We start from the raw sequence: 144,179 nt of genomic DNA, 5'->3' as shown, positions 1-144,179 counted from the left end.
TACTGCCAATTTTAAGGAAATAAGGATTATAAAGGAATAGTATGAACAAAAGTATACCATTAAATTTGCTAACCAAGTGAAATGGACAAATTTCTAAAAACATATTGTTTATTAAAACTGATGCAGGGGCCGGGCACAGTGGCTCACACCTGTAATCCCAGCACATTGGGAGGCTGAGGCGGGCAGGTCAGGAGGTCAGCAGTTGGAGATCAGCCTGACTAATGGGGTGAAACCCTGTCTCTACTAAAAATACAAAAATTAGCCAGGCATGGTGGTGTGTGCCTGTAATCCCAGCTACTCAGGAGGCTGAGTCAAGAGTATCCCTTGAACCCAGAAGCTGGAGGTTGTGGTGAGCCGAGATCATGCCACTGCACTCCAGCCTGGGTAACAGAGTGAGACTCTTTCTCAAAAATAAATAAATAAATAAATAAATAAATTAGGACTCTAGTAAGCATATTGAATTAGTAATAAAAATCCTCCTAAGGGCTGGGCATGGTGGCTCACACCTGTAACCCCAGCGCTTTGGGAGGCCAAGGTGGATGAATAACTTGAGGTCAGGTGTTTGAGACCATCCTGGTCAACATGGCACAATCTCATCTCTACTAAAAATATAAAAATTAGCCAGGCATGGTGGCAGGTCCCTGTAATGCCAGCTACTCAGGAGACTGAGACAGGAGAATGGCTTGAACCTGGGAGGTGGAGGTTGCAGTGAGCTGAGATTGTGCCATTGCACTCCAGCTTGGGCAACAGAGTGAGACTCTGTCTCAAGAAAAAAAAAAATTCTCCCGAGAAAGAAAAGCCCATGACCAGATGGCTTTGCTTGTTAATTCCACCAAACATATAAACAAGAGTTAACAAAATCTTTCTCAAACTCTTCTGAAACATTGAAGAGAATATATTTCCTAACTCATTCTATGAAGATAGCATAACACTGACACCAAAGAGATGCTACAAGAAAAGAGCCAGATATCCTTTATGAATATAGATAAAACAGTCCTTACCAGAAATAGTCTCAAATTGGGTTCAGCACTATGTTAAAAGGATTATATTATGACCAAGTGCGATTTACTCCCAGAATGAAAGGATAGTTCAACAAATGAAAATCAGTAATGTAATATACCACATTGATGATATAGGATAAAAACCCACGATCATCTTATTTGATGTATAAAAGCATTTGACAGAATTAAATACGTTTTCATGATAAATAACACTCAGTAAACTAGGTATGTAGGAAAACTCCCTTAACCTGATAAGGGCCATGTATGAAAAATTCACAATAGCATCATTCTTAATGGTGAAAGACTAAAACCTTTTCCCCTAGGAACAGGAACAGAGCAAGGATGCCCACTTTTACCCCTTCTATTTCATAGTACTGACAGCTTTAGCTAGAGTAATTAGGCAACAAAAAGAAAAGGCATCCAAATTAGGAAAAATAAAATAATCTCTTCACTGAAAGCATGATCTCATATTTACAAAACACTGAGTCCTCTGCTATGGTATGAATGTGTCTCCCAAAATTCATGTGTTCAAATTTAATCACCAATTAAATTTTAAGAGGTGGGCCTTTAGGAAGTGTTTGTCATGTGTGTGAAGCCTTCATGAGTTGAAATTTGTGACCTTATAAAAGATTAGAGGTAGGCTGGTCACAGTGGCTCATTGCTGTAATCCCAGCACTTTTGGAGGTCGAGGCAGGTGGATCACCTGGGGTTGGAAGTTTGAGACCAGCCTAGCCAACATGGCAAAACCCTGTCTCTACTAAAAATACAAATATTAGCCCGGCGTGGTGTTGCATGCCTGTAGTCCCAGCTACTCAGGAAGCTGAGGCAGGAGAATTGCTTGAACCTGGGAGGTCAAGGTTGCAGTGAGCTGAGATTGCGCCACTGCACTCTAAACTGGGTGACAGAGTAAGACGCCATCTCGAAAAATAAAATAAAATAAAAGTTAAAAGAAACTAGTTTGGGTCAGGCACGGTGGCTCACGCCTGTAATCCCAGCACTTTGGGAGGCCAAGGCGGGTGGATCACCTGAGGTCAGGAGTTCAAGACCAGCCTGGCCAACATGATGAAACCCCGTATCTACTAAAAATACAAAAATCAGCTGGGTGTGGTGGCGTGTGCCTATATTCCCAGCTACTTAGGAGGCTGAGGCAGAAGAATCACTTGAACTCAGGAGGCAGAGCTTGCAGTGAGCCCAGATTGTGCCACTGCACTCCAGCCTGAGCAACAGAGCAAGACTCTGTCTCAAAAAAAAAAAAAAAAAAAAAAAAAAAGGAAGACACTAGCTTGGCTCTTCTTTGCCCTTCCATATCTTCTGCCATGTAAAGACACAATGTTTGTCCCCTGTGGAAGACATAGCAACAAGGTTCCATATTGGAAGCAGAAATTGGGCCCTCACTAGACACTAAACCTACTGGCACTTTGATCTTAGACTTTCAGCCTTCAGAAGTGTGCAAAATACATTTCTGGTCCTTATGAATTACCGTCTCAGCAATTTTTAAAATAATTGCAGGAATGTACTCAGTCATTCACAGAGAAAATTGTTAGAGCTAATGAATTAAAAGCAAAGTTGCAGGATACAAGGTAAACATACAAAAATCTGTTGTATTTCTGTACATTTGCAATGATCTATCTGAATGGGAAATTTAAAAAAATTATAACAGCATCAAAAAGAATAAAATACTTAGTGATAAATTTAACCACAGAGATAAAAGACTTGTTTATAGAAAACTGCAAAATATTGCTGAAAGAAATTACAGAAGACCTAAATAAATGAAAAGACTTTTCATGCTTGGAACGAATTGAAGATTTAATATTGTTAAGATGGCAATACTACCAAAAATGATCTATCAAAATTAGTTCAATCCCGATCAAAATTCCAATGGTGTTTTTTCCAGAAATAGACTCATACTGAAATTTATATGGAATCTCATGGTATCCTGAACAGCTAAAACAATCTTGAAAAAGAAAACAAAGTTCAAGGGCTCACACTGCCTGAGTCTAATACTTACTGCAAAGCTATCATAATAAAAATAGTGTCATACTGGCATAAGGATGGATGTGTAGATCAGTGGAATAGAATTGAGAGTCCTGAAAAAATCCTTACATATATTGGTCAATTGATTTTTTTACAAGGATGGATGTTAAGATCATTTCATCAGAAAAGGGTAGTCTATACAAATGATAGATACTTGGACAACTGGATACCCATAGCCAAAAAAACATGCTTGAGATAAATGAAAGGAATAGAATGCCTCAGCAAAGAAATAGAAGATTTTAAAAATAAGTATATGGAAATTTTAGAACTGAAATAAAAAGCTCAGTGGATAGACTTACCCAGGATATTCGAGGTAACAAAGAAATGAGTGAACTAGAAGATAGAACAGAGAGAAAATAGAGTGGAAAGAAAAATGAATAGAGCCTCAAGAATTGTGGGAGTACAACAGAAGATATAATATTTATGTCTTTGGAATTTGGAAGGGGAAACAATGGAGGGAAGGGCTAAAAAATTAGTTAAAGAAATAATGCTACAAATGTACCAAATACGGCAGGAGACAGATTTTAAAAGCTGACTGAGTAAATTTGGAACGTGATGAACCCAAGAAATAGAAATCCATGTCAGAATACATTACAAGTAAACTTCTGAAGACTAAAGATGAAAACATCATCCTGAAAGCAGCCAGTTAAAAATTTAGTTACTTATGGGAGGAAAGCAATTAGAAAGCCAATAGACTTCTCATCAGAACTGATCAGAACACTGTGCCTAAAGTGTATAAACAATGTGGTTTATGCTGAACACTTTCTTTCTTTATGAGATCCAGAATTTAGTATGTGCTAGGCAGAGGATGTCTGTTGACCAGCCTCACTAAGACTTTGGGCACTGACTTTCTAATGAGTTTCTCTGATAGACAACATTTGATGTATCATAAATTATTACTGAAGAAATTGCAGAGTCATGTGTGACTGTGCTGAGAAAGAATTCTTGGAATTTTGTGTCTGGTTTCCTCCAGACTTTGTCTCTCATACCATTTCCCTTCACTGATTTTGTTTTGCTTCCTTTCACTATAATAATTATAGCTGTGAGTATAACTATATGATGACGTTTATGAGTCCTTCTAGTGAATTGTCAAACCTGGGAGTGGTCCTAGGGATCCAGTTTGGCTCTGTGTCCTCACCCAACTCTCAGGTTGAATTGTAATTCCCAATTTTGGGGGAGGGTCCTGGTGGGAGGTGATTGGATCATGGTGGTGTATTTCCCCCGTGCTATTTTTGTGACAGTTCTCACAAGATCTGATGTGGTTTTTTTTTTTTTTTTTTTTGAGGTTTCAGTATTTTCAAGTTTTTAAAAAACTGATATTAACTACAGCATTTGAAGGGGAGGATTTTACTCCACACAAAATGCAAGACTCTAAAATGCTAAATGCAAGACCCATTAAACTGCTAAAAAACAAGTTGGGTGGTGAGAATACAACAGAAGTCCCCTTTAGATTCTGAGTGTTGTCACCATGTGATTACAATCACACAGACACTTCCAAGCTTACAGCCGGAGCTCCTGGAAGCTATTTCATACTCTGATGCAAGGACTAAGAAACACAACACAAGAAGAAATAAGTCCTGAATTACTAGCTTCATCACATCCATCCTTTCCATCCCAAAATGGCAGAAAAGAAACAGTGACCCCACCCTGCAGACCTTTTGGCATAAAAGAGGTGACGATGAACTGGGGTGGGAACAGGTCATGAACCTCTGTCTAAAAACATCCCTTTCAGGTGAGTTTGTACACACAATCAAGCAGTGAGCCTCTCATCAATTAGGGTTAGGAAACCAAATTTCCATTCTCAGGAAATCACAATTTCATTCATTTACTCAATATTGATTTACAAAGTACCTATATATTATCAATTTCCACTTACAGCTGTTTCTAGATTAAAAAGAAACCTGGCATCTCAGAGGGGCCACCGTGTACCCCCTGAAAAAAGTCTACCACCAAAAGGAACTTTTTTGGAATTGGGTTTCTTCTGTACCTCTGAAAGAGTAACATTTTAAAGCTGAATTGTCTTTAACTTGGGGGTCTAACATGATATTTAGCAATACTTTTATCCCAGACATACAACATTAAAAGATACACTAAATTCTAAAGGTTGCTATGCTGCAAAATAGTTGAAAATTAAACAATTGTACAGTTCTATACCAAGCTTGTGGCCACTAGCATTGACATTCTTGCCATCCAGGAGAGCTGACAATGTCAGTCTGATACCTGGCTTTAGGGTCTGAGTGTATCCTAAACCTCTCAGGCTAGAGTTGTTCACTTTAAAAAACAACTCTAAAGAAGAGAAGTGGATGTTACCGTCGATCTGATACTTGGCTGCTATTCCCAAGCTAGTGTTACTGTTTCCTGTTGCCCAGGCAAGATTGACAGCAGTCTCCAACTTCTTGTTCACCTCCTGGCAAATGGAGCTGCCAAACTCTGTCCCATCATTCGCTTTAGTATGAAGCTGGAATTCATCAGTCTTGTAGCCAACTGCAATGTTTCTCTGGGTCACTTGGGACTTTGCATTCTAAAAATTCATCTGGTAGTTGGCCAGCCAGCCCTTGTAACCCAGCACCAGAGAATCACGGCTTGAAGGCCCAGCAATGTCAGAATCCATGTCTCAGTCCAGGTTAATGTGCTCCTCCTTGTACCTTGTCTTGATTTTAGTAAGTTTTCCCCATGTTAGGTGAGACGGATGAACTGAAGGTCAGTTTCAGTTCATGTGCAAGCTGATCTTCCACAATAACCTCAGTGCCTCGTGTGTTGTCAGTGTTATATTTCTCTGTAAATGTCAGGCCATATTCAACCATCTGTACTTGGTTTCCAGACTGCCTGTCACTTTAGTGGTCTCAGTGTTGGCTGAGACTGAGGTTGTAAATTCCAATTCATTCTTCTCTTTTGTTTTCAAATCAAGCTTTATTAAGCCAAATCCATAGCCCTTGGTTAAGACATCCCTGGCAGATTTGCCACGATTACATGTGTGGGTAGTACAGCCATCACATACGTGGGTGGCACAGGTTTCCCTCATGCTGTTTTTGTGATAGTGAGTTCTCATGAGATCTAATAGTTTAAAAGCGTGTGGCACTTCCCTCTCTTGCTCTCTGTTTCTCCTGCCACAATGTGAAGATGTGCTTGCTTCCCCTTCATCCTTCCATCATGATTGTAAGTTTCCTGAGGCCTCCCATCCATGCTTCCTGTACAGCCTGTGGAACTGTGAGTCAATTAAACCTCTTTTTTTTTAAAAAAATAAATTACTCAGTCTCAGGTAGTTCTTTATAGCAGGGTCCCCTGAAACAATCAGGAAGAAAAGAAGAACATGGGAAGGAAGACATATAGGGTAAATGTAGTAGGCATTGCTATCCTACATGCATTTTCTAAACTTGTTGATGGCTGGAGTAAAGATTATTATATGTTCTGATGTGGATTTCAATGTATATAGAAGAAATGCTTAGGAAAATTAAGTTTTTAAACAGAAAGAGTAAGGGGATGTAATGGGAGGTAAGTTCTATATAAGTATTCAAACTGGTAAAATGTGCCAGGCATGGTGCCTTACCCTGTAAGGCAGGAGGATCACTTGAGCTCAGGAGTTTGAGACCAGCCTGGGCAACATAGTAAGACCCCTGTCTCTAAAAAAAAAAAAAAAAAAAAAAATTTAGCCATGTGTGGTGATGCACACCTGTGGTCCCAGCGACTTAGGAGGCTGAGATGGGAGGATTGCTTTAGACTGGGAGATTAAGGCTACTGTGAGCCATGATCACGCTGCTGCACTTCAGCCTAGGTGTCAAAGGGAGACCCTGTTTCAAAAAAACATCAAAAAAGCAAACTGGTAAAATGATGACACTAGTAAATTATGATGAACTATATGATAAATTATGTAATGTAGCACCTAGAGCAACCACTTAAAAAGCTATACAATGGCCAGGCACAGTGGCTCATGCCTGTAATTTCAGCACTTTGAGAGGCTGAGGCAGGTGGATCACCTGAGGTTGGAAGTTCAAGAGCAGCCTGGCCAACATGGTGAAATGCTGTCTCTACTAAAAACACAAAAATTAGCTGGGTGTGGTAGCAGGAGCCTGTAATCCCAGCTACTCAGGAGGCTGAGGCACGAGAATCGCTTGAATCTGGAAGGTGGAGGTTGTGGTGAGCCGAGATGGTGCCATTGCACTCCAGCCTGAGTGATAGAGCGAGACTGTCTCAAAAAAAAAAAAAATACACTAAGAAACACTGTAGGCAAATCAAGACAGAATTATAAAAAAGTTTGGGAATAGTATCTCACGCTTGTAATCCAGCACTTTGGGAGGCTGAGATGCTTGGATCACCTAAGGTTGGAAGTTCGAGACCAGACTGACTAACATAGAGACACCCCTGTCTCTACTAAAAATACAAAAAAAAAAAAAAAAAAAACTAGCCAGACATGGTGGCACATGCCTGTAATCCCAACTACTCGGGAGGCTGAGCCAGGAGAATCGCTTAAACCTGGGAGGTGGAGGTTGTGGTGAGCCAAGATCGTGCCATTGCACTCCAGCCTAGACGACAAGAGGGAAACTCCATCTCAAAAAAAAAAGAAGGTTGGGTTAGCCCATGAGAAGGTTGTAAAGAAAACAAAGAGGTAAAAAGCCGAGAGAACAACCAGAAATGAAACTTAAATGGCAGACATTCCAGCCAATAACAGAATATATATTCTTTTCATGTGCCTTTGAAAACATATACAAAGATAGACATATTCTAGGCTATAAAACAACATAAAGCAAAACTTTATTTAGTTAAAAAAATTTTTTTTAAAATTTAAGTCATGTAATGTTGGTCATATCAGTAGGCCAAAGAAGAAAAATCATGATTATATCAGTTAATGCAATGAGTTTGGCAGAATTCAACAACCATTTGTAAACAAACTCTCAGTACAATAGGAACAAAGGAGAATCTTCTAAAAATCTACAGCCAACATTCTTTTTAAAATTTGGTAGTAATACATAACACAAAATTGACTATTTTATAACCTTTTACAATTCAGTGGCATTAAGTACGTTCACACTGGTGTACAACCATCACCACTTTCCAGAAGTTTTTCATCATCCCAAATAGAAATTGTGTATCCATTAAACAATAACTCCCCATCCCCTCTCCTCCCAGCCCCTGGTAACCTCTGTTTTACTTTGTCTGTATGAATTTGCCAGTTTTAGGTACTTTACATAAATGGAATCAGACAATATTTGTCCTTTTGTGACTGGCTTATATCACTTGGCTATTTTCAAGTCTTAGCTCCTAAAAACATCCATCAGAATGTCCCTCCTTTTTAAGGCTGAAAAATATTTCATTCTGTGTGTATACCACATTTTCTTTCTTTATTCATCTTTATTCACATTTTCTTTATTCATTCAGTTGATAAACATTCAGGTTGTTTCCAGCTAGTGTAAACAGTGCTGCTATGAACATTGGTATCCAAGTATCTGTTTGAGTCCCTACTTTCAAGTTTGGGGGGTATATACCTAGGAGTGGAATTGCTAGATCAGATGGTAATTACATGTTTAAGTTTTTGAGGAACTGCCAAGCTGTTTTTCGTAGAAACTGTACCGTTTTATATTCCCATCAGCAGTGTGCAAGTTTCCAATTTCTCCATACCCCACAAAAATATGTTTTCCTTTTTTCTGGTTGTAGCTATTTTAATGTTTGAAACGGTATTTTTTTATTTAATTTAATTTTAATTAAAAATTGTTTTTAAGGGGTGGGAGGGGAAAAAAAGAAAAAATTTGTTTTTAAACATCTGCTCTGATTCTTGTCTATGGAACAGTATTTTTAATGGTGAAAGACTGCTTTCTTTCCACGATTGGGAACAAACCAAGGTTTATCTGTTCTTACCACTCTCATTCAACATAGTGCTGTAAGTTCTAACCATAGTAATAAGGCAAGAAAAGGAAATAAAAGACATACAGATCATTAACAAAGAAATGAAACTGTTCCTATTTGCAGAGAACGTGATTGTCTATGAAGAAAATCTCAAGAATGAAGGGAAGAAAAGCTTTTAAAGCTAAGTAAGTTTAGTCAGGTTGCTGTATACAAGGTAAAACAGACAATTGTATCACGTCATAACATGAACATATGGTCACTGAAGTTAAAATACAGTACCATTAAAATTACTAAGAAAAGAAGAAAGCTGAAGAAATTCTTAGGTGTAAATCTAACAGAACATGTAGGGTCTGTTTGCTGAAACTCACAAAATGCTGATGAAAGAAATCGTATACTGTCTAAATAAATGGAGAAGACATACCGTGTTCATGGATTTGAGGATTCAACATAATAAAGATGTAAGTTCTCACCAAATTGATATACAGGTTTAGTGGAATCCTAGCAAAATTTCAGCAAGAGCTTTGGAGATATAGACAAGATTATTCTAAAATATGCATAGAAAGGCACAGGCTATTTTAGAATAGCTAAATCAACTTTTAGCATGAAGAATGAAGTGAGAGGAGTTGGTTTACCTGATTTCAAGTCCTGCTGTTTGGCTGCAGTGATCAAACCTGTGTGTTTGATCAGTAGAACAGAGAGCCCAGAAATAAAACCAGCATCAATGTATGGAGGGGATTAATAGTCTTGAACATATGGAACCAGGTTTCAGGTTAAAAGCAGGATCCAACAGTCTCACTTGGGTGCCCCAGGACTGCCTTCTTTCTGCCTTGACTAGTGGCTTAAGTTGGTTAGTGAGCCTGGCTGGCTCTTGAGTGAGCAGGGATGTGTTTGTGTTACAGGCACTGATGGGCTTCTGGGATGTGGCTGTGGCCTTCACCCAGAAGGAGTGGAAGCTATTGAGTTTTGCTCAGAGGACCCTGTATAGGGAAGTGATGCTGGGTAAGTTAGCCATCTGGTCTCGCTGGTTAAGGCTGGCCTGTTTAAGGTTTCAGATTCTGCTTGTGCACATTTTAAGCTCTTACATAGCAGCTGCCGTGCTTCTGACTTGGAAAGAAAAACAGTTTTTTCCCTATTCTCCTAGAAAATGCTCAGCTTTTATAGTGAAGTTGTGTGTGTGTGTGTGTGTGTGTGTGTGTGTGTGTGTGTGTGTGTTGTGTGTATGTGGTATGTCTGACACTGCATTTTCAGGGCTGTTTACCCTGGCTGGTCTCCTCCTCTAAGGTTATCTTCCTTTAAATGGAGGAATACTTTGATTGATTGACTCCAGCACAGGGTAGAATCAGTATATTGCCTTTAGATCTAGATCCCCTCCCTCTATTCATCCTTTCTCAGCATTCTGACATTGTTTACTCCACCTCTGCAACTCCCTACCGCCTTCTGGGCTTATTGTATTCATGGGTTGGCTCTGAGTTTTGAGATAGCCTCCTAAGCCACTAACTCAAGATCACCTTTTTTTTTTCTGTGAGTAGGAATTGCATTTTCCAAACCAAAGCTCATCACACAGCTGGAGCGAGGGGACGAACCTTGGAGAGAGGAGAACAAACATCTTCTGGACCTTTGTCCAGGTGAGTGAGAAGCCCTGGGCAGGCAAGGGTGCAGGGCAGTGAGGAGCTCGGTAGGTAAGGAAGGAGGGGCTGTCTTTGAGGTGTTAGGAGGAAGCTCTTCTTCTTCAGGCTTCCTAGACCACTGGTAAAGGCTGCATGGCACTGCCTGCCTTAGGAATAGTATGATCAAAAATAAGAAATACATATTCTGTGATTAAAAGTAGTTAGCAAATGAAATAGCATACATATCAGTATTCTATTTATAATCCTCCGCCTTGAACCAAGGGTCTTCTGTTAAGTAGCTTACTTCCATTAAATTGTTCACTTCTGTTGTGTTAGGGCACTTGAAACCCTGATTCCGTTTCTTGCTACGGCTCTCTACTTACTAGGTACATTTCTGATCAGTGCTCTTAAATATTTGTTCCTGGGGCTGGGTGTGGTGGCTCACGCCTGTAATCCCAGCACTTTGGGAGGCCAAGGTAGGTGGATCACATGGCCAACATGCTGAGACCCCGTCTCTACTAAAAATACAAAAGATTAGCCAGGCATGGTGGCATGCACCTGTAACCTCAGCTACTTGGGAGGCTGAGGTGAGGGGATTGCTTGAAACTGGGTGGCAGAAGTTGCGATAAGCTGAGATTATGCCACTGCACTCCAGCCTGGGTAACAGAGTGAGACTTCCTTTCAAAAAAATTTTTTTTGTTGTTCCAGGAGACTCAATTTCTAATCTGAGTTATAGCAGGAGTCTTTAAGCAAAAGTAAGGTAAAAAAGAGAAACTAACCATGGATAAGAAAATGCCTTATTTTTCTCTTACTGAATATTTACTCACTACAGCAAACAATTTCAGAGGTGATGAAAGCAGACTTCTCTTTTGAGGAGTGTCCTGTATGACTTACAAGAATTCAGTCCTGGAAAGCGTAGTCGCTCACACTTGTAATCCCAGCACTTTGGGAGACCAAGGTGGTTGGATCACTTGAGGTCAGGAGCTCGAGACCAGCCTGGTCAACATGGTGAAACCCCGTATCCACTAAAAATACAAATATTAGCTGGGCATGGTGGCACACATCAGTAATCCCAGCTACTTGGGAGGCTGAAGGAGGAGAATCGCCTGAACCTGGGAGGCAGAGGTTGCAGTGAGCCAAGAACGCACCACTTCACTTTAGCCAAGGTTACAGATCAAAACTACATCAAAAAAAAAAAAAAAAAAAAATTACCTAGGAGTTATAGTATGAACTTACAGACGCTGAAAGCACTGCCAATTTCCAGAGTCTTTAATTTATACCATGGTGGGAATTAGCATTATCTCCAATTGGTAGCTTATTTAAACCTAGAAACAAAATGTTTTTAAAAAGTGAATTTCTGTAGTTTTAACAGTTTTTGTGCATGGATAAGAATATGCTTAAGCCATAGGAAAGGAGGAAGTCAAATTGTCTCTATTTGCAGATGACATGATTGTATATCTAGAAGACCCCATCTCTCAGCCCAAAAGCTCCTGAAACTGATAAGCAACTTCAGCAAAGTCTCAGGATACAAAATCAATGTGCAAAAATCATGTGCATTCCTATACACCAATAACAGCCTTAAAGAGAGCCAAATCAAGAACGAACTTCCATTCACAGTTGCCACAAAGAGAATAAAATACCTAGGAATACAACTAACAAGGAACGTAAAGGACCTCTTCAAGGAGAACTCCAAGCCACTGCTCAACGAAATAAGAGAGGACACAAACAGATGGAGAAACATTCCATGTTCATGGTTAGGAAGAATCAATATCGTGAAAATGGCCATACTGCCCAAAGTAATTTACAGATGCAACACTATCCCCATCAAGCTACCAATGACCTTCTTCACAGAACTGGAAAAAACCACCTTAAACTTCATATGGAACCAACAGAGAGCCTGCATAGCCAAGTTAATTCTAAGCAAAAAGAACAAAGTGGGAGGCATCACACTACTGGACTTCAAACTATACTACAAGGCTACAGTAATCAAAACAGCATGGTACTGGTACCAAAACAGAGATATAGACCAATAGAACAGAACAGAGGTCTCAGAGGCAACACAACATATCTACAACCATCTGATCTTTGACAAACCAGACAAAAACAAGCAATGGGGAAAGGATTCCCTGTTCAATAAATGGTGTTGGGAAAACTGGCTAGCCATGTGCAGAAAGCAGAAACTGGACCCTTTCCTGACACCTTACACTAAAAATAACTCCAGATGGATTAAAGACTTAAACATAAGACCTAACACCATAAAAACCCGAGAAGAAAATCTAGGCAAAACCATTCAGGACATAGGTGTAGGCAAGGACTTCATGACCAAAACACCAAAAGCATTGACAACAAAAGCCAAAATAGACAAATGGGACCTAATCAAACTCCACAGCTTCTGCACAGCAAAAGAAACAGTCATTAGAGTGAATCGGCAACCAGCATAATGGGAAAAAATTTTTGCAGTTTACCCATCTGACAAAGGGCTGATATCCAGAATTTACAAAGAACTAAAACAGATTTACAAGAAAAAACTAACAAGCCCATTCAAAAGTGGGCAAAGGATATGAACAGATACTTTACAAAAGAAGACATACATGAGGCCAACAAACATATGAAAAAATGCTCATCATCACTGGTCATCAGAGAAATGCAAATCAAAACAACATTGAGATACTATCTCACACCAGTTAGAATGGCGATCATTTAAAAATCTGGAGACAACAGATGCTGGAGAGGATGTGGAGAAATAGGAACACTTTTACACTGTTGGTGGGAGTATAAATTGGTTCAACCATTGTGGAAATCAGTGTGGCGATTCCTCAAGGACCTAGAAATAGAAATTCTATTTGACCCAGCAATCCCATTACTGGGTATATATCCAAAAGGATTATAAATCGTTCTACTATAAGGACACGTGCACACGAATGTTCATTGCAGCACTGTTTACAATAGCAAAGACCTGGAACCAACCCAAATGCCCATCGATGATAGACTGGACAGGGAATATGTGGCACATATACACCATGGAATATTATGCAGCCATCAAAAATGATGAGTTTGTATCCTTGGTGGGGACATGGATGAACCTGGAAACCATCATTCTCAGCAAACTGACAGAAGAGCAGAAGATCAAACACTGCATGTTCTCACTCATAGGTGGGTGTCGAACAACGAGAACACATGGACACAGGGAGGGGAGCACTACACACTGGGGTCAGTTGGGGGGAAATAGGGGAGGGACGGTGGGGGTGGGGAGTTGGGGAGAGATAGCAAGGGGAGAGATGCCAGATGTAGGTGATGGGGAGGAAGGCAGCAAATCACACTGCCACGTGTATACCTATGCAACAATCTTGCATGTTCTTCACATGTACCCCAAAACCTAAAATGCAATAAAATAAATAAATTGGAAAAAAAAAAAGAATATGCTTAAGCCAAAATATGTATAATCCCTGTAACATCTTTGTGTTAATAAGAAGTTATGTATTATTAACCTTCAAACACTGAGCTTCTTCTTAATTCTCCAGATTTTTTAAAAATCCTGGATTGCAGCTGGGCTCAGTGGCTCACGCCTGTAATCCCAGCACTTTGAGAAGCTGAGGGAGGCAGATCACGAGATCAACAGATCGAGAAAATCCTGGTCAACATGGTGAAACCCTGTCTCTACTAAAAATACAAAAATTAGCTGGCCGTGGTGGCACACGCTTCTAGTTCCAGCTACTTGGGAGGCTGAGGCACAAGAATTGCTTGAACCCAGGAGGCAGAGGTTGCAGTGAGCTGAGATTGCACCAGTGTTGTGCAGTGCTATTCGGGGAGCATACTTGGCAGCAATCTGCCCAGAGCCTAGAGGGCAGCATCCTTGTTTGCAGGAGGGCAGCATCAGGGATTCCTCTTCTTCAAGAGGACTTAGAATGTCCATACTGCAGTTCAGGAGACGACTCACATCAGGCTGATATGGAAGCTCCCTGGCCTAAAGCCTATTCCACACAGGAACCAGCATGTCTTGCTACAACTTATCTGATTCATTGCTGCCCCTTACCTGAGTCACCACAGTCAAGGAAGCCCAAAGTATGGCTCCCCTTCAGATACTTAGAACTTCTTTTTCTGAGACGGAGTCTTGCTCTGTCACCCAGGCTGGAGTGCAGTGGCATGATCTCCACTCACCACAACCTCTGCCTCCCGGGTTCAAGCATTCTCCTGCCTCAGCCTCCCGAGTAGCTGGGACTACAGGTACATGCCACCATGCCCAGCTGATTTTTGTATTTTTAGTAGAGACAGTGTTTCACTATATTGGCAAGGCTGGTCTCGAACTCCTGACCTTATAATCCGCCCACCTCAGCCTCCCAAACTTCTGGGATTATAGGCATGAGCCACCGCACCCGGCCCAGATACTTAGATCTTATTTATAGCTCCGTCAAGATGGTAATCAGTCTGTTACTGCATCCCAGACACCAAATCCTTGGCTCTTGAGTTAACAGCAAGAGGCCAAACGTTTCTCAGGCAAGGTTGAATAGGCTTGAGTTGGAGCAAAAGCGAGGGAGCAGTGCCCAGGAAAGGAAGAGGAATGTGTAACGCTACTTGCAGCAGTGTATAGAGCTGAAGCCGCCTGTGATGCTTGTTTGAACTTTCTCATTTGGCTGATAGGACTAGTTTGTAGTATGGGTTTTCTGTGCAGCAATAGAGCATGTAAAGTGCCCTTGTGGGACGGAAGATAGGTCTTTGTTGTGAACATCTGAAGAACAACTGCTGGGCAGGTATTACAATCCACAGGCACTGTGGTGATTCTGACCGAGACTTTCTCTCTAGCAGAGCCTAGGACAGAATTCCGGCCCAGTCTTCCCCGCCTGGTGGCCTTTTCTAGCTCGCAGCTCCTTAGACAATATGCGCTAAGTGGTCGTCCTACACAGATCTCCCCCAGCTCATCTGCAGGAAATGACTTCCAACTAGAAGCTCCAAGCTGCTCTAGTGAAAAAGGAGAAAGTGGGAAGACAGAAGTCGCTGACACCTCATTACGAAAGAGGCCAAGCAGAATTTCTAGGACATTCTTCAGCTCACATCAAGGTGACCCAGTAGAATGGGTGGAAGACAACAGAGAAGGAGGAATAGACCTTTGCCTGGCCCGGCGGATGAGTCCTGGGGGCTCAGACACAATGTTGAAGGGAGTAGGCACCTCAGAATCTGGAGCAGTCACACGTGGAAATTGTAGACTGGGACTTAGCAAAAAGTCAAGCCTGTTGAGCCACCAGAAGCATCTTGTGTGCCCTGAATGTGGGAGAGGCTTTTGCAAGAGATCAGACCTCATCAAGCACCAGAGGACGCACACCGGGGAGAAGCCGTACCTGTGTTCTGAGTGCGGGCGTCAGTTGAGTCAGAAGGCCTCGCTCTCCATACACCAGAGGAAGCACTCAGGGGAGAAGCCATATGTGTGCAGGGAATGTGGGCGACACTTCAGGTATACATCCTCTCTGACTAATCACAAGAGGGTTCACTCCGGGGAGAGGCCCTTTGTATGTCAGGAGTGTGGGCGAGGCTTCCGCCAGAAGATAGCCCTCATTCTACACCAGAGGACACACTTGGAAGAGAAGCCCTTCGTGTGTCCCCAGTATGGGAGAGGCTTTTGCCAGAAAGCGTCACTCCTCCAGCACCAGAGCTCACACACTGGTGAGAGGCCCTTCCTGTGCCTTGAGTGTGGGTGTGGCTTCAGGCAGCAGTCACTCCTCCTTAGTCATCAGGTCACACACTCAGGAGAGAAGCCTTATGTCTATGCTGAGTGTGGGCACAGCTTTGGCCAGAAGGTCACTCTCGTCAGGCACCAGAGGACACACACAGGGGAGAAGCCCTACCTGTGCCCTGACTGTGGGTGTGACTTTGGTCAGAAGGTCACCCTCATCAGACATCAGAGGACACACACAGGGGAGAAGCCTTATCTGTGCTTGGAGTGTGGGCGTGCCTTTGGCTTTAAGTCACTCCTCACCCGACACCAGAGGACACACTCAGAGGAGGAGCTTTATGTAGACAGGATGTGTGGGCAAGGACTTGGTCAGAAGTCACACCTTATCTCTGACCAAAGGACACACTCAGGAGAGAAGCCCTGCGTTTGTGATGAGTGTGGGCGTGGCTTCGGCTTTAAATCTGCCCTCATCCGACATCAGCGGACCCATTCTGGGGAGAAGCCCTATGTCTGCAAGGAGTGTGGGCGTGGCTTTAGCCAGAAGTCTCACTTGCATAGACACAGGAGGACCAAGTCTGGCCATCAGCTCCTACCACAATAGGTCTTCTGACCTTTCCTTTCCTCGACAGGGTGAAGCTGGCAGAAATCCTAGTAAATGCTTCAGTTTCCTGAAATGGAACAGAAACAAAAAATGTGGCTTTGTTTCATCAATCATAAGATAGTTGATTTTTGGTTTACTTTCTATATTCACAATTTGTCTTAGCTTGCTAGGGGTTCCATCACAAAGTACCCCAGGCTGGGTGACTTTACCAACAGAAATGTATTTTCATATTTATAGAGGCTGGAAGTCCCAGATCCAGGTATTGGTAGGTTTGGTTGCTGCTAAAGCCTCTCTGCTTGGCTTGTGGATGGCTGCTCTCTGGCCATGTCCTCACATGGCCTTTTTTCTGTGTGGATGGTTTTCTGGTGTGAGTTCCTCTTCTTGTAGGGATACCAGTCATTTTGAATAGGGCCATAGTCACATGCCTCATTTGACCTTAATAACCTTCTTCAAGGCCCCATCTCCAGATACAGTCACACTGCAGGGCTGGGACTTCCACAATTTTGGGGAAGCCAAATTTGGTCTATGACACTCCACTACCAAAGTTTAGGTCTGCTTAACATGCAAAATGCATTCACATGATCCCAACACTCCCAAAATTGTTTACCCAATTCAACCTCAACTCTGGATCCAAAATCTCATTTAAATATCATCTAAATCAAGCGTGAGTGAGACTTTAGGTACAGTTCATCCTTAGGCAAAATTCTCCAACTGTGATCCTGTGAAACCAGACGGATTATCTGCTTCCAAAATATTATACAATGGTGGGATAAGCAGAGGCTGGGCTTCCCCATTCCAAAAGCAAGACATGAGAAAGAAATGAGGAATGATGGATCCCAAGCACGTCTCAAACCTGGCAAGGCAACTTCCATTAGATTGTCAGTCTTGAGAATAATCTCCTTTGGCTCAATGCTCTGCCCTCTGGGCCAGCTGGATTCGCACCCCTGCTTTGTGGGCTCACGGGAGCTGCAGCGTTGCTCCCTTAGCCCTGGGCAGCGGCTCCTGGCCCACTGAAATTGAGGAGGAGACACGCTTGCCCTCTAGACCTGTACGCTCTGGGCTCATTAGAACCTTTGAGAATCACATTCTTCCCTTTTCTTGAAGATTAACTTATGTTTGCAGCTGGATAGCTCTATTGTACCTTCCTGTGGAATCCCAGTCCAACAGCCTGCCTTCATTTTGTCCTGTCTCTTTCTCTATTCAGTTCAAGCTGGGAGCGTTTCTAGTGAGATGGTTCATCGGTTCCATTCAGACCTGCACTAAACTCTTTATCATGTGATTGTCCAGCCACACCCTAGTGTTCTTTTGAGAACATACTTTCTCATTTTTTGCAATGTGAACAGGCTGAGAATTTTTCAAATCTTTAAGTACTAGTTCTTTTTTGCTTAAGCGTTCCTTCCATTTATCTTTCTCCTCTCACATTTTCCTATTAACAGAAAGGAGAAAACAGGCTATGCTTCATCGCTTTGTGTAGAAATATCACCTGAATATCCTGCACTGCCTCACTCACAAGTTCTGTAGTCCACAAAACACTGGAATGCAATTTGGGCAAGTCCTTTGCAAGGATTCCAGTTTCCAATTACGCATTCCTCATTTCTGTCTCATCATAATCACCTTAAAATTTAAAACCGTGCCATTGTACTCCAGCCCAGGAGACAGAGCGAGACTCTGTCTCAAAAAAAAAAAAAAAAAAAAAAGTTGGAAAAGATCGCCTCTGGAGAGTGGGACTAGGGGTAGGACGGCACTGCTTTTCGTTATAAACTCTTTTCTACATTATTTCTTTGATATGATTTAAAAATAAATATACAAGTAAGTAAGAATTCCAGGTTGAAAAATAGAATGATCCATCCAAATGTCTGGTGCTTTTGAGCTGCTGCATTGTCTCTGCAGTTACCTCACGGCACCCCTCCCCCAAGAGCCAGTTGATGACGGACTGGGAGAGCTGTGCCTGTCTCCCTCAGTGCCCTCCAGCCCCTCAGGATTCCTCTGCCTGCAACCTCTTCCTTCTAGATTTTCTTCCTTTCTTCCATGAATATCCAAAGGGTGTGGCGCAACACCAGTCATGATTTCTACAGTCCAGCTGGGGAAATATTACACAAGGCGTTTCCATGAGAGCATGTGATGTTGTTCTTTTAGAAGTCAATGTTATGATGACCCTTTCCAGGTTAAAATGTGTCACTAGTCCCTTTTGTATTCACAGGATAAAATGCAAAGCCCTTTGCATGATGTGTAGGGCATCCTGGAATATGTCCTACCTACCCTTCTGGTGGTGGTACCCTAAATCCCCAGATGTGTCCCACAGCACCTTACACTCAAGCCTCGCTGATCTCTGGGCCAGGCCCTGAAGCACCTCCTTTCCTAGGCCCTCTTTCTCGGGCCTTGATATCTGCCACTCTCTCTTCCACAATTGCTCTCCCCATCAGCGTCTATCCCACTGTAGATTCTACCCAGTAGCACCTCCCCTGTGTCCTTCCCATCCCCTATGGCACACTGCAGACCTGCACTGTGAGGTCTCCCATCATATGTGTGGTCTATCTCTCCTTGAATGACAAAGCCTGAACCCTCATCAGCTCTGCTTCTCTGGTCTTCTACCACAGTGACAAGGCACCTAGCAAGTGCTAATAAATACCTCTACCCCAGCACATACCAAGCAAGCTGTTCTGTGAGAACATTCTCTCCAACCTTAGACCACAATGTATATCTTCCTGTAGCTCCTCCCCATGGGTCCTGATGGGTCTTCTAAGCCTAAAGGAGAAGTCTGTCCCCCCTCCCTGCTCCCTCCCACAGCCCTTCATAGATGTGGGTCTGTCTTGCTGGTCTTCATTTTGGGGCCTAACATCTCCAGTTTTCTTATTGGCCAGGGTCCGAAGAGTACAGACCACAAAGAAGTCTGTTCCCTCGTGGAGTGAAATGGCCCCAATTTTCCTTTTACTTCCCTACACACTGGACAGCAGAACCATTCCCCGATCTGGGTACAATCCTGGCCAGTGAAGATCAGCTCCAGGTACTGTTTGCAGAAGTTGTGGGAGCGGGAGAGGAGCAGTGTAGGTGATGTGAGCAGCTCCATGCACATGGGGCAGGGCAGTGCTGCACCCAGCGACTCCATGGCTCTCAGGCTGCCGGCCTGGGAAACGCTCTGGGAGCCACATCATAACAGCGCCATGGCCAGGCCTGGCTTTCCTCCAGGGGATGAAGCAAGGAAGCTCCTTGAGTGCTTCAGGGGTGCCAAGACATGTCGGGGTGCCAAGACATGTCAGGGAGCCAGGCGGTCAAATCCAGCTGCAGCTCCTTTCTGTGTAGTTTGTGTACCAAGATGGCTTTTAGATTTTTTTAGACCTTTTTTTTTTTTTGAGACGTAGTGTCGCTCTTATTGCCCAGGCAGAAGTGCAATGGGATGATCTCGACTCACTGCAATATCTGCCTCCCGGGTTCAAGAGATTCTCCTGCCTCTGCATCCCAAGTAGCTGGGATTACAGGCATATGCCACCATGCCTGGCTAATTTTGTATTTTTAGGAGAGATGGAGTTTCACCATGTTGGTCAGGCTTGTCTCTAACTCTTGATTTCAGGTGATCCGCCTGCCTCGGCCTCCCAAAGTGCTGGGATTACAGGCGTAAGCCACCGTGCCTGGCCTTTTTTTTTTTTTTTTTTTTTTTTTTGATATTGTATAAAACAAAAAACAACAAAAACAAAGATATAAAACAGAGAACATACATGACCTGCAAAGTCTTAAATAGTTACTTTCTGTCTCTTTACTGAAAGAGTTTGTGGTCTTATGTAATTGAGAAGATGAACATACTAAAATCCAGTCCCTCCTATGCACAGCATCTTGGACTGAGGTTATCAGGGAGAAGTGGGGAGATAGTACCCCCCCCCACCACAGCTGGACTGTCTGAGGCAGGCAGCCCCTGGCCTCCCCTGTTCCTTTACTCAGGCGTGTTGCACAAGGCCATCTCTCAGCCCTTCCAGTTTTCTGATCCTGGGCATCGCCATTCTTGGCTTGTGACTTGACCTTTCCCAGCCCTCAGTGCCTGTCTCACCTGCCTGCCTGGGGTTCCTGGAGGATCAGCCATTCTAAACAAGGGGCACTGGTTGAGCACCAATGTTGGGACGCCATTGTCATGTGTTATCTCTTATTTCATCTCTACAGCCCTAACAGGCTCAAGGAATTAGCTTACATTAAGTCAGAGAAACTGAGGCACAGAGAGGTAGGATAACCTGTCTAAGGCTGCAAGGTGTCATGTTCCATATCATTCTTTATTTTTTCCTGGCAGGCTATGTTGCCTCACAGATGAGGTTGTCCTGTAAATATGAAGGTTCATGGTAAAATGTATGGGTGTGGCCAGGCGCGGTGGCTCACGCCTGTAATCCTAGCACTTTGGGAGGCCCAGGTGGGTGGATCACTTGAGGTTAAGAGTTCATGACCAGTCTAGCCAACACAGTGAAACTCCATCTCTACTAAAAACACAAAAATTAGCTGGGCATGGTGGCAGGGGCCTGTAATCCCAGGTACTCAAGAGGCTGAGGCAGGAGAATTGCTTGAACCTGGCAAGTGGAGGTTGTAGTGAGCTGAGATCGTGCCACTGCACTCCAGCCTGGGCAAAAGAGCAAAACTCTGCATCTAAAGAAAAAAAATGTATGGGTGTATTACACAGCTAGACATGCTTATGAGACCTTGGGGAGCAGGGAGGAAGGAGTGAAAACCCACACCCAACACTCTCAGCCCCTCATTCAGCATGCAGGCACCCAGCATCAAATATGTTCAAGACACAAGATGGGCCCTGGGGGGCTGAAGGTGCTGTGAGTGTTCATTGTTCACGATGGTGACAGCCGCTGTGGGAGGGTTCAGTACATACGAGTTCTCAGCATGCGCTATCCCAGTTACTCACCGGAGCACTCCTACATAATCAGGCCCAAGTCATAAATAAGAAGTAGGCTGGGCGCAGTAGCCCATGCCTGCACTCCCAGAACTTTAGGAGGTTGAGGCGGGAAGATTGCTTGAGCCGAGGAGTTCCAGACTAGTCTGGGCAACACAGTAAGACCCCGCCTCTATAAAAAATAAAAGAAAAAGGAAATAGGGTAATATTCCTGCTCTCACAGAGCTCTCAGTCCAATGGAGAAGACAGATACAGTAGGAGAGTTGCAGACATCCCAGCTGGCCCACTAGTCATGAGATCCCTGCCCATCTTCCATCAAAGCCAGAAATGCTGACTACTACCTTCATCAGACTGACGTCAAGGGGTGATCATGTGATATGCTTTTGTCCAGTGAAATGTGCTGAAGTCTGCTGAGAGGTTTCAAAGGAACTTTTTTGCACTCCTGAAAGAAGAAACATGCAAATTTCACCACAGCTCCCCATCTTTTTCTACCTTGTGTGAAGACTCAAAAGCTGGAGTTGCAGCAGCCATTATGGAACCATGAGGGAAACCACCAAGAGAATCACAGATATATGGATGCTGACATCAGTGAACTGCTGGACCAACTGTTTCACCATGTTGGCCAGGCTGGTCTCCAACTCCTGACCTCAGTGCTGGGATTATAGGCGTGCTACCGCACCATGCCAAAAAGCTGTAAACATTTAGAGAACACAAGACTACTTGCAAGTGGAAACAGAAAGGATGGGGAAGGTGTGGTAGCCTCTGTCTGGTGCTGACTCTACTAGAGCATTGCCTTATTGCCTGCTTTTCCTTTTTTTTGAGGCTGAGTCTTGCTCTGTCACCCAGGCTGGAGTGCAGTGGTGCAATCTCAGCTCACTGCAACCTCCACCTCCAGGTTCAAGCAATTCTCATGCCTCAGCCTTCTGAGTAGCTGGGATTTCAGGTACCTGCCACCACGCCCAGCTAATTTTTGTATTTTTAGTAGAGATGGGGTTTCACCATGTTGGCCAGGCTGGAACTCCTGACCTCAAGTGATCCACCCACCTTGACCTTCCAAAGTGCTGGGATTACAGGCATGAGCCACTGTGCTTGGCTGCCTTCTGTCTTGCTAGGAGCACCCTGGCTGCTCTTAACTCTTGAGACAAGTCCATGATGGATGAGACCATCATACAAAGGTCATCCCCCAGGCCAGATACTATCCCAGTCACCCCACCATTTAGGCAGGTTTGGCTACATGGACTAGTTCTCACCAATGAGATGTCGGGGAAATTTAGCTAGAAGGTTTGCTAGGAAATCCTTCCCTCTATAATAAAAAAGAAAAACTGCCCACCTTTTTTTTTTTTTTTTCCTGCTGCCTCTCCTTTCTACCTTGACTGCAGTTGTGTGACGACATGATCATGGCACTACAGCAGCTGTCTTGTGATCAAGAAGTAAATCTCTGAAGGTCAGCAGCGATGGTGATCCAGACCACTGCCCTTGACATCAGCAAGCTGCTGAAAGAACCTGGAACCGCCTCACTGGAGACTTCTGGTAAGATAAATGTCTTTGTTACTTAAGCCATTATTAGTTGGGTGTTCTAATGCTCATTCCTGGCTTGTGCACAAGCCTTCCTGGAAGACTTGGCATTTGAGCTGTGGCTTTAAGGATTGGTCATGCTTGGACATGCAAGTATGAAGGAGAGGACTGGGGAGAGGTGGATTCCAGAAAAGGAACTGTTTGGAGCCAAGGCAAGGAGCTGGAACATGTGAAGATAGTGAGTAGTCTGGTTTAACAAGAGCATTCACAGTTTATCGGGCACTGAAATGCAGTGTGTGTTTGATGGTTTGCAGGAGATGGGAAGCTGTGGGGCTGGGTTGGGGGCTGCCTGCAGGCAGTACCTACAAAAACAGGCAGACAGAGGCCAAAGATGGCCCTTGCCTTTAAGACTCAGGCACCAATGACAGTGAAGACCAGTCCCTTTTATAGAAACCCAGATCCCAGGAGCAGGGCTCAGGTTCAGATCTACATGGTGGCAGACCCTCTTTCACCCACTATCCACTGGCTGTGCTGTGTTTCCCAGCCTCCCTCGGGCTGTATGGTCCTTTAGGTCCTAAGACACACAGCAGCAGGTGAACAGTTAAGCTCCAGCCTCCTCTGTTCCCTGCATAGCAACCCCAGGCCTTGGGTTCTGGACCCAGGGAGAGCCACCTAGCCCACCCTGTGGGAGCTCAAACAAGAAGCAGGCTACTGTTGGTTAAGCCTCTGAGATTTAGGAATTGATCTGTTATCCTAGCACAGCCTAGCTTGGAGCTTCTCAGACTATCTATGGTAAAGGGCTAGTTCTCATTCAAAAAAACAAAAATTTTTTTTTTTGAGACAAAGTTTTGCTGTCATCACCCAGGCTGGAGTGCAATGGCATGCTCTTGGTTCACTGCAACCTATGCCTCCTGGGTTCAAGTGATTTTCCTGTCTCAGCCTCCCTAGTAGCTGGGATTACAGGCACCCGCCACCACACCCGACTAATTTTTGTATTTTTAGTAGAGACAGGATTTCGCCATGTTGGCCAGGCTGGTCTCGAACTCCTGGCCTCAAGTGATCAATCCACCTCAGCCTCCCAAAGTTCTGGGATTACAGGTGCGAGCCATGGTGCCCAGCCTCTTTTTAAAAATTTCTAATATAACACAGATCAACGCTTTTATAAAGTAAAAGTAACTTACTGGAAAATACTTTTAAAAGACATCCACGACATAAACCCAACTTTAATTATTCTATTCAACAGGCACTGTCAGATTAGCATAGAGTTTCTAAATCCTTACTCTTACTTTCTGCACCCCACTTTCCAAGTGGGGACCACCCTTGGAGCTGTACTGGCCAGGCCTGTCCCATCCCACCCCTGTCAGGCCCCTGTGCATGGAGCACAGGCCAAGGGGCAACGGGAGTGGGATTCAGCCTGGGCTCTGCTTGGCTTCATCAGCCCCAGTGGGCACTTCTTGCTCATCTGCCCCAAAGTGAGGTCTGAAGGGTATGTGGGACTGTCTGCAGGCAACTGGAGATTGTGATTGAAGATCTAGAGATAATTTAGCGGTCATTTATTGAACTGTTATTGGATGCGGGCATTGCATTCAGTATTTTGCAAAATCATCCCATTTAATCAGTAAGCCTCAGTGCAAAGCAGGCAATATTGGGCACTACCTTTTATTTTCATTTTAAAAAAATGTGGTAGGCTGGGCACAGTGGCTCATGCCTGTAATCCCAGCACTTTGGGAGGCTGACATGGGCAGATCATGAGATCAGGAGTTTGAGACCAAACTCTTGGTCAACATGGTGAAACCACATCTCTACTAAAAATACAAAAATTAGGTGGGCATGGTGGCACATGCCTGCAATCCCAGCTACTGCAGAGCCTGAGGCAGGAGAATTGCTTAAACCCGGGAGGAGGAGGTTGCAGTGAGCCAAGATGGCAACACTGCACTCCAGCCTGGGCGACAGAGTAAGACTCCATCTCGAAAAAACAAACAAAACAAACAAAAATTTGTGGTAAAATATGCATACATAAAATTTACCATCCTAACCATTTTTAAGCATCCAGATCAGTGGCATTAAATGCATTCACGTGATTGTACAAACACCACCATTCATCTCCAGAACGTTTTTATTGGTGCAGTCCAAACTGAAACCCTGTCCCCATTAAACAACAACTCCCCAGTCCCCCTCCTCATAGCTCCTGACAGCCACCATTCTTGGCACCGCCTTTTACAGATGGAAAAGAAACAGAGAGGGAACAGGAGGTGGCAAGACAGCCAGCCCTCATCCTGGTGGTCCTGGGACAGGACAACCTCCAGGGCCCTGTGCTTGGCTCTGGGTGGTGAATGCCAGCTCCCAGGCCACAGTGGCCGGGTAGGATGGGCACAGTGGAGTGACCCCCTCCCCAGGAGGCAGTGAGGGGTGTGGGCAGCACTGACACTCGGGCCAGGAGGAAAAATATGACCCAGAAAAGGGCTCGGACAGCCAGAGGGTCCAAGGGAGGAGAGCAGGTAAGTAAGTCTATGCTGCTTCTGAGGTCAGAGGGGGCAGAGGACTTGGAATTTCAGACATCATGGGTGACTAGTTCCAGAGAGGCCAGATGCCAGGGACGAGGGCAAAGGTGGTGGGAGCACAAACCAGGGAGGGGACACACAGGCTGGGGGGCACTTGGGTGGAACAGAGAGGGAGAGGTCTGCCCCGTACCCCCAGGCCCCTCTCCAGAGGTCACCCCACTTAAACGGGGTGACCTCCTTTCCTGCCTCTGTGGAACCTGCCCCATCCCACCTAGTTTGGGATGCTGATGTGGTTTTGCCTCGTTGCAATGCTCTCCACACTCTCACTCCCTGTAGCAGATTCTTCCTCCTCTGCTCCCCTTGGACACCAGCGGGCTCTGCTGGTCTGGGGAAATCTTCGTCATGAGCCACCCCTGCCTCCCAGGAGCCTGCAGTCAGCTGGGGCTGCATACTCACTGCAGGAAGTGAGTGTTCTCTGAGGAGAAGAATTTGCCAGTTCCCCAAAGACTAAGAGATCACTGGCCTGGGGCCTGGGGAACTGCATGGGCCAGGAGGAAGGGTGGAAACACAGCAGGAGTGGGGTCTCAGAGGTGAGGGGGGTGTACTGTGTGGGATGTTGGGACACTGGCCCTCATTGTGGGCACCAAGCTGGACTCTAGTTGGGGCCCATTTTGGTACCTGTCAGACAAAGCCAGGGAAACCATGGGACTTGGAAGCAGGGAAAGAATGTGGAGGATGCATCTGTAGACAGGCTGTGAGGGGTGTGGAGGGAAGTAGCAAGAGACCCAGAGACTGACCTGGGGGTGAAGACAGGGAGCTGGAGCTGAAAGACATTTGCCCAAGAATCAGTAGACGAATTGAATGGCTACGGGTGTGGGCCAGCTGACTTCATACAAAGAGAAAGATAAAAGTGATTTCCTTGGGGTGGAGAGAGGATGCCACATTAGAAGATAGCTCTCTGAACTCCCGGAACCTGATTACCAGGATGTCTGTGGTTGAAAACCTCAGACAGAGCCATCCACTGCAGATTGTGGAATGGGAACAGGCTTAATGCCAAGGTTTTGTTCTCACCCACCCCCAGCCCACCTGGAGAGGGGCCCTCTGCATGCTTTGGAAAGGCTGGCCTCTAGGCACCTTTCTATCCTTTAAAGAAAGAATACCCAGGAGTTCCAAAGTTGCTGGTGGTCCCTATCCAGAGGCTCCAGTCTCAACAGCCCAGGCCCTGGGATGTGGAGCAGAGGACGCGGCCCAAACTGTAGAGCTTCAGATGGTCTCAGGACCGTGGCACATTCTTGGAGGCCTGGCATGACTGAGATCAGGTATTTTGACCATCTGGGGAGAGACAAGGACTTGAAGTCTACACTGAGTTGGTTTAATGAAAGTGAAGAAATGTGTTACTTCTTGCTCACCTGTTTGTGGATTGTTTTAAAAAGTGTTGGGGCTCTTTGAAATTTGCCACCAGAATGGCCCACCAACTTTATTTCTACCCCAACCCTCTCCCTACAGTCCACGGACAAAGAATGACTTGGCTTTTCTGAGCAAAAGGCCAGAAGTGATAGTACCTATTGTTTTTTCGTCCAGAATTCACGTCCCTCTATTTTCTGCATACAAATTCACAAGGCATGTTCCCTTCTCTGTGAAGCCTTATCCGCCTTCTCAAAGGGCTTTTGGCCTCACATGACCTGGTGTGTTCCTGGTAAGAAGCCATCTGGCCTGGGGCTGCAGTCTGTTCCCAGAGCCCACCTCCCTTCTCAACTGAACAGCTGAGGAGCAGACGCCACCTCTGGTCCTGTGTCCCTAAGCCCAGGAAGGACTCAGAAGATGCTCCTTAGTGAAGTGCTGAATGAATGGCACCAGCAGGGAAGAACTTAGCTGGCTCCATATTTAATTCAAATCTTGAGTCCATGGCTCTGATACAGTCCATTCTAAGGTACCGTTTCCCATCTGCCTGAAGGATTATTTTATATGCGGGGTTTCTTCATGACTCAGTCTCTGGGCAGCGGCCAGCAGGCGCTCCTGGTCAGAATTGCTGTGGAGGAGGACTTCTGAGCGCCATTCTGACCTCCTGCTCTGCCCTGCGGAAGTCAGACAGGCTGAAATCTTTCCTAAGATCTTTAATTAAATCAAGATTTTTTGGGTTTTGTTTTGGTCTTCAAATTAGCTTGCCGACACCGATTGTCAAAACTTTAAACTGTTGACCAAAAATAATAATGTAGCTATAATAGCTAAATCTCATCTGTGACTTTTAAATATAGAAAGCAGGAAGACAAACATCTGGTAATAAAGGTTATGTTCTAATGGGCAGTGGCCAAAAAAAAAAAAAACCAAAAAAGCATTAGTCAGAGTCTAGAAAAACAGTGTTACTTTTACCAAGTAATATTTAGAGACAGAACTGAGGAGGAAATGTAAGACATCTGTTAAAAAGCAGATTTTTCCAAACACAATCCTTTAGAAATTCTTAGGAAAAATGTTTTAAATAAAATTAATTTTAGTTCATTTAAAGATATGTTAGATTGTAAAAACAAAGCTCCTACTGTAAAAATATTACAACTTAGAGGTTTGCTGAAGATTCAGAATCAACAAACATCAGAGCTCAGTTGTGAGCTAGAGAACTTTTTCCTAACTTTAAAAAATAACATAGTTAATATATCGGTACATTTGTGCCATAAAAATTCAAATGATAGTTAAAGCTCAAGTTCCCCTTGTATATAACAACCCTTTCCACCGCCCTCCCCAGAGAAAACCACCATCATTATTTACGATAGGTAGTCAGGCAGACAAGAGCAAGGCAGGAGGGGGCCCCCAGGGGTAAGGGGAATGTCAGGCAACCATCAGGTGATGGTCAGGTGGTTATTATTATTTTTGGGGGGACAGAGTCTCACTCTGTTGCCCAGCTGGAGTGCAGTGGCACAATCTCAGCTCACTGACCTCCACCTCCTGGGTTCAAGCGATTCTCCTGCCTCAGCCCCCTGGGTAGCTGGGACTACAGGTGCGTGCCACTTCGCCTGGTTATTTTATTTTTAGTTGAGACGGGGTTTCGCCATGTTGGCCAGGCTGGTCTCAAACTCCTGGTCTCAAGAGATCCACCTGCCTCAGCCTCACAAAGTGCTGGGATTACAGGCATAAGCCACCTTGCCTAGCCAAGATAATTAAATTAAAAAATACATATTTTCTCTTACTTCCTTCTTTTTCTTTCCTCCTCTGCTTCCTGCTTCCTACTTTCCCCTTCAGAAATGCAAATATAACCTTCACATCACCTCACCAGACACTCTCTACAGGGCACGTTCATCTGACTATGTGCTCCAAGACAGATCTCTCCTCCAGAGTTGACAGTTGATTTGCAGACCAAAGTATGCCCCATGGAACTCTCACCTACAGTGGGTTGCCTCAGAACCTGGACCCATGCGGAGATCATGTCAAAAGCATGATGGTGTGACCACCTTTACAACTTATTTCTGGCCAGGAAAGCGCCAACTCAACTGTTGGATAGATAAGGCACCAAGCTAGCAGTGGGACCCCCTGCCCATGCACACTTTAACCACTACCTTATAAAAGTTTTCTGCTGCAAAAGTGAAACAGCACATTTAAAGTCACGGCACCTTGTGCCTCTTCCCATAAGGTAACTTCAGAATAAATTCACTTTTTTTTGTACTAGATCTCATTCTTGTTAGCTGGACACTGTATGTGGCAAGCAACTAACTTGCTTTTTGGTTATGGTCATGCCTCCTTCCTCTCCTTTTCCCATTTTCAGGCAACCACAGATTAGCTATCTGTCACGACAGATTACTCTGCATTTTCTAGAGTTTTATACAAATGAAATCACACAGTATATACTTCTTTTTTGTCAAGAGTCTTTCGCTCAGCCATAATTAGGTCGAAAATTCATTCCTGTTGTATGTATCAATAATTTGTTCTTTTAAAATTGCTGAATAGTATTTCACCTATTTTTACAACCACAATTAGTTTATCTGTTCACGTGTTCATGGATGTTTGTGTTATTTCCATTTTGGCTATTCCACATAAAGCTGCTGTAAACACTCATGTACAAGTCTTTGTAGGGACATATGCATTTTTTTTTCTTTTGGTTAAATGCGTAGGAGTGGAATTGTTACCAGAAGGGGGTCCTAATCCGGACCCCAAGAGAGGATTCTGAGATATTTGAGCAAGAAAGAATTCAAGGTGAGTCCATAGAGTAAAGTGAAAGCAAGTTTATTAAGAAAGTAAATGAATGAAAGAATGGCTACTCCATAGACAGAGTGGTACACTGGACTTGTACCATTCCTCCGGGACTGCAGGTTCTTAGCAGCCAGGGATTCATACTGGGCGCGGATCTCCCTCAGCGCGGAGCTCAGGTGTGGTTTAGCCACAGCCACGTCCACCTCGGCCGCAGCCTGTGACGACACCTGCAGCGTGGCCAGCAGCTCGGCTATCTCCTCGTCGTGCACCTGGCGCACGAAGGCCAGCTCGTCCAGCAGCGACTGCACTTTCTTCTGCAGGTCCAGGCGGGCCAGCGTGGCGCCGTGCACATCGCGCTGCTGCGCCTTCGGGGCGCGCTCGGCACCTTTGCGTCCGCGGCTCTCCCTCTCCTCGCAGCGCGCCCTCAGCTGCGGCACCTCCTCCGCCAGCCTGTGGCGCTCCAGCCGGGCCTGAACGCGCGCCGAGCTCGCCTCCTCCAGCTGCGCGCGCAGGTTGCGCAGCTCGCGCTGGAAGAGCTCGCCGACGCGCGACGGCCAGGCGTGGCGCTGCCTCCGCGCGGCCAGCTCGGCCTCCGCCGCGAGGTTCTGCGTCTCCAGCTGCTGCACCTTCTCGATGAACACCGCGAAGCGGTCATTGAGTCCCTGCAGCCTCCTGGCTCAGGTCCAGCACGTCGGACGCCGGCGGCCGGCGATAGGCCAGGCTGAGGCCGAGTAACGAGGCCGGGGAGCAGGCGGTCTAGGAGGACACATTGCAGCGGGACAGCGACTGCGAGCGGAAACCACCGGCCCTGGAGAGGCGCGCGGACAGGCGGGAGCCATCCCCGAACACTTTGCGGTAGGAGGAGGAGGAGCACAGGTAGTGCTCCAAGCCGGGCGTGCGGCCTTGCCTGGAGATACAGAAGAAAGGAGAGGTGCGGCAGGCAGGGCCAGAAGCAAACTTTTAAACTGGCTGAACCCTTGAAAGATGACAGAGGCAGATGTCCTAGTTCTCCTCCAGGGATAACTGTGGGGATATTACTGCCCTTTTGTGTCAACTAAACATACATCTATGTTCACAGTAGATGCATTAGCTGAGGAGCAGGCGTCTTCTGGGCACCAGCGCCAGCTAAGAACCAGCTTGCTTTGTAGAGTTACCTCTGGCTGGCAAATGGTGTGTCCATAGATGAACCATAAAGCACTTTGGTCAATTTTCTGTTAGTGGACCTTTCAGTTCATTGTAAACTTTTGTTGTTATAAAAATGCTGTGTACTTAGCCTAATCATTTTCTCAGGATAAATACCTAAAACAAGAATTGCTTAGTGAAAGCGTTTTCCCATTTTTAAGTTTACAGAGCTCCTCAGACTTTAATGTGCATATGATACACTTGGAGATGTTGTTAAAATGCTAAAATGCAGGTGGGATTTAATGGATATAAGGTGGGCCTGAAATTGTTTCTTGCAAGCTTCCAGGTGATGCCAGGTGTACCCTTAGACCATATTTTGAGTTGCAAGTTTCTAATATGCTGTGTCAAGTTGCCTTCTGTAAAGTAGATAGGTTTTAATTGTATCTTATGTTTACAAAGTGTTTTCAGTTGTAAAAATACTTACACATATGTTAATTCATTTACCAGTTCAGGACCGTAGGTCTTACCACCCATTCATCTTTTATGCATGTGGAAATAAGCTTGGCTTAGCTACCAGAGAATTTAAGAATAAACAAGATGTCAATGAACTTCTTAAAGTCATGTCACATGAAGGGCCACTGAAGAAACTTCTGTTGTTCAGCCTAGAGGATATATCGAAAACCCCATGATAATTGCCTTCAAGAAGGTTGCTACATGGAAGAGGTCATACAAGCCTATTTTGGGTAGAAACAAAAGTCTCTCTAGGACTACATATGTCAATGGTAAGGAAAAACTGAGTTTGTCTCAATGTGAGGAGGAACTTTCTAGCCAACCAAGCTGTATACAGGGTGACTTAGAATGCCTAATCTGAGAATACAGCCTAATAGTTCTCAGCCTCATTTTACCCAGCTCCTATTAAAAATGGAGTTGGCTCTAGTTCAAATGCCTCTGACAGAATGGTTGGACCATATAAGGTATTTCCAAACCATTTCCCAAAAGGATTGGGTCATTTTATATTCCCACTGGTAGTGGATGAGAGTTTCCATTTCCTTATATCCTCATCAACACTTGGTATGGTTGGTCTTTTTAACCATTCTAAAGTGTGTATTTCTCTAAAAGCTAATGATGTTTTAATTTGCATTTCTCTAATGACTAATAGTGCACATTTTCATGTGTTTACTTATCAACCGTATATCTTTGTTGGTCTATTCAAATATTTTGCACTTTTAAAAATATGGGCTGCTCTTTTTTTCTTACTTTTGAATTATGAGAGGTTTCATATAGTCTAGATGCAAGTCCTTTAGCAGATATATGCTTTGCAAAGATTCTTTCCTAGTCTGTGGATTGTCTTCTCATTTGTCTCATAGAGCAGTTCAGATGTATATATATATATATATATATATATATATATATATTTTCATTCGCTCTCAGTGTGTTTTGAGGAACAAATTTTAAATTTTGATGTAGTTCAGTTTACCAACCTGTTCTTATGGATTGTATTTTTGGTGTTGTATCTCACAATTCTTGAGCTAACCCAAGGTCACACATGTTTCTGTAATGTCTTCTTCTAAAAATTTTATAGTTTTAGATTTTACATTTAGGTTTATAATCCTTTTTAATTTTTTTATATGGTGAAAGATATACATCCAAGTTCATATATATACATATATATGTCCAATTGTCCCAGCATCATTTGTTGAAAGACTATCTTCTCAGCCAGGTGAGGTGGCTCATGCCTGTAATTCCAGCACTTTGGGAGACCAGGGTAGGAGGATTACTTGAGGATAGGAGTTTAAGCCCAGCCCAGTCAACACAGTAAGACCCTCATCTCTACCAAAAAAAAAAAAAAAGACTATCCTTTCTCTACTCCATTGTCTTTGTACCTTTGTCAAAAATCATGTGTTCATATATGCATGGGTCTTTTTCTAGAATCTTTATTCTGTCCCATTAATCTATTTATTTATCTATATACCAAAATAACACAGTATTGATTACTGTAGTTATATAATGGTTCTTGAACTCAGGTAGTGTTAGCCCTCCAATGTTCTTTTTCAAAGTTGTGTTGGTCGTTCTAGATCCTTTGCCTTTCCACGTGAACTTTAGAATCAGCTTGTCAATTTCCACAAGAAAAGCAAGCTTGGATTTTGATTAGCATTGCAATGAATATGTAGATCAATTATGGGGGGAAGTTGACATTCTGACAATCTAGAATCCTCTGACTCTGGACAAAGTGTATATCTCCATTTATTTAGGTCAGTTTAATTTCTCAGCAGGATTTTGTAGTTTTCAGTGGATGGGTGTAGAGAGTTGAATCATAGCCCCTGCCCCAAAGATATGCCCATGTCCTAATATCCAGGGTCTGAGAATGTGACCTTATTTGGAAAAAAAAAAAAAAACTGCAGATATAATTAAACGTCTCAAGATAAAGAGATCACCCAGAATTTTATCCAGATGGGCTCTGAATCCAAAAACAAGTTTTTGTAAGAGAGATACAGAGAAAGAGAGAGGGAGAAAAAGGTGATGTGAAGATGGAGGCAGAGACTGGAATGATGGGGCTACAAGCCAGGAACTACCAAGGAACATCTGAAGCCAACAGCAGCAGAAAGAGGCAAAGAACAGACTGTTACTTAGAAATTTTGCAAGTACTTCAGCCCTACCAATGCCTTGTCAGACAGACTTCTGGACTCCAGCACTGTGAGAGAATAAACTGTTGTGTTAAGCCACCAACTTGGTGGTAATTTGTTATGACCGCCCTAGGAAATGAATACAACAGGTCTTTCACATTTTCTGGCAGATTTATCCCTGGTGTATCAAAAAGATGCTATGGTAAAGGACATTGTTTTTCCAATTTCAGTTTTGGATTGTTTGTTGCCAATTTATAGAAACACAACTGATTTTTGTATGTTGACCTTGTATCCCTCTGCTTTGCTAAGCTCACTCATTCGATCTGGTAGCTTTGCTTTTCTAGATCCCATCAGATTTTCTACATAGACAATCACGTCTGAGAATAAAAATGGTTTTACTTTCTATTCTCCATGTCTTTTATTTCTTTTATTGCCTGATTGTGTTAGCAGTGGCAAATCTGTACAGGTCTGCAGCAACCTCAGTTCTTGCTTCCTCAGAAGAAAGAATGTGAGTGAGAGGCATAAAGCAGAATGACAGACGGAGGTAAGTTTTGGAGAAGGAGAGAAAGTTTACTAAAAAGCTTTAGAGCAGGAATGAAAAGAAGTAAAGTACATTTGGAAGAGGACCAGGCTGGCGACTTGAGAGATTCAAGTGTGGTTTCACCTTTGACTTAGGGTTTTAAACATTGACATACTTCTGGGGTTGTGCATGACTTCTTCCCTGATTCTTCCCTTGGGGTCAGCTGTCCGAATGTACAGTGGCCTGCTAGCGCTTGGGAGAGGCCGCATGCGCAGTGTGTTTACTGGAGTCGTATGCACGCTCACTCTGGGTGTTTTTCCTCTAGCATTCCTAGAGGAAGGTCATATACCAGTTAAACTCCACCATTTTGCCTCTTAGTGCACATGTTTGAGCCCATCCATCCAACTCTTGAGATCTTATTGGGAAGCTGCTGATCACCAGTTTTAGGTGTTTCTATCTATTAGGAAACTGCCTTTCCCTGGTGCTGGCTGCAACCAATAATTATTTCAGAGAGACAGTTTAATAACTGCCTGGCCATCACCTGATGTTTGCCTGACATTCCTGACGGGGGTGCCTTACCTTCCCTGCTCACACCTGACTACCCACTGTAACAATGGCACTAGTGAGAACCTCCAGTGCAAGGCTGAACAGGAGTGGCAAGGACATGTATTTTGGAATTGCTCCTGATCCTGTGGGATCCGTGTTCAGACTTTCATCATTACTAGGTATGATGGTGCCTATAGGTTTTCTGTAGCTGCCCTTTATCAGGTTGAGAAAGTTCGTATTATCAACTTGCTGAGAATTTTTATGAAAAATCTTGTTTGATTTCATCAAATGCTTTTTCTGTCTTAAGATTACCACATTTTTCTTTTCTCAGTTAACATGGTAATTTCTTCATGAGTGAAGTGACTGGTACTCATCTGAATACTCCAGGGTGTCTCTCTGCAGACCCTCGGGGGTTTCTGCCTCTGTGCCTTTCTCCTCTCTGGATTCTGCTTCATCAACTCAAGCTGCCTTGGTCTCCCAAGCCCTCAGCTCCATCTTTTCAAGTCCAGGAATCTTCTAGGTTCTGCCTCTGTTCTCTCTTTGCTGCAGTCTGGAAGCTCTCTCAGGGTGGTAAGCTGTGGCAATTGTGCAGTTCAAAATGTTTTTTCTCATCTCTCAGGGATCACTGTCTTTCATTGCCTGAGGTCCAGTGTCTTAAATGCTATTGTTTTTGTCGTTGTGTGTGTTTGCTTATTTTAGGAAGGAGGTAAATCCAGTTCCTGTTACTCCAACTTGGCTGGAAGGGGAGGTCATATATAGTTTGTGTAAGTTTCTTCAAAATGATGTTATACGTATTGCTTTTTTCTAGCTTTCTATTATGGAAAATTTCAAATGTATTCAAACATAGAGGAAATAGAATAATGAATCCCAATGTATTCATCACCCAGTTTTAACAATGATATTGATGGCCAGCTTTGTTTCATCTATGATTCAGTTCACTTCTCTGCGTATGCCCTGATCTTATGAGGATACTTTCCCCCTACCAATTTTGAAACAAATTGTACACATTGCACAATTTTACTTGCAGATAACTCAGTTTTTATCTCTAAAATATATGACTTTTAAAAACAAATGATAGGCCGGGTGTGGTGGCTCATGCCTGTAATTCCAGCACTTTGGGAGGCTGAGGCGGGTGGATCACGTGACATCAAGAGTTTGACACCAGCCTGGCCAACATGGTGAAACCCTGTCCCAACTAAAAATATAAAAATTAGCTGGGTATGGTGACATATGCCTGTAATCCTGGCTACTCGGGAGGCTGAGGCAGGAGAATTGCTTGAACCTGGGAAGCAGAGGTTGAAGTGAGCCAAGATTGTGCCACTGCACTCTAGCACAGAGTGAGACTTCATCTCAAAAACAAACAAACAAAAGCAAATGATAATCATTCTTTAATATAATAAAATATCTAGCTGTATTCATTGCTATTTTACAACAGTTATTCATATCAGGATCCTAACCAGGTCTACACGTTTTATTTGGTGGATAGGTCGTTTTCAACATATTGATTCGTCCCCAGTTTCTCCCTTGTAATTTATTTATTGAAGAATGCAGGTCATTTGTCCTGTATAGCTTCTTAGAGAATGGTTATTCTGGTTGCATCTCCATGTTGTCCTCAATGTGATTACTGTCTGTAAAATTTGTAGTTAGATGTGATTCAGGTTCCAGTTTTGGGTAAATATTTCAGAGGCTGTCATGTATAGTACCATCAGCAGTTTATAATGTATTATTGTATCTCTTTCGTAGTGTTCTAGTAGCATCCTGTGCACACCCCCACCACAGTACAGTCTCAAACCTCATATTTGTCAGCTCAGGCTGCCGTAGCAAAATCCCACAGACTGAGTGGCTTAAACAACAGAAATTTTATTCTCACAGTTCTAGAGGTTAAAAGTCCCAGAGTAAGATCTGGCAGGGTTGATTCCTGGGGAGGGCTGTCTTCTTGCCTCATAAATGTCCACCTTCTTGTTGTGTCCTCACATGGTGGAGAAAGACCTCTGGTATCTTTCTCTTCTTATGAAGGCACCAGCCCTATCAGATTACAAGCCCACCCCCACTTTACAAGCTCATTTAACCATAATCACTTCTTCACAGGCCCCCATCTCCAAATATAGTCACATGGAGTTTCGGGCTTCAACACATATGTATTTTGTGTGGACCCAAACATTCAGTCTAATATATACCTTAAAACTTTCTTAAAAACAAACTTTTAAAAATAATATTTGCAGGTTAAGAAAAGTTGCAAAGATTCTACAGAGAATCACTGTATACTCCTGACCCAGTTTCCCCATTGTTAATGCTCTACATCACCATGGTACGTTTATCACAGCCAAGAAAACAAAATCGGCACATTGTTATTAACTACACGTGATGCTTTATTTAGATTTCATCGATTTTTCCTCAATTTTTTTTTTTTGTTCCAGGATCCAATCCAAGATGCCACATTACATTTACTCATTCTGTTTCCTTAGCCTTCTCTGGTCTATGACAGTTTCTCAGACTTCCCTTGTCCTTGATCACCTTGGTAATTTTGAGAAGTATTTTCCAGACTTTTTGCAGAATGTCTTTCAATTTGGGGTTGGCTGATGTCTTTCTCACAGTTAGTTGGGATTATGGGCTTGGAAAAGAAGGCTGCAGAGGTAAAGTGTCATTCTCATCATAATATATTATGGATACATGCTATCGACATGACATTGCTGATGAGGTTAACTTTGATCACATGGCTGAGGTAGGGTTTGTCAGGTTTTTTTTTCACTGTAAACTTATTCTCTGTCCCCACAACCCCACTTCCATACTCTACTTTTTGGAAGCAAGTTACTAAGTGCATCCCCCATTTGGGGGAGCAGAGAAGGAATTAACTACATAAATTAATCCTGAATTCTTCTGTACAGGCAACTTATTTAATCTCCCCCATTTATTTCATGTTGAAACATTTATTTATATCTATATGGACCCATGGATATTTATGTTACACCTTTTGTATGGCTCATGTACCATACGAAAACATGTAGTGAGCTAGAAGGGCCTGCAAGCCATAGTTTTCTGATCCCTAGTTTAGAAGACTCCTCAGGAAAAACTATTTTGAACAGTATTCTCTGAGTTATTCTATTGTATGAGTCCATTCTCACACTGCTATAAAGAACTACCTGAGAGTAGTAATTTATTTTTTAAAAAAAGAGGTTTAATTGACTGACAGTTCTGCCGGCTCTACACGAAGCATGCCTGGGAGGCCTCAGGAAACTTACAGTCATGGGCGAAGGCAAAGGGGAAGACAGCATATCTTCACATGTTGGAAAAGACGGGGAAGGTGCTACACAGTTACAAACAACCAGATCTTGTGAGAACTTACTATAATGAACATAACAAGTGGGAAGTCCACCCCCATGATTCAGTCACCTCCCATCAGGCCCCTCCTCCAACACATGGGGATTACAATTTGACATGAGATTTGGGTGGGGACACAGCCAAACTATGTCATCTGTGTTCTTGTAAGTTTGTGGTCTTTACATATATAAAGGTTGCATTGGCTGAATAGAAAATCCGTTTTCCATTTCTGTAAAGAAAGACTGTTGGAATTTTTATAGAAATAGAATTTATTCTGTAGATTACTTTGGATAATATTTACATCTTAACAAGATGCTTATATCAGTCTGTTCTCACATTGCTATAAATAAATACCCGAGACTGGGTAATTTATAAGAAAAGAGGTTTAAGTGGCTCACAGTTCCACGGGCTGTACAGAAGTCATGTGAGCATTTGCTTGTGAGACCTTGGAGAGCTTTTACTTATGGCAGAAGACAAATCCAGAGCTGGAGGAAGAGAAAGAAAGGGGAGGTACTATACACTTTTAAACAACCAGATCTTGTGAGAACTCAACTCAGTAGAGAGTACCAAGGCTGGGATGGTGCTAAACTATTCAGAAGAATTCTGCCCCTCACAATTCAATCACCTCCCACTGGTCCCCACTTTCAACATTGGGGCTTACAATTCGAGATGAGATTTGGGTGAGGACAGTGTCCAAACTATATCAGTTCATCTCTGTCCCCTCCAAATCCCATGTCCTACTCGCATTGGAAAATACAATCATGCCTTCCCAGCAGTCCCCCAGAATCTAAACTTATTCCAGCACCAACTCAAAAGTCAAAATCCGAAATCTCATTTGAGACAAGGCTAGTCCCTTCCACCTATAAGCCTGTAAAATAAAGACCAAGAAGACCAAGTGAGTTACTTCCAAGAAACAATGGGGGTACAGGCATTTGGTAAATACTCCTGTTCCCAAGGGAGAAATTGGCCAAAAGAAAGGGTTTCCAGGCCATGTGCAAGTCTGAAACCCAGCAGGGCAATCATTAAATCTTAAAGCTCCAAAATAATCTCCTTTGACTCCATGTTTCCAATCCAGGGCACACTGGTATAACGGTGGGCTCCCAATTCCTTGGGAAGCTCCACCCCTGTGGCTTTGCAGGGTTCGGCCTCCATGCCTACCCTCACAGGCTATTGTTGAGTGCTTGCAGCTTATCCAGGCGTATGGTGCAATCTGTCAGTGGCTCTACCATTCTGGGTTTGGAGGATGGTGGCCCTCTTCTCACAGCTCCACTAGGCAGTGCCCCAGTAAGGACTCTGTGTAGAGGGCCCCAATGCCACATTTCCCCTCTGCACTTCCCTAGTGGATGTTCTCCATGAGTGCTATGCACTTGCAGCAGGCTTCTGCCTAACCATCCAGGCTTTTCCATACATTCTCTGAAATCTAGGTGGAGACTCCCAAGCCTCAACTCTTGTACTCTGTGAACTCACAGGCTTAACACCAGGTGGAAGCCACTGAAGCTTATGGTTTGCATCTTCTGAAGCAGAAGCCCGAGCTGTACCTGGGCTCCTTTGAGCCATGGTTGGAGTTGTGGTGGCTGGGATGCAGGAAGCAGTGTCCTGAGGCTGTGCAGGACATTAGGGCCCTGGGCCTGGCCCACAAAACCATTAAGTCCTCCTAGGCCTCCCACCCTGTGATGGGTGGGGCTGCCACAAAGGTCTCTGAAGTGCCTTCATGGGCTTTTCACCATTGTTCCATTATTAGCATTTGGCTCCTTTTTACTTCTGAAAATTTTGCAGCCTGCTTGAATTCTTCCCCTGAAAATCAGCTTTTCTTTTCTACCAGATGGCCAGGCTGCAGGTTTTCCAAAATTGTTTGCTTTGCTTTGCTTTTAAATATGAGTTCCAGTTTCAGGCCATTTCTTTGCTCACACATATGAACATAGGTTCTTAGAAGCATCCAGGTAATCTCTTGAATGCTTTGCTGCTTAGAAATTTCTTCCAAGGCTGGGTTTGTAGCTAATGCCTGTAATCCCAGCACTTTGGGAGGCCAAGGTAGGTGGGTAAGTTGAGGTCAGGAGTTTGAAACCAGCCTGGCCAACATGGTGAAACCCCATCTCTACTAAAAATACAAAAATTAGCCAGTCACGGTGGTGCATGCCTATAATCCCAGCTATTTGGGAGACTGAGGCACAAGAATCACTTCAACCTGGGAGGCGGAGGCTGCAGTAAGCTGAGATCCACTCCGGCTTGGGTGACAGACAAAAAAACAAAAAAACAAATTTCTTCTACCAGATAACCTAAATCATCACTCTCAAGTTTAAAGTTCCACAGATCCCTAGAGCAGGAGCACAGTACAGCCAAGTTCTTCACTAAAGCATAGCAAAAGTGACCTTTACTCCTGTTCCCAGTAAGTTCCTTATTCCTGTATGAGACCTCCTCTGCCTGGTCTTCATTTTCCATATCACTATCAGTATTTTGGTTGCAACAATGTAACAAGTCTCTAGGATGTTACAAAATTTCCGTCATGTTCCTGTCTTCTTCGGAGCCCCCTAGTTCTTCTAACTTCTGCCTGTTACCGAATTCCAAAGCTGCTTCCATGTTTTCAGGTACCTTTATAGCAATGCCCCACTTTTTGATACCAATTTTCTGTATCAGCCTGTTCTTGCATTGCTATAATGAAATACATGAGACTGACTAATTTATGAGAAAAGAGGTTTAATTGGCTCATGGTTCCACAGGCTGTACAGAAAGCATGGCAGCATCTACTTCTGGAGAGGCCTCAGGGAGCTTTTATTCATGGTGGAAGGCAAAGCTAAGGCAGGTATCTTCACATGGCCAGAGCAGGAAGAATAGCGAGAGAGGGAGGAGTTGTTATATACTTTTAAACAACCAGATCTCGTGAGAACTCACTATAGTACCAAGGAGGGATGGTGCTAAACCATTGCTGAGAACTCTGCCCACCATGATCCAATCACCCCCTTCAAGCTCCACCTCCAACACTAGGGATTACATCTCAACATGAGATTTGGTCAGGGAGAACATTCAAACTATATTAACACGAGTATCTGAAATCGTTGTCATCTGGCAAAGTGTTGCTTTTGAAAAGTCTGATGTCAATCTGGTATCATTTCCCTTATAGATGACTTGGTCTTTTCCTCTCTGATTGTCCAAAGGGTTTTTTTCTTCTTCCTTTTAAAATCCAACAATTTTACTAGAACATTTCTCATTGTTGGCCAGCTACGTTGATTTTCCCATGTAAATGGAGTAACTTTTCAGTATATAGTTTTAAGTCTTCTTTTATCGAACAACACTTTTTGTTGCATTATAGTTTTGTAACATTTATTTTTTTCCATTTTTTTTTGTTTAGATACTCCTGTTGTACTTATGTTGAATCTTGTGTGCATGTCTTCTACATCTATCACTTTTTCTCAAATCTTTTAAATCTTTCCTTATTAAAAAATGGTTTTTTTCTTATCGCTTGGTTTTCTTGTAGACTTATTTCTCTTGAAGACTTATTTGCCCATCTAGTTTAATCTTTACCTTCTGAAAGTTTCTCTTTTCATTTCTAATTATTGAGTTCATTTTTCCTTCAGCTCTTCCTTTCATCAAATCATTTCATCTGAGTTTTCAAATCTTAAATTTTGCTGTTCTGTCTCTTAATTTTTAGATGAATGAAAAGTCTGGCATGAAGAAGTAACTGCTTGAGCTGAAGCCAACCCTAATTTGTTAATTTTTAGAGCTCATTTTGGAGTGTTGGATAATGGTCTCTCTTTTGTGAGCACATATTTCTGGCATACTTTCATCATTTATAGGGATGTCATTCTGCACACCAATTCATCTTTTTTAAATTCTTTTAATAATTTTATATGGTATTAAACTATAGTCCTCTACTATTTATCAGACTATTTGAATTGGGACAGAACTGCTTTCCTAACTTCATAGCTTAAGGGCTTCTTTTTCTGTGGTTTTTGAAATAATGAAAAAAATGACTTCAAACTTGCTGTTACTCTTCCTACTTTTAATTAGTCTTTCAAATTTCTTTTTCCCAAATTTCTCCCTCTTCTTCAAATTGAGTTCTATTTCCAGCAGCATCCCCTCACTGGGAGGCTTTCCTGGAAAGGAGCTTTGGCTTATTGGTTTTGAGAATTTATAGAGCTCATACACTGCCAGGAATACTTGAGGGACCTGAGACTCTTTCACAGTGTCTGAAAAGTTAATTTGTTTTCTTTCTAATACGAAGATGTTATGTGCATTTTTCACTCATGAATGTATAGTGGGAATTTCCAGAGGTTACATGATACATAATACTATAACATACATTATTGTATCAGAGGCACCTATGAGAATCTAGCTGTCTTCTATTAAGTTAGATCTTAAAGAGACTTGCACACATTTAAAACAATGCCACTCTTCTCACTAATTTTTTTGGTTCACTTTGGGATATACAGTTATTTTTCATTTATATTAACAAGTTCTGAGTGGGTTAATTATATTCTTTTAAAATGGGTTAAGAAATTCCTGTTTAAATTTCTAGTAAATATCGATAGATGTAATGAACATAAGCACAATCTCTTTGAGGAACTTAATAATTTTTAGAAGAGCAAAGGGGTTCTAAGACAAAAAAGGACTGCTGCATTAGGAGCCACTGCAGTATGTGTGTATATCAGTTCTTCTATATCTTTGTTGATATTTTTTTTTTTTGTCCAGGAGTTCTATCAATTGCTGAGAGTGGGGTGTTGAAGTTCCTACCTATACTTGTAGCGCTGCCTATTTCTCCTTTCAAATGAGTCAATGTTTGCCTTATGTACTCTGAAACTGTTATTTGGTGTGTACATATTTAGGATTGTTATATGTTCTTTGTGAAGTGATCCTTTTATCATTGTGTATTGTCTAGTAATTTTCTTTGCTCTAAACTCTACTTACCTAATATATTTTTTAAAAAGTAATGTTTGCATGATATATCCTTTTCTATTCTTTAACTTTTAACAACTTGTGACATGAGTTTCTTGTAGACAGCATATTATTAATCATGATTTTTAAATCACCTCTTCCAATTGTTTGGTATATTGAGATCACTTGAATTTAAATTATTTGCTGATATGTCAGAGCTTAAATCAGCCATTTTATTACTTGTGCTCTGCTTGCTTTCTGTGCTTCTCCTTCCTCTGTGTTTTTTTTTTTTTTTCCTATTTTCCTGCAGGTTACCTGAACATTTTATTTGATTTTTTTTTTTTTTTTTTGAGACTTGAGTTTCACTCTTGTTGTCCAGGCTGGAGTGCAATGGCTTGGTCTTGACTCATGCAACCTCTGCCTCCTGGGTTCCAGTGATTCTCCTGTCTCAGCCTCCCAAGTAGCTGGATTACAGGCACCCGCCACCACACCTGGCTAATTTTTGTATTTTTAGTATAGACGGGTTTCACCATGTTGGTCAGGCTGGTCTTGAACTCCCGATTTCAGGCAATTCACCCGCCTTGGCTTCCAAAGTGCTGGGATTACAGGCATGAGCCACTGTGCCTGGCCTGCTTGAGCATTTTCCAAAAATCACTTTTGTATAGTTTCCTTAGTGATTATGCTAGGTAGTACATATATCCAAATGTAACTTAGTACAGTCTAACATCTATTGATGTTTTGTTACTTTAATTGAAGTAGAGAAACTTTGCTTCCACAATGTCCTCATACCCTTCCTAGCTCTTAAATATAATTGCCTTAGGTATTTATTCTATATACATTAAACATCAGATCAAATGGTAAACATTTTTTCTTCAACTGTTACATGTAATTTAATAATCTAATGTGGCTAGTCCGTTATATTTACTCATTCCAATGTTCTTTTTCCCTTTCAGCAGTTCCAAGCCATCTTCTGTTATTATTTGCTTTTGTTTACAGAACTCCCTTTACCCATTCTCTGATCAGGTAGTCCCTTATGAACATTTATGCAATAATTATCCACAAAGTACTACAAATTCAGCAGCATTTTAAAAGAACTGTATACCATGACCAAATAGAATTTATTTCAGGAATGCACAGATAGTACTACATATGAAAACCCATCAATGTAATAAACCACATTACAGAAAAAAGAAACCCACACAATCACCTCAATTGAAGCAGAAAAAGTATTTGACAAAATTTAACACTCTTTCATGATAAAAACATGAAACAAACTAGGAATAGAAGGGAACTATCTCAACAAAATAAAAGTCATATATCAAAAACCTGTTACAGCAAACATCACACTCAAATATCATGGTGAAAGACTGAAAGCTTTTCCTCTAAGATCAGGAACAAGGCCAGAATGTCTGCTTTTGCCACTTCTATTCAACATAGTACTAGAAATTTTAGCCACAGCAATTATGCAAAATAAATAAATGGCATCCAAATTGGAAATGAAGTAAAATTATCTGCAAATGACATAATCTTATAAAGAAAATCCTAGAGAGTCCACAAAATACCTATTAAAATTAGTAAGTTCAGCAAAATAGCAGGATACAAAATAAACACATCAAAATCAGTTGCATTTGTATACACTAACAATGAACAATCTAAAAGAAAATTACAAAAACAGTTCCATTTAAAACAACATCAAAAAGAGTAAAATACTTAGAATTAGCCAAAGAAGTGAAAGACTCCTACAATAAAAACTAAAAAAAATTTGCTGAAATAGATTAAAGAATATAAACACATCCTGTGTTCATGGATTGGAAGAATATTGTTAAAATGTTAAAACTACCCAATGTGATCTACAGATTTAGTGGAATCTCTATCAAAAACCCAATGATTTTTTTTTTTTGTAGAAATAAAACAGAGTCACTCTAAAATTCATATGGATTCTCAAGGGATCTTTAATAGCCAAAACAATACTGAAAAATAACAAAGCTGTATAACTCACACTTACTGATTTCAAAACTTACTACAGAGCTATATTAATCCAAACAGCATGGCACTGGCAAAAATACAGACATATGAACCAAAGAGACAAAATAGCCCAGAAATAAGCTCTTGCATATATGGTCAAATTACTTTTTTTTTTTGAGATGGAGTCTTGCTCTGTTGCCCAGGCTGGAGTGTAGTGGTGCGATTTTGGCTCACTGCAACCTCTGCCTCCCAGGTTCAAGCAATTCTCGTGCCTCAGCCTCCTGAATAGCTGGGAACACAGGTGCATGTCCAGCTAATTTTTGTACTTTTAGTAGAGATGGAGTTTTGCCATGTTGGCCCGACTAGTGTTGAACTCCTGTCCTCAAGTGATCTGCCTGCCTCGGCCTTCCAAAGTGCTGGGATTGCAGGTATGAGCTACCCATGAGCCGCCATGCCCAGACATTTTTTTTTTTTTTTTTTTGAGAGAGGGTCTCCTTATGTTGCCAGGCTGGTCTTGAACTCCTGGGCTCCAGCAATCTTCCTGCCTCAGCTTCCCTAGTAGCTGGGATTAGAGGCCCATACCACCACATCCAGTTCCAAATAACTTTTGATAAGGGTGTCAAGACCGAAACAATACAGTCCTTTTCAACAAGTAGTGCTGGGAAAACTGGACATCCACATGCAAAATAATGAGGTTGGACCCTTACCTAATGTCATGTAAAAAAAATGAATTTAAAATGGTTGAGAGACCTAAATGTAAAACCTAAAGCAATAAAACTATTAGGGGGAAACAAAACAAAACAGGGCAAAAACTTCACAATATTGGATTTCGCAGTGATTTTTTGGAAATGGTAACAAAAAAGAAATAGAAAATTGGACTTCTTGAAAATTTTAAAAAGTTGTGCATCAAAAGACACAGTCAACAGAGTAAAAAAGCAACCCATAGAATGGGAGAAAATATTTGCAAATCACATCTTTAATAAGGATTTTACATCCAGAATATATAGAGAACTCATAAAACTCAACAACAAAATACAACCCAACTGAAAAAATGAGCAAAGGACTTGAATAGACATTTATCCAAAGCAGATACATGAAAGGGCAATAGGCAGATGAAAAGATGCTCAATATCACTAGTCATTAGGGGAATGCAAATCAAAACTACAATGAGATACCACTTCACATCCATTAGGAAGGCTGTTATCAAACATACGCAGAAAATAACAAGTGTTGGCAAGGATGTGGAGAAACTTAAACCCTAGTGCACTGTTGGTGGGAACATACAGTGGTACAGTCACTGTGGAAAACTGTGGTGGTTCCTCAAAAATTTAAACACAGGATTACCATATGATCCAGCAATTCCACTTACTGGCTGTATACCCAAAGGAACTGAAGTAGGGTCTTGAAGAGATATCTGTATACCCATGTTCATAGCAGCATAATTTGCAAGAGCTAAAACATATAAGCAACCCACGTGTCTATTGACAGATGAATAGATAAGCAAAATGTGGTATATACATGCAATGGAATGCTATTCCCCTTTAAAGTGGAAGGAAACTTTGCATTATACTACAACATGGATGAACTTTGAAGACATTTTGCTAAGTGAAATAAACCAGTAACAAAAGACAAATACTGTATTATTCCACTTATATAAAGTATTTAGAGTAGTTAAAATGAGAGACACAAAATAGAATGGTGTCACCAGGGGCTGGTGTGTTCGAGGAATGGGGAGTTCTTGTTTAATAGGTATAACGTTTCAGTTTTACAAAATGATGAGTTAAATACATGGATGGTGGTAACGGCTGTACAACATGTATGAATGTACTTAATAACACTCGACTATATACTTAAACATGAATAAAATGATGTTTTTATATATATTTTACTACAGTAAAAAAAATTGAAAATACATGAACAAGCACTAGAGAAAAGAAACACAAATTGCTCAAAACATGTAATAACACAGTTGAGGTACTATCTCATACGAAATGGATCTGGCAAAAATCAAAAAGTCAGTCAATACTAAGTGTTGACAAGGACACAGAGCAGTGGGAACTCTCATTTACTGCTGTTGGGAATATGAATTGGTACAATTATTTTGAGAAATAATTTGTCATTACATAGGAAACTGAAATTGTCCATACCCTAAAGTTCACAAATTCTACTCTTAGCTACAAAGCCTACAGAAACTCTTGCACATGTACACTCAGAGACATGTGAAAATATGAACAACCCAAATGCCCATCACAAGTAAAAGAGGCAATCTGTGGAATATTCACACAATGGAAGCCATACAGCAGTGAACACAAGCCACAGCTTCCACATCATTATGGAGAAATGTGAATAGCATGTTGAACAGAAAAGGCAAGTCACAAGAGAATACACATTGCATTGTTCAATTTATGTAAAGTTTATAAATGGGCAAAATCAAGAACTATGTTAAGATAGAATTATGAAGAAATACACATAAGTTATAGTGGAAGAACTGAGAGAGAGCAGGGAAGTTTGTCTTATTAGTCTACTAGGGGCTCCATAATGAAGTAGCACAGACTGGGTGGCCTAAACCACAGAAATTTACTGTCTCATGGCTCTGGAGGCCAGAAGTCTAAGATCAATGTGTCTCCAGGTTGGTTCTTTCTGAGGCCTCACTTCTTGGCTTGTAGATGATAATTTTCTCTTTGTGTCTCCACATAGTCTTCCCTTTGTCCATGTTTGTGTTTCAGTCTCTTCTCTTTTTTTAAAAACTTGAGACAGGGTCTCCCTCTGTCACCCAGGCTGGAGTGCAGTGGTGCGATCTCTGCTTACTGCAACCTCCACATCCCAGGCTCAAGTGATCCCACCTCAGCCTCCCAAGTAGTCAGGACCACAGGCAAGAGCCACCATGCCCAGCAATTTTTTTGTTGTTTTGTAGAGACTGAGTTTCACCATGTTGCCCAGGCTGGTCTCAAACTCCTGGCCTCCAGTTATCTGCATGCTTTGGTTTTCCAAAATGCTGGGATTACAGGCATGAGCCACTGTGTCTGGTGTCAATCACCTCTTCTTATAAGAACACCAGTCAGATTGGAATCGTGACCGCCTAAATGATGTCATTTCACTTTACCCCTTTAAAGACCCTACCTCCAAAGACGATCACATTCTGAGGTACTGGGGTTAGGACTTCAACATATGAATTTTATGGGGGATACATTCAGTCCATAATACTTCCCCATCTCTTTGGACTGTGTGGTAGTCAGATAGATGAATTTAATTATATTTAACAAAAAAGTTAATTAGCGTTCTGTTCCAAGAAAACAGAGCTGAGTTTTGAAGGACATGTTCAATATTAATCTTCCAGCATTGTATGTAAGGAATGAAAGTGTGGACTGAAGGAGGTATCTAGATGGTAGACAGTGCCAAACTTAATTAGGGTGAAAACAGAGGTACAGAAGATGTGGTGGACAAGCACTGCTGTAGGTATGGATATGCACTAGACTTGTGTCTTAGTCCACCTGTCCTGCTGTAACAGAATATCTGAGACTGGGTAGCTTATCAACAACAGAAATTTATTTTTCACAGTTCTGGAGATTGGGAAGGCCAAGATCCAAGATGCCAGCCTTTAGTGAAGTTTGCTAGCTGTTTCCAAAATGATGCCTGCAATGCTGCATCCTCCAGAGGGGTGGAATGCTGTGTCCTTACATGACAGAGATGGAAGGACAAAAAAGGACCACATTTTTTCTGTCAAGTCTTTTTATAATAGCATTAATCAATGTATGAGAGTACAGACCCCGTGACCTAAACACCTCCTTAAAGCCATACCTCCCTAACACTATTGCATTGAGGATTAAGTTCCCAACACATGAATTTTGGGGTACATATTCAGATTGTAACATTCCATGTCTGACCCCAAATTTATGTCTTACTTGTAAAATACATTCATTCCATCCCTTTGCCCCTAAAGCCTTAACTTGTCCAGTAACAACTCAAAGCTAAAGTACACAGTCCCATCTAAATCAGATATGGGTGAGACTCAAAGTAAGAGTCATCCCGAGGCAAACTGTTCTCTAGCTGTGCGCCTGTGAAATCAAACAAGTTATATGCTTCCAAAATACAATGGTGGAACAGGCACAGGACAGACATTCCCATTCCAAAAGGGAGCAACAGAAAAGAAGGAGTAAGAGGTCCCATGTAAGTCCAAAACGTAACAGGACAAACATTAAATCTTTTTTTTTTTTTAATTTCAACTTTTTTTTGAGACAGGGTCTTGCTCTGTCACCCAGGCTGGAGTGCAGTGTGTATATAATCATAGTTCGCTGCAACCTTGAACTTTTGGGCTCAAGCAATCCTCCTGCTTCAGCCTCTCACATAGCTAGGACTACATGTCTGTGCCATTCTGCCAAGCTAATTTTTTTTATTTTCGTAGAGATGGGGTCTCACTATGTTGCCCAGGCTGGTTTCAAACTCCTGCCTCAAGGAATCCTCCCTCCTGGGCTTCCCAGTGGGTTGGAATTACACATGCAAGCTACTGTACCCAGCCCAACATTAAATCTTGAAGCATGAGCATAATCTTTGACTCTGTGTCCTACCTTACAAGTACATTGGGTTATAGGTTAGGTCCCATGGCCTCAGGCAGGCCCACCCACATGGCTTTAATGGGTACAGCCCATGCTTAGCTTCCATGCACTGAAATAGCATGCTCTCAGCTTTCCCAGGCTGGCACTGTATACTGGTGCTTCCATACTTCTGGGGTCTCTGGGGTAGCCCCACTCCTATAACGTCACTAGGCATTGCCCTAGTGGGGGCTTTCTGCAGAGAATTTGCCCTTGCAGTAGTTCTCTGCCTGGGCCCACTGAGGCATTCCTTGAAATCTAGGTGAAGGAAGCCAAGACTCCACAGCTCTTGCACTCTGCACACCTGCAGAATTAAGCACCACGTGGATGTGCCGAGGCTCACTGCTCGTACCTTCCAGAGCAGTGCCCTAGCTGCACCTGGGCCTGCTTGAATCAGAGCTGGGGTGGCCAAGGAGCACTGTGCCAGAGTGCAGGGTGCAGAGACCCAGGGTGGCTCTCAGCAGTGAGCACTCAGGTCCCATGGGCACCCTGGGCCCCTTCTCAAAATTCTTCTGTCCCCAAGACCCTGGCACTCCGGGCTTTTGATGGGCATGGTTGCCCCTTCCCCATGTACCAAGATGTCCAGAATACCGTTGGGGTCACTCTCCCATTGTCTTGATAAATAGCATGTGGCTTTCTTCTATCCATACTAATCTTATTAAATCGTGGCCTGGCCACAGCCTGTGTGCTATCTTCTAAACACTTTTTTTTTTTTTTTTAGATGGAGTCTCGTTCTGTTGTCTAGGCTGGAGTGCAGTGACACGTCTCGGCTCACTGCAACCTTTGCCTTCTGGGTTCAAGTGATTCTCTTGCCTCAGCCTCCCAAATAGCTGAGGTTACAGGCATTTAGTAGAGATGGTGTTTCACAATGTTGGTCAGGCTGATTTTGAACTCCTGACCTCAAGTGATCTACCCGCCTCGGCCTCCCAAAGTGCTGGGATTACAGGCATGAGCCGCCATGCCTGGCCCTAAACATTCTTCTTTTTTTTTTGAAACAGAGTCTCACTCTGCCACCCAACCCAGCTCACTGCAACCTCTGCCTCCCACGTTCAAGTGATTCTCCTACCTCAGCCTCCAAAGTAGCTGGGATTACAGGTGCCTGCCACCACGCTCAGCTAATTTTTGTATTTTTAGTAGAGACAGGGTTTCGCCATGTTGGCCAGGCTGATCTCGAACTCCTGATCTCAAGTGATCTGCCTGCCTTAGCCTCCCAAAGTGCTGGAAGTATAGGTGTGAGAATAAAAAGTATATACTTTTTATTCTTTACATGGCTGGACCAAGAATTGTCCAAATCTTTATGTTCTGCTTCCCTTTGAATTATAAATTATGTCTTTAAATCATTTCTCTTCTCCCATTTTAGCATAAGCAGTTAGGAGAAACCGTACAGCATTCTGAACACTTTCTTGCTTGGACTTTTCTTCTGCCAAATATTCTAGTTGATTGCTTCTAAGTTCTGCCCCTTACAAAGTCCTAGAACATGGACACGGACATAATTCAGCCATGTTCTTTGTCAGTTTGTAACAAAAGATGGTCTTTCCCCCAGTTTCCAATGATATTCTCATTTCTATGACCTTATCAGAATGGTCTTTACTGTCCGTATTTTTACTTATGCAGTTTCTTGGAAGAATGAGACTTTCCCTACAGCTCTCTTCTTCTGAGCTCTCACCAGAATCACCCTTAATGCTCCACTCATGGCAATACAAGCTTTTTCCTGCTTTCATTTCAAAACTCTTCTAGCCTCAACCCATTACCCAGTTCCAAAGCCGCTTCCACATTTTTAGGTATTTGTTTTAGCTACACCCCACTCTGGTACCAATCTCTGTCTTGGTGCCTTTTGTGCCGCTATAACAGAACAGCATAGGCTGGGCAACTTAAACAACAGACATTTATTCTCACAGTTCTGGAGGCTGGATAGGTCAAGCTCAAGGCACTGCCATCTGGTGAGGGTTGCTCTCTGCTTCCAAGATGGTGCCTTGTATGCTGTGTCCTCACATGACTAAGTGAAAGGGCAAAAGAAAGAATCCCCTCCATCAGTTCTTTTAATTATGACATTAATTCATTCATGAGGGTGGTACTCTCATGACCTCCTAAAAGCCTGCACCTTCCTACTCTGTTGCATTGGGAATTAAGTTTCCAACACATGAATTCTAAGGGATAAGCAGCGCGACTCCTAGAGGGACGAATGACTGAATAATAATTCCTGTGTGTCCCCTGAATTAGCAGAGGGCCAAGCAGAACAGGCAAAGACATGTTGCTGAAAGCGTATGTTTCGTATTTGTCACTTACAATTGCATTGTAACTCTACTGTGAGCATACAGGATAGTCTTAGAAAATAATTGATCACCTAATCTAAACCTACCAAAATTAATTCAGGAAATGTCACCTACTAGTCCTGGAAATACTGAGTTTGATATTAGGTTGAACCACATGGAATGGCCAATGCTTGATCATTTTTTTACCAAAAAAAAAAAAAAAAAAGGCCAATCCCTATGGTTCAACCTAAGTGAAAAGCCTGAGTAGTTTCTTTCTTTCTTTCTTTCTTTTTTTTTTGAGACAAGTCTCACTCTGTCACCCAGGCTGCAGTGCAATGGTGTGAATAGCTCACTGCAACCTTTGCCTCCCAGGTTCAAGCGATTCTCCTACCTCAGCTTCCCGAGTAGCTGGGACTACAGGTGGTCACCACCACGCCAGGCTAATTTGTATTTTTAGTAGAGATGGGGTTTCACCATATTGGCCGGGTTGTTCTCAAATTCCTGACCTTGTGATCCACCCACCTCGGCCTCCCAAAGTGTTGGGATTACAGGCGTGAGCCACTGTGCCTAGCCTGTTTTCATTTTTAAGAGGAGACAAAAATGATACAGCAACTCATTAAATCAAAACCAGAGGCTACTGTCAGACCCCACTGTAAGGGTCAGGTAAGTAGGAGCCCATCCCCAAAACGTAATTTCTCTCTAAAATAGGCAATCTCAAGAGTAAAATATTTTCTCATTTTAATCAAGAAAGCCAAGAGACAAGGGCTTAGCAGGCTTCTCTTACTATATAAATTTCAGTGCATGTATGAAACTTTTTTGTTGCAAAAGGTTTTACGACATTTAAGTCTTATTGGGACATTATTTTTAGTGACTGGAGGGCTTAGAACAAAGGCTTGTCAAACTCCAATACTGAATGGCCCCATTGTGATTACTTATAAATCAGTTTTATTGTCAGTGTTGGGCTAATCAGAGATTAGCTCATGCCTAAAAGCATAACTAAAAAAAATGATGCACCACTGAGGAACAGGGTTTTGTTGAATTTTTCTCCTGCCACTTTATCTGCAAACAATTTGCACCCACCTGGCATTGAGAAAAGCTCTCTTAGGTAACACACTAATCTTGTGCCATTCATAAAAAGCATCACAGAGAATGTTGTTCTTGAAATATATTAATATATTTCAATGAAAATATATTGATGCTTGTTAACTTGAAACAACAATGAAGATCCTATGAGTAAGCTGTCATTTTTAAATTGATCCCCCAAATTACATGGGGGCCGTCAGATGTCACGAACTTGGGGTTACACTCGCCTACATTATACTGTCCCCGGATATTTTTTCAGACATCTGGAGACTAGCCTGAAATAACACCCAATCATATCAGCAAGTGTTCTCCATTTAAGAGAAAATAGAGAAACTTGATCTCTATTGAATTATAATATATGGTGTTTTTCATGGAATCCAGTGATGAAGCAAATACTTTTTCTCAGATAAGACTGGGAAGCTGATTGAAGATATGACTAAGTAACTCAGCATAGATTTTGAGTTACATAAATAAATGGAGCAAGCTCTACCACCAGCAGCAATTTGTCTCAAAGGGCATTAGTAAGCTCTCTGAAGAAAAGGCCAGGGAGAGGAGCACTACACACTGGGGTCTGTCGGGGGGAAAATTGGGGAGGGACAGCAGTGGGTGGGGAGTTGGGGAGAGATAGCATGGGGAGAAATGCCAGATATAGGTGATGGGGAGGAAGGCAGCAAATCACACTGCCATGTGTGTACCTATGCAACAATCTTGCATGTTCTTCACATGTACCCCAAAACCTAAAATGCAGTAAAAAAAAAAAAAACACAACAGTGTCAAGACATCATGTACTTCCTCTGAGTGTGATATACTAGACAGCGTCATATGATAGAAATAGAGCTGGCTCAGCCTTTTCCAGAGGACAGATGTGTGGTATTTTCACTAAATATGGACAGCACAGTGCTCTCTAATGCCATCATAAAATGTAGAGCTAAAGGGACCTCAAAGTCCCTGAGAAGGCACTTTGACTGGGTAGCCTTGCCAGGTGGAGTCCTAGAGGCAGGCAACATCAGCAGGGAGGAAGGCACAGCATCAGACTCCTTATCTCACATCATAGTTACGATTAAGACTTCTCAGGTCAGGTGTGGGAGGATCACTTGAGCTCAGGAGTTCAAGACAAGCCTGGGTAATATGGCAAAACTCTATCTTTACAAAAAAAATACAAAAAATTATGTGGATGTGGTGGCGTGTGCCTGTAGTCCCATCTACTCAGGAGGCTGAGGTGGGAGGATCGCTTGAGGCTGGGAGCGGAGGTTATAGTGTGCCAAGATCATGCCACTGCATTGCAGCTTGGGCTACAGAGCAAGACCCCATCTCAAAAAAATAAATGAATTTTTCAACCTTATCACTTCTCCCACTATGTGAGATTTCTATCCTCCGGGCTACAAAGAACTCCTCATCCAAATATGGGAAGGCAAGAATCTTGCCAGCATGGAGATTTTCCTCGGCTATTCCTCTTAGAACTCACCTCTCCCAGTCCCTCAGTGTTTGGTCATGCTGCTGAACTGAGGGAAGTCATCTGTACTAACTAGAGCTTAGCTCACTGCCTCAGCTGACAACTTAATCTACCTGTCAGGATAATCTAAGAGCAAAATTTTGTCTTTATCATCAGATGTCCTAGAGCATCAAAGTAAAGAAGTACAAAACTAGGGTTATAGGCTGTTCTTTTTACTTTTATTCAAATACAATACTTGTATATAGCTTGATTAATTTCCCTTGTCATATCTCTTCTTTCAGGTTTCAGGCTTAGATTGTTAGACGTGCAGTGCTATGGTCACATTATGACTATTCTCTAAGTTGAAACAAGTATTTCAGATGCACAGGCAAATAGCGGACTCGCCAAAAGACCTGTGGGTCACTTGCCCAAATGAGGCCGATTGAGATAAGAACAAATATCTTTTTTTGGTAAAAACTCTATTTTTATAATGTACCTTTGGATAAAATGCAATTGTTTCATCCCCTTCTTCCCCAGGCCAGGCACTTGAAAATAAGACATTTCAGGGATGGGCAACCCAGTTCATTAATATCCATTGGATTTGATTTCCCAAGAAAATTAAAACCGTGTGAAAGAACACTGGATTTAGCATTTGGCATTAGAGTTAGTGAGACTGATAATGACTGAGATATTTTTGATGTGCTAGGGGTTAATTGACAAATGAAGGAACTGGAGAAATTTCATTTGTTCTAAATTAGTCTTGCTTCCCCTGAAATTCCATCTTTAAGTAATAACTTCTTTAGTTTGAATTAGTCTGATTAGTATCACCTTTATTGGGAAGAACTATTATCCTCTATGTGGCTTGGCCTCTGGTTTCTCCACATATTAATTTAAATAAAAGTATGGCTTCAATTGCTAATTGATGGTTTAGCTTACAAGGAACTAGTTTAGGCAGTCACCCTTCTTATGAGGCTAGTTACGGCTAATGTAACCTGTATGGTCAACTTCAGTTTAAAAATCTTAATTGTCATAAAAAAGCAGCCAAATATAGAGCTTTTATTTGGCAAGTGGATCGATGGGGTAGCAGATTTGAGGCCAGGGCCAGGCTGCTCACGCTAATACACCATCAGCACAAACAGTGGCCCAGCCCTGGCTTCCTCCAGCTCCAAGAGTCGCCTCTGCAGAGTGACTGTGGCACCTGAGAGAGCAGGGCTGGCACAGAACCCCTGCCCTACACAAATGTCCCTGCGGAGTCCCTGGGAGGACAGAGGCAAGCCCTGCTTCTTAGCAAGTTCCCACACTTTCTGCCTCTGATCCCACTTCCTCTGTAAAGATGCTGTTTGGCTCAGCAGCAACTCAAGGGAGTGGGAATAAGGCTTCATGTGTTGAGAACTGCTCCTGCCTCCTTTTGACAGTCAAGGCTGGCAAGGTTGTTTGGAAATCTGACAAAGGGCAAGTCTACTTTCTACAAGTAAAAAATGCCAACCACTTCACAGTCACCCCATTAAAGTAAAACTAAATCTCTCTGAAAAATAATATGCTTTGAAACTCTTTGTTACATTCATAAAAAGAAAAGGAAAAACAAAAATTTCAAAGTTTAAAAAAAAACCCTTTAAAAATATTGTAGCAATAGCCTTCTTAGTAACAAATACAAAACAGTTTAAGACACTTGGTGACTTTCTTAGTCATTTGCTGGGGAATGGATACACAATGAAGTTTTACTACTAAAGTTAGGTATTTGGTAAAAACTCTAGGAAGAGTTCCATCAAGAAAATGGTTATTTTGGAAAAACAAGTTATGATTTTTTCTAAAATGTCAAAAGAAATAAAAATGTAAACACCATATATTAAAATGTTAATACAATATTAACTCAGTCAAATAAATAAAAGAAAGTGGCACCAACTTTATGGCAATTGTTCAAAACAAAAATGTAGTTCAAGGAAATTTTAAAATAAATAATTGGTTCAAATTGGGATGGCCATTCTCAGCACAAACCAACAACATTTTAAATAAAGTGCTATGAGAAAAAGCAGTCCCACAAACTTCAACTTATTCGCATATGAACAGAGATACTATCTGGATCTTTAGGTCTGAAATATTCACCACGAGGGAAAGCTAGAGGCCAGGCTTAGGGCCATCATTTGTCATTTTTCTTTTTTCTTCCAGCGTGTGCTTAAATATTTTCTTCAGGGTGTTGTAAACTAATGGTCCATTTTCAGAATCAAAATTAACCTGGTGACAAAGAAATTTATATTCAGGACACTGTAACAAGAATTTTAACTAGTTTCTATTTTGAGAAGGAGGGGGTGGAGAAAAAAACAGACTTACAAACAAAACTCTATATAAAATACAAATAATAAATTTCACACATTTTAATTGAAAGACTATGTTAGAACTGCCAACCATGTCAATACCAAACTTAAGAATGAAAACCCCAAAATTAAATCTGGTGTCTGGATATTTAGTTTAATTATATACACCCAGTCATGAAGCAAGTCAACAGTGGGTGTGAAATGAATTTTTTGAGACTAATCATTGATAGTATAAGGGAAAAGTTTCCTATATTAAAATAGCACATCAGCTGTATGTGTCCCGCTGAGAGGCCCTATGGCCACTCTGGACAGAGTCAGAATGGCCTGAACAGAAGCCTTGTTCCCCACCTGCGAGCTATGTGTCCTCATCTCATAAGCAACCTCTCTGGACCTTGATTTCCTCCTGTGTAAATCAGAGATAAGGATTCCCACTTCATAAGATAGTGTATCTATGAGTCTAACGTTTGGTACATATATACAAACCTCAATTGGCTGGGCGCAGTGGCTCATGCCTGTAATCCCAGCACTTTGGGAGGTCTAGGTGGGAGGGTTGCTTGAGCCCACGAGTTTGAGACCAGCCTGGACAACATGGCAAAACCTCGCCTGTACAAAAAATTAAAAAATTAGCCAGGCATGGTGGCACATGCCTATAGTCCCAGCTACTTGGGAGGCTGAGGTGGGAGAACTGCCTGAGCCCAGGAGGCAGAGGATGCAATGAGCTGAGATTGCATCAATGAACTCCAGCCTGGGTGACAGAGTGAGAACTTGTCTCAAAAAAACAAACAAACAAACCAACCCCACCTTGATAAAAGTAAATTTCCTTTCCCCTTGATGGGAGAGCACTATTTACACGCATTTGCATTTTTCACCCAAGTTTACCTTACTCTGGGCTAGGAGTGATGGCAAGACAGAGAACCAGAGTGTATACCCATCCTCAACCCCAAGCAGAGTAACGTGTGACTCCCTCCCTGGGAAAGAATCAGGGTTACACAATCACTGCCTCTCTCCTGGAATTTCTCCTTCTCTGATAAATTCTGACAAAGGGAAGGTTGTTCCCTTTATCAACAACTGTAAAGGATCTTAGATTTTAACCTGTTAGCTTGCCAGTGTCATGGATACTTGTACAAGATATAAGACTCCTGGGTCAGAGACAGATAACTTTTATTTCTCACAGCTGCATGTGCTTCATGTTCACATGAGTTATCCTTGTCTCCCAAGTCCCATGGGGGCAATGCAGAGGGGCCCAGGTGGAGGCTGCACAAGCATGGGGTTTGCCTCACAGCTAAGGAGCCCCAAGCTTAGGAAACTCCAATGTTTTACAAGGGGGCTGCAAGCAAGTCTGCCAATCTTTGCCCCGAAGGGAAAACTTTTTATCCTGGAAGGCAGAATGTGTGCCTTCTGCCCTCCCAGCAGAGCCCTCCAGACATCAGTGAAGAGTTAATCCCCAAAGACGAGTGGTCAGTGCATCTGCTCATCAGATTATGAAGAGACGCGACAGACCCAAGGAGAACTGTCTCCTAACATTTTCTACAGACAGATTCTGAATAACTGCTAACTCTAACTTTTGATTCTATAACTTTTCATTAGTATCCCCTTAAAAGGCCAACAGAAGTTGTAAAGAACTCCTACTGCTTTCAGAGAGACTAATCTTAAGGATTTTTTTTTTTCAGTCAAGCTCAGGAATTTATCTAACTATATTGTTTATCCCATTTGCAAAAAACTCCTTATTAACATTAATAATGGTCTGAATTATTTACTTTCTTAAACACCAAACCACAACCTTCTTCACATGGTAGGTAACCTCTCAGTTTATGAAAATGTAAATACAGAGGTAAAGACCACGTGGTTTGGATTGACACTACTGACTCTGGAAACAATAGAGAACAGAGTGAAAAGATGTCAGCAGTCAGTGTCATAAAATCCAGATGAGGAACAAAGAAGCCTGGAGTAAGAACATCACTTTGGAAAGAGTGGCGGGGAAGGAAACTGGACAAATATTACAAATGAAGAATCTTTACAACTTGTGAATGAGTACAGATAATAACTGCTATTATCATTAATGTTAGCAAAGATGTCATTCAAAAGTCGGGTTCTTTGTTTAATGACACTTTCATATCGATGAGAGGTAACAAACAAATTATAGATACTTTCATATCAATGAGAAATATAAACAAATTATAGCTGATGGGGTAAGGGAAAAGTTTTCTCTTGGTAATGAACCTGGCTAATGCTTCTTTCTTCAGCCAGAAAAAACTGCTACAACCAAAACGATGGGCTTTTAGAAAGAAAACCTTTTTTTTAACTCTTTCCTTAGGATTTGCCAACCTGGACTCAGTACTGAATCAGTAATGCTGGATGTTTAATTTTCAATAGATGGTTTCTTAACTTAAACCCAACGTAGAACTGGCTCGACAACAAAGATTCTCTGATTCTAATTAGGCATATGATCTAAAAATATGTATTCAATGCACAGTTGTTTCTCTCTTTCTTTTACATAAAAGCTCTTTGTTCCAACATTCTCCTTCAAAAAACCCACAGTTCAGCTTTTCCTAAGATTACTGTTTGGAAACTTTGTTTTTGGTCAAAACTCTGCAACTACTCAGAAGACACGTCAAACACATTTCCATGAAGGGAAAATGTACACATACATGTTTTATTTTAGAGGACAATGGTGACCTCTGGATTCTGATTTACAAAGTTGATGCTGATTTGTGGTTCAGAGAGGGGAAAGGAAGAGTGTGACCCACCTTAGTGAATGCCTTAATGGCATGGGTAAGGAAAGCCTCCTCCACGTCCATGGGAATTGTCTGCAGGTTCACTATGCAGTGCAACACGCAGAGAATTGTCTGGTGCTGTCCCTGTTTTTGTAGAAATCAAAATTTAAAAAATTGTTCAAAAACTATTGTAGAATAAAGAATTGGTTTGTGATCAAGTACTCATAATGTCAAATGCCAAAATATCTAACAAAATATCTAAACATCAACAAATGTTTATTGTTATGTGTTAATATAATTTAAAAAGCTTTCAGGAAATAATATCAAAGCTGGCTAGCTATTGCACAAAGTAAAAGTAAATTTAAAGATCACTGCAATTTTAAACCAAGTTTTTCTCCTGCAGTGAACTGAATAGGTTTTCCCATTCTTCTTGTTTCTGGATATAGCTATTTCAGTTGTCCAGTAGATGATGACAGGTCATAGAGATATATGGACTTATTAACTGGGCACTGAGTGGTCAGGATCTGGGTACCCAGCCGCTGCAGATGATTAGGGAGGGAGGCGAGTAGACAAAGAAAAGGAAAAGGACAACCCCAGTCCCCCAGGAACAAGGCAGTGCTTAAGTGCTTAGCCTCCAACCTAAGGGGGTAAGATACTTAAAAATGTGTCTAGTGACTTGACTCCTGGGGGCTGTTCACCTTAGCAAAGGAGAAATTCCATTGCCTTTAGCAATACATATCTAAGACGTAACGTACAGAGACTCACTAATTTCAATTTTGAAAATCTACTCTAAGAGCATAATCTATAATAAAGAAACACCTGCAAGCACAAATTATCATTACAATGACTCCTATTAAGGTAAAAAACCTGGAGCAATATAAATGCCCTATACATGAAGCGAGGGTGAATTAAGATAAAACAGACAGTCTTACGTAATAGAAAGCACATGTGCTTTGTGCCAGAGCGAGTTTGAATTCTGCTCTGACATTTGCTGCCAACCTTGGGCATGCAACCTCAGCTTTCCTTATCTGTGAAATGGGCCTCTACCTCTAAGGGGTATTGAGATAAACAGAGGAGAAAATGGAAATTATGTCCTGAAATGCTTGGCCCAGTAACCCACCAAACATTAATCTCCCTTATCACCCTCTCATCTTTTATCTCTGTGATTTAATTGCTGAGAAAATGTCCTAAGTAAAGGACTTTGGATACAGGAAAAATCGTTTCTTAAAAGACGTGTATTGTGTGAGTGTCTGTGTGTGTGTGCAGGCACGCACATGTCTGTGTATTGTCTGTGTACACGTGAGTATACGTATCTGCATGCATGTCTGCATGTGCATGTGTCCATATGTGTCCGTGTGTGTGTGTGTGTGTGTGTATGTATAGTAACAGCAGAAGATTTTTAGTGAAATTTAGAAACTGAGATGTTTACACTGCAGCATAGTAGGTAACTCAAGGCTGATTATTAGATAACATTGTTTCTTAAAACAAAAACAGGCCAGGCGTGGTGGCTCACACCTGTAATCCCAGCACTTTGGGAGGCCAAGGAGGGCAGATCACATGAGTTCAGGGGTTCGAGACCAGCCTGACAATCATGGAGAAACCATCTCTACTAAAAATACAAAATTAGCTGGGTGTGGTGGTGCGCACCTGTAATCCCAGCTACTTGGGAGGGTGAGGCAGGAGAATTGCTTGAACCTGGGAGGCGGAGCTTGCAGTGAGCCAAAATCATGCACTGCACTCCAGCCTGGGCAACAAGAGCTAAACTTCATCTCAAAAAACAAAAAAATCCAAAACAAAGCCTATGTTAAACTGAAAATTTAGTATCTCTGGTTAAAAATGCCAAATTATATAAAAGGATTCATACAATTTCTCCCATTTCCTACATCCATTGTCTTCTAATATCATTTCCTAAAGGTAACTACTATTACCAGTTTCTTATTTCTCTTCTGTATTTTATACATATATAAATATCTTCTGTATTTTAAACGTATTGCTTTTATACATATAGAAAATAATATTTTACACATACAAATTATATATACACATATGTATGTGGGACACCTATCCCTTTTTAAAAATATCAATGAATGCATATTCCAACCTACTTCATAATTTTTCCCATATGCATGCTCATAGCAAATAAGTAGAAACAAACACCCAACAGTGAAAAAGTGGTTAATTATGGCACATTCTTGTGTTACAGCATCATATCCATTACAGTCAAAATTTACGAAAAGCTTACATTATTCATGGAAAAATAGCTACAGCTTTAAGTAAAAAGGAAACATAAACTTGTATGTTAAAATGACTTTTACCAAGTTAATATACATATTGCTAAGTTTAAAAGATTTGAAAATGTTTGCAGTGCCCTCCCAGGACTATGGATAGTTCCCCTTTTTATTTGTGTATTTTCTAAGTGTTTACACTGGGTATTAGTTTCTTCTCTTCTCTTGGAAAAATTATTAAATTAGACCTAGATTTGGGATTCTGTAAAAATTCCATTTTTTATAATGGATTTTTCTTGCTGTATGAAAAACTAAAAGCCTCAGTTAGTCATGAACTGCTCCTATATATAGCCACTTTACCTTCTCTAATAAAAACAGTGCTTCTGCGGCATCTGCTCGCCGGTCAACCAACATGTCCACATCCTCTTTGGTGATTACAGGCTCCTTCAGTTGCTCCACCCAAGACCACATCAAGCTGCAGAGGATGAAAGGGTCCCTCTCGCCACATATTCTTTCCCAAGCTCCATCTCGGGAATTTAGCTCTTTCTAAAAAGGAAGAGAAAGAGACAGACAGACAGACAGAGACAGAGACAGAGACAGGGAGAGGAGAGAGAGGTGCACCATTTGACACTGGATGATTTTTGTGCTGCCCACAAGAGTGAAAGGCTCAGGCTCTAGGGTGCAGAACTGGAACCCCTCCCAGCCTCTCCACTTCCAGGCTGGACACCGGAATAAGACACTGAATTCTGTAAGCCTCAGTTTCCCTCTATGAAACTCATCCCCTGCCTCACAAGCTGTTGGGCTGACTGACTGAGATAAGGTCTGTTAAAGCTTATTGCACAGAGAAAGGGCTTAGTTAATCCAAGTTCTCTACTTTATTCAGAAACCAGAGAAACAGTTCAGAAGAATCTTCCTTTTCAGGCTTCTGGTGAACAAAACAGAACTATTTTTTGCAATAAAGTCGATGGTAGATGAAAAAGTACAAATAAGGGAACATTTATAAATTAACCTGTGGTCTAAGGGAAAGCTCTGACAGCTCTGAAGTCTGCAAAAATAAAATAAAAGCGCTTGAAAGTTGGTAAATGGGACACGCGTATATCTTTGAAATATCTTTTTAGAATCCTATGTAGGATTTAACAATAAGCCCCAAGTCGTGAAATTTGACATGGGGAAAATAACTAGAAAGTTTTTCGAATACTCAAAATGCCTAGAGAAAATTTAAGCATGAGATTTAGAAATTTTACCTCACAGAAAGCAAGGGAAAAGTAAGCTAAGGATTTTAATGAATTTCGGACAGGGTTCAGATTTATGTTTTAGTGAATCAAATAAATTTTGACAATAGAAGTATAATAATTGCTACCATTCACTCATTCATTCACCTATCCAATATTTACTGCATGCACACGGTGGGACAGAAACTGTAATACATGACTTATCTCTAACTCTCAAATGGCACCCGGCAGGGAGGTTCCCTACTGATAAATGTATTGGGGCTCAAGAAAAGATGAAATAACTCACCTAGGAGACAAAAGCCAGAAAATGGCAAAGGGGATGTTCATCATATCCAGTTCTGCCTTACTCCAGTCTGTGCTGCTTCTGCTACACCACAAGGACCCTGGTTTCTCTTTATTATCTTACGAATACACCAGTACTTTGTTATTCATAGTCCTTCCTATTCCATAAATCATGTATGTAACAAAGTAGCTCTTTATTCAATCTTATGAAGAAGACAAGCTGGGCAGAACTGACATTGCTCAAAAACCCTCTTAGCAAAATGGCTATCTATCATTATGTTTCCTGAGGCTTTCCAGTGAGGTTAGCCAAGAATCCTGGGATAATGGAAAGTGTTAAACACATGAGCTGTACCCCTGACTCTGCCACATGTATACCATGTGACCCTGAGCAAGTCACTTACCCTCTAACCTCTGTGACCTTTAGCATCCCCATCTGTGATACTGAATTCTTCAGATTAACAAAGAATGTAGAAATAGTATCATCTGCCTCACAGATACGTTCTAGAACTGTGAAAAATCACATGAAATAATACATGTGAAATGGTCGAGTACAGGCATAGGTAGCATTACGCTATTCAAATAATGTTCACTTTATTCTTTTCCAGAATTCAACTGATTTTTTTGATTTCTAAAAGTCCTAAAATAAAATATAGAAATGAATAAAATGAAAAACTCTCCCGATTAAAGGCCCGTGTTCACCTCCAGAAAATGCTTTCATATATGCTACATACAGTCTGGCCCAAACCAAGTCCTGAACTCTTCATCACCACAGGCAGAGCTCACATGGGCACTGTGGCTGACCCCAGGAGTGGGGGTGCAAGATTTTCATCTAAAACAGAAGACTCTCTTGCTTGCTAACTCTTAACACACTGTAATGCCCAGGAAACATTTGCTGACTGAATGACTTTTTCAGTTTGGAGTAGGAAATAAAGAAAACAATTCATTTTGGAGGAAAGCAATACATTTAACTATTGGATAGGCGAAACACAATTCTGATGAACAAAATTTTGATCAAAAGTTCTCTCCTCTCGTCATATAGTTATCAGTTAGCGTGAAGCTCTAAATTTTCATGCCTCTGCATCTGAAGAGATACTGGCACTTAGAAATTTTATATGCCTTGTTTAATCAATGGCAGACTATGAAAGCAAGCTATTAAAATAATTCACAGTAGATAACTTGCCTGGGGTGGTGACCAACCTGGGCTCAAAAGTCAAGATTTCAGTGATTCACAACTGTCCAAGTCAGCCTCCTTTTGGGGTAGTCTGGCTGTTTCTGATAGCTAGGTTTATAAGGCCTATCTTTTCTCTAGACCAAGTGCTGATTCAGGGCAAAGAAAGTGTGGTTGACTTAAAACTGTATCCTAGTAAAAGCATAACACAAAAAAGGGTTAAAAATTTATATTCTAATTGAAGTAAAAGCTAAGAAACGGACACCAAAGACCTCATCTCAGCTAAAATGGCACGCAGTAATCTGTGGTTCCTCCCACTTGCTCTCCTGATTTCCCATAGTTGCCCAATCAGAGCAGGATTGGCAAGTCTGAAGGAGAGGATGCCAAGGAGACAGCCTCACTCTTCTGACCTTCCTCAGCACTAGTGCTGTTGAGGTTTGGAAAGTAACTATTTTATTTATGTCTCTAGCTCAGTGGTTCCCAAAGTATGGTTCCCTCTGCCAGGCCTCAGGTTAAAGATGCTTCAAGTGAGTTTCTAATGCTGTCTGTTTTGGGCCAGCTGCCCCCACAGACCCAGCAAGAAAGAAGGAAGCTACCAACATCAATGCCTTGTGTGGGTCAAGCATTGCGCTAAGTGCTTTCTTGCATATGCAGATTTAAATGAAACCACACAAACACCCTGTGATTTTTCTGTAACATCAGGTTCACATCATAGATGAGAAACCTGATGTTATAAAGTTAAGTATTATACAAATGTTTCTTCATATTTCACTTGGGAAGTTTGAGAAAATGTATTACACTTCTGCTCTGACATAAATATTTCCCACATATCTATAATTAAATAAAGTACTAATAATACCTGCCACATTTCTACCTTCCTTTTTAGTTCCTCTTTTTCTACAGATTCATTTAAATTTGCTAGGGCTTTGGCCGCCAGTATTCTTCTTGCTTCAACACTCAATTCAGATTGCAATATAGAGTGTGAAGCTGCTTCAGACAGATCTTTACTGTCCTGGGTTTCATGTTCAACCGAGAACTGTGCTTTGGGCCTGGAGCCATAGTCCAGAGGGCTTCGGGGAGTTGTGCTGTTCTGCCTTCCAGCACCAGGGCTCCCAACACCATGAGTTTTACACTGACAGTGAGACACTTGCTGGTGAGTAGGGTTTGGATCCTTACGGACATTTGCGAAGTTGGGTGAAACGGGCTCCCCAGGGCTGTTTGAGCCTGAAACAACTGCAGAGAAAGCTCCACTCTGCTGTGCTTCCTTTGGAATGAGCCCTCCATGGAAAATTGGTGACCCATTATCTTTGAGTCCTCTCAGACCTCCAAACTTTGACTGACTCCAGAAAGAAAGTGTGCTGCGAACCAAGGCTTCCTTATGTAAGTCTGGTTCTGGAGACTGTGGTACGTAATAATGGCTTATGAGCTTCTGCTGCCTGGGGTGGTGACCAACCAAGACCTGGGCAGGCACTGTCCGTGGAGTCTCCCCTTTCTCCAAGAGGTTCTCAGCCCTCTTTAAATCTGAGTCACTGTAGCTGAGCCGCCTTTTTAGATGAGTCAGGGGTTGAAGGCACTCAACATTCCGCCTCTTCCAAAGGGGGTCAAACTCTTGCTCATTGGAGAAAATCAGGTCTCGATTGTCAAAATCTGCTGCCACTGCAGTGGGGTTAGACGGGTTGGACACATCACTGTTAGGCCTCAGTAACTCTGTATCCAGTTGCATGGTGACCATCTCAGACATGGTCTTTTCTATTTCAGCAGAGAGACCAGGTCCTTCGGACACATCCTTCATCATCACTGGCCTGTTCTCAGCTAAGTCTAGCAGCAATTTGCAAACTAGGTGGATAATTTTTGGCACGTGTTTCAGAAGTCGTGCCTCATAACCATGAAGCAGATGACGCTGGCGAATTAGATATTGAGCTAAGGTGACAGCATGTGCTTTGGGATCACAGCAAGAGAATATATTGCGGAGAGGAGTTAGAAACTGAGTAAATTCCCTTACACAGAGGAGCTGTCCTCTGGTTTGTATGGAATTGGGTCGTTTTGCCCGCACAAACATAATTGCTTGGTCAGCAGTCATTCTTGTTGCAAAAACTAAGTAACAGGCTATTAGAACACCTAAACAGTGAAGAAGAGAAGACTGGTATGAGAAAAGCTTACATTTTTATTTAGTTTATCACTCCTTGATGACTTAAAATTTGAGTATGTGTTAAGAAACCATACAAATAGACACACATTTTAAGGACAATTATGATGATAACTTGATGACTTTTTGTAGAGGTATTACTATTACATGTTCCTTACTGCATAGAACTTTATTAAATGTCTATATGGCACCCCCTCCCTGTGACTGAGTCATCGCAGTGCCCAGAGCTGTACCAGCAGAGGCACAATGTAGGTGAGTAAGCGTGTAGGAGGGAAGGGAAACTGATCATCTGGCCCATCTATCCTCCTTGTTCTGCTCAATTCCAACAGAAGAAAGAAAATCTGTTTCTATTTTCCACTCTGAGCAGTTCTTGAGAATTTCCATCCAATTAATCCATACGTTTTATGTTTGGAACCTCCCACCCTGCCATCTTTGCCATCAACTGCTGGCACTTCACAGCTTGGCATTCTCCCTACCAGGGCAGTTTCTTCTTTGGGGATTATTCACATTCACAGCCTACTTTTCTTCCTAGCAATTCTTCTTCCAGATTTGTGCCTATACTAATATGTGTTTTTCTTCAGACCATGATATACCTCTATTTTTCCATAAGCAGTTATGGAAAATTAAGCAATCTGGAAGCCAGCCTTAATGGTGTAAACATTATGTATTCTTATTAACATCTAATTAAAAGGAGTAACTAATGAAAAGGTAATAATTTAATAAATTAATTCAAATATAACAGTCCATTAATATTAAAGTAAAAGACAAATCAAATATACCTATGTGATCCCCAAGTCTGTGAACATCTTGTTACATATGAAAATCAGAACCTCTGAAAACTGCATGCTCTCCAGTTCACAGTCAGGAACATCATACCTTTCTCACTAGAACACAGAAGATCTTAGTAAAAATGTAAAATGCCTGCAGAGCTATCATGTCAATGTCTAGAAACAGTGAGATTTTGGCTTGATCCTACGGGCTACCAGTCTCAAGCAGAGCTGAGTCCCCTCCCTGAGCATGCTCCCAAGCATCTGGCAGATCCCCTGGTGGGAGCACAGGTACACTGCGGACAGAGTTCAGCTGCATATGCCTGGATCAGATGACAATGAAAATTTCAGCCCTAAGGTCTTTATTTTTGCCCTAATACTAACATTGTAATGAAATTCTGCTGAATTTTTAAGTAAAATCACTGAATTTTTAATAGAATTCTAGGCACAGATAGACTCTCCTTTACAAACAAAATCCTTATACCTCCAAAAATAGAAAGCACATGAACTCTGGAGTCAGATAACCATGGATTTAAAGCTTGACCCTGCTACTTACTAAATGTAGGAAATTACTTTACTTCTCTCAAACTGCAGTTTCTTCAACTCACATTGTTGCTGAAGACTTTAAAATGACATACATATGGTCATATTGTAACTACCTGTTTACAGTATCTTAAAAAATATTCAAATATTCAAATATCTTAAAAACATTTTTGATTTAATTTTTGAAGTTGACATATAATAATCATACATATCTATGGGATATATAGTGATGTTTTAATACATATAATGTATAGTGATCAGATCAGTGTATTTACTATATACATAATCTTCAAACATTTATCATTTCTTTGTGTTGGGAACATTCAATATCCTCCTTCTAGCTTTTTGAAACTATATATAATTGTTAACTATAGACAGCCTACAGTGGTACAGAAGGCTAGAACTTATTCCCTTCTTCCACCTGACTCCGAAGCTTTGATAGGATTCTGAGAAACATTTATCTCAAATTAGGAAACCTTATTACTTTTACGTTTAAATATGCCTGTAAGACAATAAAACCACCTCTTAGGACTTACCTGTTCTACCAAGCCCTGCATGACAGTGGATAGCTACTTTTCCCTCCTGTAAGGCAAATGTCATCACCTTCACCATATCTAGGATGGTCGTAAGAGACGCTACACCATAATCCTTCCATCCGAAATTGTAGAAATAAACTAAGAAAAAAGAAAAGGAAAAGAAAATCAACATACAGGAAATTGATGAAAGTACACACATTAATGAAAAGTACACAGATCTATACTGAGGCATGTAGATCGCAGTGCATACACTGCATAAAATAAGAGGGATTTTACATTCCCAGTAACTTTACTGTTAACATTTACTTGCAAAGCACATTTTATATTACTTAAGACATTTCCTGCAGAAACTCAGCCAGAATGAATTATGGCAAAGTAGAATTGCAAATTAATAAAGTCAATGATTCATGCCATGGTTACTCAGCTATGGAGGGAATGCATTCAGTCTTGTTTAAGCAAGGAAATGTGTCTAAATGACTGATAAATAGCTAAAGACAGCACATACCGATTTTCTATCTAGCGTAAATCAGCTTCTTAAAAACAAGTTCCAGATTGTTTATCCTTTCCAGCTTGGTTTGAAGGACACATGTTGAGTGTATTTCATCCCAAAGCTCCTGTGATTGAGGCGGCTTTGAAATTGTTAGAAGTAGAATCCTCGGGCATCATTTTGGGAATGGGGCTGGACAGCAATAAAACCACGAGCATGTCCAGGTTCCAAACCTGACTACCATTTCTAAGCTGTGTGATCTTAGGTGGGTAGGTAATTCTCTAAGCCCCTGTGGCTTCATGTGTAAAACAGAAACAATGACTATGTTACATAACTGCTTTAAGGATTAAATGAGATAATAGTGGCCGGCATACTGCAAGCATTAACTAATGTTAATCATTGTTACTACAGGGTCTCCTCCCAACATCCCTCTTACAGAACAAAGAAATTCTGTACTTTCAACAGCAACACCAAAGAGAATGGTAGCTTTTTTTTTTTTGGATCCCTACTACTATGCAGGAGGTATTTATTTCCATCACCTTTTTAATCTAAGAACCCAGCAGAGAAAAGTCTCTGAGTGCTGTCCTTGGTAATTCATGAAAGGAGGGTGGGAGGAACTTACTGCCAGCCTCCATGAAAGCCTCAGGTAGGTATGTGAAGCCACTTTCTTGTTCCAGAGGGTTCCCACAGCTAGCATGCTCACCAGGGCGTTGGAGGTTGATTATTGTTTTTATGCCATGGCTTAAAGGAAAAAGAGCAGTCAGTCATATTAGGAGCTAGCATTAAAAAAAAAATTAACCATTTTTGGTATTAATCAACAATATTAATTACTCTCAAAATCTTAATTTCTTATTTGAAATACACTCTTCACTGCCTATTGTTAAAATGAAAGCACTTTTTTATTCGAAAACAAAGGCAATGAAAGAAAAACACGAGTCTGCTCACTCGTTGTGTGAACAATACGGCATTTACCTGAGGAACTGCTCAATGATGTGGTACTTCTCCAGGAGTTCAGAGGATGGGCGGGCCATGGCCAGTATATTATCAGTGACCCTGCAAATGGGTGGAGGGACTGGTGAGATGTGCCGAAACCTAGGAAGTTCTAGCCCAAAGAGATGTTCCAGCCCTGAGAGATGATTTTTTTCTATGATTTCAACAATTCTGTTAGAATATTCTTTTTTGTGTATAAATTTTATTTGAACAGGTAATACAGTTTCATGGTTCAATAAAATCAAAACAATACAAAAATGTATGCACTAAAATGTTTGCTCTCACCCGTTTTCATCCACTCCAGCCAGTCTATTGCCAATATGTAATCATGTGTATTAATTTCATGTTTATTATCTTAGTGTTTCTTTTTGCAAATATAAGCAAGTATGAAAATTTATTCTTATTTATCTGCTTTTTCTTGTACAAAAGGTTGTGTACTAAAGGTGCTGTTAGATATTATGCTTTTTTTCTCTTTAAGTTATAAAAATTTTGATAGTTTTTGGAGTACAGATGATATTAGGTTATGAAGATGAGTTCTTTAGTGATGAATTCTGAGATTTTGGTGCACCTATGTAAGAATATTCTTATACAAATATGGCTTCAATTTTGCATGATTAGAGCTCTAAGAGACTCTAGTTTCTTAAATCCCTGGAAAAAATTCCAGGACATAAATTATTTGTGGATTCCAGCAAAGTATTTTCAAGGACTCTCAAGAGATTCTAGTAGACGTGATGGAGAAAACTCAGCTGGTGGTGAAAGTAACAGTCTCGATTGTTATCCACTGGGTAGTGACTTAAGAGGAGGGCCAACTGGGAGATACTTTTAGTTATTCAACTATCTGAACCTCAGTTACCTAAGATGTTAAATGGGGATAATAATGCCTACCTCACAGGGTTGATGTGAGAATTCATTATGATGTGGATATAAAGTCTTTGGCACAAATCTTGGCATGCAATTACGAATAAATGCTGAGTTACTGTAATTTGGTGACAAATATGGGCTCCAGAGTCAGTTGGGCTTGGTTTCAAATACTGGCTTTTCTACTTTCTAGCTTGGTAACAAATTACTTGGTCTCTCTGGAACTCAATTCTGTCATCAATAAAATCGCATTAACAGCTCACAAGAGTTTTATGAAGATAAAAGGTAATAATATGAAAGCATGTACCACACTGACTGGCCTCCGGCCAAATGGATATTTACTGCGCCAAATGAATGAGTAGACAGAAGCCCAATAAATGACTATTACTCTTGTCAGGCCTCTGGGCTCTGGCTTCACTCTGTTCTGTTCAAATTTTTCATCAGTGGCCTAATGAGATACATAAGATAGTCTGTTGGAAGTTGTGGGTCACATGAATCTCAGGGGAATAACAGAGACTGGCAGAGCGGGATCCAAAATGACACCTTTCCCTCTGAAAGAAGGCATGTGGTTTAAAAAGAAGGTTTGGGAACCCTGCAATTCAATGATAATTAGTCTAAGATGAAGGAGGATGTAATGTGAAAGCAGCAGAGGTGAAAAAGACTCACGTGACTAGCAAAAATATGCAAATGGCCTAAGCTACATTATTGGAAATTTTCTTGTCTATGAATGTTTCATTCTTCATACAATTAGTACGATAGTGATGGACCATTATATGATCTGTGGCAAACAATAATGACAGTGGACCCCAGACTGTATCACTACAGATGTATTGAGCAAAAAGTACAGGTTGTAAGCTGGATATGCCAGTTAACAAATATCTAATTTAAAAATGGTTTCTTGATGTATAATATAATTCACTACTAGAATTAAACAGTGAATTCCTCTAAGTATGCTTCAAATATGATTTATCAGAATTTTTCAGATGTTACTACATAAAAAAGGTATACTTGATTAGTTTACTGTGTAATAAAAGGCAGTATGATTAAAGAACAATATTAATTGTACTTATACACCATAAAAAAAGCAAGTATGTTGTCTACTGAGCTGACAACTGTACAACTTCTATTAGGGTAGACTGAAGAGTATTTGTATGAAAATGTGACCTTTCATAGAGAACACAGTAACAACATAAAAGCTGAAGCTTACCACTATGAAACGGAAAAATTACACATGTACCTAATAATTTTCTCAAATTTATAGCTGAACAGTTTTATTATTTCTAAACATTTCTGAAATTTAAGAGCTATCTAATTACCCATTTCTTCAATACACTTTATATGTATGTCATTTCACTTAATTAAAAAAAAAACCTATGATTTTGGTTTTATTATTTCCACCTTAAAGAAACTGAGAGTTGGTAGGCCAAGATCACACAGCCTGGGCAAAGCCAGACCTGACTGCCAAAGTGAGGTCCTGACTTCAAAGTCCCACATTGCTCCTCCCACACTGCAGGCTCCTGGCTCACACAGAACTGACAGAACTATGAAAAACCAACGGGATCACTCACCAGGAAGAGTAAACCCCCTTAACGGCTTGCTCCTGCTCACTCCAGCGGGCTGGGTTCTCATACTTGCACGCTCTACCACCACACGCCATGGAACACGCCATGTGTCCAGGAATGACATGCCGTAAACGCTCTCCTACTTTTGTGTACTTTGGTGTTGGATATCCTAAATTTCCTAGAACATATAAGGAAAGGAAAATTCAAAATTCCACTCTCCAAATGAAACTGTAACATGGGAAACAGCTTCCATTTTATCTCAGCATGGTAGATGACAAGCCAGTGCAAAATCCCCTTCATTTTGTCAAGAAAACGAAACTGTTTTCTTGTCATCAAAGTGACATATATCTCTTAACATAACAAAGTTTTCACATATAATAATCTCCACATATACTGGCAATTAAGAAGAAGAAAGTGTAAAAGTTTTACAAGGGAATGAGTTTTGTTCAAACCTGTATTTTTAATTAAAAAAACACAAAACATTTGATCATTTTATATCTTCTTATATATTCACTAAAATACTTAGCATAACAGACAGCAAAAAGTATAATACAGACTAAACTGCCAATATTTAAAAAGGTATAAACACAATATAGCTGATTTCCATTCCTCAAGCTTACATACAAAGGTATGATAATCTATAAGAAGAAAGAGATCTTTACTTTTTCTTTCGGGGAAAGTTGGGTTTCCCTCTGCATGGCTGACTGAGGAAACAGCCACCATCACCTGGAGAGAGGACGAGGACAGCAGCTTCGTGGCAGAGCGGGAGCCAGAGCCCAAGCCCAAGCCTGAGCCAGAGCCCCGCCGGGCCTGCTGCAGCCGCAGTACTGGGTCCGAGGTGGAATGCCGGCGGCCCTGGAGAAAGGAGCTGAGGAAGTGGACGGCTGAGGGCCGCCTGGTTGCATCCTGCACCTGCATGGCACTGGGAGGCAAGAGCCAGAGGCAGGGAAGAGTCAGCTCCACTTACTCAGTGAGGAACTTTCACTGAGAGCACGGAGCATTGCATCGTTCTGTATGATCTAAGAGCCATTCAGATTGGCTGACTGGTTTCCATGGTGACAAACAAAGAAACTACTGATTCCCACTTAGATATGAACGGGCAAAATCCTATATGAACAGATTGCATTTTGGAAAACTGTTCAAATAGAGGGAAAAATGATATAAATTTTAAATACATTTATTACTAAATTTTGTTTCTCAAATGCACTTAAAAGATCCAATTACTCAAAGAACTACCCCCAAAATATTGTAATGAATTTAGAAAACTGTCTTCATGATTCAAGCACTGCCTTTTACACACACGTTAAAAGGCTTAAATTCTGTTATTCCTTTCATAGCCTGTCTCTGGATGTTTTGAAAAAAATTCTCTTTCTACTCCTCTTTTGAATAGTGTAGAGAAAAGTTAATTGTAATAAAGTGGGATTATGCTGGATACCTTACAACATTATTAAAATACTCAATTTTTCACAACCAAAACCATTCTTATTTTTTTCTTGGTAAAACTATGAAAGAAATACTTGGATAGAACAAATAAAGACATTTTTAGAGGTGATATATTATCAGAAGACATTTAACTTGACATTTTCAGACTATGAAAACCTGATTCTTAGTTATGCCTCTGTTGGACAGTTATAGAAGCTATGCCTCTCAAAAACTCAAAACCACCATTCTCTGCCTTTTGTTGCAGTGAGGGGAAAAAGGAAGCTTCAATAATGTCTTGGCAGAGGCATATAAAGAAAACTCACTAAGTATCACATTTTTTAAGGAACTAGATGCGGGGGAGGTTGCAACGTGAAGATAAAGGATATAAAGAAAACAGAAAGTGCAACAACCCTAATGTACTCACTGTCCGCCTCCTCCCTTGTTAATGTCAGGCTGCGCCCTCGCCCTCGCCCTCGCTCTCGCTTGCTCACTCTCTCTCTGCACAAATGGTATTTCAGATGTGTGTGCACAGAAACAAACTACTGTACTGCCAGAGGTAAGGTTATTTTCTGGGGTTGTTTTTTTTTTTTAATGATTGCTAATGCTATACACCAAGCTCCTTTTAAAATGCCGCCCCCATCTCCCCAACAATGTGCACTTTTGTCAAATAAGACAGGGACACAGAATCTCAATTTAGCGTCCATACTGCTACTCTATGTGTAGTATCATGCCTTTGTTATTTAGAAAACAGCCATGGAAGAAAGCACAGCTTTCCTGTCGGAGGAATTATATGAGGATTACTCTAGGCAAGGCCTGCAGGACCCTAATGGCAACACAGAAACAGCAGCTGCACAGAGGTCTGCATGATAAGAACATGAACTTACTGGCAGGAGGCCCTAAATGCTCAAACTAAGGAGTTGTATATTTGCTATCTGAGTAAGAGGAAGTCTACGAAGATTTCTAGGCAAGTCTGTGCTTCTGAGAATGTTAACTTAGATCTTGAGAAAGAGTGGTGAGCTCTGCATAGACAAATTCATGGACTAGAGAACCAGCATCTGGGGACATCTACGGAGAAAAGTCAAAAGTAACTGCTTTCAACTATACTAAAAATATAAACTGATTTCATTAGATAAGGGGTAGGATGTATTTGGACCAAGCTAAGGAAGGGGTGGTTTATAGATCCCCTCAAGAATAATCTCTGTGGTAAAATCCTGAGACCTGGGTTGACCTCAAATAAACATAAAACAACTGAGCTGACCCCAGTTACTATACAGTCAGTAACCCTGTGTCAACATCTAAGGAAGTCAAGCCTAATGTAAACAAGATTCTGCAAGGTGAAAACAGCCCTTTCTGCAAGCTTGCTCAGTGTTCCCAACAATGAGGTGCTGTGACTACATCCTACATAGATGTGGCAGATGAAGATGAATGTACCCACTTGTGGACATGAGAACAAAATTTAGAATAATATTTAAGGAACCAAATGAGATACTGATCATAATAAATATGAAATCAGGCACAACAGGGAGACAATCCAAGATGGCTGAATAGGAACAGCTCTGGAGTGCAGTTCCCAGGGAGAACGCAGGGGGTGAGTGATCACTGCATTTCCACATGAATTTTTACTGCCCACAGACCAGGAGATTACAGGCGGAAGAGCACCACGAGTCTCCGGACGGCTGTTTCAGCCAGTGCAGCGGGTCTCTGCACAATAATTCACACAAATCTCGGTGGCCATTTCAACTGGCACTTGGAATGCCTCGGAGACAGAATCGCCCATTCAACTGAAAAAAAAGGGGCTGAAACAGGGAGCCAGGTGACCTGGCTCAGTGGGTTCCACTCCCACAAAGACCAGCAATCTGAAACACTCTGGATTGAGAGTTTCACAGCAAGCACAGCTGGACCTGTGACTGTCCACCTCTGTGGGGGGAAGGGCATCTGCCATTACCAAGGTAGTCCACCACTACTGAGGCAGTCCGCCATTACTGAAGCAGTCCACCGTTACTGAGGCAGTCCACCATTACAGAGACAGTCTGCCATTACTGAGGTAGACTGCCATTACCAAGGCAGTTCTAACTATACCTCTATAAATAAAACCACAAGGAAGTTCACACAGCAGCTGGGCAGAGCCTACGGCAGCTCAGCAAAGCCTCTCCTGGCAGACTGTGACTAGGCCACCTCCTTGCTGGGTAGGGCATCTCTGAAAAGAGGCAGCAGCATTCCCATTCACAATTGCTACAAAGAGAATAAAATACCTAGGAATACAACTAACAAAGGATGTAAAGGACCTCTTCAAGGAGAACTGCAAGCCACTGCTCAACGAAATAAGAGAGGACACAAACAGATGGAGAAACATTCCATGCTTATGGTCAGGAAGAATGAATATTGTGAAAATGGCCATACTGCCCAAAGTAATTTACAGATTCAATGCTATCCCCATCAAGCTACCCATGACCTTCTTCACAGAACTGGAAAAAACCACCTTAAACTTCATATGGAACCAAAAGAGAGCCTGCATAGCCAAGTCAAGTCTAAGCAAAAAGAACAAAGCGGGAGGCATCATACTACCTGACTTCAAACTATACTACAAGGCTACAGTAATCAAAACAGCATGGTACTGGTACCAAAACAGAGATATAAACCAATGGAACAGAACAGAGGCCCTGAAGGCAACACCACACATCTACAACCATCTGATCTTTGACAAACCTGACAAAAACAAGCAATGGGGAAAGGATTCCCTGTTTAATAAATGGTGTGGGGAAAACTGCCTAGCCATGTGTAGAAAGCAGAAACTGGACCCCTTCCTGACAACTTACACTAAAATTAACTACAGATGGATTAAAGACTTAAAGATAAGACCTAACACCATAAAAACCCTAAAAGAAAACCTAGGCAAAACCATTCAGGACATAGGCATAGGCAAGGACTTCATGACTAAAACACCAAAAGCATTGGCAACAAGCCAAAATAGACAAATGGGATCTAATTAAACTAAAGAGTTTCTTCACAGCAAAAGAAACAATCATTAGAGTGAACCAGCAACCAACAGAATGGGAAAAAATTTTTGCAATCTACCCATCTGACAAAGGGCTAATATCCAGAATCTACAAACAACTAAAACAGATTTACAAGAAACAAACGAATAAACCCATTCAAAAGTGGGCAAAGGATATGAACAGATGCTTTTCAAAAGAAGACACATACGGCGCCCACAAATATATGAAAAAAGCTCATCATTACTGGTCATTAGAGACATGCAAATCAAAACCACATTGAGATACCATCTCACGCCAGTTAGAATGGTGATCATGAAAAAATCTGGAGACAAAAGATGCCAGAGAGGACGTGGAGAAATAGGAACACTTTTACACTGTTGGTGGGAGTGTAAATTAGTTCAACCATTGTGGAAGACAGTGTGGCGATTCCTCAAGGACCTAGAAATAGAAATTTCATTTGAACCAGCAATCCCATTACTGGGTACATACCCAAAGTATTATAAATTGTTCTAATATAAAACACATGCACACGTACATTCATTGCGGGACTGTCTACAATAGCAAAGACCTGGAACCAACCCAAATGCCCATTGATGACAGACTGGACAGGGAAAATGTGGCACATGTACACCATGGAATATTATGCAGCCATCGAAAATGATGAGTTTGTGTTCTTTGTAGGGACATGGATGAATCTGGAAACCATCATTCTCAGCAAACTGACACAAGAACAGAAAATCAAACACTGCTCATTCTCACTCATAGGCGGGTGCTGAACAATGAGAACACGTGGACACAAGGAGAGGAGTATCACATACTGGGGTCTGTTGTGGGGGACTAGGGGAGGGACTGCAGGGGGTAGGGAGTTGGGGAGGGATAACATGGGGGGAAATGCCAGATATAGGTGATGGGGATGGAGGCAGCAAACCACATTGCCATGTATGTACCTATGCAACAATCCTGCATGTTCCTCACATGTACCCCAGAACCTAATGTGCAAAAAAAAAAAAAATATATATATATATATATATATATATATGGCACAGTAAACATAACAAAGAAACTCACTAAAATGTACCAGTGAGTACTGAGTTTTTTCTTCCTTAATTTCTACAAGTGGGCAGGTAAAACACTGAAAAGCGAGGTCTAGAACACCAAGAACTGGTAATTTCCTTCTATACTCAAGATATCAGAAAGGGCCCATTACCTCCTAAAGTCATAGAACAATAGGCTGAGAATGCAGTGGGTGCCTGGTGGGTGTGGGAGGCCCATCTATCTGCATTCTTAAGTCCATGGAGGAGTCACTTCCAGGAATTTGCTGTACAGCTGAATTTCCAGCCTCGTGTTCCCTACTTTTTGTGACAAGAGGCTCACTTTACAAATGGGAACTATTCCACTGTTAGACAGCTCAAATGTTTTCCTTCTTTTCTTTTTTAGTGGTGGAGGTCTCACTCTGTGGCCCAGGCTGGGCTCAAATTTTTGGGCTCAAGGGATCCCCCTGCCTCAGCCTCTTGCGTAGCTGGGACTACAGATGCCTGCCACCACGCTGGGCTTCAAATGTTCTCTAGTGCAGAGCTAAAATCCATTCTATAAGCATTGGTTCTGGTTCTTCCTACTAAAAATAAAGAATAAAGCATCTCTTTGTCTTGAAAGGCTTCCAAATATCTGAAGACAGAACTTTTCCAAGACTTTTGCTATTTCTGTTTTTCAAACATTCCTGGGTATATGTCATTGTTTCTAGATCTTTCACTATGATTTCCCTTCTTCTGAGGGCCCCTCTTCTCTCCCCTTCATAGCTAAACCTCCAAACCAAGGTGATTGACCTGCCATCTCCACATGCCGCAAGTCTCATCCTTAGCCTACTCAGCTCTGGCCTCTGCCCCCACTCTCAACTCCATCTGCTCTTGCTAAGGTTTCCGATGATGTTTCAAGGTGGACTCTTTAGAGCTCCTATTTGAGTGTGCAGCAGCATCCAACACAACTGAACACTTTAGTTTTAATTTGTAATTTTTAAAAAGTCAATATCTTGCTGTGTCACACAGGCTAGAGAACAGTGATGTGATCATAGCTCACTGCAGTCATGAATTCCCGGCCTCAAACAATGTTCCTGCCTCAGCCTCCTTGGCAGCCAATACAACAGGTGCCTGCCACCATGCCTGCCTATATATTTTTGAGAATATTTTACCTCTTTACTTTGAATCATGTCAAACTTAAAGAAAAGTTACAAAAGAATACAAAGGATATTTTTCCTTGGCTGGGCACAGTGGCTCATGCCTGTAATCCCAGCACTTTGGGAGGCCGAGGCAGGCAGATCACCCGATGTCAGGAGTTAGAGACCTGCCTGGCCAACATGGTGAAACCCCGTCTCTACTAAAAATAGAAAAACGAGCTGGGCATGGTGTTGCGTGCCTGTAGTCCCAGCTACTCAGAAGGCTGCAGCAGGAGAATTACTTGTACCTGGGAGGCAGAGGTTGCAGTGAGCTGAGATTGCACCACTGCACTCCAGCCTGGGTGACAGAGTGAGACTATCTCAAATATATATATACGTGTGTGTGTGTGTGTGTGTGTGTGTGTGTGTGTGTGTGTGTGTGTGTGTGTGTGTATTTTCCTTGAATTTTTGAGAGTAACAGAAATGCTGCCCCATTAATCCAAATAATTTAGTGTATATTTCCCACAGACATTCTTGAAAATTATGCCAAATCAGAAAATTATGGCTGAGATATTACTACTTGCCCTCTATTCCTCAGACCTCATTCAAGCTTCAGTGATTACTCCAAAAATGTCCCTCACAGTAAAAGGACACCTTGCATTTAGTTGTCCTGTTTCTTTCACCTATTTCACACTAGAACAAGTCCCTCAGTCTTTCCTCGACTTTGATGACGCTGACACTTTTGGAGAGTATAGGCCACTTATTTGGCAGAATGTCTTTCAATTTGGGCATGCTGTTTCCTCATAATTAGACTCAGAAGCCCTTGCATTTACTAGTAAAGAATGGTATCGCCAGGTGTGGTAGCTCATGCTTGTAATCCCAGCACTTTGGGAGGCTGAGGTTCGTGGATCATGAAGTCAGGAGTCTGAGACCAGCCTGTCCAATATGGTGAAACCCCATTTCTACTAAAAAATATGAAAATTAGCCAGGCATGGTGGCACGTGCCTGTAGGCCCAGCTACTCTGGAGGCTGAGGGAGGAGAATTGCTTTAACCCAGGAGACAGAGGTTGTGATGAGCCAAGACATCATGCCACTGCACTCCAGCCCAAGCAACAGAGTGAGACTCTGTCTAAAAAATGTCTGCATGTTAGGTATGCTCACTGCCATTAGGGTATTACTGCTGCCAGGCCCTCTGAGTGGACAGAGCTAAAGAATATGCATGTTATATACAGGTACACACATTACCATACTTCACATCTATATTTATGTCTCTGTGTATGAATATATACATATGGAAAAAGCATTTACCCTGATACTACCAATTCCGAGCCAACACCATAGAGTTTCCCCTCATTTCCACCCTTTTCACAACTGTACCTATAACTCCAGGAGAAGCCTGGCTACCATAATTTTAAGTGTATTTACCTAATTAACCAAGCCCCCCACACGTAACCAGTCTGCCATTACTGCCTCTGCTCCCTCTTCCTTATGGATGCCTCTCTCATCCCATCTGGACTCTTAACACCTATGCCAGGCTGCTGCTGCCACCCACCTGGGTAAATGCTCTCCTCGCCTTGCCTATGTTCCAATATTCCATGCAGGGTCACCCTACCACACAGGAGCCCTCCCAAGCTGACCCAAGCTCGGGTGCCTGGGAATGTTCTAACACCCAGACCAGGTCACTCTCCCACACAGGTGTTATCTTGCTCAGGCTTCATCACTGCTGGGCTGCCCTACCATATGGATTTCCTCCTTACCCTGGCTGGCTTCTCCCAATTGCCCCTGCTCCACCTCATCTGTAGGTCAAAGATTCCATACTTAGGAAAGCCAAGAAGATGAGAAGCTATCATTCCTGCTTAGCTTGCAATGCAGGGGTATCACTCAGAGAAGTGAGCTGTTGTCCCGGCCTCAAGCTCCAGAGACATGGCTAGTAGACTTCATCCAGAAGGAGAAGTAGGCCTTAAAAACAGAATTCTGAAGCTCTTCCCCTGCAAAACTATCTTTATCTGAAACACAGCATGGGGAAGTTCAAGCCTAGGATGCTTTCAAAAAAAAAATGGAGGCTTTGGTTAAGCAGTTACTAATAAGAGTAGCCTCATGGTTTCATGAGAGCAATAAACTGAACTGTAGTCAGGCTAGCTTGCCAGAGAGAACCAAGGAAAGAAACAACTAAGGAAACCTCAAAGACTGACCTCAAAAACGACCACTGCCCAAACTTAATTAGATCAGATTGTGGAGCAAAAGAAGATCCAGGGCTTTGTCAAAAACAGCAGAGGGATCAGCAGGTAATTAGTGGAACCCAAAAGTTGGTGTGCTACCAACTGAGACAGCATAACAGAGAGATGCATGGAAGAGAGAAAGCGTACCCTGTTTAAAAAAACAAAAAAACCACTGTCTTCTCAGGGTGATTGTTTGCTTGGCCAAGGCCATGCTCTCTTAGGAGTCACATCAGAGGCTTCAAACTACGAAAAAAAAAAAGACTAGTCCATCACTATGATAGTCTAATCTAAAGTCTCTGACCAAATAGACAAGCATGTAACAACAAAAACAAGCCCAGGGAGGGAAGAGTATCTACAGGTGCTAAAAAATATTACCTAAAATGTCCAGTTTTCAACAAATAGTATGAGACAAGGAAAGAAATTTAAAAAATGACCCATACACAGGAAAAAGAATAGTCAATAGACACTACCTGTGAGGACTTCAAAGCAGCCATTACAAATATGCTCAAAGAACTAAAGGAAACCATGTTTAAAGAAGTGAAAGAAGCTATGATGACAGTATTTTATCAGATAGAAAATGCCAATAAAGAGACGGAAATTATAAAAAAGAAGTAAATGGAAATTCAGAAGTTAAAAAGTACAAAAACAATGAAACATTCCCTAGAGGAGCTCAACAGAAGATCTGAAGTGGCAGAAGGAAGAATTAGAGAACCTGAAGATAGACTGATAGAGATTATGCACTTTGAAAAACACAGAGAAAAGTGAAAAAATGAACAGAGCCTCAGAGAAATGTGGAATATCACTAAGTGAACAAACATATACCTTACAAGTGAACAGAAAGAGAGTTGAGAGAGGAGCAGAAAAAACTTTTAGAAATAATGGCTTAAAGCTTCCCAAATCTGATGAAAAACATTAATCTACACATCCAAGAAGTTCAATAAACTCTTAAGTAGGATATACACAAATAGATTCACGTTGAAACACATCATAGCAAAAATGCTCGAAGAGAAAAATGACTCCTCATATACAAAGAAACCTTAAAAAGATTAATAGTTTATGTCTCATCAGAAACCATGGAGACCAGAAAGTAGAGGAATGACATATTCAAAGTGCTAAATATTAAGTTGTCAATCAAGAATCTTACATGCAGCAAGATTATCTGTCAAAAATAAAGGGGAAATAAAGGCATTCCGAGGTAAACAAAAAGAAGAGAATTTGTTGCTACCAGACTCAGCTTATAAGAATTTTGAGGAGGTTCTTCAGATTAAAAGCAAGTTATCCAAGATTAATGTGAATCCACGTGAAATAAAGGACACCAGTAAATTACAACAGACAGTATGTATTTGTATGACATGACCCAAAGAGGCAAATTGACAGGGACAGAAAGTAGATTAGTGTTTGCCAGGGGGACTAGGGTGAAAGTGGAATGGGAGCTGACTGTGGGGATATTGTGAAATATATATTTGGTCTTGGTCCCTGTTTCTTGGCATAGAAGTCCTGAAGTCCTTGGAATCTCCAAGGTGGTATCTTTTTAACTTGTTAACAAGTTGACTGAGGCTGTCAGCCCCTATGTTGCTTCAGGATGGTGGGTGGCCATTGGAAAGGCCAAGGTAGGATTACAGTGTTGGGACTTTCAGCACCAACTCCAGCTTCTGGGGAGGGGAGAGGGCTGAAGCTTAAGTTGATCAACAACGACCAGTGGTTTGGTCAATCATGTTCATGTTATGAAGCCTCAATAAAAGCTCAGAAGGACAAGGTTCAGAGAGCTAAGGACATGGAGGCTGCAGAGGTGGCACACTTGGGGTCAGCATGGATGCTCTGTGCCTCTTCCCCCATACCTCACCTTATGCATCTCTTCATCTGTATCCTTTGTAACAGCATTTATAATAAACTGGTAAATGTGTTTCCTAGAGTAGTATGAGTTACTATAAGCAAATTAATCAAATCCAAAGAGAGGGGTGTGGGAACCCCAATTTATAGCCAGTCAGTTGGAAGCACAGGTTAAACAAGCTGGGGCTTGTGACTGGCATCAGAAGTAGGAGGCAATCTTATAAGACTGAGCCCTCAACCTGTGGGATCTGACGCTATCTCTAGGTAGATAATGTCAGAATTAAATTGGAGGACATCCATCTGGAGTCCCCTGAAGAATGTATTGCTTGCTTGGTGTGTGGGGGAAAAAACCCACACATCTTGTGTCAGAAACATGTTATAAGAGTGTAGCAGAGAAACTGAGTTTGTTTATTCCTATGTATTCCCAAGTGCTAATTGGTAGAAAATTTCTTTTTGGTCTGATGAAAATATTCTGGATTTAAATAGTGCTGATGATTTCACAGCCTTAAGTAATCTAAAAACCAATGACTACCTCAAAAGGGTAAATTTTATGGTATGTGACTTATATCTCAATAATTTAAGAACAGCAAATAATTTGAATGGGCATTTCTCCAAACAAGATATAGAAAGTTTCAATAAATACATAAAAAGATGCTCAACATCACTAGTCACTAGGGAAATGCATATTAAAACCATAATGAATACCACTTCATACCTACTAGGATGGCTACAATCAAATGTCAGATAATAAGAATCAGTGAGGATGTAAAAAAAATGAAAGGATGTAAAAAAAATCAATAAATATAATTTACCATATCAACAAGCTAAAGAAGAAAAACCATAGGATCATATCAATTAACATAGAAAAAGCATTAGACAAAATTCAACACCAAATCATGATAAAAACTCTCAGCAAGTTAAGAATGGAGGGGAACTAATTCAACTTGTTATGGAAAACAAGTGGTGGCTCACGCCTGTAATCCCAGCATATTGGGAGAGTGACACAGACAGATCGCTTGAGGTCAGGAGCTCAAGACCAGCCTGGCCAACATGGTAAAACACCATCTCCACCAAAAATACGAAAATTAGCCAGGCATGACGGTGGGCACCTGTAATCCAAGCTACTCAGGAGGCTGAGGCAGGAGAATCGCTTAAACCCAGGAGGCAGAGGCTGCAGTGAGCCAGACTGTGACACTGTACTCCAGCCTGGGCAACAGAGCAAGACTCTGTTTCAACAACAACAACAAAACCTCCTAACATCATACTGAAAGGTGAATGACTGAATGCCTTTCCCTAAGATCAGGAAGAAGGCAAAGCTTCTGCTCTTGTGACTCTTATTCTGCACGGTAGAAGCTTTCGGTTACTATCATAAGGCAAGAAAACAAAAATAACAGCATACGAATTGGAATGGAGAAAATAAAACTATCCTTATTTGCACACATGATTGTTTACGTAAGAAAATCCCAAAGAATCGCCAAAAACTTCCCCGAATGGAAAGTGAGTTCAGCAAGTAGTAAGGCATAAAATCAACACACAAAAATCAATTTCATTTCTATACACAAACAAAAACCATTTGGAAACTGCAATTAAAAACACAATACCTAAGCCAGGTGTGGTGGCTCATGCCTATAATCCCAGCACTTTGGGAGGCCGAGGTGGGTGGATCACCTGAGATCAGGAGTTCAAGACCAGACTGGGCAACATGATGAGACCGAGTCTCTGCTAAAAATACAAAAATTAGCCAGGCATGGTGGCAGGCACCTGTAATCCCAGCTACTTGGGAGGCTGAGGCAGGAGAATTGCTTGAACCTGTAAGGCAGAGGTTGCAGTGAGCTGAGATCATGCCACTGCACTCCCATCTTGGGTGACAGAGTGAGACTCCATCTCAAAACAAACAAACAACCACAATACCAGTTACAATCACCCCAAAGAAAATGAAATACTTAAGTATAAGCTTAAAACATGTATGAATCTACATGCTGAAAATTATAAAATTCTGATAAAAAAATCAAAGATATGAAAAAATGGAGAAACATATTGCAATTATAAATTATAAGATGCAACAAAGTAAACATGGCAATCTCCTCAAATTGATTGACAGACTTAATTCTTATCAAAATCCCAGTAATATTTTTTGTTGACATAAATATGCTTATTTAAAATTGTATACGGAAAATCACCGGTCCTATCTAAGACGACCTTGAAAAAGAGGATTAAGTGGGAAGAATCACCCTATCCAATACAAAGGCCTATTACCTAACTACGGTATTCATGACAGGGTGGTATTGGTGGAGGGACAGGTATATAGATCAGTGAAACAGAACAGTGAATCTACAAACACATTCACATAGCTTCAGGGGACTGGGATAAATGAAAAGTTCTGAAGACTTGACAGCAAAAGTATAATCCAAAAAAGAATAATTGGACTTCATGAAAATTAAAAACTTTTTCTCAGAGAAAGATCATATGAAGAGATGGAAAGGTAAGTTACAGAGTGGGAGAATGTATCTGCAAACCATGTATCACAGCAAGATCTAATATCTAGAGTATATAAAGAACTCTTAAAACTCAACAGTGAAAAACATCCAATTAGTGGGTAAAAGACATGCGCAGACTTATAAAAAGAGCATATACAGATGGCAGATAAGCACATGAAAGAGGTTATCATTATTAGCCATTAAGGAAATGCAAATTCAAACCACAAGAGACACTACTACAGAACTGCTCTAATGGCTGAAATAAATACTAATAAAACCTAAGGCTGCTGAGGATGTAGAGAAACTTGATCACTCGTACACTGCTGGTAGGAATGTAAAATGGTACAACTACTCTGGAAAATAGTTTAGTAGTTTCATATAAAGCCAAACATACAACTATCATATGACCTAGAAAGTAAATTCTTGGGTATTTATTCCAGAATAATAAAAACCCATCTACACACAAAAATCTGTACATTAAAGTTTACAGCAGCTTTATTCATAATAGCCCCTAACTGGAAATAATCCAGACACCCTTCAGTGAGTGAACTAATAAACACACTGTGGTACATCCATACTACAGAATAGTACTCAGCAATAAAAAGGAATCAACTATTAGTACACACAACAACCTGGATGAATCTCAAAGGAATCAGGCTGACTGAAAAAGTCCGTCCTAAAAGGTTACATACTGTATGATTTTGTATACACAATGTTCTTGCAATGACAAAGCTGTAGAACTGGGGAACAGACAGTGGTTGCCACAGGCCAGTGTCATGGGTGGAGGTGGGTTTGACTATAAAGAAAATAGAAGGGATCCTATGTTGATGAAACTGTTCTGTATTTTGACCATAACAATGTCAATATCCCAGCTGTGATATTATTATTATACAACAGTTTTTCAAGATGCTACTATTGGTAGAAACTGGAAAAAGGGTAAATAGGATCTCTCTGTATTATTTCCTGTATCTGCATGTGAATGTCCAATTGTCTCAATATTTGACTTAAAAATGTATATATAATCAAACAGAAAGGACCATACATAATGCCTACACAAGGGTCATCTAGCAGAGGTCAGGGCCAACACAAGGAAGGTAACTAGTAGGGTACATGGTATATGTTGCAGGGCCTGGCAGGGTGTGGGCCCTGTGTGGAAAATACAGCTGAGTTGGGTGATGGCCTGGCAGGGTTGAGAGGCCGGTTAGGAAAAGGAGAACTGAGTAAATAAGCAAACATACTGGGGATAATAAGAGCCAGGTTTCTCATTCTTACATAATTATAAATGGGAAAAGCTGTAATAATGGTGTAATATTCGATTAGAATTGAAAGTACCAGCTGGGCATGGTGGCTCACGCCTGTAATCCCAGCACTTTGGGAGGCTGAGGCAGGCAGATCACTTGAGGTCAAGAGTTCAAGACCAGCCTGGCCAACATGGTGAAACACTGTAAAAATATAAAAATTAATCAGGCATGGTAGCGGGCACCTGTAATCCAAGCTGAGGCAGGAGAATCATTTAATCCCAGAAGGTGGAGGTTGCAGTGAGCAGAGATTGCCGTGCACTCCAGTCTGGGTGACAGAGTGAGATTCCAACCCAAAAAAAAGAACTAAAAGTACCAAGGTGAACTTGTTTTCAATATATATAGACATAAACAGAAATACATATACAGTTGACTCTTGAATACAAGGTTTAGCTGAGCTGGTTCACTCATATGCAGAATTTTTTCAACCAAAAGGGACTAAAATACAGTATTTGCAAGATGCAAAACCCTTTAGCATAGGTGGGTACCACAGAGGAGAGTGTGAGACTTGAGTGTACGTGAATTTGGTATACCTGGGGTGGGAAGGTCCTGGAACAAATCCCCTGTGTATTAGGAGGGATGACTGTATAAGTAAAAATGGACAGATACACACGTACGTGTATGAACACGTTTCCTAGCTTTGTCCCTAAAAGGGGTTGGGAATCATGATATTCCAGTAGTAGTGAGCATATGAGATCTTGGTTTCTAAGTACCATTTCCTTACTAAAAAGAACCAAGGCTCCTTGAAGAAATGGTTGATTTCTGGGCCAGGGCAAGAAAAGAATAAGATGGGCTGGAAGATCTTGCTGTGTCAGAAGAGTGAGGAATACAGGAATGGTGGGGACATATAAAATGTACATTCTGAACAGCTTGAAGGGGCTTTTACTGTCCAAATATGGGGAAACTGAAGCATCAAAATAAATCATAGTAAAGGATTACAATCCGCTGAACAAAACAGGAAGCCATGCTAAATAAATACATTGAACACATAAATAATAAGAATAAATTCTTCCTTACACTAGAATGCCAACTAATAAAGGCAGAAGGAATAATGAAATTAGAAAATCTCCAGTTATCAGAAGGTTGGGAGAAGGAAGAAAATCTCCAGTTACCTACCATAGTAATAATTCAGGCAAGAAACAGCAATAGATGCTAAAACTACTAGGTGAAAGTTGGATGTGGAACAGGATATTTATGTAGTCTGAAGGCATCTCTCCTTAAAATATTAATTATGAGGGGAGAAAGAATAATTTATAATGGATAAACTTTGGCAGATCCCACTTTACTGATGTGATCAAACTAAACATTAACAGTGATGGGGCAAAATGACATCTTGTGTTATCTGTGACCCTTCTACCAAAAATGCATAATCTCAGTCTTATCATGAGGAGATAGCAAACAAACCCAAATTGAGGAACATGTTACAAAATAGTCTGTAATCATAAAAAATGTTAAGGTCCTAAATGTCAAGAAAGGAGTACCTAAGGCCTTTGAAAGAGATTTAAAAAACATTAGCAAATCATTTTCTTATTAAAGGATATTATTGGGACTGCTGACAAAACTGGAATAGGGGTCTCTGGGTGAACAGAAAGTAGGAATTCTTTTGTGTGCTTTTCTTGTATCCTTACAGTAAGTTTGAAATTATTTCAAAATAAAAAAATTAACATCACAAAATACAAGACAATCATACAGCCCGGGCATCCTGAGGGAGAATAGAACAGTGCCCAAGAGATAGTCTTGCCAGTTAAAAAAAATCTGACTACATTCTACATCCATCTACCAATTTACAGAAAATATCACATCGATATAATCAGCAAAATACAGATTGTGGCAAACTCTATAAGGCAACAAACAAACAAATAAACAAACAAAACAAAAAATCCTGTTTTCTTCAACAAATAAACTGTAAGGAAAAAGAGACAGAGGGAAACCCAAGTTTAAAAGAGCTTGAAGGCTGGGCACAGTAGCTCACGCTACCAACACTTTCAGAGGCTGAGGAAGGTGGATCATTTGAGGCCAGGAGCTGGAGACCAGCCTGGCAAAACTCTGTCTCTACTCAAAAAAACCCAAAAATTAGCCAGACATGGTGGTGTATGCCTGTAATCCCAGCTACTCGGGAGGCTGAAACATGAGAATCGCTTAAACTCATGAGGCAGAGGTTGCAGTGAGCTGAGATATCACCACTGCACTCCAGCCTGGGAGATAAAAAAGAAAAGAGATTGATGCTAAATAGCAACCAATTACAATGTATTGATCTTTTTTGGATCCCAGTTCAAACAAATTACACACACACACACAACACACACACACACATACAATTTTATATAAATATATCTATATCTATAAGACAATTAGAAAATTGAACACTAAACAGGTATTTGATGATATCAAGTAAATACTGTTGATTATTTGAGGTATGGTAGTAATGATGTGGTTATTTAACAAATAAAATGATGTGATGCCTTGAGTTTGCTTCAAAGCAATACAAATGCAGGGAAGTGAATGAGAAAAGTGAGTGGCTGAGATTGTTAAAGCTGGGTGATGGTACGTATTTGAGGGATGACGCATATATGGGAGATGATACAAATATGGGGATCTTTATTTCATTCTGTATACTTTTGTGTTTGAATTTTTCCATAATAAAAGGTTTTTCTGTTTTATTTTGTTTTGTTTTATGGCTGGGCACAGTGGCTCATGCCTGTAATCCCAGCACTTTGGGAGGCTGAGGTGGGCGGATCACTTGAGGTCAGGAATTCAAGACCAGCCTGGCCAATATGCCGAAACTCCATCTCTACTAAAAATACAAAAATTCAGTCAGGTGTAGTGAGGCTGAGGCAGGAGAATCTCTTGAACATGGGAGGTGGAGGCTGCAGTGAGCCATGACTGTATATCACTGCATTCTAGCCTAGGCAACAGAGTGAGACTCTGTCTAAAAAAAACCATTTTTTTTTAAAGTAGTAGGATCAAGATTTAAGTCTAGGTCTGTCTCACTCCACAGCTACTTCTTGATAAGTTTTCTATTTTCCTTTAAAAATAAATATTTATTTATGTATCTCCTCCAATTAAATTTTCCCATGATAAAATACTTCCCATCCATAAACATAATAAAGTATAACTATCTTTATAGATGCGATATGCTTTAAGAAAATTAGCCATAAAGTATTTTATTTGTCCAGATTTTTTCCTATTTAAAAATTAGCTACATTTATACTATGAGGAAAATTTTAATTAAAAAATGTTTTTTGGAAAGGTAAAAGTCAGCATACCTAGTGGATCACAATAGAGGCAGTACAACCTTCCTGGGGCTGTTTGGAAATATGCAGGGTTTTTTCATTATCACTGAAACCTGGGGATGCTACTGGATTTAGTAGGAAGAGTCAGAGATGCTATATATCTTAGGTACTCAGAACTCTCCAGTACAACAAAGAGTTGTCCCACCCCCAAGGCCAACAGAATCACCATTGAGATACACCAACTAAGAGGAAACATTACAACAGAAGAAAGAAAAGGGAAAAAGGTTCGTCTGATTCAGACTTGTTGGCTGAAGAGTTACTTGGGAGGAAAGAAACATTCTAAAAGAGAAGCAGCTAGTAGACATCATTATTGGGTTTGTTTTAGTTGTTTTAGACGGTACTTCTAAGACCAGGGAAACTAACACGTTAAGCCTGGCACCTAGAAGCTGTTCACAGATGGTAGTTACCAGTAGTATTAGTGCCTCTAGGGCAAACACGGCAAAGACAGATGAAGGATCTACAAGGATATGGAGTTCAGACAAGATGAGAAGTGGGAAACAATGGTTTTCTTGATGAGAGAGAGCTCCCCCTAGTGGAGCGGTCAGATTCCAACAAAAACACAACAGAACTCACTGTTCCTGGCAGGTTGAACTCAGTATCTTTAGTTAGGCCCTTACTCCTTTAACTCTTCTTCCTATCACCTAGTCCACACTTAGGGGAGAAATCCTTCATTCTCTATACAGTAGGACTAAAGTGAATGTGGGCAAAGCCCCAAGGGGGCATTTACAATATACTGCAAGTGGTACTACTACTAAGAGAAATTACTTAACATCTCCCTCAGCTAACTGCTGGTAGTGGCAGCAAGACCGGCAGTATCAAAGCAGAAGCAGGGAGATTCCCACCTCAGAGCTTGTGAGTAAAGGGCAAGTGTGGTAGTAACAGTTCAAGTCACGGCGCTTGTCCTTGCCTGGGGTGCCATATAAAAATCAAAACAACATGGGAGAAAAAACAGTGGGAGAAGTAGGGTTGGAGTGCTTCTGGATGTGCTACGTGGCAACAGCAACTAATGAAAGGAGAATGAAATTAAAGTTCGATTCATAAGTAGGCATGTGATGATAAGAACAAATGCATAATCTCAGCTGATGATAATAATGCAGGAGACAAACACTGTTTGCAATACTCGAAGGAGTATTTTAAGAAGTTAAAAGGCCAAGGTCATTATTCAGGATTTTGAAAAGGAATTCTAACATGCCAGCATGGTAAGGCAGTAATACCTGCAACTTGGAATTCCAGTATGAAGAATAGAGCCTTTTCTTTCATATCCATTCATATAGTTACTTTCATTAAACACTAGCTTGCACAGAGCGACACAGAAAGTATATTAAGGAGACATTACCTTTCATGCTTACAGCATACTCACTGCTATTCACCATGGTAGAATACAGTTGTTCATTCTGAGGTAAGACTCCCGCAGCCATGGTAGTCTGTTGGAAAAAAAAATCTTTTTTGTAAGTTTGCCTTGGGATAGTCATTTATTAATCATCCAAACTACGGCTAGAACTTTCTTATCCAATGCTGTAGTCATTGGCCAAGTGGTGCATACTTGAAATATACGGCTAGTCAGGTTGAGATGTGCTGTAAGTGTAAAATACACACAAGATGCCGAAAATTTAACACAAAAAAATACAATGTAAAATATCTCATAAATAATTTTTACATTAATTACACACTGAAATATTTTTGGCATATTATATATTATATAAAATACATTATTAAAATGAAGCCCTCCCTGATTCTTTTTATTTTACTGCATTTATAGGACATTAATCTGTAGTTAACAGCCTTCATTCAGCTCATGCTTTTTCACGGCTAAGAGACTGCTATATTGCTCAAATGATACAGTTTCCATTAAGGAAAGTTAATTAAATCTTCTTAGATGTCAAAGAAACAAAAACTATCACCTTTGTTAAGTTCTTTCTATATGCCAGACACCAATATTAAATCACTTCTTTCTAACAAAAACTCTACAAAGTAGCTATCATCCCCTATTTTAAAGGTATGGAAGTCATGTCAGTAAGGTTAACAAACAGTAAGTAGTAGGGTGGTACTTTTAGCTTCCAGTTCAGTTTTTTCAACTAGTACACAGCTGCAGATGAAAGAAATTCTAATAAAGATGATCTCAACACTTTTGAGCTTCCAAATAAACTACTGTGTAATTCAACTTTGTAGTTCCTAACTACACCTCAATTTAAATGTTCATGCAAACAAAACTCAATTGTAGAATTTTATAAATAATAAAACTATTTCCATAAAATGCAAGCACATAACCCAGAAAAGTTTATGGAGTGGACTATGATACAAGAGAAAGTAACACAATTCAAAAGTTTTTTCTAAATAATAATTTTAATAACTTTCTTTGCAAAACTATGTTTATGGTTTGAACATCTATTATTGGGGGTAAAATATTATACTTTTATTAGATTAAAGGCTATGAATTTTATTTAACGACACAAAAAACTTGTTGAAATTGTTGTACCAGGAAGTCTACAGTGGTAATTAAATCCAGCTCTAATTAATATTTTTCTTTGGTGTACTGGATTATTCCTGTGAGAAAAAACGTCACTTCTCAAATCTCAGTGATTCTTTGAGAATTTCAAGTTCACTAAAATTTTACTTCTAAAAGCAATCTTTATACATTCAAAAGGTACAAAATTTAAAATCTAAAATCCTATTTAATAAAGCTGTTTCCCTTTAAAAGAAATACAGTAATTAAAATCATAGGGGTGATCTAAAGTGAAATTAAAAAGAATGCTTCCTGAAATATTAATAATGTCACAAACTGGATATCATACTAATTAATGCAAAATTTTATAATGTGCCTAACATTTCAAATGAACGTTACATAAAGACATTAAGTAAAGGGACTAATGGAACAAGTTGTTCCAGGAAATTCATTAGCAAAAACTTAACTGAAAGGATATCCATTAAGACGAGACTTAGATGAAACCCATTTTTACCACATTATTTTAAAATTTAGAGTATTTTCTTAAAACATTTAGATGAGAAAAACAATTATCACCATATTAGAATCATGGAATTTTGGAGCGGTTGGGACTCTAGACCTGGCTAGTTTGTATAAGAGAAGTTACGATCCATATCCCAGAGAAGGTCCTACCTTGTCCCACATGATCCAGCATGGAGAGTGACAAAGCATGTTGGTGACAAACTTGGATCAGTCATCACTTTCTTTGTGAAGCTTTCCCTGCCCTCACTCTTTGTTTTTCAGCTGTAATGTAATGAAACATGTACACCTGACAGTCTCCCTTCTGGACCATGGGCTCATGAGAAGGAGTTATGACTGGTTCACCTTTACGTCTCTAGAGAATGAAAAAGCCAGTATGGGTACCTTATGATACAATTGTCAAACTGAAATGGACCATGCTACATTGTGTACCCTGAGTCTATTCATGTCTTATTTATCTCTGTATCCTGAAGCCTACTGAAAACATGTCTAATATGGTTTGGATCTGTGTCCCCACCCACATCTCATGTCAAATTATAATCTCCAGTGTTGGAGGTGGGGCCTGTGGGAGGTGATTAGATCATAGGGGGTGGATCCTTCGTGAATGGTTTAGCATCATCTCCTTGATGTTGTCTTGTGGTAGAGTTCTAATGAGATCTGGTTGTTTAAAAGTGTGTAGCACCTCCCTGCCCTTCCTCCTGCTCCTGCTCCCACTTTCCCTTCCACCATAAAGCCTCCCCAAAAGCAGATGCTGCAGAACCATGAGACAATCAGACCTCTTTTCTTGATAAATTATCCTGTTTCATGTATTTCTTTATAGCAATGCAAGATACTTGAAAATGTGAAGGCAGCTTTGGAACTGGGTAACAGGCTGAGGTTGGAAGAGTGGGAAGGACTCATAAGACTGGAAGATGAGGGAAAATTTGGAACTTTCCTAGAGACTTGTTGAATGGTTGTCACTAAAATGCTGATAGTGATATGCAGAGCGAAGGCCAGGCTGAGGAGGTCTCAGATGCAAATGAGGAACTTACAGGGAACTGGAGCAAAGGTCACTTTTGTTAAACCTTGGCAAAGAGCTTGGCTGGATTGTGTCCCTGCCCTAGGTATCTGTGGAACTTTGAGCTTGAGAGAGAATTTCAGGTATCTATTGGAAGAAATTTCTAAGCAACAAAGTGTTCAAGAAGTCAGTCACCTGGCTACTTCTAAAAGGCTATGCATATGCATCAGCAAAGACATGACCTGAAACTAGAACTCACATTTAAAAGGGAAGCAGAGCATAGAAGTTTGGAAAATTTGCAGCCTGGCCATATGGTAGAAAAGAAAAGTCCATTTGCAGAAGAGCAATTCAAGCAGCTGCCACAATTTGCATACCGAAAAGGAAGGCAAGTAGTGATAGCCAAGACAATGGGAAAAACAGCATTTCAGAGACCTTCTAAGCATAGGCTTAGAGGCCTAGGAGAGATAGACAGTTTTGTGGGCCATGCCCAGAGTCCTGCTGCTCTGTGCAGCCCCAGGACACTGTTCCCTGCATCCCAGCAGCTCCAGTCATAGCTAAAATGGGTCCAAGTACAGCTCAGGACACTGCTTCAGAGTACAGGCTGTAAGCCTTGGTGTCTCCCACATGGTGTTAAGCCAGCAGGTACACGGAATGCAAGAGCTGAAGCTTGGGAACCTCCACCTAGATTTCAGAGGATGAATGGAAAAACGGGAATGTCCAGGCAGAAGCCCGCTGCAGGGGCAGAGCCCTCATGGAGAACCTCTACCAGGGCAGCAGAGAGAGGAAATGTAGGGTTGGAGCCCCCACACAGAGTTCCCAATGGGGCACTGCCTAGTGCAGCTGTGAGAAGAGGGCCATTGTCCTCCAGACCCTGGAATGACAAGAGTTACCAGCAGCTTGCACCCTGCACCTAGAAAAGCCATAGGCACTCAGTGCCAGCCCCTGAGAGCTGCCTTAGGAGATGAACCCTGGAAAGCTACAGGAGCTGAGCTGCCTAAGGCCTTAGGAGCCCACCCTTTCTCAGTGTGCCCATAGAGTATTCTGGAGCTTTAAGGTTGAATGGCTGCCCTGTTGGGTCTGACTTGCATGGGACATGTAGCCCCTTTCTTTTGGCTGATTTCTCCTTGTTGGAATGGGAGTATTTACCCAATGCCTATATCCCCATTGTATCTTAGAAGTAACTCATCTGTTTTTTATTTTATAGGCTCATGGGTGGAAGGTACTAGCCTTGTCTCAGATGAGACTTTGGACTTTTTAGTTAGTGCTGGAATGTGTAAAGACTTTGGGGGACTGTTGGAAAGGCCTAAGTGTATTTTGCAATGTGAGAAGGACATGAGATTTCGAGGAGCCAGAGGTGGAATTACATGGTTTAGATCTGTGTCCCTATCCAACTCTCATATGGAATTGTAATCCCCAATGTTGAAGGTGGGGCCTTGTGGGAGGTGACTGGATCATGGATGGAGGCAGGCTTCTCACGAATGATTCAGCAAGATACCCCTTTGGTACTGTATAGTGAGTGAGTTCTCATGGGATTTGGTTGTTTAGAAGTATGTAAACACTCCCCCTGCCTTCCTCCAGATTCTGTCATGTAAGACGCCTGTTCTCGCTTTGCCTTCTGCCATGAGTAAAAGCTCCCTGAGGCCTCCCCAGAAACCGATGCTGCCATGCTTCCTGTACACCTGCAGAACTGTGAGCCAATTAAACCTCTTTTCTTTATAAATTACTCAGTCTCTGGTATTTCTTTATAGCAATGTGAGAACGGACTAATACAATGACTACTAAAAAAGTGTATGTTGAGTTAACTGAACTCTTTTGGGTCACAAAGAGTACAGGTATAATTATGGACTGCTTTAAAGATTTCTAACTAATCCTTCAGAAACTCTAAGTTGTAAGGAATTGCAGAAGTCCTCTAAGAGAATCCTAACCAAACACGAGCATACTCTCCACAAAATCTTTGTTTAAACAGTAACGGTGACATCATTACACAGCTCTGATAGTTAGAAAGCTTTTTATATTACCACTCTGTAATTTCTACTCACTGGTCCTATTTCTGCTCACACAGAACAATACACCCTTTCTTCCATATATCTAAAGCTAGTGATCATGCTCCCCTCACTTCTGATATATAGCTTCCCAGATGATACATCAGCAGTTCCCTTTACCTTTCATCATAAGTAATGGTTCTAGACCTCACCAGCTTGGATGCCATTTTTTACATATACACTCTATAGTTATTAATATTCTAGTGCCCAGAACTGAAGTCTAGTCCCCAGATGTGGAATGATTATTAAAAATAAGAACGAAACCAGTCATCTTCTTTATTGGAAAAGTTTATGTGGTTTATTATCACATTAGCATTTTCAGCAATCTCAAGATATATCAAGATACAACAACAGTCAAAGAATAAAGCTGGTCCATATATTTTGAGGCTAAAAAAGATATTCACTAAGGATAGTTATATATATATGAAAATTTAAAGTGAATAAATGATATAGAATGAAAAATAAAAGTCTCCACCCCCATCCCCCAAAGCCAAGTTTTATTCCACAGAGGTAAACCATTTAAACTCTCACTTTGGTTATTCTGGGGCTGGGGGTAATAGTCACTATACTTAGACCTCTGGTTCTTATGCTATCATCTTTAAACAATACTACTGAATTCCTGATATAAAGATGAGGAAACTGGCTCATTTTCCCTACCTTCCATCATGCCAAACCTTCCCCGATTTAATACACCAAAATATTTGTCTTCTGATTACCTCTAATTTTAAATTCTGATTATCTTTGTAAATTTTAAAGGTGAATATCCTTTAACCATCTCTTACTCTACCATAAATTTTAAACAGTATCTTAATTCCCTCTATATAATTAGTTAACTTATACTACTGTTCACTTTCCCCTCCACTTTCAAGTTCTGCCAACTATGTGATTTTTATATGAAGATTTTTAACTTTTAAATTTCAGTTAATCTATAATTTTCTCAAGCGTTTTCTGTAGGCTTCTTCTAAAATGTGAGACAAAATACAATATAATTGTTATTACTATCGTATATAATACATATATACATGTAATCTGTGCATACACACTTTTTTTTTACCATCTTGTATCACCAAACCTGTGAAACATAAAGATATTCCAAGCATAAGTGTCAAATGGATTATCTTTTCTTTCACTCCATCAGTTGCTTAAAATAAAGATATATTTTGTTTTGTCGTAAATTTGGACAGTACGTTTCTTAATACAGACTTTCTCCAGATTTTTTCTTTGTTTGTGAGACAGAGTCTCACTCTATTGCCAGGCTGGGTTGCAGTGGCATGATCTTGGCTCACTGCAGCCTCCACCTCCTGGGTTCAAGTGATTGTCTTACCTCAGCCTCCCAAGTAGCTGGGACTACAGGCATGCGCTACCATGCTTGGCTTATTTTTATGGTATTTTTGTAGAGATGGGGTTCTGCCATGTTGGCCAGGCTGGTCTTGAACTCCTGACCACAGGTGCTTTGCCTGCTTTGGCCTCCCAAAGTACCCCTAGTTTTTAATACATTTTTTGTTTGTTTTTTGAGACGGAGTCTCCCTCTGTCCCCCAGGCTGGAGTGCAGTGGCAGGATCTCAGCTCAGTGCAACCTCCACCTCCCAGGTTCAAGTGATTCTCCTGCTGCAGCCTCCTGAGTAGCTTATAGGAGCCCACCACTACACCCGGCTAACTTTTGTATTTTTTTTTCAGTAGAGACAGAGTTTCACTATGTTGGCCAGTCTGGTCTTGAACTCCTCACCTCAAGTGATCGGCCCGCCTAAGCTTCCCAAAGTGCTGGGATTACAGGCATGCGCCACTGCGCCCAGCCCAATAGCTTTTTTTCTGATTAAAATAATACAAATCTTCACTACAGCCCTATAATCTTTCTGCTTCTTAATCAATCATACTACCTACTTGCTTTTTGAAGATGTTTTTCTTCCAAGATCTTTGGATTCCTACTTCAAAGAGGAGTTTGTGCAGATCGGTACTCAACCAAATACCTTGGGGCAGCAAAGTGCTGAGAAACAAAGTGCTTGTTTCTCTTCTCAGAGATCCAGGTCCTCAGCTGCTTGCTTTCCAAAATCCAAAAGACATTTTTTTATATATGTTGTCCAGTTTTCTAGTTGTTTTAGGTGGAAAGGTATTAATAAATCTAGTTTCTCTTCTTGGTTGAAAGTGAAAATCCCCTCTGGCCTTCTTCAAATAACTCAAATCAAGGGGTACTGTGAAACAGTGCCAAATATGCATTACCTATGCATAAAAACATTCATTTATAGTCCAACTATATGTAACTGCTGATCAAAAATTACATTTCAAGTATGTTAAACTGTATTTTAGAATCAAAAGCTCTGTGTTTAAGTCTTGACTCTTCACTGTCAGCTATATGAACCATTCTGAGCTTTGATGTCTTCTATAAAATGAAGACTATAGTATTTACTCTCCTTGGTGTTGTGAGGATAAAGACAGGGGTGTGTGTGTGTGTTTGTGTGTGTGTGTGTGTGTTCCTACCATAACACCTGGCTTTTAAGTATTTTTAAATAAATACTTGTTATTTTAATTTGCAAACCAGTGTCTGCAATATCTTTTTGCTTTTTACCTTCTTAGTCTGTACTCACTTCATTTTCCTCCTGTCTCTATAAGAATTTGTAAAGGATTCTATTTATACCTGTCCAATAGTCCCATTAATAGTTAGTAATAGGCTGGGTGCAGTTGTTCATGCCTGTAACCCCAGCACTTTGGGAGGCTGAGGTGGGCAGATCAGTTAAGCCCAGGAGTTCAAAACCAGCCTGAACAAGATGGCAAAACCTTGTCTCTACAAAAAAAATTAAAAAAAAATTAGCCAGGCATGGTAGCACATGTCTACTGTAGTCCCAGCTACTTGGGAGGCTGAAGTGGGAGGATTATCTGAACCCAGGGGGTTGAGGCTGCAGCCTCAGTGAGTTGTAATCGTGTCACTGCACTCTAAACTCAAAAACAAAAAAGAAACAAATGTTAGTAAAGGGAAACTCCTCTGACTTATAAAAACATTATTTCCATTCACAACTGAACTTATTTCACATGCCTGGTTGCAGAATCAGGAGAAGGGTTTGAATAATAATCCTGTCATTTCACTGTACAATCAAATATTATTTAAGTCTATTTCCTGTTGTCAATGACAGATATTTTGCTCACCCAGACCTACAGTTTCCTTTTATCCCTAAAAGCACCCAAATTACTCAACTGTTTAGAAATAGCCACACACTCAGTAATTAGTACAGAATACTTAAAACTTAAGTGCAGGAATGGACTATCACTCATTCTAAGAAGAACAGAACACAAAGAATGTTCTATGTTATAAAAGTTGTTTCACACAGAGACTACGTTCTGAGATGGACTGAATAATTGTTAGGTCACTACTTTCCTTTCTGTTTCTCAGACACATGGTGTTCTGCCAAAATCTACATGCGTATTTTTTTGAACAAATTTGTCGAGGAACTACATTAAGCAGTACCTGGGAGGTCAGAAATGGTATAATCCTTCCCAGACTCTCATAGCACTAGCTCTCCAACTCTGGAATGCACCAGGATTATGCAGGATGCTTGTGGAAATGCAAATCTGGAGGAATGTAACAATCTGTATTATCAATTTATACTCCGGTGATTCTGATGTAGGAGGCCCTCTGCCTAGACTTAAATAAATATTGTCAATGTGATTAGATTCTAGACAGCAATCATTGCAGAAGAATTTGAGGTTGAAAAACTTAAGCTTACATGGGAAAAAACAGAAGTGGAAGCCCAACTACCTGAATGAACCTATAAAAGCCACAAAAATATTTTTATGCTCTTTAATAATATAATAACTAAATCACATAAGCTTACTCCAAGCCAGATACTGTTACAAGTGCTTTATATAATCTTAGCTCATCTAATCCTCACCACACATTGAGTACTACTAGCATTCCCACTTGTTTTTAAAATAAGGATTTTTTTTTTTTGGAGTCTCGCTTTATTGCCAGGCTGGAGTGCAGTGGCACAATCTCAGCTCACTGCAACCTCCACCTCCCAGGTTCAAGCAATTCTCCTGCCTCAGCCTCCCAAGCAGCTAGGATTACAGGCAAGAGCCACCACGCCCAGCTAATTTTTTTATTTTTAGTAGAGATGGGGTTTCACCATTTTGGTCAGGCTGGTCTTGAACTCCTGACCTTGTGATCTGCTCACCTCAGCCTCTCAAAGTGCTGAGATTACAGGCGTGGGCCACCGTACCCGGCCTAGACTTTGTTTTTTTAGAGCAGTTTTGGGTTCACAGCAAAACTGAGCAGACGGTACAGAGGCTTCCCATATACCCATGTTTCCCCAGCCCCAAGACTCCCCACACAGTGTGGTACATTTGTTAACAATCAACTTACATTGATACATAATTATCACCCAAAGTCCATATTTAACCTTAGGTCTCACTCTGTGTTGTGCATTCTGTGGGTTTAGTAAAGGTATAATGACATTTATCCACCATAATAGTATTATGCAGAGTGGTTTCACTGCCCTAAAAATCCTCTGTGCTCCAACTATGAATCTCTCCCTCTCCTTGAAACCCTGAGAACCACTGATCTTTTTACCGTCTCCATGGTTTTGTCTTTTCCAGAATGTCACAGGGTGGAATCACACAGTAGGTAGCCTTTACAGATTGGCTTCTTTCACTGGATAATGTTCATTTAAGGTTCCTCCATCTCTTTTCACGGCTATTAAACTTTAAATGAATATTATTCACTTATTTTTAGCAGTGAGTAATATTCCTTGGTATGGATATATCACAGTTTATTTATCTATTCACCTATTGAAGCACATCTTGGTTGCTTCCAAGTTTAAGCAATGATGAATAAAACTGCTATAAACATTCATGTGCAGATTTCTGTGTAGACGTAAGTTTTCTGTTCATCTGAGTAAATACCAAGTGGCACAACTGCTGATTGTACCGTAAGCATGTATTCAGTTCTGTATATTATTCCTGCTTATAGATGAGGAAACTAAGGCAAAGAGAGGTCAAATAATTTGCCTAAAGTTACACAGCTATTAAGCATGAGAAGTGGAATTTGAATTCCCACAGTTCAGCGCCAGAGTTTGTGCTCTTAAGGACTACACACATAGTTTCTGAACAATAAAGACCTATTAAAGAATAAAATTTGAACAAATAGAGTTTTAAAGATCTAACTGGCTTTTATTCACAATTCATGAACTGGGCAACATAATATCCACTCTACAAAATAGAAAGGCGCTCCACTGGGTGTGGCAGGACAACTGGCTTTTTATAAGGCAGCTGCAGCAGAAACAGGAAAACAGCCCAGTACAAAAAGCAGATTTGTTATCCTCAGGTTACTTTCCTTGTATGAGTTTAAGCAGAAGAGATTTCCTTATGCTGGCCAGGCTGACTGGGCCCCTTCTCATTGGTTGCTACAAATCTCCTGTTTGTTTTACTTTTTTTTCTAGAAAACTGGCCCATTTGAGGATTTCCTATCGGTTTGTTTTTTAAGTTTCAGTTTAATTATGTGGCATGTAGCATGAATGACTCCATTTTGGTTTGGTCTATTAGGGTCTCATGCAGGAACCTGGTCCAAATCAATGGGCTTGCATAAATTTTATTTACCAAATCCCACATTAAATAGAAATTTTATTGTTATTTATGTATTTTAAATCGGATTCACTTAAATCAGATGCATTTTCGTACCCTTAATTTCCATTTATAATTCCTTCACTTACAAGATGCTTTACAGCTGTCCCTATTTATGAGATTTTCAAATCTGTTTTCCTTTGTACAGATATTAATAATTTACTGATTTTTTAATCCAAATTTTCACTTACTGTTGTCTCAAAGACAAGTATCAGGAACGTGGCCCCTTTACACATTTTAGCCTCCTACCTCCTAACAGAAACGAGAACACTAGTCTTGTTTATAATTTAAGATTTAAGATTATAATTCAAGATTATAAAATCCAAACACATTTTCAATAGAGGAGTTGGCACTTATTAGCTTTGCGATCTTAGGCACATTTATTAGTATCTCTGAGACTTACTACCTACCATACTGGGTCATTGTAAAGATGACATGACAACCTATATGCAGACCTAATTCCGTCCCCAACATCTAAGTCAGTCTTTCTCAATACAGCAGCTACAGTAATCCTGTGAACTTTAGCCAGTCATGTCACCCCTCTCTTCATAACCCTCCACCTCATCCTAATTAAAATTTAAATCAACTCCCCCTCATTTCATTTTTCTCCACAGGACTTATGGAGAAAACACATCTAACACATTATATACTTTATTTATTTGTCCTGTCTATTGTCTGCCTTCTCCTACTGGAATGTAAGCTCCATGAGGCAATAGATTTTTTTGTCTGCTTTGTCAATTGCTTTATCTCCAAAGCCTAGAACAGGACCTGCACATAGTGGTACTCTGTATTTGTTGGATGTATGCCTGAGTAAGCATTCAATAAAAGGTAACTGCCACTACTACCACCACCACTATTATCACTTAATCTCTCTGAATGTCAGCTTTTCATCTGTAAGGTAGGAACTTACCCATCTCAGGGGTTATTAGTAAGAACATATATAATTATATGGCAGCACTACGCAAATACAAGAAATAGGATTATCCTTATTTAGTCTTCCTATCACATTTATATCTCTAACTTCCTGCCCATTTTCTAAATGACAGATTTGTGTTCCAATTCCCTGAGGGTTGGATTTCTCTTTTTTTTTTTTTTTTTGAGACGGAGTTTCACTCTTGTTACCCAGGCTGGAGTGCAATGGCACGATCTCAGCTCACTGCAACCTCCACCACCCGGGTTCAACCAATTCTCCTGCCTCAGCATCCTGAGTAGCTGGGATTACAGGCACGCGCCACCATGCCCAGCTAATGTTTTGTATTTTTAGTAGAGACGGGGTTTCACCATGTTGACTAGGATAGTCTCGATCTCTTGACCTCGTGATCCACCCGCCTCAGCCTCCCAAAGTGCTGGGATTACAGGCTTGAGCCACCGTGCCCGGCAGGTTGAGGGTTGGATTTGTTTTCTTCTCAGCCAAATATGCATGACAGCAGTAACCTCAACTCTCAGCCCAAATTTTCTCTCCTTTAGGATGCCTTCCCTAATACCAATTACATATTTTACTCACATCCCTTCATCAGCTATGACTGAGTGAAGATCTACTGTATCTAGGTTTACGTGGCTCAGACGCTACAAAAACAGCCTCTTAATACCACTGTAGTATTTTCTTCTTAAAGAATTAAAACACTGTTTATGATTCCTTATGTAGTAAAATTAAACAAAAATAGATGATTTTAAACTGAAATGTCCTCACCTCTGAATTTATAAACTAAAAAATGACATCACTATATAAAATTTCTTTTCTTTTCAAATCATCCTGGAGGAAGCCAGGCAACACTAACAAAAACTCTTTTCCTTTTTCAGACCCCTCAATATTTCTGATTAGGTTAGTCCTGGGGAAAGGAGTGAGAGCCTCCTAGAAATGTGTTATATCTGGCAGTTTACTACACTATTACCTTCACTGGCTTCTGTGATTTCACACCTCAAAAACACCCTAGAGAAGTCTCCAAGGCTCTCAGGAGACTAGTCACAGACTGGGGAAAAACAACACTTCAGCAGGAACCCTGCTATTTCATCATTTAAAGAAATAGGCTATTTGATTTGGATTCATCAGAAAACACATTATAATAAAGAATGGGTAAGATGTTAACTATAGATGAAGCTGTTTTTTACAACTAAGGTTTCTGTATTTCCTATTCTTTTTTACCCAAGCAGCCACACATGGCTTATTTGACTGAAACTTATTTCCATAGGTTCGATCAACCTCAAATCAAAGACACTACCAAAGATACTTCTAAGCTCATCAAAAAGCCAACAATTCCTAATTAACATCCATCAGATCACTTGGATGGCTTTCTTAAAATCTCAAACTGCTGGGCACCCCCTCTAGAGTTTTGGACTTAGTAGTTGTGGGGCAGAACTGAGAATTCTGCATTTCTAACTCATTTCCATGTGATGCTGATGTTTTCAGGACCACTGTACTAGGTAAGCAGTTTGCCTTTACTTAACAGCAAGTATTCATATTCACATAGGTTACTGTGAAGGTCTGTTTCCTGGGTTCTGTTTAGCTGTCAAACACTAAAAACCTTCTTTTTACAATTCCTAAGCCAACCGTCACAAAATCATGAAATACAGTAAGAAGACCTACATCACCAACCAGATCTAAAAGGAGGCTCATATTCCTGGATGAGACCTGGCTACCAAAATTCTGTTTTAGAATAAAGACATCACTTGAAATCTGAGCATTGCTATATAGGTGGTATCAACAAGATCAAAGACTCCCCAAATATCAGGCACTTTTTAGTGAAGTACCAGATACCACAGTTTAGACACCATAAAGTGACTTTATAATCAACAAATGTTCATGATCTGAATATCCGTATTAATAAATATATAAATATTATAGATACATAATTATATTTACCTTTGAATACATCTTTTGTGACACTGCTTGAAATTTTTTTCAATTAATAATTTCTGGGTGGGTGCAGTGGCTCATGCCTGTAATTCTAGTACTTCGGGAGGCTGACATGGGAGGATCGCTTGAGCCCAGGAATTTGAGACCAGCCTGAGCAACATAGTGAGACCCCATCTCTACAAAAAATAGAAAAAATTAGCCAGGTGTGACGGTGAGCACCTATAGTCCCAGCTATTCACAAGGCTGAGGCAGGAGGATTGCTTGAGTCTGGGAAGTTGAGGCTGTAGTCAGCCATGATCATACAACTGTGCTTCAGCCTGGGTGACAGAGTGAGATCCTGTCTTAAAAACGAATAATAATAATTTCAGCTAGTTCGACAGGAAAAGCTCAAAATACTGAGTATAGTAGAATTTGTTATTCACTTCATCCCTATTTATATGCAGACTAGGAAGGATAACAAGATTTTCTACTTCTTCAATTCCTGAACTATTTCTCTATTTTTCTAATAGTTATTCTGGGAAACCTATTTCACGTGTCTGGGAAGCAAGCCTGGGTGTCTTAAAACACAGGCAGGTGTGTAGCTCTTGGGAATTCAAAGGCTTAGATCAGATCATCCATAGCAAGATACACAGGACATTTGGTTTAGGTCGTGACTGAACTCATATATTAGCCTTCCCTTCCTCCTGAGACTCTGGTGAAAAGACTGGTAAAGAAATTTTATAAAGAACAAACCCATAGAGCAAGGAACAAGAGTTGGTTATCCAAGAACCTGCTATCTTGTAAGCTTTTGGAAGACAGAAAGCACACAAAAGTAAAGGGGCAACTAAAACAAAGCGGGGGAAGTTATGGTCCTAGTATAGGTGACTGTGTCTCATCAGAAAAGATGGAAGCCACAGAGAGTAAGATGGCCATTTCTTCAGTGTTGAAAGAAACTGATGTCAGTAAATAATTCCATATCCAGTTAAACTCCCCTTCAAAAATGAAGGAGAGCTAGGTGCAGTGGCTCACACCTGTAATCCCAACACTTTGGGAGGCCAAAGTGGGTGGATCACCTGAGGTCAGGAGTTCGAGACCAGCATGACCAACAGAGTGAAACCCCATCTCTATTAAAAATACAAAAAAATTAGCCAGGTGTGGTGGCGCATGCCTATAGTCCTAGCTACTTGGGAGGCTGAGGTAGGAGAATTGTTTGAACCCAGAAGGTGGAGGCTGCAGTGAGTTGGGATCATGACATTGCACTCCAGCCGACAAAGGAAAAAATCTGTCTCAAAAAAAAAAAAAGAAAGAAAATTAAAGAGAAATTAAAACATCTCGAGACTAGAACAAAACAAAACTAAACCTGAGAGAATCTGTTGGTAGCAGACCTGCCCTAGAAGGAAAAGTAAAGAGAATCCCTTAGGCTGAAATAAAAAAAACAGTAAATTTTAATTCTCAAATCCATACAAAGAAATAACACCAATAAAGATAATGAAATCGATATTATAAAAATACATATATGTAGCTTTTTTCTTGACCTGTTTTAAAATACACCTGCATAAAGCAATAATTATAAAAATGAGTTAATGAGCTTATAATATATAAAGATGTAATTTGTATTTATAACAATGGTACAAAAGAGGTAGAAGTGAATGAAAGTATACTAAAGGAAAGTTTTTGCATACTATTGAAATTAAGTATTAATCTGAAAGAGACTGTTTTAAATTAAGGTGCTAATTGTAATCCTAAGAGGAAGCACTAAAAACATAAATTAAAAAACACAGAAAAGAAACAAGGGAAATGAAAAGGTATAATAGAAAATATCTAACACAAAAAGTCAGGAATTGAGAAACAAAGGAACACAAAAGACATAAGCTATAAAAAAGGTAGGCAAATAAATCCTAATTTATCAGTAATTACATTAAATTAAAATGGATTACACATCCCAATCAAAGAGCAGAGCCTGGAAGCATGGATTTAAAAAATGAACCAACTATGTTATTGACAAGATGCACATTTTAGATTTAAAGACATGAATAGACTGAAAGTAAAAAGATGAAAATAGATATACCATGCAAGCAGTAATCAAAATAGTGCTGACATGGCAATATTGATGTTACACAAAATACTGTAAGACAAAAATTGTTTTGAGACAACAGGACACGTTATCATGGTAAGAGAGTCAATAAGGAAGATATAATAATTACAAACATTTGTACAATTAAGAACAGAGTCCCAAAATACATAAAATAAAAATTTACAAAATTGATGGGAGAAATACACAATTCAACAATAGGTGGAGACTTTAATACCGTATTTTCAATAATGGACAGAAAAACAAAACAGAAGATCAACAAGAAAACAGAAGAACACAATGAAGTAGCTAATCCTAAGAGATGCTGTGGAGACAAAAGTAATTCCATTTGTGATGCTAATCCACCATATTGACTTCTGACTAGCCCCAGTCCTGTGAATGCCTCCTGATTCCTAGTTTATTTACTGTCCCTAGTGTAAGAACATTTACTCCTGCTTTTAGATCAAAGCAACCTTGATGTTATCACATAAATTATAGGCTATAATGCATTTAGCATTCTTGACTATTCTGGAGGGTTGCCTTTGTTTTGCTACAGTACGTATACCCTTTCCCTATGGTATATAAACCCTGGGTCTGAGGAGTAACAGTACAGATATCCAGCTGTCTTGTAGCTGCCAAAGACCACAGTTCTATAAGTTCCCTCAATAAATCCATCAATACCAACAAACTAAATCTGTCTGCCTCCTTCTCTGGTTTCTCTGCTCTTTCAGCATTTGGGGGTCACTTTGCATACTTAGTCCTTCTACAGAACAGACATCTATAGAAAATTCCAGACCCAACAACAGCAGAATATACATTCAGTGCACACAGAACATTCTCCAGGGTAGACCATATGCCCATATGCTAGGCTATAAAGCAAACCTCAATACACTAAAAAGGAATGAAATCACAATGTATGCTCTCTGATCATAATGAAATTAAAGTAGAAGTCAACAACACAGAGAAAATGTGAAAATATCATAAACATATACCAGTTAAACAACACATGTTTAAATAACTAATGGGTGAAGGTCAAAGAAAAACATATGTTTAAATAAGTAATGGGTGAAGGTAAAAAAAAAAATACAGTGGAAAATATAAAATATTTCGAGTTGCCTGAAAACAAACATCACAATATCAAAACTTAGAGAATGAAGCCATGGCGGTGTACAGAGAAAAAATTATAGCTATAAGTGCATATTAGAAAAGAAGAAAGATCTCAATCAATAACCTAACATTCCACCTTAAGTAACTAGAAAAAGAAGAGCAAAATAAACCCCCAAACAAGCAAAAGGTAGGTGCTATGTCTGAATGTATACCCCAAAGTTCATGTGTTGGAAACTTAATTTCTAATGCAACACTGTTAAGAGATGGGACCTTTAAGAGGTGATTAGGTCATGAGGGCTCTGCCCTCATGAATGGATTAGCGCTGTTATCACAAGAGTGAGTTCCTAATAAAAGGTTGAGTTCCACCCCTTTCTTTTCTAACACACATACTTTTATGCCCTTCTGCCTTCTGCCATTGGATGATGCAGCAAGAAGGCCCTCATCACATATGGGCCTCTTAACCTTGGACTTTTCAGCCTCCAGAAATGTAAAAAAAATTAGTCTTTCCTTTAGAAATTTCCCAGTGTGTGGTATTCTGTTATTGCAACACAACACAGACTAAGAAAGTGGGAAATAAAAAAGATTAAGGTGGCAATAAATAAAACAGCAAAAGGTGAACCAATAGAGAACATCAATGAAACCAAAAGTTGTTTCTTTGAAAAGAGAAACAAAATGGACAACTTTTTAGTTAGAGTAACCAATGAAAAGAGAATACTCAAATTACTAAATCAGAAATAAAAGAGGTAATATTATAACCAAATACAAAAACAAAAAGGATTATAAGAAAATACAATGAAGAAAAGTATGTAGATAAATAGGTAATGAAGGTAAAATAAATTACTGGAAAAGTACAAAATATCAAAAATGCCTCAAGAAGTAACAGAAAATCTGAATAAACCCATAACATGTAAAAAAATTCAACTATTTCAAAACCTTTCCACAAAGAAAAGCTAGGCTTCACTGATGAGTTCTATCAAATATTTAAAAAGGAACACCAATCCTTTTCAAACTCTTTCAAGAAAAAGAGGAGGAAACATGCTAGGATGCATTCAGTGAGCAATATTACACTAATACCAAAATGAGAAAAAGACATCACAAGAAAACCAAGGGCCAATCTTATATGAATATAGATGCAAATATCCTAAAAAATTTAGCAAACTGAATCCAACAACATAAAAAAAGAATATACACCATGACCAGCTGGTATTTATTTCAGGAATGCAAGCTTGGTTTAACATTCAAAAATCAATTAATGTAGAATATTAATAGAATACAATATTAACAATTATTAATAGATTAAATGACAAAAACCACATGACCATCTCAATAGACAAAGAAAAAACATCTGAGAAAATCTGTCTTTCAAGATAAAAATTCTTAATAGACTACGATTATAAACAAATTTCTATAGCCTGATACACAGCATCTATGAAAAACATACAATTAACATTATACTTGATAGTGAAAAACTTAGGGCTTTCCCTCTAAGATCAGAAATAAGAATATATACTCTAACTAGCAGTATTCAACATTGTAATGGAGGTTCCAGCCAGTGTAATAATGTAAGAAAAGGAAATGAAAGGTTTCCATATTGAAAAGGAAAAAGTAAAACTGTTTCCTTTTACAAATGATGTGAACTTGTATATAGAACGCTCTAAGGAATCCACTAAAAGAATGATTAGGACTAATAAACAAGTTCAGCAAGGTGACAGAATACAAGACTGATATATAAAAACAGTAATACTTCTATAAGTTTGAACTGAATTTTGACTGTATTTCTGTAAGCTCTGTAAGAAAAAGATCTCTTTTCCAGTTGAGGCAGTTCCATTTTATTCTTTAATTTTCTGAGAGTTTTAAAAAAATAATGAACAGGTGTCAAGTTATGCCAAATCTTTCTTTGGCACCAACTGATACAGTCCTGTCACTTTTTTCTTTAGCCTATTATTAATATGATGGTGGGTTATACTGGTTAAACTTCAAATACTGGACCAGCTTTGCATTTCCTCTCAACAAGGCTCTACTTGCGGCTCACAAATTTTGATAGGCTGGGTTTTCATTCAATGTTTTTTCCCTTCGCAGACACACATGTTCACTCTTACTACTTCTATTCAACATAGTATTAAGTTCTAGCCAGAGCAATAATGTAATAAAAAGAAACCTAAGGCTTCCATATTGGAAACAAAGAGGTAAAATTATGTTTACCGAGAGGTAGTATACTCAACTATGCAGAACATCCAGTGAAATCTGCAAAAAATCTACTAAAATAGTAAGCTAATTTGGCAAGGTTGTGGTAAACATGACCAATATATAAAAATTAGTCATCTTATTAATAGAGATGAATAATGCAATTGAAATTAAAAACACATTTGCAATAACATCAAAAAGTATGAAATATTTACCATACATCTGACAAAAGACATGAAAGGCTGTACACTAAAAACTATAAAATGCTACTAAGAAAAACTTCCAGTTTTTCTCCATCATAACCTATAGATCACAATCCAATTAAAATCCCATAAGGTGGGCCGGGCGCGGTGGCTCAAGCCTGTAATCCCAGCACTCTGGGAGGCCGAGGCGGGTGGATCACGAGGTCAAGGATCGAGACCATCCTGGTCAACATGGTGAAACCCCGTCTCTACTAAAAATACAAAAAATTAGCTGGGCATGGTGGCGTGTGCCTGTAATCCCAGCTACTCAGGAGGCTGGGGCAGGAGAATTGCCTGAACCCGGGAGGCGGAGGTTGCGGTGAGCCGAGATCGCGCCATTGCACTCCAGCCTGGGTAACAAGAGCGAAACTCCGTCTCAAAAAAAAAAAAAAAAAAAAAAAAATCCCATAAGGTTTCTTGTAGAAATGGGTAAGCCAATTTTAAAACTTATATGGGCCAGGAGTGGTGGCTCACACCTGTAATCCCAGCACTTTGAGAGGCCAAGGCGGAAGGACTGCTTGAGGCCAGGAGTCAAAGAGAAGTCTGGCCAACATAGTGAGACCCTCATCTCTACAAAAAATACAAATAAAAATTAGCAGGGTATGGTGGTATGTGCCTGCAGTCCCAGCTTCTTGGGAGGCTGGGGTAGGAAGATTGCTTGAGCCCAGGAGTTTGAAACTGAAGTGAGCTCTGACTGCACCACTGCACTCTGCCTGAGCAACAGAGCAAGACTCCACCTCTATGAAAAAAATACAAATAAAAATTAGCAGGGTGTGGTGGTGTGCACCTGTAGTCCAGGTACTTGGGAAGCTAAGCCAGGAGGCTGAGGCTTGTGTCCAGGAGTTTGAAACTGCAGTGAGCTATGATTCTGCCATTACACTCCAGCCTGGGCAACAGAGTGAGACCATGTCCCTATGAAAAATAAAAATAAAAATAAATAAAATAAAACATACAGATATGCAAAGGAGCTACATTAGCCAAACGAACGTTGAAAAAGAAGAAAAGTTGTCAGAACACCACTAGCCGATTTCAAGCTACAGTAATAAAACCAGTGAGGTAGTGGCTTAAAGGCAGAGCAATAGAGCAACAGAACAAAAACAATATACCCACATCTGCTGGACAAACAATTTTTGAGAAAATGCAAAGGCAATGAGGTGGACAAAGTATGGTCTTTTCAGCAAAGTGTGCTGGAACAATTGAAAATCCATACACCAAAAACATGAGCCTCAAAGAATCTGTCATGCCACATATAAAATTAACTCAAAATTGATCATACATCCAATTGCAAGAACCTGAAAATATTGACTTTATCAATACAAGGCAAAAACTAAAGGAGAAATAGACAAACCTATTACATATCTATATTTATAGTTGAGGCTTCAACATCTTTCTCTTAGTAATTGATTAAGCAGGCAGAAAAATCAGTAATTATACAGATAACTTGAACAGCACTATCAACAAACTTGATCTACTTTATATTTATAGAGCATTCCATCCAACAATAGAAGAGCACACCAAGATAGAACACAATCTGGGACATAAAACACACTGAAGCAAATGTAAAGAGAAATAATACAAAGTATGTTCTTAGACCCCACCGGAATTAAACTAAAATCAATAACTGAAAGACAGTTGGATAACTGGAAACATCTGAAAAATACCCAACACCCTTCTAAATAACACATAGGTTAAAAAGTCTCAAGAGAAATTCAAAAATATTTTGAAACAAATAAAAGTTAAATATATATACCTTGCACAACAGTGTGAATGTATTTAATCACACTGAACTGTACACTTAAAATGGTTAAGATGACAAATTTTGTTATCTGTATTTTACAATTAAAAATAATTTCCAAAATACAACATCAAAATTTATGGGATGCTGCTAGAGTAATATTTAGAGAGAAGCTTATAGTATTAAAAGCACATTTTAGAAAAGAAGAAAGACCTAAAATCAATAACCTATGCTTCCTCCTTGGGAATCTAAGGAAAACCAATTTAAACCTAAAGCAAGAAGGAAGGAAGGAAGGAAATGACAGACCACTAACCAACAAAAAAAAAGGAGTGAAGACACAAACTGCCAGTATCAACAATAAAAGAGAGGTTATCACTGTTAACCGCATGGACAGCAAAAAGACAATAAAAAATACTGTGAGCAAATCTATGCCTGTAAATGTGATTATTTATATAAAATGGACCAATCCCTTGAAATGCAAAAACTACTAAAATTCCCTCAAGGAGACAGATAATGAATGGTCCTACATTTAAAAAAGCAATAAAATTAGTAGTAAAATTAGAAAAGAAACTTCCTCAAAAACGAAAACACCAGACTTAGATGTTCAATGGTGAATCCACCAAAAACTTAAGGAAGAAATAATACAAATTCTATAATCTCTCCCAGAAAATAGAAGAGTAGGGATCATTTCCCAATTCATTCTGTTAGGCTAGCATTAACCTAATGCCAAAACTAAATAAAGAATTTCCTTAACCTAATAAAGACTATTTTTAAAAAGTTACGGTTAATATCCTACTTAATAGTGAGAGACTTGATGTTTCCCCCTTAAATCAGAAATGAGGCAAAATGTGTTCTCTCACACATCTATTCAACTTCATATTAAAAGCCCCAGCTAAGTGTAATAAGACAAGAAAAAAAGAGAAAGCCATACAGGTTGGAAAGAAAGAAAGCCTCTTTATTCACAGATAACATAATTGTCTATCACGGTTGCCCATGCATGCAGAAAACCCCAGAGAACCCCGCACACGCGAGTTTTGCAAGGCTGCAAGATACAAAGTCATCCTCAGCAAACTGACACAGGCCACATGTTCTTACTTAAGAGTGGGAGCTGAACGATGAGAAAACATGGACACATGGTGGGGAACAATATACACTGGGGCCTGTCAGTGGGTGGAGGGAGGAAGAGCATCAGGAAGGACAGCTAATGCTGGGCTTAATACCTGGGTGATGGACTGATCTGTGCAGCAAACCACCATGGCACACATTTACCTATGTAACAAACCTGCACGTTCTGCATATGTACCCTGGAACTTATAGTAAATCTAAATAAATGAAGAAATATTTTGTGTTTGTGATTCAAAGATAACATAGTAATGATACTAATTCTCTCTAAGCTGATATACAGGTGTAATGAAATTCATATTGAAATCCCAGCCAGGTATTTTGTAGACATATAAGAGCTTATTCTAAAATTTACATGAGAAGGGAAAGGCGCTAGAATAGCCAATTCAATTCTGGAAAAGAACAAAGTTGCAGGATTTACAGTACCTGATTTCAAGACTTACTGTAAAGCCACAACAATAAATATAGAGGGGCAAAACATTAGACACATCAATCAACGGAATAGAATAGAGAGACTGGAAATTGACCCAGAAAAATATAGTCAACTAATTTTTGAAAAAGGCACAAAGACAATCCAATGGAGAAAAGTTTTTTCAACAAATGATGCAAGACATCTGGATGTTTATATGCAGTGAATTCAACCTCATCACACCTTACACAAAAATTAACTCAATGTATCTCAGAACTAAATGTAAATGCAGAAACTACCAAACTTCTAGAAGAAAATATTGGAGAAAAGCTACATGATCTTTGGTTTGCTGGAGTTTTTATTTTTTTGAGACAGGATCTCACTCTGTCACCCAGGCTGCTGTGCAGTGGTGCGATCGCCGCTCACTGCAGTCTTGACTTCCTGGGCTCAGGTGTTTTTCCCACCTCAACCTCCAGAGTAGCTGGGACTACAGGCGCAAGCCACCATGTCCGGCTAATTTATTATATTTTTGGTAGAGACAGGGGAGTCATTTTCAGAGATTCAGGTGTGGAGCAAAGAGGGAGAGTATATCCTATTTTATTCCCTTTATAATTTCTGTATTATTTGAACTTTACAATTATTTTTTAATTATAAATGAAGCTTTGATATATTTTTAAATTTCTACTGAAAAACATGGGCGTAGGATCTGAACACATACATTGTTGAAGAAAACATACAGATAGAACAATAAGTATATGAAAAGATGCTCAGTATAGGGGATGTGCAAACTAAAACCCTAATCCATACCATTACACATCTATTAGAATGGATTTTTTTTTTTTTTGAGACACAGTCTCACTCTGTCACCCAGGCCAGAGTGCAGTGGTGCCATCTTGGCTCACTGCAACCTCCGCCTCCTGGGTTTAAGTGAATCTCCCGCCTCATCCTCCCAAGTAGCTGGGACTGTAGGCACCCACCACCACACCCGGCTAATTTTTGTATTTTAGTAGAGACGGGGTTCCACCATATTGGCCAGCTGGTCTCGAATTCCTGACCTTGCGATCCTCCCATCTTGGCCTCCCAAAGCGCTAGAATTACAGGTGTGAGCCACCGTGCCTGGCCTAGAATGGATTTTTTTGTAAAAACTAGCAACATCAGTACTGACAAGAATGAAGAATAACAGGAACTCTCCTTTATGAATCACAATGAAGAACATTTTTGATTCATGGGAGCAAGTCAAAATATCAACATTAACAAGAGTTAGGAAGAAGCTTGATTACAGCCCTCATGGATGATTTGGAGAGGTTCAAGTCTTCGGTGGTATCTGTAGATGTAGTGGAAACAACAAGAGAAGTAGAATTAGAAGTAGAGCTGAAAATGTGACTTAATTGCTGCAAATTCATGATAAAACTTGAATGAATGAGGAACTGCTTCTTATGGATGAACAAAGGAAGTGGCTTCTTGATAGGGAAACTATATCTAGTGAAGATGCTGCAAACTCTGCTGAACTGACAACAAAGGATTTAGAATATTCCTTAAACTTAGTTGATAAAACAGTGGCAGGGTTTAAGAGGACTGACTCCAGTTCTGAAAGAAGTTCCACTGTGGGCAAAGTGCTAACAAACAGCATCACATGCTACAGAAAAATCTTTCATGATAGAAGAGTCAACTGATGCAGCAAACTTCATTGTTATTTTAAGAAACAGCCACAGCCACCACAGCTTTCAGCAGAAGTCTATCCTGATCAGTCAGCAGCCATCATCACTGAGGTAAGTCCTTAAACCAAAAAAGACTATGACTCACCAGAGGCTCAGCTGATCCTTAGTACTTTTTAGCAATATTTAAAAATTAACATATATATTTTTTTAGACCTAATGCACACTTAATAAACTACAATATAGTGAAAACATAACTATTATAGGCACTGGGAAATCAGAAAATTTGTGTGACTTGCTTTGCTGTGATATGAACTTTATTGTGGTAGTCTGGAAACAACCTGCAATATCTCTGAGGTGTGCTGTATAAAAAATGCACGACATGACATACTCTCACTGAAGGGGAAGGGGAGAATGGAGTGTAAGAAACTTGAGAAATGAATGGAAACTGTAAAAGAAAACAACAACAAAACCCTGTATATAAGCACTGTTCTGTAGTAGGTAATAGTTTTTATGGAAATATGGGTTAATAGTTTTGATACTGCTGTACATGTATACTGGAATTGAAAAAATAAGTAAAATGATGGTGAATGGTAGGAGCCAGGTTTCTCACTATGGACTGGGTAGTTACAGATAAGTAAGGAGGAAAGGCAAGAATAAGTTCTCAGATTCTAAGACATCAGGATGAAATCTTCTTTAGCTTAATACAGACACTGATGAGTAAAATAGAAATAAAAATATGTATGCATACACAGGTTAATATGCATACATATAGTTCCTACCTGTGGTCACTGACATGGCCTAAAAGCAATGACACTCCAAGAGCGATGAGCATATCAGAGCAAATCTGGTTTCTAATACTATTTTCCAATAAAAGAAGCCGGGGTCCTTGTTGAAGTGATTAATTTTAGGGCTAGAGCAGAGAATACAAAAGATTAGCCTGGAGCATCATGTAGTGCCAGAAAGTGGGAAAGTGCTCAAAACACAGAGACTAATGAGAACGTCAAAAAGATTTAGGAGCAACTGAAAGAACTCCCAACAGCAAAAGTAGAAATAATTTGAGTAACAAAATAAACAATGCAGTATTCAGGTAAAACTGGCCAGCAACAGAAAACCTAAAAGTTAATAAAAACAGTTCAGTTTTATCTACAGCTTTACAAATTTGAGGGGTTTTTAAGTTGATTTGTCTACTAAGGAGGTCTACCATGGATCCAAGTAATAATCACTTAGAAAGCAGAATTTAGAAGGTATAGGCTAAAAGTGTAATTATTCTACAATCTCTTAAGCAAGGGCATTCACACTTTAAAAATACACAAGTAATTAGCAGGACTCTGTTTTCCCTGTTTTGAACTATCTAAACAGTGGTATCAGATGGGACAGAAGAAAATTATCTAAACGGCAATCCTTTCCCCATGTGTACCAGGCAACAAATGCAATTAATCACAGAGAGAGGAAAACCTCCCCTGTGGTCCTTGCTTATTAACTCTCTTTTCAAAGAGCTTTTGCTCAAAGGAAAGAAAACACTGAACTAGAGTCAGTTGATTTGTACATCCTGGAATGCTAAGGCTCATTACATGGGAGGCATGATAGAACTTTTGCAAAACAGGCATATAGAATGAAGGAAGATGTAAAGATCAGTTGGCATAGGGGCTGAAAATACCAACTCAACTATGAGGTAGGAAAAAAAAAAAGAGATAGCTGTCCAATAATAATGTTCAATGGACATGGTGAAGGAGACCTTGTTCAGGTAGGCCACTGATACAAAGTATCAGAAGCATAAGAATTGTTCAAGAAGTAATAGCAATGATGATAGTGAATATTACAAATCATCCAAGTCAGGATGGTCAGTACCTAGGAGTCTTCAGGTACGAAGAGTTGGAAAAGATGTTTTGGCATTAGCTGCAGAACATTATCATGGCAATCTATTAAAAATCAGTGTTTTAATGGTAAAAATTTCTATAATTTAAAGGAAGACAAATACAAAACTGTATACAAGTATGTAAAAATAAATATACACAAACTGAAACAGATTGACCAAAATGCTAATGATGGGAGTATAGCCGACTTTTTTCCTTTGTATGTTTCTATATATTCTATTATTATATTATTCCTCAAATGACTAAAACAAACTTTAAAAATTAGTTTTTACTAACACCTTTCACTAAAGACACATAATGGCCTACATACCTACAGGTATCCAGGGGAAATCAATCTGGAATTAAATTAAACCTGCTGTGGTTTATTCACAGGGTGGATAAAAGATTCTGATCTTAAAATAGGAATAACCCCATTTGTTCATGGACTAGGTTAAAAATAGATACTTAATGTATACATGTTCAATTTAAATAAAGAGGATGTCAAATAAAAATTATAGGAGGCCGTTGTTTTGGACTGAGATCCTGGACTAGGCTCAACTGGCCAGACCAAACCAGAATGGAGTCACTCATGAATGTAATTAACCTGAACTCTGAAATGAGCCAATCTTCCAAAAAACTAGAGATTCACAGCAATCAGTAGAGGCCCAGTTTACCTGAGCTGGCATGGTAAAGAAGTCTCCTCTGTTTGAATCCTGTAAGGAAAGTAACTTTGTAACTACCAATCTGTTTTTTGCTCCTTCTTTCTGCTTTCTTTAGCCTTTTTCTACTTATAAATTACATCTCCTTTGCTCAGCTCACTGGAGTGGCTTTTGAAGTCTTTAGATGGGATGCTGCCCAATTCACAAATCCCTAACAAAAGATCTTTAAGTTAAATCTGTTGAAATTTGATTTTTAACAAGGGTCAAAAAACACTCATAGGAGCTATCCTTTGATATAACCATTTTTAATAGAATCTACTATAGATTAAGAAAGAGACAAATTAGTAAACTAATGGAATGTTCACAATGATAGAATTGTAAATGATTTCTTTTTCTGCTTATTGGTATTTTATTTTACTTTTTTTTTTTTTTGGCAAGGTCTTGCTCTGTAACCCAGTCAAGAGCATAGAAGCATGATCATGGCTCACTGTAGCCTCAACCTCCTGGGCTCAAGCAATCCTCCTGCCTCATTTAAAAATTTTTTTGTAGAGACAAGGTCTCACTATATTGCCCAGGTTGGTCTTGAATTCCTGAGCTCCGCAATCCTCCTGCCTTGGCCTCATAAAGTGCTGGGATTACAGGTGTGAGCCACAACACCTGATCCTTATTGGTATTTTCTACATTTTCATAGTCAATGTTTTATGGGAATAAAAATGCAATTTTCAAATGACTATGGCTGCATTGGCTACTATTAAGTACATTTTTAGTAATATACTTTCATGCTACATTTTAAAATACATTTATAGCATTGTTTTTAATAGCTAGTATAAATTTATTTAATCTGTAGCCTGGGTTATTTGTATATAATTTCTTATAAAGACATTTAGAATGAAGTAAAAAACACTGAGTATTCCAAAACAGAGATAATTTAATAGTCAAATATATTTGTACATTAACAGTAGATCATTCTGAAGAATGATTAGCCATAGAACATCCTGAAGAGTCAGTTGAAACGCTCTGCAAAGAAGAGAACTTAAAGTGCTCCTTTTTTGACTGGATAACCTTCCTTCAGTGACTTCTCCAACAAAACCCTCCTATGCTGGGCTTATGGGGTGGGAAGGGGGCAGGAAAAATTAAGGACGGAAAGGAGCAGAGAAGTGGATTTTGTTCCTGGGTCACAATTTGGGTTTATGAATTTATCCTGTACAGTAATTTATTAACAGTAGTCTTCTGGTCCCTGTTCTAGAAAAAAAGAATTCTGCTTAAAAACAATCATGTGAGTAAAAAGCCTACTTATTTACCACATATTCGATTTTAAAAAAATACAAGCTACAAAAGAGAACACAGTATGATCTCATTTTTATAAAAGAATCGCACACATACACATATATAAAAGACTGGAAAAATATAAACCAAAATATTAACAGAGTGGATTATGGGTGGTTTTTATTTTCTGATCTCTGATATTTTCTAAATTTGGCAATACATATTACTTTGAGAAGAAAACAATGTTATTTTTAAAACACATACTGCAAACTTCTTGGGGAACAGAATAAAGTAAAAACAGTCAAAGCACTAACTAGGCAATTTAATTCCTAAAACAGAAGACTCAAGGAAATGGAGAAAATGTAAATTCCTAGAATCTTTTCCACCTAAGAGTTGAATTGGTCTTTATAAGGTATAAAAGTAACACATTAAGATTGGCTGCAAAGGCATGATTCTAAATGAGAAAATGTTTCCACAAAAGCTAACACTATCTGGATCTTCTTAAGCATACAGGATTTGGCCACTTAATCTTGTAGTAGATCCATTTAAACCATTACAATGCCTGCCTGGCAAATAGTAAGTGCTCAAAATTTGATAAAACAATGTTCTGAGTTCATAACATATAGGACAAGGCAACTTTCCTTTTGAAGGGAAGATTGACACAAATTACTGGATAAAACAGTTGTCAAGAGAGCAAATAGTGCTGCTTGAATTCTAACGTATAGAAATGACTCTTACAGATGAAAAAATGCAATTCTGTTTCTCTTGATTAATTATTCGTGAGTCTTCTCCTAATCATTCTCCATCAATAGTGGCCAACTCCCTGTGCTGTGCACTGCGGCATCCAGCCAGGGAAGTCTAATCTAGAGATTGATACTTACTCATTCCACACAGAAAGAACAGAGAGGAAGTATTCTTTTGTAGCCACCAGAATCAGAGCAGGCGATGGCTTGTGGTAGAACTTATCACTCAAAAAGCTGCAGGTTAATATCATAAGGTTTACCATCCAAGAACACAATGGTTAGATTTTAAACCATGACAAAAAAATTAATCTAAATAAACCGATGCATATATGGTCAATATTTGACAAAGGTGCCAAGAGTACATATGGGGAAAGGATAATCTTTTAAATAAATAGTGTTGAGAAAACTATTTACATGCAAAAAAAAAAAAAAAAGAGAGAGAGAGAAAGAAACTGAATCCCCATCTTACACCACTTACATAAATTATGTAACTCAAAATGGATTAAAGACTTAAATCTAACACCTAAAACTAACTCCTAGAAGAAAACAGTGGGATAAAGTTCTTTGACATTAATCTTGGCAATAATTTGTTGGATGTGACACCAATAGCACAGTCAACAAAAGCAAAAATAAAAAAGCAGATATACAACAAACCAAAAACCTTCTGCACAGCAAAGGGAGCAATCAACAAAATGAGAAGACAACCTACAGAATGGGAGAAAATGTTTGCAAACCATATATCTAATAAGGGATTACTATCCAAAATACATCAGGAACTCATACAATTCAGTAGCAATAATGCAAATAATCCAATTAAAAATGGGCAAAGGACCTTAACAGACGTTTTTCCAAATAAGACGTACGAATGGCCAACAGTTACACGAAAAGCTGCTTAATATCACTAATCGTGAGGGAGTGCAAATCAAATCCATGAGGAGGTATCACCTCACGCCTGTTAGAATGGCATTAAGAATACGTCAAAAGGTAAATGTTGGCAAGGATGTGGAAAAAAGGGAACCTTTGTGTCCTGTTGGTGGGTATGTAAATTGGTATAGCCACTATGGAAAACAGTATGAATGTTCCTCAAAAAATTAAAAATAGAACTACCACTCTATTCAGCATTCCCTTTTCTGGGTGTTTACCCAAAATATTTGAAATGAGTTGAAGAGATGTCTGCATGCCCATGTTTATTGCAGAAGTATTTACAATGGCCAAATTATGGACTCAAACTAAGGGTCTATCAACAGATGAATGGACAAAGAAAACGTGGTATATGGATACACACACACACACACACACACACACACACAAATGAACTACTATTCAGCCTTAAAAAAGAAATAAATTCTGACATTTGCCACAACATGGATGGAGTAAGAGAACATTATGCAAAGTGAAATAAGCCAGGCACAGAAGTACAAATACCACATGTTCCACTTATATTAGGAGTCTAAAACACTTGAACTCATAGAAGCAGAAAATAGAATGGTGGTTACCAGAAACTGGCAGTTTGGAGGAATAGGAAGATGAAGGCAAAAGGGTACAAAGCATCAGTTAGACAAGAAGGATTGGGTTTTTAAAAACTGAGATCTATTGCACAGTGTGGTGAATATAGTTAATAACAGTATATTACACTATATTGAAAACTTCTTGGGAAAGAGTATTGGGAACAGAATAAAATAAAAATACAGTCACAACACCAATTAAACAGGCAATTTAATTCCTGAAACAGAAGACTCAAAGAAGTAGAGAAAATGTAAATTCCTAGAATCTTTTCTACCTAAGAGTTGAATTAGTCATTATAAGGTATAAAAGAAACACATTACGATTGACTGCAGAAGATGATTCTAAATGAATCACATACATTTCAAAATTGATAACAGTAAATTTCAAATGTTCTTGTAGCAAAAAATAAGTATGTGAGGTGATGAAAATGTTAATTAGCTTGACTTAGTTATTCCACAATGAATAAATCATAGCATCATTTTGTACTCCATAAATATATAAAATTATAAATTATCAATTTAAAATAACATTTAAAAATTTCAGATAAACCACTGAGAAAGATTATTGGTGGCACAATTAAGTGTTCACATTGTTATTAAAAAGAATGATTTCTAAGAAAAATGACATAACTTCTTAGAAGCAGAAAAATTATCAAAACATTGACATTTTAATGGAAAAAATGTAAATTACTACCCTTGGATCAACTGTAAACATTTCAGACCTAGGAAATTTTTAACTGTGTTCTCATTTATTTTCCTTAAATCTCCCATTTTCTCTTTTGTTCGTTTTTATTTATTTATGTTTTTTGAGACAGAGTGAGTCTCACTCTATCACCCAGGCTGGTGTGCAGTGGTGCACTCTCGGCTCACTTCAACCTCTGTCTCCCAGGTTTAAGTGATTCTCCTGCCTTAGTCTCCTGAGTAGATGGGATTACAAGTATATGCCACCACACTCTGCTAATTCTTACATTCTTAGTAGAGACGGGGTTTCATCATGTTGGCCAGGCTGGTCTCTAACTCCTGACCTCAGGTGACCCGCCCACCTCAGTCTCCCAAAGTGCTGGGATTACAGGCATGAGCCACTATGACTGGCCACAAATCTCCCATTTTCTGACACATAATCTAATTTCAAAATCTTGAGATTTAAGAGTTTAAGACAATTTATTAATATTTTTTCACAAATTTAAACTCAGTGAGGCACATACTTTTTCACCAAGTTAAATCCATGGACATTATTCAGTTTTAGTGTTTAAGCATTTATCACAATCTGTCATTACTTTGTTTTTTTTACTTACTATCTTTTCCTTATATAACTTTTTAGGTTAGGGACCTTGTCTATCTTCCTCACAGTTATATTGTCTACATCTACCATACTGCCTGGCACATAACAAGTGTTCATAAATATCTGCTGAATTAACAAATGGATGATTTTGGTCATACAGAGCAAAACCTGATAAAGAACTAGACAGTCAATTTACCCTTAGTTTTCCCAGCAAAGTTTTTAAAAAAGGTGGCCCACTATTTTTATAATTTTTTTTTTTACATCTCACATATAGTTAAGTGCTTCAGAAAATGCATCTTTTTGGAAATGAAAATGATCTTAAATATTACAGCAAGATAGGAACTTATAAACTTGCTCTAAAGAGAGTGAGAGAGAAAAAGAACTAATATTAAGAGAAAACAGTTGTGCTTAGCACTCTGCTACGGCATTACACATGCTGTCTCATATAACTGTCACAACCCTGGAGGCACTGTCCCCATTTGAAAGATTAGGAAAGTGAGAATCAGAGAGGAAGAACTGAGAATCAGAAAGGAAGTCACCGGCCCAAGGTCACATAACTAGAAAGTACTAGATTTGGGATTAGAACACTGGTTCTTCCTTAAACCCACTTTATTTCCTCTACCCCATGTTGCCTCCACAGAAACCAGAAAAATGAAATACAACTTTTTCAGTAACAACACATTAAGTACATGAAACAATCCAGATAATACTTGCAAAGGAATGTTTTGATTATTCAACTTATATCATTCCTAGAAAAAGAAATATGTAATTACATAAAACATAATTATGAAGAAACATTTCAATATATACATTTTCACATCCTCTATACTGCTTAATTTACAGCAAAGAAAACGTTCAGACTTTGAGGCAGTTGTTGGTTTTGTAAAAGGATGTGCAGGCTGGGCACGGTGGCTCATAGCTGTAATCCCAGCACTTTGGGAGGCCGAGGCAGGGAGATCACTCAGGCCCAGGAGTTCAAGACAAGCCCGGGCAACATGGCGAAACCCCATCTCTATAAAAAATACAAAAAAAGTAGCTGGGTGCGGTGGCACACAGCAGTAATCCCACCTACTTGGGAAGCCAAGGTGGGAGGATTGCTCGAGTCTGGCAGGTAGAGGATGCAGGGAACTGAGGTTGCAGGGAACTGAGGTTGCACCACTGCACTCTAGCCTGGGCACCAGGGCAAGACTCCGCTTCAAAGAGAAGAAAAGAAAGAAAAGAAAAGAAAAGAAAGAAAAAGAAAGAAAAGAAAAGAAAAAAAGAAAAGAAAAGAAAAGAAAGAGAAAGAAAGAAAAGAAAAGAGGAAAAGAAAAGAAAAGAAAAGAAGGAAGGGAGGGTGGGAGGAAGGAAGGGAGGGAGGGAGGGAGGGAAGGAAAAAGGATGTGCTTTTAAGAGAACTGTGAGGCCTTGTTCGGTGGTTCATACCTGCAATCCCAACACTACAGAAGGCCAAGGCTTAATTTAAGCCCAGCAGTATGAGACCAGCCTGGGTGACAGAGTGAGACCTTGTCTCAAAGTAAGTAAATAAATAATAGAAGTTTAATAGTAACTTTCAAGTAAATGCTCTCAACCTCCTTGAAAGTTTTCAAGGAGGATGAGAATAGCATAGAAATAAGCTCATATTTAAAAAAGCAAAGCAAAATTGTTAGGACCTTCTCAAAATGAGAGCTGTTCCACTGCATAGGGTGCTGTCTCCCAAACCTTGGTTTCCTCCAACAAAAGATTTCCTTCCAAAGCCTGAATGGTCACTTGTCTGGAAAAGGAGATGGAATCTCTGCTTGGGAGGAGAAATTTGAGACCCTTGGGTACAACCCCATGAAACCTTTGGGATTGGGTAAGAAATTAGACTAGAACCCTTTTTCTTAAAATGGTCCCTGAGTCACCAATACGGGAATCATCCTAGGAGGATATGAAAATTCAGATCCTCCAGCCCAGTCCCTGATACTGAATCCTCGTATCTGGAGTGGGAGCTGAGATTTTGCATTTTCAAAAAGCCACAAGGTGGAATTCTTGTGCACAAAGAGGTTTGGACACAACTGGACAAGCTGGGAACCAACAGGATGAGTGGGCGGTTTTAGAGCCATATAGACATGGATTTAAATCCCAGTTCATCCACTTAATATTAACAGCTCTGACTGTGGCAAGTCACTCAAACCCTCTGAGCTTGTTTTCCCACAGGGTAAATGAAATGACACTTTATCATGGAGATCAAATAAAATTGTGTGGGCATATGTATGTGTGTGTATTATGTATGTACCTGTGCGTATGTGTGCTAACACTGCCTGGCACAGGACTTTTATAAGATGGACTTCTGGGGTTTTCCAGCCCTCAGCCTGTGAATGCTACTATGTTTTAATCCTTCCACACACACAACTACCACAGGATCATCTGCTTATCCACCTCCCTAAAGCAGTTTCTCAACCTTTTCTTCATTTTCTCCCTCTCTTCCCAGGGGACGATTTAGACATTTTATTTCCGAATCTGCTGCCCCCATAAAATTTCAATGCTTTAGGTATATCTGCTTGTTTTGAGGCTCCTTGGAAGGCCACAAAGAACGGTAATATCTGAGATCTTTTTGCCCCCTAAGAACATGAGCAATATCACCCATGTTGGGAATGCATGTCCGAGAGGTCGACAGTTAAGCGACTTGGTCAACCTCATGTGACTAATTTAGTGGCAGAATTAGATCTAAATTAGAAGTCACAAACTAGCAGACTAGGACCAGCATATACACGTCTTTTGTTTGGCTTCCAGTATTTTGTTGTTTTTTTTTTTTAATTGATTGCCGACATTTACAAATCAAGAGATTTCACATAAAAATCCCGATATTCAACTTCTCAAGAAGAATCTGGGATAGCTCTCAGCGGCAGTTTAGAGGCACTCGCCACCCTAGAACGTGGGGGTTCTCCCAGCACCTCCCAGCAGATACCTGACTGTGAGACGCTCAAACCCAAGACGTTTAAACTTTAGTTTCAAGCTCACGACCATCAACGATTTGCCTCCAACCACGCATCACTTAATAACGAGACGTTTAAAAAGCAAATCTGAAAGAGCCATACTGAGTGTGCCGCTAAACTAGATGCGGATTCCGAACCTTTTCTCGCTCGGGATTCCAGCCCCGGGCGCCGGCTGGGGTCAGAGGGACGCGCCGTCTGTCTCGCACGTCGTCTGCGGCCGACTAAGCAAGTTGCGGCCGGCCCGGAGACGCTGCCCCGCAGAGGGTCTGCGGGTAGCGGGCCCGGGGGCAGGCCCTGCGCACCCTCACGGCGCGGCACGGATCCCTGCGGGTCCCGACGCGCCCTGGAGGCTCAGGGGTCCCGGCCCCGCCCGCCGGACAACGTCCTCCTGCTGGCGTCCAGGATGCTCCCCCACAGCGGGGCGCCCCTACGAAGGCCGCGTCTCCGGCGCCGCCCTCCGCGCGCCCGCTCTCCCACTCGCCCGCCAATCGCAGCCGCCGCCCGCCGCACGTGACGTGTGCCGGCCAACGGCGGCCCGAAGCGGACAGTGACGAGAATGGTGGCTCGGGGCATTTTCGAACTGGCGCGGGCAGTGAGAGAACGGTGAGGGACTCTGAGGGGAAGGCGCGGGGGCGGAGAGGGAACCCGAGCTAAGGGGACGGCGCTGGTCTTGAAGGGGCGCCGGTGAAGGAGGGCGGCGGAGCTGGCTCCCCGCGCTCCGCCCGCATTCTCGGGATGAGTGAAGGAGGAAGGGCCCGGAGGGCCCTGGAGCAGCGCGGACGGAGCCAGGCGTCTGGCCGCGTGTCTCCCGGCGCGGTTCCTGCGTTGTTCCTTCTGCTTCTGCTGGTCCTGTCGGCCCAAGTCCTACGGCATCGCGGCCCCAGGTGGTTCAGAGAAATCCGAGGAGCAGAGTCTGGGTGAGAGCAAGGCCCAGCAGTTGACAGTGGCCGACCGCGTTTGCCTGCGTGTAGCAGAAACCCCCAGATTCCAGTATCCTAAACCCACAAGGGGCTTTTCCCCCTCTCCTATAAAAGAAAGTGGGAGGAAGGTACCCAAGCTCGTTCGGCTCTGGCATCTGTACAGCCTGGCTTCCATCCACAAATTTGCCTTAAGGACCAAAATAGTAGTTGGAGCTCCAGCCATCACATCCTTATTTTAGAAAGGGCCTTTCTGGAAGCCCCACACAGCAGCTTCTAACTACAACTTATAGACTCGAATTTAGCAATATGCCTTGCAGAGCTGGGAACTATAATCTTAACTAGGCACATTGATGCCCTTAAAAATCTTTTTTCCAAAATGAAGGGAAGAGTGAATTTGATTAAGCAACTAGCAGTCTCAGCTGCAGCTTGCTTTTCCACCTTCACAAGAGGTCCTGTGTCTCACAGCTCAGTAGAAATAAGCCTTTCCCCTGCATCTGCAGAACAACTCATTAGACAAATCAGTACTTTCTGGCAGACCCTGTGCTAGATACTCTACATGTATTTTCACATTTAATTTCTCTAGGTAGGGATTACTAGCCCCATGTTGCAGATGACACTGGAGGATAGAAATGGTGACAAACTGTGAATGTAGAGAGGCTGTTTGACCAGATGGTCTGATACCAATTGGCTGCAGAGTTGGAAGCACATGGACCTAAGAATGTAGTTTTCTGTACCAAGTCCACAAAGGCCACTCTGCCTAAAGATGACAGGAAGCAACAAACAAGATGAGCATAGGACACTGCTCAGGAAACAGGCCGCACATAATACATCAATGCAAAAATAGTGTGACATCTAAACACCAGTATGGTGATGTAAAAAATGTGTTTTAGTAAGCAGCAGATGAAAAGAGATTTGAAAACGTCGACTTGGTATTTCTCAGCATTGTCCCACAGAGAGCAGTGCCCATAGTTGGGTTTATTAATAAGTAATGGAGGCCCTCTACTTGGACTGCCATTCCACTTACGTAGCTTGATCCTCTCAAGCTTGATTTTCAAGACTCAGGTCAATAATCATTTCTTTAGAAAGTCTTCTCTAACGAAAATCCCTCTTTTTCTCTCCCTCCATCCGTGTATTTCAGGCATTCGAAAGGTATGTTCTATAGTTATTCGGATTATATTTTGTAACCAAAAATTAAATGACTTTACTATTTTAAGTAAGCACTGGATGGGAAATCTGGACTATGTAGACATCATTACTATCACTTGGATGGTTATTCCACAGATTTGAGTCATATGTGGAAAAGCCGTCTTCAGTTTTACTTTCATTTCATGTTTACCTAACAACCTTCTTGGAGTTCCAACTCAATAAAAACAAGACTCCTCAGTGGGGGGAAAAAAAAATCACTGTATTATTTATATTATACGTAAATTCTTTAGTCTGCTAAATTTCTAAGGGCTTAAAACTGTAGCGTCATGATGACGCAAAAATTACACCATCACAAACTTATCAAAGTTTTGAATATCATTTTTTCCTTAAAAATGAGAATACATCTATCTTTATAAAATATATGTTCATTAAAAGTAAGTTTCAAGAAAGGCAGAAAAGAATGAGGAATACACATAGTGGTTTACATTGTCCAAGACATTTTTCTATGAACAGTTATTCAAATATAAATGTACTTTAAAATAAGATTATATCGTATAACTTATTTTTTATGTAACACAGCTTTGCATAGCAAAGTACCACAGACTTAATGGCTTAAAACACCACACATTTAGGCCGGGAGTGGTGGCCCACGCCTGTAATCCCAGCACATTGGGAGACCGAGGTGCGTGGATCATGAGATCAGGAGTTCGAGACCAGCCTGGCCAAGATGGTGAAACCAGTCTCTACTAAAAATACAAAGATTAACCGGGCGCCGTGGCAGGTGCCTGTAATCCCAGCTACTCGAGAGGCTGAAGAAGGAGAATCACTTGAACCCAGGAAGTGGAGACTGCAATGAGCTGAGACTGTGTCATTGCACTCCAGCCTGGGCAACAAGAGCAAAACTCTGGCTCAAAAACAAAAACAAAATACACCACACATTTACTATCTGTTTCTGTGCATCATCAGTCCTGTCACAGTTTCTGTCAACAGACTGCCATCCAGGTATTGGCCAGGGCTGCAATCTTATCAGAAGCTCAACTGGGATAAGATCCACTTCCATGTGCCCTCAGGTTACTGACAGAATTCATCTGCTTGCAGCTATAAATAGGTCACCATTTTCTTGCTGACTGTCAGCTTCTGAAGGCCACCCTCAATTCTTTGCCTTGTGGTCCTCTCTGTAGACGTCAGAAATGGCAGCTTACTTTTTCAAAGCCAACAAGGGAGAGAGAATCATAATTTTTAATAGTAACATAGCATTCCACTATACGGCTATAATGTGATTTATTTATCCTCTATAGATATTAGGTTGTTTTAAATTTTTCTTCATTATAAACAGTGTTACAGTAAATGTCCTCATGCCTATACCTTTGTGACTTCTCCTGTGATTATTTCCTTAGGATAATGCCCAGAGTGGAATTGCTAAGTCAGATGGTATACTTTTTAAATCTTTTTCTTTGTGTATTGCAAAACAGTGAAACTAAGTCCATTTATATTTCTAAGAATGTTTGAGAATGCTGGTTTGTATGCAACATTGGCATTACCCATAAGTTTCATATTTGCCAATCTAATGAGTGAAAAAAAATATTTATTGTTTTAATCAGTGAACTCAAACATATTTTCATGTTTGCTGGATATTGTGGTTTTTGAATTGTTTGCCCATTTTGCAATTGTGAAAGCACTTTGTATGTTAAGTGCTCTTTGTGGGTTGCAAATATGTTTCCTATTTTATGTTTGTTAAATTTTTGTTATTTTGTTTCTAGGGGATAATTCTGTTTATGGAGGATTTTTGGCCATAGAAAAGTTTTAAGTGTTTTTTGAAATCAATTCTATTGATTTTCCTAATGCTTTTTACTTTTGATGCCATGCTTAGAAATGCCTTTCCCACCTAAGGGCATAAAACTTTTCACTTGTTTTTTGTTCTGGGATGTTTATGGTTTCTTTTAACATTTACATTTTAATTGTTCTAGAATTATTGTGTTGCAAAATAGATTGCTGTTGGGACTGTGATGAGTTTTTTAAAAAACTGAGCTATTCAATTGAGAGGGGTAACTTTAGAGTTATTTTTAAAATCTGTAATTTGTTATTGTAGATTTGTGGGAAATAGAGAACAAACCAACACTGAAATGTTTTCTTCATCATTTGATTCTGTAAGCACTTTTTGTTCCAGTAATGTCTACTTTTTCCTGAAATTACATAGAAGTGTATCACTTGTGTTATAATAACATTATATGAGAGGACTTATTAGTGACAAATTGACAACAGGGAATAAATAAGCCTAATTGACCAGGAGGACATGGGACAAGAACCAAAGCACAAATGCCCTTAATTAAGAGGGGAGGATGATCCCACCGCAACACAAATACTGTCAAAAACAATAATTTTGAGGCCAAGGGCACCCAGGCCTCAGAAACTGGAGTCATTCATCACTGCACATGGGCAACTGAAGATAGAGAGGAGTGGCAAGCTGAGACTCCAGGAGAGGCCTGGCTGGAGTGTGAAGCAAGTCTCTGAGGTACATTCTTCCCCTCTAGTGACATTCAGAGAAGAGATTCTGGTAACCAGAAAGCCATAGGAACTTTCATGAACTTGATTTCTATTAAAGAATGAATGTGTGAAATGAAAAATTAAGCATTAAATTCATTAAATTCCAATGCTGTGACTTATTTGCCTGGGGTTCCCAGCACATAGCACAGTGTCTAGCTCAATATGGGTTCTCAAGAAATGTTGTTTTCCTCCCCCTTTCTGCTATGCCATTCTCTTATTTGTCTCAAATAGGTTGATGTCTACTGAAAATAGATTGACGTCCAGTAATGTCTGCTTTCATCACCCAGTGCAGGTACTTGTGTGTATTAGTCACTTAGTGAAGCTTTATGGGATAGTTTCAAACCTTTGGTGTCAATACCATGGATGGTTTGAAGAAGTAAATGTATAGAAATATATTCAAGAGGGAGTTTAGTTACATACCAATAACCACAGTAGCCTTTGTGTTGAATGCCTATTCTGTACTGAGCACTTTGCACACTTAATTCACTTAATTTTCATGGTAGCCCTGCAAAGCATAACTCTTTGTATTATTCCCATTTTATATATGAACAAACAGAGGCTCAGAGAGGTAAAAGGAACCAAAGTTGACCCAGTTAAAAAGTGGAGAAATCAAGGGTCGTAACCCTGAACTACAAAGGCCTGTCTGACTACAAAGGCTGAGTAGTTTTCTAGTATTCCTTTAGAACCTCTAAAAAGTTCACATATCACTTTGGCAAGAGAGCTCTAATCATTGCATAGGCATGTGCACACCAGAGGCATTTCATGTGTGTGTTTATCTTCTAAAATGGATGAGACCCAGACCTACAGATTGTGCAAGACTACAGGAGCCAGAGAGGGCTCGTTAACCCCCGTGAATTCCTTCAGCTCAGCTCCCAAGAGAAGAAAGGGAGCAGATGGTCAGCATGCTGCTTACTTCCTCAGCTGCACGGCTATTGTCTAGTATAGTTTCAACTTGACAGCCTGGCTTAGAATTTCTAGGGACTGTTGGAGCTAGCACATTTAAGTTTAGCTAGAGCCTCAATACTTCCTTATTAATTCTGTTCAGAAGGCAGCCATGAGGCCAGTATAGCAGGAAACAGAATTGTGTACTAGAAAAAGTGTTGAATGGGAAGTGGATAGAACTGGGTTCCAGCTCACTGACTGGTTGGCTTCATTTATTCATTCTGTAGATGCTTTTTGAAATAATTGTTATGTGCCAGGCCCTGTGTATTTAGCAAGGAAGAGTTGAAGGAGACCATCACATAATGATTTCTTCTGCTTAAGGAGGAAACAGTTCAGGTACTATAATCATTCTTAAGCAGATTGCACCAAAGTCTGTGTGCTCCTTTCTCAGAAACTAAGCCACCCTGAAGGAAGAGAAAAATGGAGCTCCTGCAGATGCTTATGTTGGCTTGCTTTCAGTGGTTCTTTCAGACAACAGAGAATCTTGCCCCTCAGGGTTCTAAATTTAGAGTTGTTATCAAAACTCACAATTTCTGCCCTAAGGAATGTTTAGAAGGAGGGAGGGGTAGACAGGCTGTGTTCCTTGCTGAAACACTTGCCTGGTCACCTCTGCAGTGCCTTGCTCTAATCTGTAGGACAGTCATCTGAGTTAGGTCCCAACTGTACTAGATGAACCATACCAGTATGGAGGTCCAGGACTGTCCAGTCACTTGAAGAAATCCCACCTTCAGCTGAGGGCCAGAGCAGTCTAGATACATGTGAATGTGGCTTGGAATTGCCTTAGATAGGAAATAAATGGCCATTTGAAACTCTTATCTACCATCTTGTTTCTTGGTACCCTAGACTTCCATCTTATTGTCACTAAAAGACAGTAAGGTTCATGCAGGGGAGGCAGTCCCTGGTTTCATCACATCCTTAAGCCTCTAACCTTAAGAATTTTTCTAAGGGGTGCCATATACCTGCGTACAATACTTTAGACCCTGCCAGGTAGCACCTTATACCTTAAAAGCACTTTCAGACAGGGCGTGGTGAGTCATGCCTGTAATCCCAGCACTTTGGGAGGCTGAGGTAGGTGTATTACCTGAGGTCAGGAGTTCAAGACTAGCCTGTCCAACATGGTAAAACCCTGTCTCTACTAAAAATACAAAAATCAGCTGGGCGTGGTGGCATGCGTCTGTAATCCTAGCTACTCGGGAGGCTGAGGCAGGAGAATAGCTCGAACCCAGGAGGCAGAGGTTGCAGTGAACCAAGATCATGGCCACTGCACTCCAGCTTGGGTGACGGCAAGACTGCATCTCAAAAAACTAAAAGGCACTTTCATATCCATCTTCTCTGTAACCCTTGCAAAAGGCATGTATAGGCATGTGGGATATTTATTATTCTCTTACTACAGAGGAAGAAACATAGGCTCAGTGAAATTAAATGATTTGTCCAGTTGGAGAAATGTTAAGTAGTAATGTTGCTATCAAATCTGTGTCTGAACGATTCCCAAATCCTTGCATGCTAGGCAGGATTCTTTGTCTTCTAAGATTTCCCTCCTTGCCATCCCATGTACCCATTCTATGTAAACCTTAAGACTGTGAATTTGATTGCTTTTACTGCCATGATTATAGGACAGTAAATATTATATGGCACAGCTGATGTTAAGAGAGTACACAGGTGGGCCTGGTCTAAGCAGACAAGACCTTTAAAAGCAGAGAGTTCATTCTGGCCAGCAGCAGTAGCAGAAGTCAGAGAGATTCAAAGAATGGGAAGGGCTTGCTGCAATGTTTTTACTTTGATGGAGGAGACCGTGAGGAGCTGAGAGCAATTTGCAGCCAATGGCCAACAAGGAAATGGGACCTTTGTCCTTCAATTGAAAGGAACTGAACCTGCCCACAAGAATGGGCTTAGGCACATCTTTCCCAGAGCCTCCAGACCAGAACTCAGCCTGGCTGACATCTTGCTTCAGCTTTGTGAGAGCCTGAACAGAGGACCCAGCCAGACCATGCTGGACTTGGAAGCTACAGAACTGTGAGCTAATGAATGAATGTAGTTGTATGCCTTTAAGTTTGTGGTGACGTGTTATGCAGCAATAGAAAACTAACACACACCTTGCTTTTCTTGCAAGATCTTGGGACTTGAGACAAGCCTTCGAACTTTTCTGGTCTTAATTTTCACTTGAAAGAGGATCAGATGTGATCTTTGAGGTTCTTTCCAGCTCAGATGACTCTTAAGATTCTTAAAACAGTTTCTCATGAAAAGTAATTTGTATTTTACGGCTGTGATTATGGATATGTTGGGAAGCTAGAGTTTGTGACTCCTGATTCAAAGGCCATAAGCTCATCTGTGGAAAACTTAGGGAGCACATGAGGGAATGAGGTTCTTCAACATCCTGAGCCCTGTGCTAGAGCTCGGAAGTACCACAGGAATAAGGCAAGGTTCCTGCCCTCACACTCTGGGTAGGGGGGCCGAGCGTTGGTGTCCATATGAATAATCAGTGACTGCAAAGTGAAGTCCCAGAGGAGGGAGGGAGTCTTAGTTGGAGGATGTAAAGCTTGGGCTGGATTTTAAAGCTATGTGGTTTACCAGGCTGTTGGTGCTGGAGCAGTCCAAATAGAGGTAGCAGCATAAGGGAAGGCATGGGACATGAGTGAGTCTGACAGTGCGGGTGATACCTGCTGATTCTTAAGCCTAGGGCAGGTATTCAGTAAATGGGAACTGTTAGAAAATAGATTATTGCTGGAATATTTGGAGTGGTGAAGCTGGAGACAGGATTTTATAATAGGATACCTCTATGCTGAACATGTTGAACATCAGTTGAACTTTGCTAATTTTATTTTATTTTATTTTCATGTATTTATGTATTTATTTTTTTGAGACTGAGTGCTTTTCTGTCACCCAGGCTGGAGTGCAGTGGCACCATCTCAGCTCATTGCAACCTCCACTTCCTGGATTCAAGCAATTCTCCTGCCTAAGCCTCCCAAGTAGCTGGGATTACAGGCGCCTGCCACCACGCCCAGCTAATTCTTGTATTTTTAGTAGACAAGGGGTTTCACCATGTTGGACAGGCTGGATTCTAACTCCTGACCTCAAGTGATCTGCCCACCTCAGCCTCCCAAAGTGCTGGGATTATAGGCGTGAGCCAGTGTGCCTGGCTCCTTGCTAATTTTAAATTAATGTAATCAATATTTACTAATCCTTTAATCTAGTGCTTATTGCCTATGAAGGATAGTTTTGTTGAACTTTACTTTCTGTAGTTAGAATGATAAAATCAATAAGAACATACTGAATATATTCTTTGCAGTGACTTCACAACTTACCCCTGCTCCCACCTGCCACCTAACACAGGATCCTATTAGGCTCTCCTGAAGACTTTCTTGTCCAGAATAGAACCTTAATGTGAATGACAGAATCACAGGGCTGAAATAAGAATTACTGGCTTGCAAACTTCCTTTCACTTCTCAATGTCACCTAAAGCACTCAGCACAGTTTCCTGCACACAGCAGGTGCTCAATGTCTAATTAAATTTAATTTGAGATAAATTGAAATTAGCATACAAATAAAAAAGGAGCAGGGATCCTTTTCAGAGCTTCCTGATGGATTGTGCTCAGGCTTTTTGCACACACCAAACCCAAAAGGCTGGAAAGCACGGAGCAGCTATAGCACACTTCGGGAGAATGCCACAGTTCATACCCCTGATGCTGCCACTACCGGCAGCCAGGAGGAAATCCCCTCTTCACACTAGGTCCAAGCTGTTCTATGAGCCACCAGAGACTCAGTTATTACTCTAGCTGACTGCTCCAAGAGTTGATGGTTAAATTACATTAGCAATTATGGAAAATGGTATGATACTAAAGAATTATTAAGGAGTTCATATGCATTGCTAGTTTCCCACCATTATACAGAGTTGGTAGCTGCAAGTTTATTTGCTTATTTTTGGTGGAAAGATTTTTTTTTCCCACTAAAATCTACCATTAATTTATTCATTGACCAAATACTTATTGAGTACCCACTGTGACTCAAACATTGGGCTGGCCTCTAGGTTTGAACTGCAAAAAAAGATCAACATGGTTCCTTGCCCTTATATGAAGCTTAAAATCGAGAAGTTAGAAAGTTCAAGAGTGTAAAGTATTTTGATGGCTAAGGGCAAGATGCTCTGGGAGTGAGTGTGTGCATAGGGGAACAAACCTTGTCCAGGGAAGTGAGGTTCTCTAAGGAAATAATATCTTAGGTGATAACTGAGGATGAATGTGAGTTAACGGGGGGAGGGAGGGAGGAAGGATGGAATAGACTTCAGGCCAAAGAAATACCACATTCTTATAAGTTAGCTCTTATTAAATTGAAATCTCAAGACAATATCTAAAATAAAAAGGATATTCTAAGTGGAGAAGGCAAAAGTGAGATTTCAGACTTGGAACAACCTCATTCCTTTTCCTGAGAATTTTGCCATCTTGTGGCAGTTGGCTGTCAATGCACATATTGTGTCAACAGGTTCCCTTAGACTCCTAGTACTTTTTGAGCAGGTCTTTGCTTTAGAAAAGGCTATTCCATTGGCTTCCAGGTTTTGTTGAGAGGGATACCACTGATTATCTGCTTCCCGCATGAGTCCATATTTTGAAAGATTTCTGTTCAACAAAGATACACTGGTTTGGTTTTTTGTTTGTTTGTTTGTTTTGGTTTTTTGTTTTTGTGTTGTGATACGGTCTCACCCTGTCAGCAGACTGCTGTGCAGTGGCATGATCATGGCTCACTGCAGCCTCAACTTTCCAGGCTCAGGTGATCCTCTCACTTCAGCCTCCCGAATAGCTGGGACTACAGTGCATGTCACCACGCCTGGCTACTTTAAAAATATCTTTTGTAGAGATGGGGTCTTGCTGTATTGCCCAGCTGATTTTGAATTCCTGAGCTCAAGCAATCCTCCCACCTCTGTCTGCAAAGTCCTGGGATTACCGACATGAGCCACCAGGCCATGCCTGATACACCTCCTTTTCCTTTTTTCTTTTCTCTAACTGGATTATCTTATAGATATAATTTCCTATAAAAGCAAAGAAATTGGTTTTTGTGTTTGTATTTCATTTGGCCTTGTAAACTCTAGCTCTGCCTTAATAAAGCTATCTTGCCTTTCTGTAGGACCATTTCCTCATCTGAAAATGGGAATCGTAAAATAGATATAACAACACCTACTTTTAAGGAACTGCAAGGAAAAATGAGCTGTTAAGAGGGTAGTTAGTAAATGTTTACCCTTTTCTAGCCTTCTCATGGGCAAAAGGTTGGTTTTAGTAAGCTTACTAGCTCCCATTCCTATTGCCGAGGTCCCCACCCCAGGAATTCAGGGTTTAACCCCAATTCAGGAATTCAGAGTTTAACCCCAATCTAGTTCAACTTTCTTATTTTATAGATGAAGAAACTAACAGCTAAGAGTAAGGAAGTGATCTCATTTCTGTTCTTGATCTTAATTTGTATATAAGCTTATTTGCAGTCATTATAAAAAAAAAAAAAAGTAAAAATAAGGGCCAGTGCCACCCAGAAATAAAAAGAAGCCCACTGTGGCAGTAGAGTGAGCAAGAGGGAGAAGGCTGTGCAATGAGGTTGAACAGGTAGGCCAGGCTCACATCACGAAGGGCCTTTAGGGCAATTTTAACTATCCTTTTAGTCCCTATCCTAGGAGCATCAGCATAAATAATGTCAATGTTATCAGTTGAAATTTGGAAACATCTGGACAACTGCATTTAAAATTTTTCATCCATATGTTTCTAATAGTCAAATCACAGGCTTAAAATTGTAAACTATTATTGTGTAAGCTGACAACAAGCGATTAATCTGTTTCCAATGAAGACCAGAACCTAAAACAATGGGCTTAAGTAGACAAAAGAAATTTACATTGGATATGGAGGGCAATTCTTGACCAAAAGTTATATGACACTGACCATGCTACTGAGGCTTCTCTACCCTGGAAAAGCATATTGAGGCAGCAGTATTCTGAGATTTTGATGAGTCAGAGGGCTTTAAAACCATGGTCCATGCAAGCTGAAGATTTAAACCATCCAAAGAACTTTTAAAACATATTTTAGATATTGGAATTCCAGTTTAATCTCTTTTTTAAAAAAAATCTGTGAAAGTGAGTGCAGAGTTTGAAAAAGATATAGAGTATCTTTCGTATTAGCTATAAGTGAATAATGTGATTCTAAAACATATTGTCTTCCATTTATCCATTTCAGATCTCTCTCCTGTGCTCCAGAACCCTATATTTAACAGTCATTAGACACCTCTACTTCTTATCCCACAGACTTAACATTTTAAAACTTGATTTAGTCTTTTTCCTCCTAACTGCTCCTTCTAGCCAAATGAATGTAACCACCACCATTTATCTGTTAGCCCAAACCAGAAACTGGAGAGTCAGTTTTGAGCTTTTCCTTTGCCTCCATGCTTACCAGCCATGTGTCTTATGGATTCCACCTCCTCAGAACCACTTGGATTAATGAACTAATTAACTCTTCTTCTCCACTTCTGTTACAGTTGCCCTAGATCCTCAACAAGGTTACTGCAGCTGCTTCCTGCGTGACCTCTCTGTCTAGTCTAGACTACTTCCAATCCATCTGCTGTACCGCTCTCCACCAAGTGAGCTTTCTAACTACAAATCTGATGGCATTTCCTCTCTAAATGCTTTCACTGTTTCCCACACCTGTGAAAAGTCCACACTCCCTAGGATGGCGTGCAAACTGTTTCACCCTCTCTCTCCAGCATCCTTCCTCCTACCCCAGTCCCCTTAATTTTTAAGCCTAGCTATACAAACATTAGGCGCTTTGTCAGATGTGCCAGGCCCTCTTTCACTGTTGCCATGCTGTTCTCTTGGCCCAGAATGTCCCTGCTTTCCTTTCCTCACACTTCATGATTGAACTCAGTTATTAGTTCTTCCTTGAAACCTTGCCCCAACTTCTCTACCCCAGCCTGAGTTGGGTGCCCATACTGTGAAAAGGACTGTGTAATTGTATTTTGCAGTTTACAAAGCTCTTTTGTATATATAATCATTTAATTCCTGTAAAAGGCTAGATTGTGTCCATTTATATCCATGTTATAGATTACGTGCATAATCATTTAATTCTTTTCCAAAGGCTAGATGGGGTAGATTGGTATCCACTTTATAGGCACGGCCTGGGGAATTGATGTCTAAGGTCAGGTGGCTGGTTGGTGACAGAGCTGGGTTATGGTCAGAGATTGGGGCCTTGGTCTTCTGACTTCGAATGCAGTCTTTCTCTTCTGGCCCGCTGAAACAGAATCAGAGGAGAGAGCAGAGGGTGCGTGCTCCTGCCTGCAGCAGACTGCCACGGAAAGAGAGAAGTCATCCTGCCCCCTCCACCTCCCCGCCGTTCACTCTGATCTAGTCTAGCAGGAAACCTTTTCATTTCAGGCTGAGCAATGCATTTTTAAACTCTGAAAAATGTCATTTCTCCTGACATTTCTGGAAGTACTTCCAAAAATGAAAGCCAATTACCCAGTGACTTTGTTGATTAATTCATTACCTAATTAGAGCTGTGAGGACATTTTGAAATAGCCAGATGAAAGAAGTTGGATAAGAGCAATAAGAGCAGAACCCTTTCCTTATGTTCCAGGCTCTGTGGCTCAGGGCCTGGGGAAAAGTGTATATTCAGGATGGAAAATGAAGGGAAGGACTTTTCTCTGAGAACAGATTTTAGCGTTCTGATGGAGCTGGCAACATGAAAGCCCGTGGGGGTAAAGACTGAGAATAACATCTCCCCCCGAAACATTTACCCTATGGACTAAATTGTGCACTCTCCCTACCCAATCCATTTGTTGAAGACCTACCCACTATGGAACTGTATTGGAGTTGCGGCTTTTAGGAGGTAATTAAATGACACCATAAGGGTAGAGTTCCAATATGACAGGATTGATGGCTTTATAAGATGAGGAAGCGGAAGAGAGAGATTGCTCACTCCCCCTCCCATGCACCAAGGAAAGGCCATGACACCACATGGTGAGAAGGTGTCCACTGCAAGCCAAGGAGAGAGCCCTCACCAGGAACCCAACCAGCTGTGTCTTGAACTTCAACTTCCAGACTCCAGAGCTGTGAAAACAATAAATTTCTGTTGTTTAAGCCACCTAATGCATGGTATTTTGTTAAGGCAGCCTAAGCACACTAAAATAGTTTCTATGGTCACCTCAATCCTGGTACACTAAGAACAGATAGTTCAGTATTGGACTCAAATGGAAAAGCTATATGGATTTCTGCCTGCACTTGCTTTGTGCCCACATTTCGGGGAGAAGAAAGAAGGATTCAGTGCCTTATTTGCTAGTGGGTGGCCCTCTCTTGACTTTTTTTTGTCTTTTTACATTTATTGCATTTAGATATCTTAGTATTTATTGCTTTGTGTGTCAGGTGCTGTTTTAAGTATTTATTTTTTTGAGACTGAGTCTTGCTCTATCGCCCAGGCTAGAGTGCAGTGACACGATCTCGGCTCACTGCAACCTCCGTCTCTAGGACTCAAGCGATTCTCCTGCCTCAGCCTCCCAAGTAGCTGGGATTACAGGTGCCCGCCACCACAGCCAGCTAACTTTTGTATTTTTAGTAGAGACAGGGTTTCACCATGTTGGCCAGGCTAGTCTCGAACTCCTGACCTCAAGTAATCTGCCTGCCTTGGCCTCCCAAAGTGCTGGGATTACAGGTGTGAGCCACTGCACATGGCCTGTTCCAAACATTTTACACATATAAGCTATTTCATTTAGCTTGAAACTCAGTTACAGGGCATGCCTGACACTGATGCTCATTGTTATCTAGTAGACTCAAAGTAACATTGATTCGCTTCAACTGCCAGATATTATTTAGAAAACTCAAGAAGGAGGCCAGGTGCAGTGGCTCACACCTGTAATACCAGCGTTTGGGGAAGCCAAGATGAGTGGATCACTTTAGGTCAGGAATTCACGACCAGCCTAGGCAACATGGTGAAAATCGCCTCTACTAAAAATATAAAAATTAGCCAGGCATGGTGGCACATGCCTGTAGTCCCAGCTACTTGGGAGGCAGGAGAATCGCTTGAACCCGGGAGGTGAAGGTTGCAGTGAGCTGAGATGGCACAGCTGCACTCCAGCCTGAGCAACAGAGGTCTCAGAAAAAAAAAAATGCAGAGAAGAAGGAAAGTGTATTCCATTACCCATACTTTTGCTCTTTCAATTTTTTACTCTTCCTTCCTGATGTCCCAAAATTCTTCTTTTATCATTTCCTTTCTGTCTCAAGAGGATCTTTTATGGTAGAATTACTATTGACAAATTCTCTTAGTTTTCCTTCATATGAGGATGTCTTGGTTTCCCCTTCATTTCTAAAGGGTATTTTCACTGGATGTAGAATTCTGGGTTTACAGTTTCTTGCAGTTCCTTGAAACAATACTATGCTCTCCCTTCTGACCATCATGGTTTTCAAGAGGCAATCTGCTACCATTTTAATTTTTTCCCCTATGGATAAGGTAGTATTTCTCCCTCACTGTTTTTGAGACTTTTTTTGTTTGTCTTAGGAGTTTGACTATGATATGTCTTGGCATAGATTCCACTAGGTTTATACTGTTCAGAGTTAGTCACCTTCTTGAATCTGTTTTTATTTCTTTTGCTGAATTTGGGAAGTTTTCAGCCATTATTTTGTTGAATACTTTTTTAAGCCCCACTTCATCTCTCTTCCCTTTCTGGGACTCCAATGGCAAAATGTTAGATTTTTTTGGTTGTAGTTACATAGGACTCTGAAGCTGCAGTCATTTTTTTTCCAGTCTTTTTTTTCTCCATTTCTCAGAGATTGGGTCAGTTCTTAAACTGAGTAATTTGTATTATCCTAACTTCAACTTCACTGATTCTTTACTCTGTTCTTTCCATTTTCCATTGAGCTCATCCATTGAGTTTTTCATTGGATCTTTTAATTCTAAAATTTTCACTTGATTCTTCTTTACACCTCATATGACTTTGCTGAGACTTTCTGTATTTTTGTTTAAGTGTATCCATGTTTGCTCACTGAAGCATTTTTATGATAGCTGCTTCAAAATCCTCACTGGATAATTCCAACATTCATGTCCTCTCAGTGTTGGCTTCTGTTAATGGTCTTTTCTTATTTAAGTTCAGAGTTTCCTGGTTCTTGATTTGACTCGTGATTTTCTAGCATGTTCTGAACGTATTGAGTATTATGTTATGAGACCCAGGTTCTTATCAAAATCCTTTGTTTCAGCAGTCCTCCTCTGGCACTGCACTAGTGGAAGAAGATGCTCTCTTGGTACTGCCAGGTGGGGATGGAAGTCTAGCTTCTTCCTCAGCCTCTGGTGATACCCCAGGGAGGCAGTTCCTCATTACTTCAGAACAAGTGTGGAAGTTCATGCTCCCTGCTTCACCTTCTCTGACACCATCCCAGTGGGTGGGAGGGGTCACCTTGTTATAGCCCATAGGTCAAGTTGGAAGTCTAGGCTCCACACTAGCTCTTGGCCCGTGGGGGTGGAGCTCCAGTGATTTCTGTGGGGTTTGATGTTTTAAATTTGTATTTTAGTTCTAAAATTTCTACTTAGTTCTTCTTTGAAAGTTAGAGTCTAAATACTTTCTGTCTTGCTAGGCTGTCTGTTTCCTGTTCCTTTGGCTAGAGAGAAGAGACTTTTCGGGGACCTCTTTTTGTCTGTGCCCACTAGTGTTTGTGGGCTGCCAGCCTGTTCAGCTCCAAGTCTGTGATATAGGAGGCAAAGAGAAAACCCAGGGAACCCATCCCTATGTTGTTCCTCAGATTTCAAGGCCCCTAGACAGTCTCCCTTTTTCTCTACCTTTAAGATTATTCTTTTGTTATTCATATATATCTCCAGGGATTTTAGTTTTACTTGGTGGAGAAATAGGAAGAAATGAGACTATCTTGTCCAGAACCAGAAGTCCTTTTTGTCAATTTTTGGATAAGATCTTAAAAGAATACATTTCTGTCATCCTAAAAAAGTCTTAAAGGAGTAGACAGTTGTAGTAGAACTTCTGAGGTGGTTAGAAGCTGCTGCTTTATAGGTTTGATATTGCTAAATTCTTATAGCAACCCTGTGAGGCAGGGATTATGATACTCATTTAACATAAGCAAAAACTAGGTTCAAGGTTAAGAGAGGAGGGTGAAATCTGGTGTCCTTTGCAGTACATAATAAAGCCAAAAGATAAACTACCTTACCTCCATCTTTTACACTCTCTGAAAGCCACCATGCTTTGCATTTCACCAAGCAAAGTAAGGCATCATGCTTGGGTTTTCCTCAGCTTCCTTTCCAGTTTACTTGCACTTCGTTTTAATTCACTTCTAGAGAAAGAGGTGCTAGTCTTTCTCTCCAAAAACAAGTGTTTACCTGCTCCAAATCTCATTCGCCCTTTAGGACCTTACTTTCAAACCTTTTACCCCTCTCTTATATCTTTAATCTTTCCTCTGATTCTTCCCCTTACACTACAAAATGATGAGGACGCTACCATCCCCAAAACATTGTTCTCTGACCCTTCTTTCCTGGAAGCCCGAGTGCCGCCCTGTTCTGCCTGTCTGCTGAATCACTTAGCAAATATAGTCAGTGCCTCCACCTTCTACCTCTTGCATCTCAGCACACTGCCCTGTCATGCTGGCTCCTGGTCCCACAGCCATGCCAAATGCTCTCTGTGAGGACCAGTGACCTGCATCCAGACCTCAGACTAAGGGCCTTCTTCCTCCATCTAGGTACCTACTCTATCAGACTTGTGTGGGGAGTTTCTAAAAACACCAATATTGTGACCTCACCTGTTGATTCTGATTTAGAGGGCCGAGGTAGAAGTCTGAATCTGCTTTAATCTCCCAAGGTGATTCTGATGTAGCAGGCATGGACTTTGTTCCTGCATCTGACTTCATCACAGGGCTTCTTCCTTGGCCTTGAGGACCTCACAGCTCCTCCTTCCTCTGTGCCCATGCCAAGGCTGGGTGGGAGGACAGACTGGGAGATTTCCAAGTCCTTGCTCACGAGGGCTGACTCACCTGATAGTAGCAACTGTAAACAGAGTATAAAGACTTATATAATGATTACTATTTGTCTGGCATTTTGCTAAGTACTTTATACTTACTTGACCTGATCTGACTGGAGATTATCCTTCCTTTCCTGAAGGCCTAGTAATAACCCCACCTGAGGGTGATACTTCTTATCCTCAACACCCAGTCTACCACCCTCTTTGCTTCTGGATTCATAACTAGGGTCAGATCCCACTGTGGATAAGTGCTTAATCTGACCCAGATAGATATAGTTTAACCACAAAAAGAACAAAACAGTTTGGCCAATGAACATTCAACAACAACAGAATGATACATATGGGAAAAGATTCTAAAGATGGTTGTTCAATGAGGATGGAATATAATGTTGAATTGGGAAAATTTTGCCAGTATTATGCCAGTACCTGAGATTCTGGATTAAATGCTTAGCTCCAGCAATGGGGGTAAGGGCATGGCTCTAACATTTATTTGCCTGGTCAGCTACAACCTGGGTCCAACAATGAACTATAGTCAATAAAATTGAGATGCCAAGACTTACCTGCCATAATCTACATTAGAAAGAATCTAAGAGCTTCAAGAAGTAGGAATTATGGGGTATATTTTATTTGATCCACTGCTACGGACTGAATAGTGTCTACCCCAAATTCACATTCACATGTTGAAGCCCCAACTCCAAATGTGACTGTATTTGGAGTAAGGAAGTAAGTGTGATCATAAGGGTGGGATCCTGATCCAATATGATTAGTGTCCTTATAAGAGGAAACACCAGAAAAATTACTCTTTCTCTACCTTGTGAAGACACAGCAAGATGGCAGCTATAAACCAGGAAGAGAGAGTCCCCCCTACCCCGCAGAAGGTGAACGGGCTGGCACCTTGACCTTAGACCTTCAGCCTCCTGAACTGCGAGGAACTAACTTCTGTTGTTAGAGCTACCCAGTCTATGGTATAGTATTATGTCAGCCTGAGCTAACTAAGACAAGCACCTACTCATAACCACTGTGTCTGGACTGTGGCTCTCTCTCATTTCAAACATCGACAGATTTCTATCCACATTTAATTTGCAGTACATGGATTGAACTCTCACCTGTTGATATTTTCCCTTCTGGTTCCTTTTGCTATTCGGATTGATAAGTTTTGTGAATATATACACCTTCATTTTAGTTGGGTTCTGGGAGATAAGGAAGTTGAACATATGTTTTCCACCTGCCATCTTTACCAAACCACAATTTTTGATACTGGACGTTATTATTACAGAAACCACACTAGGTATTTAAACAGAGAGGCATTTATATGAGGAATTGGTTACAAATGAGATGAAAGTGCTGGAAGAGCCAAAAGGAAGGCGTGATATCCAGGAATCCAGAAGCTACTCCCCACTCCTATGCTGCAGGTGCTGGGACGGGCCATGGGAGTTCAGCAGGCCCCCTCCCACAGCTGTTAAGCAACTGCTTGGTATGTGAGCCATGAGCAGGAAGTGTATGTCTTCTTCAGTTCTGATCTCCTGCTGATGCATTTTAATGTTAGAAACTGATGACTGCAGCTGTCAATCTAGGATATGTAGATTTTTGACTCCCAGTTCTAATAGTGGAGGGCAAAGACAAAAAGGCAAATATGGAGCTAGGTTACAACAAAAATAGCTCATGTATTCCACTCCTGTCACAACTCAGCGTTGCTACACACCTCACTACCTGTATGCAAAATTGTATACAACAAAAATAACAAAACGTCATGCTTCTTCCAATACGATGCAACCATACTTGATGGAGGAGT

The 144,179-nt window shown here is 40.6% G+C and overlaps 3 protein-coding genes and 1 pseudogene across 6 annotated transcripts; 1 reads left to right on the top strand and 3 right to left on the bottom strand.

Annotated features, from left to right (window-relative positions):
* Positions 1 to 5,142: 5,142 nt before the first annotated feature.
* LOC116543154 (voltage-dependent anion-selective channel protein 2-like) lies at positions 5,143 to 6,026 on the bottom strand. The gene is given in 3 exon segments (XM_032268534.1): positions 5,143 to 5,552; positions 5,931 to 6,005; positions 6,008 to 6,026. Coding segments are annotated over 3 exon segments (504 nt in total).
* Positions 6,027 to 8,810: 2,784 nt separating this feature from the next.
* ZNF169 (zinc finger protein 169) lies at positions 8,811 to 16,837 on the top strand. Its single transcript, XM_032268532.1, has 3 exons — positions 8,811 to 10,148; positions 10,403 to 10,498; positions 15,284 to 16,837. Exons 1-3 carry the CDS (start codon positions 9,779 to 9,781, stop codon positions 16,744 to 16,746), a joined length of 1,929 nt encoding a protein of 642 aa, XP_032124423.1. The 5' UTR covers positions 8,811 to 9,778; the 3' UTR covers positions 16,747 to 16,837.
* Positions 16,838 to 27,790: 10,953 nt separating this feature from the next.
* Positions 27,791 to 55,516, bottom strand: LOC116543152 (annotated as a pseudogene).
* PTPDC1 (protein tyrosine phosphatase domain containing 1) lies at positions 54,357 to 125,338 on the bottom strand. Of its 4 annotated transcripts, none has more exons than XM_032268507.1 (10): positions 125,012 to 125,338; positions 90,977 to 91,064; positions 71,963 to 72,134; positions 69,519 to 69,599; positions 69,169 to 69,287; positions 68,060 to 68,197; positions 64,927 to 66,185; positions 61,746 to 61,931; positions 59,194 to 59,304; positions 54,357 to 56,366 (listed from the first exon to the last, which is right to left on the bottom strand). In XM_032268507.1, exons 2-10 carry the CDS (start codon positions 91,056 to 91,058, stop codon positions 56,250 to 56,252), a joined length of 2,265 nt encoding a protein of 754 aa, XP_032124398.1. In that variant the 5' UTR covers positions 91,059 to 91,064; positions 125,012 to 125,338; the 3' UTR covers positions 54,357 to 56,249. The 4 variants fall into 4 exon arrangements, with proteins under 4 accessions (XP_032124398.1, XP_032124399.1, XP_032124397.1 ...); XM_032268508.1 differs by having other exon boundaries at positions 91,001 to 91,064; positions 125,012 to 125,312; XM_032268506.1 differs by lacking the exon at positions 125,012 to 125,338 and adding an exon at positions 72,619 to 72,878 and having other exon boundaries at positions 90,977 to 91,063.
* Between the last annotated feature and the right edge of the window lie 18,841 nt (positions 125,339 to 144,179).

The sequence above is a fragment of the Sapajus apella genome, unplaced genomic scaffold, assembly GCF_009761245.1.
Source record: "Sapajus apella isolate SASKATOON/1434 unplaced genomic scaffold, GSC_monkey_1.0 scaffold182, whole genome shotgun sequence".
NCBI classification, from domain to species: domain Eukaryota; kingdom Metazoa; phylum Chordata; class Mammalia; order Primates; family Cebidae; genus Sapajus; species Sapajus apella.
Note: the sequence above shows the minus strand (reverse complement) of the source record. Positions and strands in the feature narration are given on the sequence as shown.

Bases quoted from the DNA above. Each gene is read 5' to 3' on its own strand.
- ZNF169 (XM_032268532.1), top strand. From the start codon at position 9,779: ATGGGCTTCTGGGATGTGGCTGTGGCCTTCACCCAGAAGGAGTGGAAG. The intron at 10,149-10,402 runs TCTAAGGTTATC...TTCTGTGAGTAG, and splicing joins TACCCTGGCTGGTCTCCTCC to GAATTGCATTTTCCAAACCA. The intron at 10,499-15,283 runs GTGAGTGAGAAG...TCTCTCTAGCAG, and splicing joins TCTTCTGGACCTTTGTCCAG to AGCCTAGGACAGAATTCCGG.
- PTPDC1 (XM_032268506.1), bottom strand. From the start codon at position 72,874: ATGCAGGTGCAGGATGCAACCAGGCGGCCCTCAGCCGTCCACTTCCTC. The intron at 69,288-69,518 runs GTAAATGCCGTA...TTTTCCTTTAAG, and splicing joins ATCATTGAGCAGTTCCTCAG to CCATGGCATAAAAACAATAA. The intron at 61,932-64,926 runs GTATTATTAGTA...CTTCCTTTTTAG, and splicing joins GGAAGGTAGAAATGTGGCAG to AAAGAGCTAAATTCCCGAGA.